The following is a 144179-nucleotide window of genomic DNA, read 5'->3' as shown; positions in this document are numbered from 1 at the left end:
CATGACACACTTTCTGTGTGTGTGTGTGTGTGTGTGTGTGTGTGTGTGTGTGTGTGTGTGTGTGTGTGTGTGTGTGTGTGTGTGTGTGTGTGTGTAAATTAGTGTACTAGAACAATCTTATTTAACAATATTTATGCTTAATGAACACTAATACAATGTACCTGTGTAAAGAATGTAGGTCAAATAATAACAATGTCAGTGTGTGTGTGTGTGTGTGTGTGTGTGTGTGTGTGTGTGTGTGTGTTTGTGTGTGTAAATACATTGTAAATTAGTGTACTAGAACAAACTTATTTAACAATATGTTTGCTTAATGAACACTAATACAATGTATCTGTGTAAAGAACATGTAGGTCAAATAGTAAACAATGTCAATGTGTGTGTGTGTGTGTGTGTGTGTGTGTGTGTGTGTGTGTGTGTGTGTGTGTGTGTGTGTGTGTGTGTGACATGGCAGATACCATGTGCCTTTGCAACTGATCTGACTGACTTGCCCTTCTTTGTGACCTCATCAGATGCTTCTCTTAAAAACATTTGCAGGCACATCTCTGTCAGTCTTTCTTTAAAATTATTAAAAAGCAAGAAAGTTTTCTTAGTTGTATGTAAGGTGATGGCTGTAACATGTTTTAAAGCTGTGTTACAACCCACCCCACCTCTGTCAGCCATTGTTTAGCTAGCTGTATTAGGAAGGTGATTTGAACACGGGAAAAATGCATCACAATTTACCTGAGAAACTACAGTTTAATGTAATATAATTCATATGGTTTTATCTGCAATAGTATAAGTACTAAACAATAAATAGTCTTGATTCAGAAATTTACTTTCTCACCTCAGAATCTGTTTTTTCTCTATGGACTCTGCATGTGCCTGTTTACAGCCTTGATATTCACCATGTGGGATCAGGGAGGAATTAGGTAAATACTGGAATGATCATATGACTCCTTTCTTATCCATGATCAGTGGAACTGATGGTGTTACAACTCTCCCCATGTTACAACCATAACCCTACTAGTACTAAATATCTTTAATTTGTGTTTATCCACTTTTTTCTCCTACTGTAATGATGCTGCTGGAATCTTAATTTCCCTGAGGGAAACCTCCCAAAGGGATCAATAAAGATCTATCTATCTGTCTGTCTGTCCGTCCGTCCGTCCGTCCGTCCGCCCGTGTGCAGATACACTAACTAAAGGGATGAATGTGGTCAATAATAGTGTCAATAATAACTGTCCAGACAGGCTGCATTTTGATCCTTTCACTGGCATGATGAAAATCTGGATTCATCATACATTTTACCAACTGTTGTAACATAAAAAAAAATACCAAAATTATAACTGCATTTCAGTATTGATATTCTGCACATCATATTTAAATTCAGATATAAATGACCAGGGCCAGTGGAGAAGGGCACGAGCTGTGATCCACCATGTCTCTATTGAGCGCTCTGGCTGAAAAGCTGTTATCATCCCGGGATCACTGGGCATGGACACATTTATTTTTATTTAGTTTGTTTTTATTTTTGATTTTAACCAATTTTGAAGATACTGTAACCTGTAAATATAGTATAGCTATCGCGTTCTGTTCCAAGTCATTAATTGAACTAATTTTGCCCTTTTCAAAGTTCAGCAGGACACACACTGGTGCTAAAACGACTGCAAGACGACCTTGCAAGACAAAAATTACAAAATTTTTGCGTAAGGGCGGTGGGTTTATCTACTGAACAAGCAACTCAGTGTCTGCAAATCCATTATTACAGACAAAGGATTAGGAAATTATAACTGTGAAAATTGGAATTTGATACTGTCAAAAAGCTAGTAATATAAAATCAAATATAGTATTGTGAATTTTCTAGGCATTTGCATTTCCAAAGGTCACAATGTCCACATTCCTTTCAACTGTTTTATTCTGCTAATTTCTTCATTGTTAGCTTTCTCAAGAAGTCCTGGTTCCTGTCATGAACCAGATTCATCACCTGCACACAATGCCCTCGAGTGATCAGCTTGGTGTTTGATCTGTCTGTTAAATTACTTCCCCTTTTCATTTTCAAGCTGAGTAAGGAAGTTTTATTTCTACAGAACGGTGTCTGCATATGCTATGTGGCATGAACAGGGGCCTGAGCTACACTGTGATCAGACGCGTGTGTGGTATGAACAGGGTCCTGAGCTACACTGTGATCAGATGCGAGTGTGGCATGAACAGGGTCCTGAGCTACACTGTGATCAGACCCGTGTGTGGCATGAACAGGGTCCTGAGCTACACTGTGATCAGACGCGTGTGTGGCATGAACAGGGTCCTGAGCTACACTGTGATCAGACGCGTGTGTGGCATGAACAGGGGCCTGAGCTACACTGTGATCAGATGCGAGTGTGGCATGAACAGGGTCCTGAGCTACACTGTGATCAGACGCGTGTGTGGCATGAACAGGGGCCTGAGCTACACTGTGATCAGATGCGAGTGTGGCATGAACAGGGGCCTGAGCTACACTGTGATCAGACGCGTGTGTGGCATGAACAGGGGCCTGAGCTACACTGTGATCAGATGCGAGTGTGGCATGAACAGGGTCGTGAGGTATACTGTGATCAGGCGCGTGATGGGATCTGCACCGCTCTCTGTCCTGGCCCAATAGGACTTGCCCTACATTGTTGGAATTTAAACTGCACATTACACAACAGCCTTTAATAGTAATAATCTACTTTGTCCCAACATGCAGTGCCTGCTAATAACAATAATTTAATTTGACAATTATAATATATGTATTTGCCATTGCCACTTTAAAAACAGGACATGGTTCATGGACCTGGGGGAAAACACGTAGTGGGTTTGCTAATGGCAATCAAAAGTCACATTTAAATAACAACAGCATTTCTGTCAACATATTGAACAATATAAACCTTGGGTTTAACAAGCTTTCACTCTGCAACCTGGAGTAGATGTGAAACTGTTTTGCAATTCATTGTTGAGACTTTAGTACTAATCCTACTAGCAGTGGCTAGTAGAATTGAGACCTTCATCATCATCATCGGGCCACAGCAGCTACATGCGAAGCAGAAGCACCCCTGTGCACCACTGTCTGACACCCACAGACATCGACATAATAAAGGACATGGAAAAGAAGGAAGTCAGGCTTCTGCACACTTAATGTAGCAGGTCCACAACTGCTAGACACGTCTGATATGGAGAGTTCTTTTACCATACTGTGTAGAAGATTGAAATTGTACAGAACTCACTTTTAATGGAGTTTTTGGGAGACCTATGTAGCATGGGAACAAAACAGTTGGAAGTTGGAAGGCTTTTTAACTCAAACGTGTAGTCAAAAATGGGTAGTCACGGTGTGGTGGTTAGGTGACGGCACCTAACCTCAGCTGCTCCCCGGGTGCCGTTGCTAGGGCTGCCCACCGCTCTGGGCATGTGTGCACCACAGCCCCCTAGTAATCACTAGTGTGTGTTTGTGTGTGTGTGTGCGTGTGTGTGTGTTCTAACTGCACAGATAGGTAAATGCAGAGGACAAATTTCGATTGAGGTGAAAATCACAATTGACAAATATGGCACTTTTTTTTTAGGGCAGATGCTATTTGCACCCGGGTATATGCAGCAGTATGTGTTATTTGCACCCGAGTATATGCAGCAGTGTGTGCTATTTGCACCCGGGTGTACATAGCAGTGTGTGCTATTTGCACCCGGGTATATGCAGCAGTGTGTGCTATTTGCACCCGGGTGTACATAGCAGTGTGTGCTATTTGCACCCGGGTATATGCAGCAGTGTGTGCTATTTGCACCCGGCTATACGTAGCAGTGTGTACTATTTGCACCCAACATTTTGATTTATCAAAGATTAGTACTATTCTTTTGTGTTCCATTTTACTTACAAATTATTTTACAAGAAGTGAAGATACTTTTATTTGGGGTTATGGGGTAGACCTGTTTGAATTTTGTTTTTCACTTGTGAGTCTTTTTCTTTACCATGCTTAGAATTTAAATAGCAATTTAATTATCCTAAGTCGCTTACCGCTAATGGCAGTAATCACATGGTAAATACTACATGTAATATACACTGCCAGTGATAAATAATGTTAAAACAAAATGTAACACAAGTTAATATCTGTCTGTAGCACCCTGATATGTACACCACATTGTATGTGTCACGTTATGGTCCCCGACCCCTCCCTTTGGGCGTGTGTTTACGTCGTCTGCGTCAGTGGATCTCCGTGGGTGCGGTTGCGTCCTGTGATAATTCGTTTTACCTGTGGCTCGTCTCGTCATCATGTGGGGTTTATGTAGTTTGTCTATTTAATGTGCGTTCACGCAGTGTCTTGTGCTCGTCGTTGTTTGAGTCTACGTGTCTCTATATGAGTGTTAAACGTGCGCTGTCTGCGCTATATGTGTAAAGACAAATAAAGTAACGTCTGTAGCGAACAGGATTCTGTGTCTCGTCCTTCACCCAGTCGCCAGCGTTACAGTATGATGTATACAAATATTCTTCCTGCCAGTACATTATCAGCCTCTTTAATTTTATTTAATTTCACAGAATGCAGAAGACAGATTCTATGACTAATTCATTTTTTCTGGATGGTTTGTACATTTTTTAAAGAAATAAATTGGGGTTTTTATTATTTACATCATGTTTAAATAAATTTTAATTTTGTGCATTGGATGGTAGCCCTCTTCACTCCATAATCTCAGTGCTCTCTGGAATTCCTCACAACTGTCGAAGGAGTATCCTTCACAAATGTTCTTTAGCTTTTCTTCCTTCTTGGGAGAAAACACAAATATTAGCTTATATAAAATAGTCATTACATTATAAGTCTGGCATATTGACTCTGTCATGCAAAAACCTTAATTCAAAAGGACTGTACATCTTTTGTTATACACATTCATGTCCTTTGTGTGTACTGAAACAACACAAAAATAGAGAACAAAAAGACAAAATTATATAATTTTACACAAAACTCAAAAAATAGACTGGACAAAATTGTTTTTGTAAGATAGCAATGCGACTGTCACGTAGGGCTACACCCCCCTCTCTGTCATTTCGGGTTCCTGTCCTTGTGTCTGTGTTGTTCCCTGCGTGTCTGTCTCCATGGTTTCCCCTCGTCTGACACGCCCGTGTCATCAGTGTCTTCACCTGTGTGTCTAGTTTAGTTCTGTGTATTTATAGTCCCAGTGTTTCACTTATCGGTTATTGGTTGTTTTGTTCTATTTGGTTAGTTTGTGCTCTTGTTATTCATGCTCTTTGGTCGTGTTGTGCTCTTGTTATTCATGCTCTTTGGTCGTGTTGTGCTCTTGTTATTCATGCTCTTTGGTCGTGTTGTGCTCTTGTTATTCATGCTCTTTGTTCAGTGTTCTACGCTTCCTGGTCTGTGAGTTCTACTCATTTCGTTGCTCAGTCGTCTGTGTTTTCTGTAGCCTGATTTTCTAGTTTGTATGCGTTTACCCCGTGTTTGGTTTAAAGTGTTCGTTCGGTGTCTTGGTTTAATTCTTAGTATCGTCATGCCTGTTTATTTGTCAAACCTGGATGGCTCGCCCGTTATGACCCCTGCCTGTTTGAACGACTTTGATCATGATCATTCCTCTTAATAAATCTCGCTCTCCTCAGCGTTTGTGTCTGCCTCCAAGCTCTGTAGCGCCAGTTAGTGTTGCCACCTGTCCCGGTTTTCACGTCGCTGTCCCGGTTTGTCCCGGTTTTCCTTCTTTTTAATATTCGGTCCCGGCAAAAAATAAAAATCATTTAATGTCCCGGTTTTCACTAGGTTAGTTCAAACGACTATTTAGACTGTTTCTGCACACTTGAAATCTGTCTTTTTTTTCTCGCTGTGTCCATTTTACACCCCCCACCCGGTAACACTTTACGTTCGCCACTATTATGCTCCTATTAGCTCAAAAATATATCAGTGTTCGTTGGATAATAATTCTCACACTATTTCTTAAATATATATCTTAAAATGTAAAGTTAAATTGAGTGATGGACCTTTTATACATAACTATTAACCAAATTCTGCTTACCGTTTCCTACTGTCTCCGTTTCGGTTCCTTTGAATTTGCGCCTTTTCGCTCCCGCGCATTCATTGGTAGACATGCGCAGATGGGTTCGCTTTTTTTTTTTTTTTTAATTAAGGGGTGAAAATAGCCTCGCTGTGTGGCAAATGCTACTTGTACCCGGGTGCAAATAGACACTCCGTTTTTTTAGATGATGCATGTCAATAGCCTTCTGTTGTGTGCTGTTTTAGTATATATTCATTTGTCCCAATCCAAATGTGTCACAGTAATTGGAGACAGCATAATTAATCCTGTTCAAGAAAATTTTTGGTCAATAATAATAATAAAATACATAATATAATCAATGACAGGAAAATAAATGGCTAATTCCATAATTATCTCATGCAAAGAAGTAGAGAACCAGTTGCTTAGTGCTGCATGCAAAGTTTAATCCCTCTAAACCACAGCATTACAGGTTTGATATAAGGATGATCGTGTTCATTGAAAATATTAGGTTGTGGTGTTTGCTGTCTTCGTATTTCTGTTCAATTCACCTCATTAAAGGACTTGAGAACTTATCTGACTTGTGGGTTGAGTAAGAGTCTATTTCAAACACACAATTATAGAGAGCATCACTAAGGTCACCCAGTCCCATTTCAGCTGTCCAGGGGTGAGTTACTGGCCACTGAACTAAGACAAATGGTTTGGTTAGCATAAAGGTTCAAGACTGGATTTGGTTACTTCATTGTTGCATGTCAGTATTGCCATGACGTCCTTGTTATGTTCTTGGAGACATTTCTTACTTGGGTGGCACTTTTTGCAATCCGGCGTGGAGAGCAAACTGCTGACTTGCCTTTATTGGACCTAAGAGCTCAATCTGGTGCCCATGTGTAGACATCGATGGTGAAGCTGGTTCTGTCTTACTCTTTACTCACAGCCACGTGACACTCCAGGGTTTCCTGGGAACAGACTTTAGATCAAGAACTGTGAGGGTTCAAAATCAGTATAATGAATTCACAGAGCTGGAATCAAAAACCAATGACAAGCAGAGTTCAAAGGACTGAGCAGTCGCCACAGAGATGAAAATGTTTTCCCACAGGTGAGGACAATAAACTATTCCAGGGATGATGACCTCTGATGGTGAGAACTGGAAGTGCACATGGATCATGAGTCATAAAATATAAACTGCATTACCCCAGGGCACAAGGGCAGGCTCACCAGTTCAGGTTCTTACTACAAGTTTAGTATAATAGAAGTAACATTAGTGCTAGTTTAAATCAGATATTGTTAAATAATCATGTTGGACTGGCTTAAAGACACAATGACACAAAATCACAATAGAGCTTCAACCATAACCTGCACTAAACACAGGCCAGGAGCAAGCTAACGTTAGCATCGAATTAGCAGCGAGGGGGTTGATGCTGCGTAATGTACCTGAAGCCACCACAACGCTGCTGATGATGTTGATAACATCAGTAAAGATGAATGACCCAGATCAAATGATGCATTTCTGTACACACATATTATAGTATCATACAGATATTACATTCTTAAATTACTGTATGTCATTATATATGAAATGATGTATAGCTTTCTACATATTCACCCCATAAGGGGTTTTGAAATTAAGTCCTGCTCAGCAGAGTGTAGTTCCCACCCCAATTTTACACATCTGATACAGTTTGCAATGAGGGTTCAATCAGGGCTCAAATATGACCTTTTTAACATGAGGACAATACGCAGGGATGTGGTTCTGGGAATGGGCATTCACTCACCCTTCCACAGAACCACAGTCCCCCCCCTCGGTCAACAACCTTAGTTGCATACACCTCAGAAAGTAAGTAATTGCAACCCTGAGTCAAAGACTAAACATCACTGCAGCTAACCAGGCAGAAGACCAACTAAAGAGTCCAGTTCTAACCTAATCTACCTAATTTGGGTTGGAGCTAAACTCTATCTGGTAGTAGATCGCCAGACTCAAAGAGCAAATATCAGGTTTTTTTTGTATGATTTCAGATGCAGACCACTGACAGGTACATGCACAGTGGAAGGGTGTGTAGATCTTAAAGTGGACGTTGTGTTGTGAGGTCGCTTGTGTCCTGGTGTCCCGGGTCACTTCTCATCCTCTTCCTCCTGCATGCTGGACCACTGCTGTACCTGCCCCCCTCCCTGCATACAGCAGGCCTACTCTGTCTGGTAACATGGTGACATGAAAGACTGTAATATTTATAATATTATCATTTCTAATCTATGACTTTTCTCTGTTAATACATACATGGTTGCAAAAAACACATTTTATATATAAGATCTAAATATATTATATGTTTGGTTAATAAATATTAAAATATTAAAAGATGCTGACAGAAAGTTCCTGAATGATTTAATGAGCTGATGTGGTTTAATATTAGAAAATCCACAAGCTGTCATCAACTGCTTGAGGTGAGTGATTATGTCTTGCAGTTTGAAATTTATCTGGAGCTTTGGAGCACTCTGAATTACGCCTGGCTGTCAGAGATATGACAAGCATGCGCTTAGTCTGTGATACTGAGCTTTAAAAAGACACCTGATATTTCAAACAGAACATCATGTGCATTTAGAAATAATGAACAACGTAATGAAGCCCATGGGAAACCCTAGTAAACTTGGAGTCCTGCCTTAATGTCACAACATACCATATAATGTAATAGACAGTGTACTAGTATGTCTACTTTGACAGAAATGAACTTTTATTGCTTTATAGCTCAGGAATTGTGCACAGAAATGGTGCCTGTCTCCTGAAATCTAAGCTTACTGAATATATAGCTTTGGCTTTTTATCAGTATTACAATATTTAGATGACCTGCTCTCTATTGTACTCGCTGTAACACGTTGGACAGTAACCGTAGTGTGATTAACACAAGTGATAATACATTTAAGGCCAAGATTCAAGATTCTGTGTACCCCTCATGGTTGATGATTATAAAATAATTTCAAATAATTTTATGTTTTAACATAATTCTGTGTGTGGGTCAGGAGCAGACTGAACTGGGGTGACACTGGCCAGGACACAAGAAGGGTGACGTCTGACCAGCATTAACTGCACGATATGGTAACGTCCCACAATGAATCTTCCCTGATAAAATATTTCAAGCTTTCCAAGTATCTATGTCAAGACGTACTGCCCACATGGCTATTGGGTTTCCTCCTTGGCTGCCTTGCTCTCAAGCTAGTCCAAACCAGTTCTTGTTTATCGCGGGAACAGTAGCTCGTCTTGAATAAACAGAAGGAAGGGAGTGTACCCAATTGGACCTCCAGACTGTCAGCCAAACCCTGCTCAGATTAAACAAGTAAATGATGGATTGTGCGTGGGGTATTTCAGGGTAAGGCACTCAAGACAAGTCATCATAGCTCCATTTTGTCTGTTTCCCTTATCTTATCGTTCATATCCTTTAAGCTGCATGAGGATACATACACAAATGACCCTAGATATCACAATGTTAGAAGCAACAATTTTTTATGCTGGAAAAAGTATTGTTATGGACCATTAATATGAAATTTAAAATGTTCAAAGTTACACAAAAAGTCCCACCAAAGGCTTCATTGCTTAGGCTGATATACCTTTGGTGGAGGTGTGGCTTTGAGGAGGTGTGGCTTTGAGGAGGTGTGGTTCTGAGGTGGAGTGACTCCGAGGAGGCGTGGCTTTTATGCTGACTCCATGGTACACTGACTCAGCTGAAAGGTGTATCAGGTCTGACTCTTCTTATAGCACAGCAATGGACGGGTGTAAAAGGGCTTGAACGGAATCAGGTTCTCCCATTACGACCCCTCCCACTCTGAGCTATGGTTAGAATTATGAAAGTGTTCTGGAGCTCCACACCCATTTTTAGAGTATTACATAAGCTGGGAGAAGATAATACCCTCTCAACTGCCTGGTATGGCAGTTTAAGACATATGAAAGATGATATGTTCACTTTTCCTTACAGTGATTTGCAGTGAATTTATTTTTTCTTTCATTTTTTGACTAGAGGTGTGAAATGAAATACATTTCTTGGAATACTGGTTAGGGATCCATGCTCATTGGAGTCCACACGTACACCTGACAGCTCATGAACCATGGAATATATGAGCAGATTGATCATGTTGTTCAGTAGTAAAGGAGACCTGTCCCTGCTACAGAGTAGGGAGAATGCAAATACAACAAGAACTTCCTCCTCAGGAAACCTCTGGGTTGTATATGAAGACGTATTAGAAATGAGTCTTGCAAATGATAAACTTCTTAGGTCTCTTACAGGAGAAGCAACAGGTTATACAATTAATCACATGAATCAGTGCTGGAGACCAATGAGCAGACAGGCCCAGTGCATGAACAGACTGTGTTGGTGAACATCTCCGAGCTTTTAGAGCACATTCTTAAATCCTTTGTAGAGACCTGTAATAACCTTATTCATACATTCATTAAATTAGAAGCTGTGTTGGAAAAACACCTCCTGCCATCATGAATAAATGCATACATCGACCTTTGACCATTAAGCCATTAGCAGAAATAAAGGAAGCTGTGTTCTTCCACTCAGCAGGAGGAGAAACATGAAGAATTGCCCATTTTGTAGAAAACAGCTTATTTATTTATCTGATGAAGACAACACATAACATTCATTGTGGCATAATATACATATTCTACAAAATCATGATACAAAAGTGAGCAACATGCCAAAGATACAAAATTGTAAAAAGACACACAGATAAACAAACAAAAATATATTGCACCTTTATCTAACTTTAGGAGAAGCTACTTCAATCAGTCCTCAGTCTGTGAAACTCAACATAATGGAACATATAGATGGAAGTCAGAATTGATCGCTATGGACGTGCCAAACTGAAATGCAAATCTTGCCTACACATTCAACATCATCTTTCAGTGGATTGCAATCATTACCTGGAACAACATATGAAAGAATTGTGAAACACCGAACAATTCTTATGCAACTGAACACACAGCAAAAAATGGAAACAAATGTCTGTGTATGTTTAACACAGCACAATATTCCCTTCTCAACCAGGTATATACCAGCACACATAGTATGAAACTAAGTCTGGAAAGATCAGGAAAACAACTTTAACCAAATTATAAGGGTGTTCATTGTTGCCAAGGCCACAGAGCTATGTTCCATCATTCAGAATAAATAAATGTTGTGAGTTCCCTCGTTAATATGCGATACAAGTTCACCTGTAAACGTCTTTGCATAGGATTTGTCCATCTTTTTTCTGTTTGTTCCATCATCATAACTGCTAATCAATTATATGCTGTTTGGTTCTTTAAACCTCAATTGTCATTCACTGAAAAGTGCAAATTTGTAATTAGGCCAGCAATCAAAATAAAAACAGGCCATCGTAATCAAATGAGTTTGAAAACAAATGTGACACTCATTTAAATTGTATTAGTTAAACTGACAAAAGAGGTCTAGGTACTGTCTGCCAGCTCCAATTACGTTGAAAGAAAAAAATGAATAATCAAAAAGGAATGTAGTGCCTCACATCTGTCTTCTTAACTGATCTCTTTCTCATTACTTCAAATATTGCAGATGCAGGACAGAGAGAGACAAAAAGACTGACAAACAAGCAAACAACCTGAAAGTAACGTCTCGACAGCCAGGACATGATCCACTCATGTTATCTGCATATTATGTGCTAACCGGTCTCACAACATACTGCAGGCTTTGTAGAGTACAGCTCTCCACCAGTATTTGAAAATGGAAAAATCAGAATGACATTAAAGCAACTTATCCACCTTGACACCGAGAAGACCCTTACAGATCTGAGCATCAATGAATACTCTGCAGTTATGCCTTTGTTTGTTTCTGTACAGCATTATTTGTAGACTTTAATAATGGAATTATTAATGTATAAAGCCAGTAATCTTGTTCCAGCATATATGAGCACAATACAACACCATGCTGATCGGTAATATATCTCAAACACCAACGAGTGAGAATCAGGGATACTTTGCACCACTGGTTTTCAGCACTCTTTGATTCTTTTCAGTTCATCTTCATTTTCCAAACCATGGATTGACAAGATCAGTTTTAACAGGTCACTGGGCCTGACCTGTTCAGGAGGCCAATCTCCACACTTTGCTGTATATCCTTGAAGACAAACGTCTACAGTGCAAATCAGTCTGTCTCCAAGTCTCTTTATGGAGGAAGATCAAACCCCAATAACACGACAGCTATGAAACCCCTGACAACACATGTCAGGCCCTTGATCTTCCTTCAGCGAGAGGGACAGACATCAGACCTTCTGTCCTGAGTGATGGTCTCCTGCTCTGGATTAGGGTCGATCTAGAAAAGACAAAAACCATAGTATATTCTTGATTATGTCTGAATTTAAAATATTATTTGGTACAAAACAAAGCATTCTGCTGCATGTTTTGTCCATTAAAGCTCGTACAGACCTCAGAGTACAGTGGAGGAGGGTGGAAACGGAACTCCTGCATGTAGGCGTACAGTGGTCCGTCCAGCTCTGCCCGCATCGCTGGGAGCTCGCGACAAGTCTGATGATACTCGTCTGTGACTATTTCAGAGTAGCTTGGAGGAGCTGATGTAAAAGAAGCAAAGGGACATTACTCATACAGAAAATGGTAAGATATCTGATTATAAAAGCTCAGCTTATAGTTTCTTTTAAATCATGCACAGTATAATTTTCCATTTCCAGTACAAACCCATAGGTCCCACTGACCTACAATTTAACTCTGTGAAGTGAGAGATGTAGGTCTGTGTCTTACCCTCAGGCCTGTCTGGTAAGGCCATATTCAGCCAGCTCATGGCCATGCTGCATTGGCTACTGACAGAGGAGGTACGACTGCCAAAATGGTGGAGAGGTATGGTACCAATGACCAGGGGCAGAGTTAGGGTCAGGTTCACGGCACGTGGAATGTCCACATACACCTGCGCAGCAGAAGGACATTAGCCCAGGATGTCTTTGACTTTATTCTTAGCAGCAGGCAATTATGCTCAGAATTTGGATGTTACATTTTGAGCTGGGTGCTCACCATAAGGGAATATTCCACACGGATAATTCCACAGTCCAGGATGGAAGGAGAGATGGGCGGAATCTTCAGGATCTTGCCATCCCATGTCTCCGTTTTGCTAGACATCAGCGGATCTCCACGGAGGTTTGCAATGAGCTGTTTGATTTCCTTAACCTTTCCTTTGGCATAAAAGGTTTGGGTTTGGTAGATGGCTGCTTTGGGTACAACTACTCGAGAGGAGCAGTTCTCAATCTCAGCAAAGATCTGGATGGATTCGCCTGCAAGACACCACACAGGTTTATATTGTCTGTCTTTCAGTAAATACACAAAACAACTGATTGGTAAGAATTTTGTATATTACCTGGAGTGTAGCCTTTCCTCTCAATTTTAGCACTTAGTGAAACAGGCCCTGAGGTGCAGAACCAGCAGCAAAGGGTTTTTTCTTTTGTGCCAGCCTGGGGTGACTGTAAATAAAATGAAATGAAGAAAGGTATTTGCAAAGAGCAGAAAATGAACTTGTATAATTATATTACCATGCCACACACTGTCAACAGTATTTCACTTTCCACAGAGATGGTTTAATGAATTCCTCTCACCAGCAACAGTGGGGTGTTGATGTCAATGTGCTCAAAAACAGTGAACTCCTTCTTGACTTTCATGGGTAGCAGCCAGGGTCTGTGCAGTTCAGCCTTGACCCAGTAGCGCACGCTGCCATGTTTTCCTTCAAATGATGTGGCCAACGGCCTGGGAAGGAAACAAAGGAGACGTTAATGACGCCTGTGACCCTCTCACCTTACATGAAATATGTACATACTACATTTGATAGTATTGTTGAGGCTCATTCTGATAATTTGGTCCAATAAGAACTGAAAAAATAATTACGTCTGAGGAAGTTCAAGGCTGAAGGGGTACTCATGTCGCCCTGAGTGAAGAACAGTGGAACCCTCGTCACAGCAGTCGTCGTCTAGAACAAAGGAACATGACATTCTGAATACCAATTCAGGAACATGACATTCTGAATACCAATCCAGGATAATTCATAATTACCAAGCACAAAGACAAAACATATTATCTAAAGTCCCAATATAACAACACAATATCACAAGTATGCATGAAAAATACAGTACAAAAATGCTGCCAGGGGCCCTTCATTATAGATACACACAAGCTGTGACAGCTCCGAAGTGAATACAAACAGTATGAGTTTGTTTGGACAGGTTCTTATGTGAATAAATAAGAAACTGTTCAAACAAACAGTTTTGCCAAGCCTTCGAAAACTAAATCAGCTCACAGAATGCACATATGTGTGTGGGGGAGAGAGATATAACCTGTAATTCATTGAATTTCGAGCCTTTGCGATATTATTCTATAATTATTTCTACATGTATCTTTAGAATTTCTGTGTAACTAATTAATCATATTCTGTTAGACACTACTTATTTATCTTACTTTTGATAAATACTTCTGAAGTATTTTTTCTTAACTATTTTCCCTGCCACCTCAGCAGTCCAGCACAGCCCAAATAGCAGCGGCAGTATTGCAGTAAGCAACCACCAGGCCGATGCTCAGACAGCCAAGAGCTAGAAGAGACCGGACTAAACCGGTGCAAGCAGCCGCCCTCAGCCGGATTTCCTCGCGAATATATTACCAGGCAGCATTCAGTTGGCTGAACTGGTTTAGAACGCCCCCATAAGGAACATGCGTCTGAACTGCAGTATACTTTCAAAGAAAGGCCTGTGATGCCAAATACATGCACACACGAAACCAGCTTCAAGCAACAACGGTACACTTACATTTTCTGAGTGTTTTTTAATTCGATTTACTTTACTGGTAAATATATAATTACAGCGCTACATATTCAGTACTTGTACAGAGAAAAAGGATCGATAAGGCAAAATAGACCACTTTGTTAAAACTTCCCTGAAAAGATTTTAAACGCTTCATAATGTAAAGTATTTATTTACTTTTGAAAAATTGCAATCGTTTGCATAAATAAAATGTGGCATGTTAATTGAATTGATATTGTGTCAAAAGTTTTTATTGGGCTTTCATAACAGAGCGACATGCAAATATGTCTTTAACAAAGGTACACAGCTGCAACTAAGTTGTAATACAGTCTTGACACTTATGCAAAGGCATGAGGTCATTCGACACACACGAGTACTTCCACCAATCCAATAGCAGAGGCTTGTCCGCACAACCCCCTCTCCACATCCAGTTTCTGAACAGGTTTAAACCGCTTCTAACAAAGGGTAGAAACTTACTGGGATGCCCCTAAAATTAAATAAATATAAGTCATTTGGATTTCTTTTTTACCTTTAAACTGGTTTAAGTGTATTTTATTTAAAAAAGAATAAAAACGAATACTAGCATTAAAACAGCAATCTGTTTAGAAGTGGGATAATGATTGGCACGATGTTGTTTTGTACACTAGCCTTTCACTACCTCCGTAATAAATTTGTAAGAAATATATTCAAGTATCGAAGGGGTTTTGAATCGAACTGTGACAAATGTTTTACGTATAAGCAAAATGTAAGCATTTCGAATGATTCTGTATAACAGCCTACCAGCTCTTCTCTGCTGGGAGTATCCATTCATTGGACCAAGCATCACAGCTCTGCATGTTTTGTTTTGGAAACACTGTCATTCCGTTGGTGGTTTTCATTCACCAAACCATGTGAATTTTAACAAAGACTTCAACAAAATGGCTGTGTCTATGGTCACTGTTCATGAAAAGGTAGAGAAAATCTACCAAACCCACGCGAAAGGACAATAAGGAGCATCTGTCATTGCAGCACTGAGTGAGCATCGTTCTTTGACAGCCCATTCGCTTCAAAAAGTGCACAAGTCGAAATGCTCCTTACCTCTATAATGTCCAATTAAGATGTCTCTGTGGTTGAGATACTCCAATTCTTCTGTATAATTTTGTGTATAAGCAGTGTTGGATCCAGCATTGCGTGATTCAGTCCACCGAACTTTCGCTAGACCTTTGGCGTGAATGTTTAAAGATTTCACACGAATTTCTCCAGTGACTTCGATTATCACTCTTCCTGAGACATAATCCCCACTAGCAAAGACAGGGACGTTGCTGTCATTGAGACAGTCATAGCTGACGAAAAAGTTCTTCACCTTTCCTAGCACCATGGTCTAAGACAGACCCTCAAACGAATAAAGAAACAAAATGAAAATTTCACTAGTTAAAGAATGATCTTTATGCACTGACCAATTATTTTGCCATGCAGAAATGCTGCAGGCTGGTTCAGTGCTACAGCTGCAAGACACTCATCGAGATTTCAATTCTTAAATAACAGCACTTCAGGCTGTTCTGAGTTGCTGGCAAACGCAGCTGCCTGTGCTCATGCAGAGCCTCGGTCCCGAGCCAGTTCTTATACCAGAGTTTGGTGAAAAACAACCCTTCTGAGCATGTGCAGTTGGAGTGCCGCGTCTTCCGCCTTTATACTTCTCATTAATTGTTGCAGCGCACGGTGGAAATACTTAAAAGCTACACAGTCGCTCTCGCTGGGTATAGAACTTTACTGTAGCTATGTTCTGTAGCTATTTAATATTAACCTTTAATTTTTCACGATTGTACTCATTATGATGTAATCTATTAATTTCATAATAACATCTGCCTGTTTTAAACGAATTAATGATTAGTTCTGAGATTAGTGGATATATAAAACTTTAATAGCAAAACAACAAGAATATTTTAAGTATACTACCCTCTAAATAAACTCCTATTATATATATATATATATATATATATATATATATATATATATATATATATATATATATATATATATATATATATATATATATATATATATATATTTGTAGTTGCATATATATATGTATATATGTAGTTGCATATATATATCAAGCATGAACAAAGAGTACTAGGGTAAACTGCAGAATAATTTTATTAAACTACAAGGCAAATACGAAAAATGTCGAAAGTCTGGAAACAGGTTTTTCCTTATACATTTTTGGGAAAATATCCTGTCATGCAGAGTAAACCAACATGCACCTTAGAATAGTTTCAAAAACATTCTTGAAAGTTTTCTCCCCGACATATTAGACCACGGACTACAGCAATGATGCGCGGAAAGCACATTTTAAAGTAAGTGTAAAGTACATTTAACGTATGACTCTTCACTGCCATCTGCCTGTTGGCAGCGGTATGAACATTTTTGAAATATGAGACCATTATTATTCTTCTCTAGAATATACACACACTGGCCACTTTATTAGGTACACCTGTTCAATTGCTCGTTAACACAAATACCGAATGATCACGGAAGGCAATAGTACCTCAAATAAGAACTAGCTATAATCAAGATATGTAGAAGAGCTCTGAGTGCACAACACATCAGACAGGAACTGCAGTGTGTGCCGCTCCCTCAGTTAAGAACAGACAACAGAGGACAATTTGCATGGAGTCACCAAAACTGGACAACAGAAGGTTGAAAACACCGTCTGGTGGTCTGATGGGTGTGGATTTCTGCTGTGACATTCTGATGATAGCATTTCTGCTATCTGTGGTAAAAATAACATGAAAGCATGGACCCATTCTACAATATATCAGTTGGTCAGGCCACTAGTGGTGTAAAGATGATGGTGGTGATGTAATGTTGGTGGTGGTGTAATGATAGTGATAGTGGTGTTGGTGGTGATGTTGTACCCGGGATCGGCTGTAGTCATTCTCTCAGCTTGGGGTTCACAGACCCTAAGGCTCCATTCACAGACCCTAATGCTTGAATGCACCTTCAATATCTTTTCTACCTCTTCTCTCTTGATACTCTAGAGCTTCTGCTGTCTGCCCACCACTGCTATGTTCAATTCGTTAGCCATTGCTCATCGTACCACAGGAACTTAGGTTGGCTATTCTCCTCCACCTTGAGGGATGTGTCCCGCTTTGACCTTAGCACTCACAGCCCAAACTTGGCATAGCTGTGCCTATATGCTATGCCAGCCCCTTAGTTCTGATTTTCCATGTATGCTCTGTATGTAAGCATTTTGCACCCCACTCTTATGTGCTGGATCATCTCAGGGGCATCTTTGCACAACATTTATCTGGGGCTCCTGCTATTGATCTTGTATTCAGAGCTTGCTCTATGGAATCATTTCCATGCCAAAACTCATGAGCGTAAATAGGCCTATTCAACTCTCGAGCATAAATGTGAAAGTTGTGAGCACAGAAAACCGAATTTCGTGCGCATTTGTGTTAGTTCGCATGCTCTTTGTTCACACTCAAGTGTGTTCGCGCGACAAGCACATTTGCTTCAGCTCTTTTTTGCGGTGTGTTTTGGGGGTGTTTTTGTATGGAGTCAAATCCATACAGTTACGTTCTATCTGCCCCTCCCTAACGTGCCACGCCTCTGTGGTTGCTAGGTTCGGCCCCTTTTTGATTTTAGTTGTTCGTTTGGGTTGCTATGCCCTCTGTTCTTTGCTCCGCCCCTATTGATTAATGTTCAGCTGTTCTTAGGGTTTTTCTTGATTAAGTCAGGTTTATATTTCTCTTGGGTTCAGTTCTTCATTGTAAGTCATTACGTGTTTGTGTTTCATGTGGGTTCTGAAGTTTGGGTTGTATTATATTTGAGTTCTTAGGTTTTCAAGTTTTCATGCTTGTGCTATCGGTTAGTGTTTCTATGTTTAGCGTTTCTCCACGGTGTTCGTATTCCTGTGCCTCTTAGTCTTTAGTAAGTTTCTGTTTTGTTGGTCATGTTTGAGAATTTGTGTTTTGGATTGTCTTTCAGTTGGTATCCCGGTTTTTTAAATGGTCGTGTATGTTAATTGAAGTCCGTTTCATATGTGTAGTCTAATCCTGGATGAGTGATTGTTGCTGTTGTCAATGTACTCAAGGTCATGTCTTTGTAGTGAACATTTATGTAGTGATATAGTTGTTAGCGGTAGAATTAAGTTAACCTGGTCAAAGTTATTTCTGTGTCGCTTGTGTACGTTGCGTGTGTGCATTCATGTATTCAAATTTAATTCAGTTTCTATGTTAGTCCTGCTGTTTTGTACAACCCAGTCTTCCGTGTGAGTAAGACTAACATGCCGTGTCGATCTCATGCAATGCGAATCGGCATTGCCGCGATTCAACCAGTCTCGCCCTCATTCAAAAATAAAACACACTCTGTATCGCATTTGTGTCCTCCCCCTTGTCATGAGACTTTACAAATACAAAAACCTGCGAGCGCAGAAAATCACAATATCAACGCATTTAGGCAGCTGGAAGCTCCAAATACAAATAACCAGCTAGCTAGCTAACCTAGCTAGCTAGTTATTTATAAGTCTGATGTTTGCATTCAAGTATATGGTAACACATTACCATATCAAGTAAATGGACACACTCAACAGAAACTGCCATCAAAGCAGTGACGGAGATGCTCCATGCTGCCAAGGCTAACAAGCTATCATCAGTTTTAATTTAAGGCTGATCTTTCTGCAGCCTTTGACATGGTCAACCACAACATCCTCCTCTCTGTTCTTTCTAGCCTCGGTGTGACTGGCTCTGCTTGGAAATGGTTCCAGTCATATCTTGAAGACCATTCCTATCAGGTAACATGGAGAGGATCTACATCCAATCCATGTAAACTTTCCACTGGTGTCCCCCAAGGCTCGGTCCAAGGCCCTCTTCTCTTCTCTTTATATACTCGTTCCCTTGGTGACATTATTTTGTCTCATGGTTTCTCTTATAATTGCTATGCTGATGACACCCAGCTAATTCTTTCGTTCCCTCATTCTGACACCACTTGAAGCTCAACCCTAGCAAAACTGAGCTTCTGTACATTCCAAGAACTCCAAACTCACACAACAACCTCACAGTTTCCTTTGAGAACACCTTGTTAACACCATCAGAAACTGCTCGAAGCCTGAGTGTAACGTTGGACAACAAGTTGTCCTTCTCAACACATTTCAAAACTGACCAGATCCTGCAGATTTCTCCTCTGCAACATACGGAGAATACGACCCTTCCTTTCACAGGAAGCTACTCAAGTGCTTGTGCAGTCTCTATTAATCTCTAAGCTGGACTACTGCAATTCCCTACTTGCAGGTCTTCCTCTACGAGTCATCAGACCTCTACAACTAATTCAGAATGCTACAGCACGACTGGTCTTCAATCTCCCCAAGTTCTCACATGTGACTCCTCTGCTACGCTCTCTTCACTGGCTTTCAGTAGCGGCACAAATCCAAAAATGGACTGGCCTCTCCCTACATGAGGTCCATGGCAGTGGCAGATCTAGGATTTTTCTGAGTAAGGGGCCACAATATTCATAGAGGGGCCAAGTATTTGTCCAACATCCTTGCACACAATCGCACACAGTCAATTGTTAATATCCCTCAACTTTTAACTTTCATGGCATTCAGCAACAGTAAGTGAATGAGTGCATAATTCACTGAAATTTAAAGACCATTTACAGAATGAAAAGCCATCAGGTCCTACTGGAGCAGAACAATCATTTGACGTCTGCACAGGATTCTGTGCACCACACTGGAAGACAAATTATTTAACATAAGCCTAGTGTCACGATACACACACAAGCAGTTATTACTTTCCAAGATAGCGTCTTACCATCAGATCCTGTAGGATCAGCACTGATTGGTGACTCTGGTGGCTCAGTAGAATGGGGAGTTAAGTCATCAACTTCACTCTGCTTGTCCTTATCAGAGAGAGTCCTGTCCCAGTTTGTGGCTAAAACACAAATATATGTCACAAACTATTCAGCAGAAACCATGTTGTCTACAAGACCACATTATTATTTATTTTAAACTGAAGGAAAGACTTGAAAGCTTAAAATATAAAGTGAGTTGTGGTAGATGTGGTGATATACAAACCAAGAAAAATTTAAGCCATTACATTAAAGTTATGGTAAATCATCACTATGAGGTGTACGAATTCAGTGAACTTATGTGCCATTTCACAAGTTACAATATCATACATTACAGCATTAACTGTTGTTGCCCTGCTCCTGACCAGCCTCTGGTCTACAGTCTTCTGCTGCTCTCTCTCTGCTCTGTTTCAGCGTCTGGCTGGCTCAATCTTTTGGCCAAAAACTGCTGAATTCCTGCCTGACACTGTGTAACATTCCCCATCGGAGAACAAAGTACTCCTCGAGAATGCCAGGAATTATGCGTGTCGAGGGTCAAGTACAGAGTACGGGATCAAGGGCACAGGATACCTCCATTGCGTTACTTAGTGTTCAATTTATTAATAAACAAAGTGAAAGTAAAAAGAGAAAAATCCAAGTATAAAACAATTATGTAAGCTCTAATGTCTACTAGACATGAATCAGCAAATGTACAGCTCACAACCTTACTGGACTAACTTCAGTCAGCAGGTCGCTTCATATTCTCTTACCGTGGCATCCCTCCTTCTAGCCTACATCACCCTTAAATACCCTGAGCCCCACCCTGGGCTAAACCAACATACTGGGTAGGTGTGTCGTACAGAGGAATAATACAATTAATTATTTACATCATACACTGCAGCGAGGAATAATACAGTCTTAATGATTTGTTCAAATGGCCATTGTCAATCTCTTTTACCGGTAAGTATATTTAATGTCCAGTTCTCTTTTAATCCTGAGTGTCCTTCTGCAGCTCCCCCTACCCTTACACGGTGATGGGCCCTTCTGATCTGTATAAGGGCTGGAGCTGTTCCACCCCAAGCTCTTTGGTAGGTGTACTTAGTAAGTCCAGTCTCTTAGATGACATATAGTGTGGGGCAGATCTCCTGACCTTATCACACACTGACCCTTTCTTTTTATACTCTCTATCATTGCCAAAGATATTTAATGTTAACACACAAATGTAATTTACAAAGAAGAACATGAATTCGCATTACATTTATTAGCAAAATGCTAACGTTCATGTCTAAACACAAGTAGGGCCTCAGTTAACACTACTGTTAACTAATGTTAGCTTTGCATCTTAATTTAATGTTAATCAGACTTAAGCTACGTGACAGCTGTGAGTAACCAACCAACTCCTCAAAAGTGCCATCGGTTGTGGATAGAAAAACTTTCTCTGCGGGATCGTGCAAATCTTCTGTAAGCTTTATTCATGCTGGACATTTCGATTTGGCGCCACTAGTGTTTGGGTATGAAAGTGCATCCACCTATAATCTGATGATCATCACTCTCAGGCAAAAGACAGATGAGTGACAGGACAGGGGCACTTCAGGGGGCCAATCAGATTTCAGCTGGGGCCATTGCCCCTGTGGCCCCACCCCTAGAACCGCCACTGGTCCATGGTCAAAAGCCGATCCGTACAGCTACACTCAGAACCTCAAGCTTGGCTCGACTCAAAGCTCCATGCATAAAGTCTCATGGAAGACAAAGCTCCAGACTATTCTCCGTCCTGGCTCCAAGATGGTGGAATGATCTTCCATTAGCTGCAAGGTGTTAGGTGTAGGTGTTAGGTTGTTGCTGTATGATTGTGCTGTTCTCCCGAGGGAGCGTGATGTGCTGTGGAATGTGTGGTGTTGTGTTGTAATCTCTTTCAGGTGCACCCGGGATGATTGAGTAACATGGTTCTGGGTGGTGCCTGACAAGTCAGTCCACAGCTACAAAAGGCTTCCTGGAAGTGAAGACGGCAGGAGAGAGTGGCAGGCTCTCCTCGTTTGTTCTCCCTGTTTTGAGGATGATTTTGATATGCATCAGCTAACCGAAATTGAGAGTTGTGATACTGCCCTTGTTCTTGTGTGTGGTGGATTGTGTCTTTGTTTTGCGTAGTTGTGTGTTTATTATGTAGTGTTCTCTTTTATTTTCTTTGTTGTTGTTGCAAGTTAAAAGAAGTCGCTTAGCACCAGGTAGGGTAGGCCGCTGTTTGTTTTGTTGTTTGGTTTTCTTTTCCCGTTTTCAGCGTGGCCTACCTGAAGTCAGTCGGTGCTAAGCTCATGCTTGTAACATCTTGCATTTTCATGTTGTCCAAATACATTAATTTGACTCAGTTAAGTTGTTGTTGGTTCCTCGTTATTATTTCGCTCCTCCAATCACTCCATCATTCATTCGCTGTTACCGTCTGACCTAGACCGGGCGGTAACAATTGGGGGCTCGTCCTCCGTTTTGGTGTTTTTCCCCGGTTTTCTTTTGTGTTTGGTTCATCTGGTTGGTGTTCTTTCTTGTGGCGGTGGGGTGGTGTGTTTGGTGTGCTAGTTATGGCGCATTTTGACTTGACAGAGTTTTCATTGTTTCCTACCCTGGAGCAATTTGATAAGTGCCGGAAGGCGGATCTCCTTCTCATAGCTGAGTTTTTTAATGTGACCGTACCGCGGGATGCTTCAAAGAGGGACATTAAGCAGGCTTTGGAGCATAGTCTTGTGCGCGACGGCATTTTGCCTGATCGCGGTGGCGTTCCGAGTTTACTTCCGCTGCCGGGTGAGTCCGTAGCGGATGACGCCGGTGAACGGGTAGGTAGTGTACATGTGGATTCTGTGTTGGGTGTTTCTGTGACTGATCCTATGCTTGAGATAAAGTTAAAAGAACTAGAGTTGGAGATAAAGCGACAGGAGCGCGAGGCTGAGTTATTACGTGTTCGTGCTTTGCAGATTGAGGCGGATAAGGAAATTGCATTGAAACGGCTGGCTATGGATGCTGGGCGACCTGTTCCATTACCACGTAAGACTGCTCCGTCGGCTGCAGGCAGTCCTATTCCGGGAAGTTCCCCAGAGCCTCATATGTGCTCTCCGAGAGCGCAAAGAGATATACCGGTACCCTTACCTCGTTCTGTCTCCGCCCCTGCGTCTTTTGATGTTAGTCGACAGATCAGTTTGGTTCCTGCATTTAGGGAGCAGGAGGTTGATGCTTATTTTTCCATCTTTGAGCGAATTGCAACAACACTTCAGTGGCCCAAGGAACTGTGGTCTCTTATGCTTCAGTGTAAACTGACAGGGAAGGCTCAGGAGGCATGTTCCTCTCTGTCACTAACACAAAGCATAGATTATGACATGGTAAAAGCAGCTGTGCTGAGGGCCTATGAGTTGGTGCCTGAGGCATACCGACAGAATTTTAGAGGCTTAGTAAAGAACCCCAACCAGACATACACTGACTTTGCGAGGGAGAAGACTTTATTATTCGAAAAATGGTGTACCGCCAGTAACGTCACAACGTTTGAGCAATTAAAGGAGTTAATCCTGATCGAGGAGTTTAAAAATTGTCTTCCTGAGAATGTGGTGATTTACTTAAATGAACAGAAAGCCTGTAATGTGGCAGTGGCGGCCACATCCGCTGATGAGTTTGTCCTAACACATAAAACCGTGTTTTCTCCTTCGTCTCGCAGCAGGTGTACGCCTCCAAATCGAGGTGTTAAGAGTGTTACAGTTACGTCTTCGTCACCGTTGGAAGCGGCTAGAGACACTAGGCAGTGTTTTTACTGTCATGCACCAGGACATGTAATCGTCGCTTGTCCAGTGTTGAAGCGTAAGGCGTTGCGAAATCCAGGCGCGATCAAGAAAGTAAACGCTGTGAGTAGAGTGCCTTCAGTTGTTTCCTCGGTTCCTGACGTGGACCCCGTGTTTCAACCGTTTATTTTTGAGGGATGTGTGTCTTTGTCGGAGATGAGTGAGCAGAAACGACCTATAAAGGGGTTGAGAGATACGGGTGCTTCAGTTTCGTTAATTTTGAAGTCTGTACTGCCATTTTCTGAGGAGTCGTACTGTAGCACGGATGTCCTCATTAAGGGAGTTGAGCTTGGAGTTTTGCGGTTTCCCCTTCATACTATGTTTTTAGAGGCAGCAACGTTCACGGGGATAGTCAAGGTCGCAGTTTGCTCGGAACTACCGGTGAGCGGTGTTTCGTTTATATTAGGCAATGACATAGCGGGTGGTGTAGTGTTGGTTCCGGAGGTTGTCGAACAGCCTATTACTGACGTTGCTTTGGACACTCCTGAGTATTTTCCCGCTTGTGTATTGACTCGGGCACAGGCTGCCAAACTTGGTGAGGTTCCCTTACGGGACACTTTTATGTCCAAGTTATCTGAGTTAAATAAACCTGTTGACGCCCTTGATTCTGCCTCTCCTGTGGAGCACCCAGTTACTACACCTGCTGGTGTGACGGCATCACATGCCCAGCCTACGTACTCGGATACTGAGACTTCGATGTCTGACCTTTTGTCGCGGGCAGATTTAATTAAAGCACAGAACACAGACCAAACGCTGATAAAATGTTTTGAGCGTGTTGACAACGGGAGCTTTTCGCCGGAGTATCAGAACGCGTACTTCATTCAGGATGGGGTGTTATTACGAAGTTGGGTTTCCCCTAAAGAAGGGCATGAGTCGATTACACAGGTGGTGGTTCCACGTCAGTATCGTTCACACATTTTATCTTTGGCGCATGATCATCCTTTGGCAGGCCACTTAGGCATTCGAAAAACCACACAGCGTGTTTTGCAGCATTTCTTTTGGCCGTCGGTTTCTAGTGATGTGGCGAATTATTGCCGTACATGTGATGCATGCCAGATGGTTGGTAAACCAAACCAGAATATTCCCCCGGCTCCGTTGTGTCCCATTCCTGCAGTGGGTGAGCCATTTGAGAGAGTCTTGATAGACTGTGTCGGTCCTTTGCCGAAGACTCGTGCTGGAAATCGCTATATTTTTACTCTTATGTGTGCGGCTACACGCTATCCTGAGGCCATTCCCCTTCATTCGCTTCGCTCAAAGGCCATAGTAAAAGCTCTGATAAAGTTCTTCTCCACTTTTGGTTTACCGATATGTATACAGTCCGATCAGGGCACTAATTTTACGTCTCGTCTTTTTACTCAGGTAACCCAGGAATTAGGCATACATCACCAGTTTTCTAGTGCGTACCATCCCGAGTCACAAGGTGCATTAGAGCGGTTCCATCAGACTTTTAAAAACGTTACGGACCTATTGCTTGGAATCTGAGAAGGATTGGGACGAAGGCGTGCCCTTACTTTTGTTTGCAGTTCGTGATTCAGTACAGGAGTCTCTTGGATTTAGTCCAAACACTCTGCTTTTTGGACGTTGTGTACGAGGGCCCCTTTTAGCGTTGTATGAACAGTGGTTGGCTACTCCACGACCTCAGGCAACTTCTGTATGTGACTATGTTAAGCGTCTTCGAGACCGTCTGTGTCTTGTTCGTAAGGTGGCAAAGAACAACCTGCATGAGTCGCAGGTGGCGATGAAAAACAGGTTTGGTGATGTTCCAAATTGTGAAGTTTATCTTGATGATGTGGTGGTCTTTTCATCCACCTGGGTGGAACATTTGAAGGCATTAGACACTGTTTTTAAGAAGCTACGAGACGCTTCTTTGGTTTTAAATCTGGAGAAATGTGAGTTCGGTCGCAGTGAGGTGATCTATCTGGGGAAACTGGTCGGAAATGGCAAAGTCCGTCCCCTAGATGCCAAGGTTCAGGCTATTGTCGATTTCCCTGTTCCTCGGGATAAACGACAGCTACGGTGATTTTTGGGTATGGCCGGCTTTTATCGTTGTTTTTGTCGACGAAACTTCTCCTCGATCGTAGTGCCTCTTACTAACATGCTTGGAAAAACTGCTGTATTTGTGTGGTCGCTGGAATGTCAGCGAGCTTTCGATTTGATAAAAACCCTGTTATGCTGCACACCTGTTCTTGTGACTCCGGATCACTCACGACCTTTTAAGATGGAAGTGGATGCTAGCAATACGGGCGCCGGTGCTGTTCTTATACAAGAGGATGACCAGGGCTTGGATCATCCGATTTGTTATTTTTCTAAAAAGTTTTTAAAACACCAACTAGCTTACAGCACTGTGGAGAAGGAGGCCTTGGCATTGCTCCTCGCTTTGCAACACTTCGAGGTCTATGTAGGTGGAAGTTCCGTACCTGTGATTGTTTTTACAGACCATAACCCCCTTACGTTTTTAAGCACCATGGCGAATAAGAATCATTGTTTGATGAGATGGTCTCTGATAGTACAAGGGTACAAGGGTTTAACCTTGTCATTAAACACAAGAAAGGTAGAGACAATGTGGTCGCTGATGCTCTGTCCCGGTGCTGATTCTGCAGGTGTTTGTTGGTTTTTCTGTTTTGTTTTGTGGTTCCTTTGTTTTTGGAAGCCACATTTTATGGGAGGGGGTGTTAGGTGTAGGTGTTAGGTTGTTGCTGTATGATTGTGCTGTTCTCCCGAGGGAGCGTGATGTGCTGTGGAATGTGTGGTGTTGTGTTGTAATCTCTTTCAGGTGCACCCGGGATGATTGAGTCACATGGTTCTGGGTGGTGCCTGACAAGTCAGTCCACAGCTACAAAAGGCTTCCTGGAAGTGAAGACGGCAGGAGAGAGTGGCAGGCTCTCCTCGTTTGTTCTCCCTGTTTTGAGGATGATTTTGATATGCATCAGCTAACCGAAATTGAGAGTTGTGATACTGCCCTTGTTCTTGTGTGTGGTGGATTGTGTCTTTGTTTTGCGTAGTTGTGTGTTTATTATGTAGTGTTCTCTTTTATTTTCTTTGTTGTTGTTGCAAGTTAAAAGAAGTCGCTTAGCACCAGGTAGGGTAGGCCGCTGTTTGTTTTGTAGTTTGGTTTTCTTTTCCCGTTTTCAGCGTGGCCTACCTGAAGTCAGTCGGTGCTAAGCTCATGCTTGTAACATCTTGCATTTTCATGTTGTCCAAATACATTAATTTGACTCAGTTAAGTTGTTGTTGGTTCCTCGTTATTATTTCGCTCCTCCAATCACTCCATCATTCATTCGCTGTTACCGTCTGACCTAGACCGGGCGGTAACAATGGGACCTCTCGCACCCCAAGCGAGAATCATATGCCTAGAGGAGAGGCGAGAGAGAGACTGCAGAGTCTATTGCTATCTTCAAGCGTAGACTGAAGACCCACCTGTTTGTTGAGTTCTTACAAGAGCACTAACTCAGCTGATACCACTTGTCGTTGTTCTTTACATTGTATGTCTGTTTATGGTTATTTGTGTTTCTTGGCAAATGTCTAACTTGCAAAACACAAGGTAATGACATTGACTCCTGTAGTTTCTTAGTAGTCTGACTCAATGGTATCTTGAATTCTGGCGTATCCGTACTATTTCCTAGGATGAATTCTGTGATTGGATGCAAAGCACTTTGTAAGTCGCTCTGGATAAGAGCATCTGCTAAGTGCCGTAAATGTAAATGGTGAAAGAAAGAAAAGAGGAAGTGAAAATGCACCATCAGTATGAGTTCAGAGGTGTAGCTAGAAGGTATACTCCACGGTTGAGGTTGGAAGGCAAGTGAAAGGCGAGATTATTAAGAAATAATTCTTCATAACCAATGGGTCTTTAGCACCTGGTTGATGAGGGAACAAGGTTAGTATTTACGTTTTGGCGATATCGCACATTTAGTTGTATTTCACGAAGCATACATGTGGTTATCGAGTGATGTAGTTACGTCAGCGCCTGCCAAAGGGGTGCTTATGTATTAAGTCATAAGTAGCTATACAGATAGTTGTAAGGCTAGGTCATCGTTTGACCATAGCAAGTTTCGTTTGTTTCAGAGTACAGGAATAGTAGAAAACAATGTTAAATATTTAAAGCATATACGATAAAAGCACAATTGCAGAACACAGAATAAATGGTTGTAATAGTTTAATGTACAGAATTTGTTCATGGAAAATCAGTAAGGAAAAGGTTGAAGGTAGCATAAAATTGAGTTATTAATTGTATTTCGTTTGTATGTTTGTAGCTCTTATGATGTGTTTACGACCAAGGCATGATAATAAAGCGTTGTGAACCATCCGTTTGAGAGACCATCTTTTCAACCAGGACGCTACACTCTGTAAACCCATACTGCCATACTGATCGAGCCCCAAATCAGTATGTCGTATGCAATATGTGACCAAAATGAAAATATTCATTACGTGAAACATACCCGGATGACCTACTACTTCCGCAAAATATTCCAGTACGCGAACAGAGCTATCTTCGTGGTGTACTGCATCCCATCATGCAACGCTACGTTCACGTGACCCCGTAGTATGCTTTGCTTTTGTCGCATACTGGAAACTGTACTGCATACTACTACGAAGACCAGTATGCAGTATACAGTATATACTGAGTCCAGTATGGAGTATCCAGTAAGTAGTAGGCTATTTCGTACAGAGCCCTATAGTGTCGCCACAGCGGCCGGAAATTATCATACAGTTAAGCCCGCCCACTAAGAGGGAAGATATGATTGGTTAATTTTACTGTCATTTGAAACTGGTATTGCGCTGAATTATAACTGCCAGGCCCTCTGTAAATGAACAGCGGGCATCACAGTCCTGATAGGGGGAGACACAGGCTCACAGGCTTCCACTTAACCCCTCACCTTCCAACATAGATATATATAGGGTTAACGGCCCACCACTATTCCAAATGCAATTTATATTTCGATCTTCAGAGTACATATTCATTGTTAATCAGTGAGGTTTCCGCACATTTCAATGTATTCAGTGTAAAATGGAATACAGTGTATAATCGCAGTTAAGGTCAATAAACATACATTAGCATACACTCTATATCACTCCTCAAAAGTGCCATCGGTTGTGGATAGAAAAACTTTCTCTGCGGGATCGTGCAAATCTTCTGTAAGCTTTATTCATGCTGGACATTTCGATTTGGCGCCACTAGTGTTTGGGTATGAAAGTGCATCCACCTATAATCTGATGATCATCACTCTCAGGCAAAAGACAGATGAGTGACAGGACAGGGGCACTTCAGGGGGCCAATCAGATTTCAGCTGGGGCCATTGCCCCTGTGGCCCCACCCCTAGAACCGCCACTGGTCCATGGTCAAAAGCCGATCCGTACAGCTACACTCAGAACCTCAAGCTTGGCTCGACTCAAAGCTCCATGCATAAAGTCTCATGGAAGACAAAGCTCCAGACTATTCTCCGTCCTGGCTCCAAGATGGTGGAATGATCTTCCATTAGCTGCAAGGTGTTAGGTGTAGGTGTTAGGTTGTTGCTGTATGATTGTGCTGTTCTCCCGAGGGAGCGTGATGTGCTGTGGAATGTGTGGTGTTGTGTTGTAATCTCTTTCAGGTGCACCCGGGATGATTGAGTAACATGGTTCTGGGTGGTGCCTGACAAGTCAGTCCACAGCTACAAAAGGCTTCCTGGAAGTGAAGACGGCAGGAGAGAGTGGCAGGCTCTCCTCGTTTGTTCTCCCTGTTTTGAGGATGATTTTGATATGCATCAGCTAACCGAAATTGAGAGTTGTGATACTGCCCTTGTTCTTGTGTGTGGTGGATTGTGTCTTTGTTTTGCGTAGTTGTGTGTTTATTATGTAGTGTTCTCTTTTATTTTCTTTGTTGTTGTTGCAAGTTAAAAGAAGTCGCTTAGCACCAGGTAGGGTAGGCCGCTGTTTGTTTTGTTGTTTGGTTTTCTTTTCCCGTTTTCAGCGTGGCCTACCTGAAGTCAGTCGGTGCTAAGCTCATGCTTGTAACATCTTGCATTTTCATGTTGTCCAAATACATTAATTTGACTCAGTTAAGTTGTTGTTGGTTCCTCGTTATTATTTCGCTCCTCCAATCACTCCATCATTCATTCGCTGTTACCGTCTGACCTAGACCGGGCGGTAACAATTGGGGGCTCGTCCTCCGTTTTGGTGTTTTTCCCCGGTTTTCTTTTGTGTTTGGTTCATCTGGTTGGTGTTCTTTCTTGTGGCGGTGGGGTGGTGTGTTTGGTGTGCTAGTTATGGCGCATTTTGACTTGACAGAGTTTTCATTGTTTCCTACCCTGGAGCAATTTGATAAGTGCCGGAAGGCGGATCTCCTTCTCATAGCTGAGTTTTTTAATGTGACCGTACCGCGGGATGCTTCAAAGAGGGACATTAAGCAGGCTTTGGAGCATAGTCTTGTGCGCGACGGCATTTTGCCTGATCGCGGTGGCGTTCCGAGTTTACTTCCGCTGCCGGGTGAGTCCGTAGCGGATGACGCCGGTGAACGGGTAGGTAGTGTACATGTGGATTCTGTGTTGGGTGTTTCTGTGACTGATCCTATGCTTGAGATAAAGTTAAAAGAACTAGAGTTGGAGATAAAGCGACAGGAGCGCGAGGCTGAGTTATTACGTGTTCGTGCTTTGCAGATTGAGGCGGATAAGGAAATTGCATTGAAACGGCTGGCTATGGATGCTGGGCGACCTGTTCCATTACCACGTAAGACTGCTCCGTCGGCTGCAGGCAGTCCTATTCCGGGAAGTTCCCCAGAGCCTCATATGTGCTCTCCGAGAGCGCAAAGAGATATACCGGTACCCTTACCTCGTTCTGTCTCCGCCCCTGCGTCTTTTGATGTTAGTCGACAGATCAGTTTGGTTCCTGCATTTAGGGAGCAGGAGGTTGATGCTTATTTTTCCATCTTTGAGCGAATTGCAACAACACTTCAGTGGCCCAAGGAACTGTGGTCTCTTATGCTTCAGTGTAAACTGACAGGGAAGGCTCAGGAGGCATGTTCCTCTCTGTCACTAACACAAAGCATAGATTATGACATGGTAAAAGCAGCTGTGCTGAGGGCCTATGAGTTGGTGCCTGAGGCATACCGACAGAATTTTAGAGGCTTAGTAAAGAACCCCAACCAGACATACACTGACTTTGCGAGGGAGAAGACTTTATTATTCGAAAAATGGTGTACCGCCAGTAACGTCACAACGTTTGAGCAATTAAAGGAGTTAATCCTGATCGAGGAGTTTAAAAATTGTCTTCCTGAGAATGTGGTGATTTACTTAAATGAACAGAAAGCCTGTAATGTGGCAGTGGCGGCCACATCCGCTGATGAGTTTGTCCTAACACATAAAACCGTGTTTTCTCCTTCGTCTCGCAGCAGGTGTACGCCTCCAAATCGAGGTGTTAAGAGTGTTACAGTTACGTCTTCGTCACCGTTGGAAGCGGCTAGAGACACTAGGCAGTGTTTTTACTGTCATGCACCAGGACATGTAATCGTCGCTTGTCCAGTGTTGAAGCGTAAGGCGTTGCGAAATCCAGGCGCGATCAAGAAAGTAAACGCTGTGAGTAGAGTGCCTTCAGTTGTTTCCTCGGTTCCTGACGTGGACCCCGTGTTTCAACCGTTTATTTTTGAGGGATGTGTGTCTTTGTCGGAGATGAGTGAGCAGAAACGACCTATAAAGGGGTTGAGAGATACGGGTGCTTCAGTTTCGTTAATTTTGAAGTCTGTACTGCCATTTTCTGAGGAGTCGTACTGTAGCACGGATGTCCTCATTAAGGGAGTTGAGCTTGGAGTTTTGCGGTTTCCCCTTCATACTATGTTTTTAGAGGCAGCAACGTTCACGGGGATAGTCAAGGTCGCAGTTTGCTCGGAACTACCGGTGAGCGGTGTTTCGTTTATATTAGGCAATGACATAGCGGGTGGTGTAGTGTTGGTTCCGGAGGTTGTCGAACAGCCTATTACTGACGTTGCTTTGGACACTCCTGAGTATTTTCCCGCTTGTGTATTGACTCGGGCACAGGCTGCCAAACTTGGTGAGGTTCCCTTACGGGACACTTTTATGTCCAAGTTATCTGAGTTAAATAAACCTGTTGACGCCCTTGATTCTGCCTCTCCTGTGGAGCACCCAGTTACTACACCTGCTGGTGTGACGGCATCACATGCCCAGCCTACGTACTCGGATACTGAGACTTCGATGTCTGACCTTTTGTCGCGGGCAGATTTAATTAAAGCACAGAACACAGACCAAACGCTGATAAAATGTTTTGAGCGTGTTGACAACGGGAGCTTTTCGCCGGAGTATCAGAACGCGTACTTCATTCAGGATGGGGTGTTATTACGAAGTTGGGTTTCCCCTAAAGAAGGGCATGAGTCGATTACACAGGTGGTGGTTCCACGTCAGTATCGTTCACACATTTTATCTTTGGCGCATGATCATCCTTTGGCAGGCCACTTAGGCATTCGAAAAACCACACAGCGTGTTTTGCAGCATTTCTTTTGGCCGTCGGTTTCTAGTGATGTGGCGAATTATTGCCGTACATGTGATGCATGCCAGATGGTTGGTAAACCAAACCAGAATATTCCCCCGGCTCCGTTGTGTCCCATTCCTGCAGTGGGTGAGCCATTTGAGAGAGTCTTGATAGACTGTGTCGGTCCTTTGCCGAAGACTCGTGCTGGAAATCGCTATATTTTTACTCTTATGTGTGCGGCTACACGCTATCCTGAGGCCATTCCCCTTCATTCGCTTCGCTCAAAGGCCATAGTAAAAGCTCTGATAAAGTTCTTCTCCACTTTTGGTTTACCGATATGTATACAGTCCGATCAGGGCACTAATTTTACGTCTCGTCTTTTTACTCAGGTAACCCAGGAATTAGGCATACATCACCAGTTTTCTAGTGCGTACCATCCCGAGTCACAAGGTGCATTAGAGCGGTTCCATCAGACTTTTAAAAACGTTACGGACCTATTGCTTGGAATCTGAGAAGGATTGGGACGAAGGCGTGCCCTTACTTTTGTTTGCAGTTCGTGATTCAGTACAGGAGTCTCTTGGATTTAGTCCAAACACTCTGCTTTTTGGACGTTGTGTACGAGGGCCCCTTTTAGCGTTGTATGAACAGTGGTTGGCTACTCCACGACCTCAGGCAACTTCTGTATGTGACTATGTTAAGCGTCTTCGAGACCGTCTGTGTCTTGTTCGTAAGGTGGCAAAGAACAACCTGCATGAGTCGCAGGTGGCGATGAAAAACAGGTTTGGTGATGTTCCAAATTGTGAAGTTTATCTTGATGATGTGGTGGTCTTTTCATCCACCTGGGTGGAACATTTGAAGGCATTAGACACTGTTTTTAAGAAGCTACGAGACGCTTCTTTGGTTTTAAATCTGGAGAAATGTGAGTTCGGTCGCAGTGAGGTGATCTATCTGGGGAAACTGGTCGGAAATGGCAAAGTCCGTCCCCTAGATGCCAAGGTTCAGGCTATTGTCGATTTCCCTGTTCCTCGGGATAAACGACAGCTACGGTGATTTTTGGGTATGGCCGGCTTTTATCGTTGTTTTTGTCGACGAAACTTCTCCTCGATCGTAGTGCCTCTTACTAACATGCTTGGAAAAACTGCTGTATTTGTGTGGTCGCTGGAATGTCAGCGAGCTTTCGATTTGATAAAAACCCTGTTATGCTGCACACCTGTTCTTGTGACTCCGGATCACTCACGACCTTTTAAGATGGAAGTGGATGCTAGCAATACGGGCGCCGGTGCTGTTCTTATACAAGAGGATGACCAGGGCTTGGATCATCCGATTTGTTATTTTTCTAAAAAGTTTTTAAAACACCAACTAGCTTACAGCACTGTGGAGAAGGAGGCCTTGGCATTGCTCCTCGCTTTGCAACACTTCGAGGTCTATGTAGGTGGAAGTTCCGTACCTGTGATTGTTTTTACAGACCATAACCCCCTTACGTTTTTAAGCACCATGGCGAATAAGAATCATTGTTTGATGAGATGGTCTCTGATAGTACAAGGGTACAAGGGTTTAACCTTGTCATTAAACACAAGAAAGGTAGAGACAATGTGGTCGCTGATGCTCTGTCCCGGTGCTGATTCTGCAGGTGTTTGTTGGTTTTTCTGTTTTGTTTTGTGGTTCCTTTGTTTTTGGAAGCCACATTTTATGGGAGGGGGTGTTAGGTGTAGGTGTTAGGTTGTTGCTGTATGATTGTGCTGTTCTCCCGAGGGAGCGTGATGTGCTGTGGAATGTGTGGTGTTGTGTTGTAATCTCTTTCAGGTGCACCCGGGATGATTGAGTCACATGGTTCTGGGTGGTGCCTGACAAGTCAGTCCACAGCTACAAAAGGCTTCCTGGAAGTGAAGACGGCAGGAGAGAGTGGCAGGCTCTCCTCGTTTGTTCTCCCTGTTTTGAGGATGATTTTGATATGCATCAGCTAACCGAAATTGAGAGTTGTGATACTGCCCTTGTTCTTGTGTGTGGTGGATTGTGTCTTTGTTTTGCGTAGTTGTGTGTTTATTATGTAGTGTTCTCTTTTATTTTCTTTGTTGTTGTTGCAAGTTAAAAGAAGTCGCTTAGCACCAGGTAGGGTAGGCCGCTGTTTGTTTTGTAGTTTGGTTTTCTTTTCCCGTTTTCAGCGTGGCCTACCTGAAGTCAGTCGGTGCTAAGCTCATGCTTGTAACATCTTGCATTTTCATGTTGTCCAAATACATTAATTTGACTCAGTTAAGTTGTTGTTGGTTCCTCGTTATTATTTCGCTCCTCCAATCACTCCATCATTCATTCGCTGTTACCGTCTGACCTAGACCGGGCGGTAACAATGGGACCTCTCGCACCCCAAGCGAGAATCATATGCCTAGAGGAGAGGCGAGAGAGAGACTGCAGAGTCTATTGCTATCTTCAAGCGTAGACTGAAGACCCACCTGTTTGTTGAGTTCTTACAAGAGCACTAACTCAGCTGATACCACTTGTCGTTGTTCTTTACATTGTATGTCTGTTTATGGTTATTTGTGTTTCTTGGCAAATGTCTAACTTGCAAAACACAAGGTAATGACATTGACTCCTGTAGTTTCTTAGTAGTCTGACTCAATGGTATCTTGAATTCTGGCGTATCCGTACTATTTCCTAGGATGAATTCTGTGATTGGATGCAAAGCACTTTGTAAGTCGCTCTGGATAAGAGCATCTGCTAAGTGCCGTAAATGTAAATGGTGAAAGAAAGAAAAGAGGAAGTGAAAATGCACCATCAGTATGAGTTCAGAGGTGTAGCTAGAAGGTATACTCCACGGTTGAGGTTGGAAGGCAAGTGAAAGGCGAGATTATTAAGAAATAATTCTTCATAACCAATGGGTCTTTAGCACCTGGTTGATGAGGGAACAAGGTTAGTATTTACGTTTTGGCGATATCGCACATTTAGTTGTATTTCACGAAGCATACATGTGGTTATCGAGTGATGTAGTTACGTCAGCGCCTGCCAAAGGGGTGCTTATGTATTAAGTCATAAGTAGCTATACAGATAGTTGTAAGGCTAGGTCATCGTTTGACCATAGCAAGTTTCGTTTGTTTCAGAGTACAGGAATAGTAGAAAACAATGTTAAATATTTAAAGCATATACGATAAAAGCACAATTGCAGAACACAGAATAAATGGTTGTAATAGTTTAATGTACAGAATTTGTTCATGGAAAATCAGTAAGGAAAAGGTTGAAGGTAGCATAAAATTGAGTTATTAATTGTATTTCGTTTGTATGTTTGTAGCTCTTATGATGTGTTTACGACCAAGGCATGATAATAAAGCGTTGTGAACCATCCGTTTGAGAGACCATCTTTTCAACCAGGACGCTACACTCTGTAAACCCATACTGCCATACTGATCGAGCCCCAAATCAGTATGTCGTATGCAATATGTGACCAAAATGAAAATATTCATTACGTGAAACATACCCGGATGACCTACTACTTCCGCAAAATATTCCAGTACGCGAACAGAGCTATCTTCGTGGTGTACTGCATCCCATCATGCAACGCTACGTTCACGTGACCCCGTAGTATGCTTTGCTTTTGTCGCATACTGGAAACTGTACTGCATACTACTACGAAGACCAGTATGCAGTATACAGTATATACTGAGTCCAGTATGGAGTATCCAGTAAGTAGTAGGCTATTTCGTACAGAGCCCTATAGTGTCGCCACAGCGGCCGGAAATTATCATACAGTTAAGCCCGCCCACTAAGAGGGAAGATATGATTGGTTAATTTTACTGTCATTTGAAACTGGTATTGCGCTGAATTATAACTGCCAGGCCCTCTGTAAATGAACAGCGGGCATCACAGTCCTGATAGGGGGAGACACAGGCTCACAGGCTTCCACTTAACCCCTCACCTTCCAACATAGATATATATAGGGTTAACGGCCCACCACTATTCCAAATGCAATTTATATTTCGATCTTCAGAGTACATATTCATTGTTAATCAGTGAGGTTTCCGCACATTTCAATGTATTCAGTGTAAAATGGAATACAGTGTATAATCGCAGTTAAGGTCAATAAACATACATTAGCATACACTCTATATCACAAAAAATAAAATTCTTTGTACCTGAGTATTAATAAGCTTTGCGCTTCTTTGCCAGTGGCGCAAAATTAATATATTCATCAAATTCCACAATGATGGGGCGTCTGCTGTTTTGCTCTAAAGCAAGGTCTTCTGCAGGAGTGAGGGCTGCTACAGGAGGCCCACCACCAGTAGCAGCAGTAGCGGTTTTCTTTCTGGTTGCTAAAATAATTTATACATATATATATATATATATATATATATATATATATATATATACAGCGTTTTACCTTTTCCTGCACATTAGACTAATCAACTGTACTAACCATTCTGGAGTATATTTTTATATTTCACCTTGACATGCTGCCACGTTCTCTTCACCCCGTTCATGTTACTTCTAAATCAGGAAATTATTAATTAACATTATTAATTTACTATAACACTTTTAAAATGCCAATGAATGGATTAAATTATATGCTCACGCATTTCTGTCTGCAATATTCTGATAGACAGCTTATCTGGCTTTATAAATACAGGACGTGTTGCCTTTCTTCGTAGTAATGTATTTATATTCCTCATACAGACGTATAAGTAGCTCATGTTCAGCAGAAGAAGCAAAAAAGCTGCTCGTTCCTTCAGCTCTTTCGACATTTTCTTGCCTTTTCGAATATCGATTAGTGAGGCTGTTTAAATACTGTGTGCACGCGCATGATCGCTGATTACAAAAGCCTGGCTTTAATTAGCGGGAACAGGTTGCGTCTCGATTTCGTTAGTGGAACGGAACTAGACGGAAGTGAACTGTTTGGCTAACTCACCAGATCGTCAATGTCTACAGGCCTAAATGCATTGAGTTGCTGCCATGTGATTGGCTGATTCAACATTTACGTTAATGAGCAGTTGGACGGGTGTACCTAATAGAGTGGCCGGGGAGTGTATTTCAATAGGCCACCACAACCCTTTGTAATCTTACGAATCTAGATTTTTGAAGGAAGTTAAATCACTCAATGTCTGATGTTAGCAGCAGGGGGCAGTATTAGCTTGCCCAAAGGTTTAGCCAGGCCCGTCGCGATGGGGCAGGCAAACCAGGCAATTGCTTGGGGGCCCATGCTGGCCTGGGGCCCCCAGACAACAACAGGTTAAGAATTAAATGCAGCGACAAACTGTGTGAGCCCCCCTTTACATTCTCAAAGTCATGAGCAATGACACTGTTCTCAGAATCCTCCTTAAGGGGGCCCCTCCCACCAGCTGCTGAAGGCAGGCAGACACTGTCCTGGCAGACAGCCAAGTTTTAGACGCCGGCAAATATGAAACTTAACCATGAGGCGAATTTATCCATCAGGAAGCCAAAAGAGAAAACAAAAGAAGGAAGAGGAACACAAAAAAACTAGTGGTGGGCCGTTAACGGCATTCGTTAATTTGATACTCTTATCGGGCGATATAAAAATTATCGCCGTTAATCTATCTACTAAATGGGTAAGCAAACTATGATGACTTTCAACTTGACAGTTTAGCTCGGCTGTATTCCTAACCAAATTGCACAGTAGGGGCGAGAACGAGTGTTCAAACCTGTGAATTAAAAATCGTACGTGTGTTTACATGGATGCAGCCACGAAGTCGCCAGGTTTGCTTCATGGAAAATTCATTTTTAGGAACGTAAAATATTACCGGAGCGGAGCTCGGAGCGGTCGTTTTCTGCGAGGTTGGGGGGGGCCCGGTTGGTGTCTTTGCTTGGGGCCCCCAAATACCTTGAAACGGCACTGGGTTTAGCCGGATGGTTTGCTCAGTATAACATTGTTTTATGAATTCAACAGACATACCTCCTGAAGATAATGACATGGGTTCTTTGCATTTTTGCTTGCATTATTGAGATGTTCCCATGAATACAAAACAAAATGCTGTGGTGTTGACTGGTAGGTTTCCAAGAGTTCATGGGTTTATCTCTTTTTTACAACTTTGTATTATATTTATAGATGCAAATATTTTATAATTCCTGTTTATTTTTTATTAATTGATTGTTGACTTGTTGGATAATGATTCAAGTCAAATGCTCTATATTATCGAGGGTGGGGTCATAGTGAAGAGATGGCCATGACTTGAAGTGATGGATCAATGGCCTCTTATGCAATTAACTTTAAGCAATCTTATGAATTCAATCCAGTAGAGTGGAAACTGGTTCACTCTCTGAGGCCAGAGGTCATCAGTTCAAAGGTCAAACTTTATACTGAAATGTCTCCCCAAATTTTGATGTGAAGACTGTGTTATGCTAGCAAGGTTCCAAATCAATGCAAAACACTGATGCATCATGATTTTCCCCCTTCTCTCTTCTCTCTCTTAAGCAACCAGCTTGTCCTTGGTCCTCCGCGTTAAAGAGAAGGCAGAGAGGGACAATGGGGTAGTGGGAGAGCTGATATTGTTCCCACACTTAGAGGTCTCTGACAGCCTGGGAAAGAAACAGCTTCCATCTGTCAAAGCGGGAATCAGGGGTCACATGACCTCTGAAGCAACGAATGTCTGTGCTGTTCTTATATGAAGCTCTGTGACCTGAATATACTGAAACAAATGTTTTATCTGGCTTAATCAAAGCAGCAGATTTAAGTTTAATGTTTTAATTTGATATGATTTTGAAAGGATAGATTGGGTGGGTAGATTGGTGTCAACTTAAGACTCCATAGAAGTCCTTCACTTACAATGAAAGCAATGTGCTATATTAACACATAAAAAATATTCTGATTTCCTTTCATTTTAATCATTCTATTTTGTATGGTTACATTTCAGTGATTATCTGGGCTGGCTAATACATCAACAGATTGTTTTACTGACAGGGTACTGGAATCGCCAGTGATTTATTATTTTACAGTACTCAAATTACAAAGGCTAATAGTTGGTAATAGCACAAAATAGAGGTCCTGACCCTGACCTGACCCTTCCCAACATAAAAGGCAGACTCACTGATAGGCTGGAAAACTATAAAACAATTTGGTGGTTTATGTTACAGCCACTGAAATGTTTTTTTTTTAATTATTATTTCACTTCATATGTCTTAAGTAAAAAATGGGGCAGGTATTAATATTTGGGTACATAAGCTGGCAGAGATTCATCTTTATATTACATGTTGGATATTAATTCAGAATAAGGCATATTTCCAAAAAGAAAAAGGTGTTCTCAGTCAATCCCAGAGTCCTCACTCTCATCTCAGACATTGCTGACCATGAGTGGATCTAGTCCTACTCCTTTGGACAATACAGTAAAGGTGTGTTAAATATTCCAAAGATGTTTTTGTTGAAACAATTGTTACATTTCTGAATGTCACTGGAAAGTTTGAAGTTTTACTAAATAGGATTTGTTAAAGTACCTGTTAATATTTTTTTTGCTTCACTGTTAGTTTCAGGAGTCGTAATGTATGATATACATACAACACTGGTTTTGCGCAATTTGAAGTGAACTTGTAAGTATTTATTCTGTGATTACTTACTTTGGCTTTCACTGAGACAATCTTTTGTGATTTAAGTAAACATATTGAGTGAAAATATTGAGTGAAAAAACATTGAGTTAAATTGTGATGTTCACAACTTAAAAAATGCTAAATAAAATACTTTCTTGCAAATATAATGTGGACATTTGTGTTGTATTTAGAAATGTTAATAAATTAATGCTTTGTGCATTAGGCTTGCAGAATATACTGTTTAAAAAAACTCTAGTCTAAAACAGGTTCATTTGCAGGCTGAATATTTTAATTAAAATGATTTGCATTAATGAAATGAGGTAGTTAAGTCATTGTGAAATAACCAGCAAAAGGTGATCATGTTTCATCAGGTAAACCCTATGATTAAAAACTCGTGATAGTTTTTCATGTCATGTCAATTATTATTAATCATTATTAAAAGGAAAAGTACTTTTCATACATATTCTGGGAATTTTTACAGAATAAAATTATTTTTCATAGTTAATGTTAGAGGGAAAATATGTTGTTTTTTGTGGCACAAACTTAAATTTATAGGTTGTTTTCATGTTAATTTTAGGGGAAAACATTGTTTTTTTATTCAGTTAAAACATAATCTTTTACAGTAAAATATTGACTCCAGCACCAGTTTTAACCGTAAAAACAACAATGACTTTGCCTTCCAGCCGTTAAAGAAAAAAATGTTATACCCATAATTTTATGGTGGAATTCTGGCAACCTCAGCTGCCAGCGTTTTACCGTAAAATCTACGTTTTTTTTTTTTTTTTTTTTTTTTTTTACAGTGTAGGTTAAAAGTAAATTCTGTCAAATTTGCATTCTGTCAAATCTCAGATTTTCAAGCTTCAAACAGGCCAGGTAAAAAATACTTGCTTAATAGAGTTCGAAAACCAAGAGCTCTTGGTAGAAAAGCTATGTTTAACATACAGTCCTATGTCTAATACACGGTCTGCTCTCAAGTGCGAGATGGAGCTAATGATGCAGATGACAGCATACAAGATCCCAATATCAGGCTCTATGTGAATATACACCTGCAGTGTATTAGCTGACACTAGCACGTGTAACCCGTCTCTAAGAGCTGTATGCTTGCAGTTGGATTCCAAAGAGGTCTTGGCCTTGCACAGGTCATAAAGTTCACACATCTGCATGTGAAATGTGATGCCCTTTGACACGGTTAGGCTGCCCCAGCGCTGCATTGACCCTTTGTCACATGACAAGGGACTTATGTTCAAACAACGTTATCTCTAGCCAGGAAAGAAATGCCAAAATGCTAAAGACTTATGAGCAATTGTAAAAATAACGGTATACTTTGTTAATGGAAGTTACAGAGGCAGTTCAGGAGATTTAGCAGTATAGTCTAAATGGACTAAATTATTGTTATTTTTCAATTTAGATCAGTCCTCTTTGTTCATTTTTTTATTGAATGAATGTATTATTGAACACAATCATTGTGTGTGAATGAATACAATGCCAAAAGTGAACATAGAAACAAAAAAACATAGGGAAATTTGTTAATTAAACACCAGGTGGCAGAAATGTACAAAATTGCATATTTTCAAGGCAAAGTTTGGGCTTCTCAAACAATGCATGTTAAGAAGAACAGTACAGATGTTTTTTATGTTAAAATGTGGAATTTAATTCAGATTCATGAAAATTAATATTGCTTTTTACATTTCACAATCCAATACATTATTTTGATGATGGTGCCTACATTTTCAGATTGTAATTTCTTTTCAAAAATGCCAGTTAAACTCTTATTCTCAGTAGTATCCCCCCAATCTGCCCTTTGACCTTGCAGTTAGGAGCCCCCAGTTTGTGCCTATTGTATCTCTTGAACCTTCTGCAACCTGTTCACTGACAGGTCAGCTACTCCCCCCATGTCACATGACCTGGGTTCATTACTATAGTCCTGAGGTTCACCAGCATTTCAAAGCAAACCTTTGACATTTAACCTCACTGAAATCTTCTGTGACTCGTGGCTAAACAATATATAGTACATATTTTAGAAATATTTATGGTATTTTGGCTTTGCTCCTTTTCATATGTGTTTGATTTTTGGATGTTGATAGATCATAGTTACTTAACGGTCTTAACCAAATTAAAATATCACTTAAGACATCTGCACACTGCTATGCTTTATGAGGAACAGACCCAAGACAAACTGGATTTTTCCTCTGTACACTAGATGGCGGTGTGCTCCGTTTTTCTTAACTTCCAAGACCTCAGAATGTTTTTCTAAAAGTATCAGCCTATTCTACAGTCAGTTGTTACTGTTAAAAATTAAAAAAAAATATGTTGATCATTATAATTAACCCTCTTAAACGCTGAAGTAAAAACCCTTTCTATGTTTCCTCTTACTTTTGTTTTTTTTTTACCTCCCAAACTAAAAATGAATTATTGAACACGTATCAACAAAAATTCGCTTTGTGAACTACGAGGCAAGAGATGTAAGTTAAATGGCCAATCAAACTGTGCGTCCAAGCTTGAAGGAGCCTCCCACTTCGCGCTTAATACCTGACGGGGTCCACTCTGAGTCCTCCATAGCTACAGCCAACGTTTCCTGACCACAGACCAAGGTGTGGTCATTTCAGTAGACACCCCGTTTCGCCTGTCATGTCAAAGTTCGTCCGTTCTTTCTTTGCAGACGCGCGCTGCTCTTTTCTTAGTCGTTAGTTTTTGAAAATGTCGAGTAATTTTTTTTATCCACGTTGATGTCATTCGTTTCGATTGAAGGCTGCAATGCATCTTGATGTTACATCCATTGCGTCTATGGACATACATGAGCTTTTTTGAGCTTGCTTTTTTCCAAGTAACCTACGACTGGACGCACTGTTTACTACGGAGTTCCTTAAGACTTTCCCCCTTGACTTAATTATTGATCTGCAGTATCTGTTAACACAGACCGAACCGGACAGAAGCGTATCGCAGATTTTATAACAGGCATTCGTTGCTGTTTGATTTGGTCGCATGAATGGATAGAAATCGATCCATTCTGTTCCTCATTTATATTCTAAATGCCAATCTTCTGTCTTCCTATATAGAGTAGATCATACCGCTTGTAACATACACAGTAATTTACAAGCAACAGTAAAGACATGGCAATGTTAGTCAGTGTCTGGAGAGATCCACAAGAAGACTTAGCAGGCGGATCTCTGGATGGCCCAAACGCGCTTGCTCAGCCAGGCAGAGAGCTTCGCCTGACCGCATCGACAGCGTCTCACACCGTACACACAGATCCCTTAACGCAAGGATCAGCGGAGGACAAAGGACATAGCCAGACCTCCGGGCAAAGTCCGCACATAGAATGCGTGGTGTGCGGAGACAAGTCTAGTGGGAAACACTACGGGCAGTTTACCTGCGAGGGATGCAAGAGTTTTTTCAAAAGGAGCGTCCGTCGCAACTTAACATATACGTGCCGTGCTAACAGAACATGCCCGGTGGACCAGCATCACAGGAACCAGTGTCAATACTGCCGGCTCAAGAAATGTTTGAAAGTGGGCATGCGACGAGAAGGTGAGTCAAACGCTAGGCAGACGATAAAATGTCTCGCTTCACAGTAATGTACTAAACTTCAAACGAAGGGATATATTTTTGGTTATGTTGCTTTCCTTCGTGTTGAAAAGCCTAAATAGCATATTGAATGTTAAATGGCCAAGCCAATAGTTATTACAGTACAGTCCTTCGTTTAATAAGGATGGATGTTTATTTCCCTCTGATGTTCCTTTTTGTTATTAGCGGTTCAGAGAGGAAGAATTGCTCCGACCCAGGCGAACCCGGGACATTATGGACTGACCAGTGTTGATCCGCTGAACACTCACTGTTATCTGTCTGGATTCATAGCACTGCTGCTTCGTGCAGAACCATACCCAGCTTCACGATATGGCAATCAATGTATGCAAGCTGGCAACGTCATGGGAATTGAGAACATATGTGAGTTAGCAGCCCGCTTGCTCTTCAGTGCCGTGGAGTGGGCCAGAAACATCCCGTTCTTTCCCGATCTGCAAATTACGGACCAAGTTTCTTTGCTAAGGCTGACATGGAGCGAATTATTCGTCCTAAACGCCGCTCAGTGCGCGATGCCTCTGCACGTGGCGCCGTTGTTGGCGGCTGCCGGACTTCACGCTTCTCCGATGTCCGCGGACCGAGTTGTGGCTTTCATGGACCACATCCGCTTTTTCCAAGAGCAAGTTGAAAAATTAAAGGCTTTGAATGTCGACTCGGCTGAGTTCAGCTGTGCCAAAGCAATCGTGCTTTTTACATCAGGTAAATTAATGTGTCAGACAACAAAGAGTGTCTAGAGAGACTGGTAACCAAGTTGACACTGGAGAATCGACATATTTATTATTTATCTGTCAAAAGCAGTCTCTTCCAGAAGAGAGAGTCCGAGGCTCAAACAGGATCGTTTCAAATCCATACGTTCCGAATTAGAGTTTATGTAGTTTGGGGTCTTGTATAAACTTACAGGAATCAAAGACAGAGCACTAGACAGAGTGCTTAATGTGAGATTCAGTTTTACCATCTTTCAGCTGTGAGCTAAACCATGACTTGAGGTGTCCGGTTTCGGAGCTTTGATGCGAGAATATGGTTTTATATAATATGTATTAAATTGTACCTACTTCGAAAAGTTAACAACAACAATATCTATAATGATAGTTGTTTATTTAAGTATCTAAAGTACAGTCAGAATTATATATTAGGATTATTAAATCAAAAGGCATTATATATCAAAGTACAATCGCAAGATCCTTGTATCCTAAGCATTTTAACGATTGTGCCGCGATTTGTGCTTACCGTGTACACCTGACATATTCACTGTAGTTAATGTGCGGGGTGTTCATACTCATCTTGAAACATTGGCTAATATTTAGTGTTTCGTAACTCATCTTTGTGTGCTTTTGTTATTTGTACAGATGCGTGTGGCCTTTCTGATGTGCCTCACGTAGAAGGTCTGCAGGAGAAGTCGCAATGTGCCCTTGAAGAGTACATTAGAAGTCAATACCCAAACCAGCCCACGCGCTTTGGTAAACTTCTCCTGCGGCTTCCCGCGCTCCGTATGGTCTCGTCCTCTGTAATCGAACAGCTCTTCTTCGTCCGGTTGGTAGGTAAAACTCCAATTGAAACGCTGATCAGGGATATGTTATTGTCGGGGAGTAGCTTTAGTTGGCCATACATGACAATTCAGTGAGGTCACACAGGAAGATACCAAGGATGGATTCACCTGTGCAAACGGGAGACAATGTAACATGGACGTAGTTTTGATTTCATAAGTGGGGGGGACACAACCTGGGGTGGCGAACTGTTGAGCGGGGGGGGGGGGGGGGGTTGAATGAAAATTGTTGAGCGCTGTGAACAAAAATTGTTGAGCGGGGGGGGGGGGGGGGGGGGGGGGGGAGCTCGGAGCTGCATGATCCTAGTGCTAGATTTGTCGCTATTTGGATATTGTTTTTTTAACCGTTAAAAAGTGGGGGGGACATGACTTCGTCGCTACTTAAATATTTGGTTTTAACTGTAAAAACTGGGGGGGACCAAAACCGGCTTTTGAAAAAGTCCCCCCCCAAAACTACGTCCGTGCAATGTAATAAGCATAATGATAATCGCACGAGGAAGGTACACGCCTACAGTACTATGACCGCATTTTATAGTGGGGATTTAGAAGTATTCTCAGAGTAAAACTGAATCATCCTCGACTCATCGCAAGTTTAAGACTGGTAGTTTACTTGTATCTATTATGTAAAAATGTTTCACTTTTATCTTTCTCTTTTTGTGTGTCAGATTTGTCTAAACTTTAACTTCTAAATAATTGCCGTGTCAATGTTGCCCACTTTAAATTGTTACAAAAATCGTGTGTTTATTCAAATATCTGAGGTGCTTATATGATACAAGTTGCAACAGTCTTGCGATTTATTTCTAATATCCAACGATAAGCGAAAATTTTCTCAATTGTAACGTAGTTTTAAATGCTATTTGATGATAATCTGGAATGTAATCCATCATGCTCATGTTTCCTCATTAACAATGAATCATTGAAATTATTTATTTGTTAGCATATATTTATTTTTATTTTGTTTCGTGTATTTGTAGACTATGCATCGTATAAATAATCAACCACAGCACTTAGGCCAGAGGTAACAATTACTTTTAATAGCGTACCATTTTTCAATCCAGTTTTTGTTAAGTGATTTGCGCTAAATCCCTGTATAAACTGTCTTGCTTAAAATCCAGTTCAACCTAGTGCTAGTTCAGGTTACCTAAAATGAGACGGCGAAGGCGAGGCCTTTTTGAATTTATGTATAATGCAGCATTTGATTAAAATACTTTAATAAATGATTGCCTGAACATTTCTGTTCTTTTTTTCGCGTCGCATCCCTTTTCATGAATAAAAGTAAAAATAAAGGGTCTATGTCTGTTTCGGCGACAGGTTTGTGTCATCTGTATACTAAAGGGACATGTTCTGTTAATACTAAAGGCCTATGGCTTCTAACAGCTACAATATGTTCTGCGTACAAACACTAGGGAATCGGGCTGTACCTGCTTTCGTGCCACTTTGTTTATAGCCTACTAGAGTGAAGGCATGCAAATATACCACACGTTATAGAGTGGTATAGAGTATAGAGTGACGACTATTAGTTTAATGCATCGTTCCCCCTCGCTCTCTTCTCTGGCCCAGTCTCAAAGCGCCTTTGTTGGATTAAAACATACTGGTCCCACTTGAATTCTATTAACGAGCTCAGTTTTAAGACCAAGCAATTCAGTTTATTCACGTCACTACACGTCACGGTTTCCATTCCACGATACCCTGAAACAAAATCTACTTACAGTACGCATTTGTTTTACATTAGTTACCTGAAAATGTACACACACACGCGCGCGCACACGCACGCACACACACACACACACACACACACACACACACACACACACACACACACACACACACACACACACAAATAATATTTTAGTAGGCTGGACAAAAACGTAAACATTTACGGTGTTGACTTGGAGTCGAATATGCGCAAAGGACCCAATCACAATTCAAACTTAACGGGTTGTTATTATTGTAGCTTTATATGAATACAATTTTAAACCGACGCCAACATTTAATTTTTACGTTTTTTCTAAACAAATATTATTTTAGAACATCGTTTTCCAAATTATTATCACAAAACGTTATAATTAAATGGGGAATTTGGAAAGAAGAGAGGCGCAGGTGTTAACAAGTGTTCGTGTCTTGTTCATTTCTTGTCGAGTTCCAACACACAATAACAAAACAGCACTGATAGCTGTATATCGTCAATTTAATTTAGACTGAGGCAGTTAACGAAATGTAGGCTATAGAGTTTTAAAGGCTGTGAATGTCCGTGAATCCGACTGTGGTGCGAATAGAACGTGTAGGTGAGTCAGGTTCTGGATTCTTCTAATTGTTACGGGATCAGAGGTCAGAGGAGCGCTGTCCATGGTGCTGCGCTTTTATCCAGTACAATAGAAAGCAAAGCAAAACGGAACACTGTGTATATGTATGTATGTGTGTGTATTTGATCAGTAATAACAGAATGAACATTTCAGACGTTAGGTTTCGTTTTTGTGCTGTTGAGACATTATTCCAAAATTAGTTTTGCATTTGTGCAGGTATAAACCCCCATACGAAAATGATTAATGTATTCAATTTAAAATTGAATATTTTGAATTGGTTAAATTTTTTTGTATTTCTAAATCATAAAATGAGTAAAATATGTACACAGCTTACTGGCTAGTATTATATGTCAAAGTACAAAATAATGTTTTGTCTGTCTAATTGAGACATAAACATATCAGTAAAATACATTGCTTAAAAGGGGAGTTATTTGTTAATTCCTATAAATTTTATTTGTAAATCATGAGTGATCACACTTTGTAAAAACTACTTGCTTAGCTTCCTGCTTGTCCTAGTTGCTTGTCCTAGTATTAAGATGATCCTAAATGAGGTTGAGAGTGTTCAGTGTGATACTCTATCATGATGACCTTTGTAATATTATGTATATGGGGAATCTGGCCCATAGTATTTTAGTATAGAATGTGCTTCTCATAGCGATGTGAAACTTGAAGAGTTCTAGTCCACTCTGTGTGTGTGTGTGTGTGTGTGTGTGTGTGTGTGTGTGTGTGTGTGTGTGTGTGTGTGTGTGTGTGTGTCTTGCCCGACAGTTTGTCTCTGTAGTCATCACTTCCCTGTGTGAACTTCCTGGCCTCTTCCCTCTTGCATCATGTATGGATACTTTTTTTCACCCACACAGTGGACACACAGATGGATCATGAACTCCAGCTCTCCTCTGACACCGGTGACAATCTGCTTAGCCTAGCCGTGACCCAAGAATGCCTGAAGAGTTTGAGAGACTCCCTCAGTCTGATGGCCACATATAGTCTCACATATAATAGAGAATAGAACATATGAGGCTTATTTTATAGTGACTTGTTTAATATGCTTTAAATACAATGAGTTTGCAGTATGAAAGTATTTTCCATTATGGTCAACAAAGCAAATGATTACTGTCCACCGATAGATATCCCAGTTCACAGTGCAGCAAGCAGCTCATTGTTAAATTCTGGGCAAATTACTAATTTAAAGATACTTAGTTCTAACCTTTAGAGCCTCTACCAGTTCTTTCAAACAAGTCTTTCAAAGGAGGATATTCTGCATATTGTCATATTAACAAGAAATTAATTCACAAAATCTTTAAAGAAACACTAACGATTCTTAATCTCCTGGAAAAAAACACAATTATACTCACCCCCATATTCTAAGCAACAACAGACAATTTTAACAATATTGTCTTCCTAGATAAAATTATTGGATATGGTTGTAGTGTTATCTGGCAAGTCAAAGCAGAGAATTAGAAGATCTTTAAAGTAATAATTAATCATCTTAAAAGTTCAACATGCAGGTAGCCCATCAACAATGCTGCTTTTAAAGCAATTGTTTGTTACTTTATTAGTTTTTACTTCATCCAGCACAATCAGTTTTAATTACCCGTGCATCTGTAAATATTATGTTACACTTGGAACTTACTCATCCGGTGTTCCTCAAGATTCACCTCTGAGACCAATACTACTTCATCTGTATGCTCCCATTAGCCAAGATAGTTAGTAAATATAATATTTATCTCCATCAGTACAAAGGTGATCCACAGCTATATATACGTAGCTACAGACCGTCAAAGATCTTTTATTTTTTATTTATAGATTTTGATTTTATTCAGCTCTCATTGTATATTTATGGAATCACTTTGGCAAACCAAAATGTGTTAAATAAATAAAGCTTATTATTATTGTTATCATTTCACTATATGATCAGTGTCATATTATGGGATTGAAAAAGTAAAGTCTGAAAGCTTTTGGCACATTAAACAAATAAATATCCTTAATAACCTTAACCTTAAATAACCTTAAAATGGAAATCATCTTATTAAAATATTTTAATACTTATACTTTACTTTTATACTTTCAGAGAATATATCGTAAAACAGATGTTGTATAACAAACTTTTAAAAATGTTTTTAATTAACACTAATTATTGACAGTACCATACATTTAGCAGATGCTCTTACCCAGAGCGACTTACAAAGTGCTTTGCATCTGTTCACAGAATTCGTCCTAGATAATAGCAAAGATAGGCCAGAGTTCAAGGGTATCTTGAGCTCTGGCCTATCTATGCTACTACTAAACTAAAATCAAAGTCAAATTTATTTATATAGCACTTTTTACAACACATGTCACAAAGCAGCTTTACAATCGCATGTGTCCAGATCCCTAATGGGCAAGCCAAAGGTGACAGTGGCAAGGAAAAACTCCCTATGATAGTGGGGATTAGGAAGAAACCTTGGGAGGACCAAGACTCAAAAGGGAACCCATCCTCCATTGGGCGGCCCGTCAGCACAAGTCCGTATTTGTGGACAAAAGGTGGTTCTATATATATAATTAAGGTTCTAGTTCCCCGGCCAAGTAGTCACAGTCTCTTCAGTGTAGATGGTGAGCCTCAGGTAGGAGCATCAGCACGTCCTCTTGCGGCAATGGCACATCCAACCCCAGCATCAGTACATCCACCGGCAAACCAGACCATCTCCCAGGTACTTGTAGGTGCTTGCATGCAATCGTCAGGTAGAAGCATGCAAAAAAATAGACAATACAGGTTGAGTGTACTAGCGAAGTATCTGAGAAGACATCCCACCCACATCTGGCTGAGTGACACCACATCTGAAATAGAGTACTTTTAAGACCATACAAGTCTGTTTGTACCTTTGTGGTGTTCCCCAAAAGTTACAAGAGATTTAGTCTCTTGCAAGCAAAGTTACCAGTGCAACTTTGCCTCCATCTGTTGGCAGAGCCAGGCAGATATAAAAGCCAAGTTCACTGTTGACGGCTGTGCAGGTAAATATTACATTAGCTGCCTGTTTGTAAATAGCAGGCTGGTGAGCCACTTGTGCTAATAACAAATGACAGCATGTCCACTGGAGAAGGTGGCTGAGATAAACTAATGTGGCTAATATCAGATTAAGCCATGGCAGTATCATAGAACTTTGACGGTACGTGCCAAAGCTAAGTGAACTGCACCCAGCTCCAACGGGCCAGTGTAAACCAGTGGCTTGACGCCAGGTTCCTTTCATCTTCTCATTCTTCTAAAATGCTCACTTACAAATCACACAGCCCTCAAAATACCAACAGGATGCAGAGCACCGCAGCTCAATTCAAGTGAAATTAAGGGCTTAGAAGATCAAGCATTGTCAAAAAGTAATTTTGCAGATGCCCAAATCCAAGTCTCAAAGTAAGCCAAAGGTGACGGTGACAAGGAAACATTCCCTAAGAGCATGACGAAGAAACCTGGAGAGGAAGTCAGACTTAAGGAGGCCACAAACCCTCCTCTGATCGACACCAAACAGCACAACTGAACAAAATAAGTAATAAAAGCAAAATCCACAAAATAATTTTCTAGTCTGTGTTCCTAGAATTCCTAGTCCAGATCACTGAATTAATGTGTGTCCAAAATTCATCTGACACAGGAACCACTCAGGATTAGCCACCCGATACAACTGCACTGTAATAGAGTCAGCCTAGATCTTTCTCACTGTTTTGGGAAGGGGAGGCATCAAAGGCGGCAGAGAAGTGGCTCTGTGTGTGTGTGTGTGTGTGTGTGTGTGTGTGTGTGTGTGTGTGTGTGTGTGTGTGTGTGTGTGTGTGTGAGAGAGATTGTGTTTATATGTATGTCTATATGCAGTCAGCATAATTTGACATACACCTAAAAGATGCCATGTACTCATTATCAACAGGTTGATTTGACTTTGCGTGAGCAGTTTCCCCTCCCTCGTCCCCCAGACACAGTGATGCACACATGCTCATATCCACAATGTCAGAAATGAACTCCACATGGCAGCATCTATGGGAGAGCTACAAGCAAGCACACTTTGAGGAGCAGATCAGTGCAAGGAGGCGACCTTGCCCTGGGCTACGTTATTACAACACCATCCTACAGCATACCATGAAGCACTGACATGTATCTTTCATAAACAGTGACTAAGAGAGGGGTTATGTATAAACCACTGTGCTTTAAAAAGTCCACTGGCCCTTTTATATTACATAATAAAAGTGATTATTCGTTTGAAATAGTTTGGTTGAGTTTGAAAGATAGCCATACAAAGTTCGACCTAAAATTGCAATCAGCTATATATGATACATTTAATAGTTTTTAAATTCTGCTCTAGGCGAATTCTGAATTCTGAATGAGGATTAAACTTGACTGAAGCTGTTTGTCATGTGATTTTAATGCCCTCTAATTAAAATTAAGTGCTCACGGTAGCTTGGTGCATTCAAGCATGATATTTTATCATATTATTAGTGCCATGTGCATATTCATGATATACATATAGTCTAAAAAACATTAATGCAAAAATAATTTAGTTTTCATTTTTATGCATATTTACAACAAAGAACAACATTCTTGCTCTTAACAACTGGACAGAGGAGGGCTGAAGGTTATGAAGTATGAAGTATAAAGTATGGGTATGAAGTATGAAGTATGGGTATGAAGTATGAAGTATGGGTATGAAGTAGTGTGTGTAAGTACGGTTGGAAGCTGACGCTCAAACTAATCAGCAACTAGTCAAATATAGTTATATGGATTTCATAAATAAATAAATAATATTTTTAGGTTGGGATATATTAATACATTTGAAGCCACATTTTTGGGCGTGTGCCTTCAACAATGCCTCAGCAGGACATTTTTTGACAGTCTCAGGAATCAAAGATCTGTGTCTTTTCATGAAGCTCCCACACACACACACACACACACACAGTCCTGTACTACTCATACATGTCAGAGCTGTGTAGTTAACTGAAATTTGTTGCAGTTGCCACCCCCAACAGAGCCCTAGCCACCCCTAGTGCCACCCCACTGGAAATGGTCATTTTAAGAGAAAATATGTGTTTCCTTTGGTTCATCATTTGTATATGGACCCCTCTGATAAAGCCTTGGTTACCCTTTGGCCACCCCTTGAAAAAAAGTGTAGCTCCGCCCCTGCATACCAGATATATAAAGTTACATTAAAACAATAAAGCTACGAGACAATATGCGAATATGGACCAAGATAATTAATTATTAAATGATACTTTATATATATTTGATAAAGGTCCAGGTTTTTCTTTGAAATGTCAGTTTTCAGTTTAATACCAGATGATAAGTCACACTGAATAGCCTCAACTTCAAATTTCCTTTAATTGTGTTTACTCCCCAGATAATTTGTTTTTGTTACGGAACAGCTCCGGACCCTTCCCTGTGGGCGTGCCGCTATGTTGTCTGCGTGTCGTTATGTCCATGTTTGTACTTCCGTGGGTGTGGGTTGTTTGTGAGCGTGTTCGTGGTTACACCTGTGCCTTGTCTCGAGGTCACGTGGGTCTGTGTACTTCACCTATTTAATGTGCGTTAACGCGGTGTCTTGTGCTCGTCTTTGTCTAAAGTTCATGCCTGTGCAAGCCACCGCAATTTGCGTGCTTGCACCATCTGTGCTGGGCTTTGCGTTTTTGTATTTCATTAAATGTTCAGTGTGCACCACAAGACGTCTGTCGCGTTTCCTCCTTGCTCCCACACGCCAGCGTCACAGAAAGACGAGCCGAACAAGACGACGTATGCCAGGATACGCCACCCGAGCACCGAGGGGGAAGAGAAGGAGCAGGCGTCACCACGGCTCTTCCCCAGTCCGGCGCCAAGAAGTCCCCGTTACCGAGCAGCAGATGAAGCAGGACCCTGTCTGCACGTACCTGCTCTGTGCCGCTCGAGAGACGGAGGACGCCGAGACGGCGGAGTACTTCCGCCGATCCGCGGCACGCGCATGGGAGGAGAGACACCCCCACGCGTCCCTGGAGCTTCCACCCATGGCTGTGAGCAGCAGTAAGAGGGAGGAAGCAAGCGCACCGCTCCTGGTTCTCCCTGAGGAGGAGGAGACCAGTGAGCCGTTCATGGTGGGTGCGGGTACCTTTGCCCTCACCCCTCCCGAAGTCGAGTTCGGCAGCGACGAGTCCGGAGAAGAGAGCCCCCGCTCCTCCGTTCGTTCGGAGGAGAGTGAGGGCGAAACCAGCTGCGCTCCCTCTATTCCCGCAGCTCTCCGGACGGCCGAGGAGGAGAAGGTCAGCCCCCTGTCGTCGTTGTTCTCCGAATCGACGGTCTATTACGGGGAGGGTGACGAGGAGACCAGCTCTCTTCCCTCCAGCCACACATCCTCCACCGAGCGCCACGATGCGGAGGAGGACGTCAGCCCTCCCCCTTCCCTATTCTCGGCTCCTACCGTGTATTATGGGGAGGGGGTGGAAGTCAGTCGCCCTCCGTCCGCCTGTTCATCACCCTTGGGGCGCGAGGAAGAGAGCGAGGGGGTGGACAGCGCCTCTGGGTGTTCGGAGAGCACAGTCCACCTAGGGAAGGAGGTTCCTCAGTCTCCCTCAGCGGCGAGCAGCATGGACTGCTCCCGCTGCCCGACCCCGGAGGAACCCATGTCGCTGGGTCGGAGCGTCTCCGAGAGCGAGGAGGAGATGGAGACGTCGGGGGGCGAGGCGACGGCATCTCCAAGAGAGCAGGGGGGTCCTGGTGTGGTCAGCGGTCCAAGGTGGATGTGTCACGCGCCCTTGGAGCCGCCGCGGACACCAGCCGGCGCGCGGCACAAAGCCAGGACTCCAGCCGCGCCCAGAGGGAGAACCGAGGCTCCCCTAAGGAAGCCACCGGGAGCGCGGCCAGCGGGAGTTGCGAGCGGCGCAACGCGCGCGAGGAGTCAGAACCCAAAGACCGGAGGGACTCCGCCGCCTGTTCCGCCTGCCGCGCCCGCCCAGCCTGCTTTCCCTGGAGGGATAGCAACACCGTGTGCGCTTTGGCAGGCAGCTGGAGCGGTGCCATGGCTGCCTGTCCCTATATGTTTGTCCATTCCCCTATGTCTCCCTAATCTCCTTTTCCTGTTCGTTCCTCTTGTGTTTCATGTTCCTGTGTGCGTGTTTGTGACTGTGCCATTGTTTAATGTTTTCTCCCCTGTCTTCCCAGGGAGGGTGTGCTAGAGCTGTCCGCGGCGGTTCCCGCCGTCGGGGGTGACTGCTCTCGGAGGCTCGTGATCCCGGGGGCTCTGGACCTGCCCGTTGGTGTTTGTTCGGGGCTCTCCCGCTACGCGGGACGCTCCGGGAGTAGCGAGCCCCTGGCGGGGGGTTCTGTTACGGAACAGCTCCGGACCCTTCCCTGTGGGCGTGCCGCTATGTTGTCTGCGTGTCGTTATGTCCATGTTTGTACTTCCGTGGGTGTGGGTTGTTTGTGAGCGTGTTCGTGGTTACACCTGTGCCTTGTCTCGAGGTCACGTGGGTCTGTGTACTTCACCTATTTAATGTGCGTTAACGCGGTGTCTTGTGCTCGTCTTTGTCTAAAGTTCATGCCTGTGCAAGCCACCGCTATTTGCGTGCTTGCACCATCTGTGCTGGGCTTTGCGTTTTTGTATTTCATTAAATGTTCAGTGTGCACCACAAGACGTCTGTCGCATTTCCTCCTTGCTCCCACACGCCAGCGTCACAGTTTTGAGGACACTGTGTGATGATAGTATCAGGCTTACTGAGAGGAGCTTTCGTAAGTACGTTTCGTGAAAAATGTATGAATTTCGAACTCAGCTTGGGTTATGGTCAAACAAGGTGGCAGGCATTTTCATCAGTGATCTCCTAAACATTACAGTTTTTCTCTGTCGATTTGGTTCATTTCTCAATTGAAATTCAACACAACTGACACACAATTCAACACACAACTGAGCAAGAAGACAAGTACATTAGAGTCTCCAGTTTGAGAAATCAACGCCTCACAGGTCCTCAACTGGCAGCTTCATTAAATAGTACCCGCAAAACGCCAGTGTCAACGTCTACAGTGAAGAGGCGACTCCGGGATGCTGGCCTTCAGGGCAGAGTGGCAAAGAAAAAGCCATATCTGGCTAATAAAAGAAAAAGAATAATATGGGCAAAAGAACACAGACATTGGACAGAGGAAGATTGGAAAAAAGTGTTATGGACAGATGAATCAAAGTTTGAGGTGTTTGGATCACACAGACGAACATTTGTGAGACGCAGAACAACTGAAAAGATGCTGGAAGAGTGCCTGACACCATCTGTCAAACATGGTGGAGGTAATGTGATGGTCTGGGGTTGCTTTGGTGCTGGTAAAGTGGGAGATTTGAACAAGGTAAAAGGGATTTTGAATAAGGAAGGGTATCACTCCATTTTGCAACAGCATGCCATACCCTGTGGACAGTGCTTGATTGGAGCCAATTTCATGCTGCAACAGGACAATGACCCAAAGCACACCTCCAAATTATGCACAAACTATTTAGAGAAAAAGCAGGCAGCTGGTGTTTTATCGGTAATGGAGTGGCCAGCGCAGTCACCAGATCTCAACCCCATTGAGCTGTTGTGGGAGCAGCTTGACCGTACAGTGGGGAAAATAAGTATTTAGTCAGTCACCAATTGTGCAAGTTCTCCCACTTAAAAAGATGAGAGAGGCCTGTAATTGACATCATAGGTAGACCTATGAGAGACAAAATGTAAAAAAAATTTGAGAAAATCATTTTGTCTGACTTTTAAAGAATTTATTTGCAAATAATGGTGGAAAATAAGTATTTGGTCACCTACAAACAAGCAAGATTTCTGGCTGTCACAGACCTGTAACTTCTTTTTTAAGAGGCTCCTCTTTCCCCCACTCATTACCTGTATTAATGGCACCTGTTTGAAGTCGTTAACAGTATAAAAGACACCTGCCCACAACCTCAAACAGTCACACTCCAAACTCCACTATGGTGAAGACGAAAGAGCTGTCGGAGGACACCAGAAACCGAATTGTAGACCTGCACCAGGCTGGGAAGACTGAATCTGCAATAGGCAAGCAGCTTGGTGTGAAGAAATCTACTGTGGGAGCAATAATCAGAAAATGGAAGACCTACAAGACCACTACTAATCTCCCTCGATCTGGGGCTCCACGCAAGATCTCAGCCCGTGGGGTCAAAATGATCACAAGAACGGTGAGGAAAAATCCCAGAACCACAAGGGCGGATCTAGTGAATGACCTGCAGAAAGCTGGGACCAACGTTACAAAGGCTACCATCAGCAACACACTACGACGCCAGGGACTCAGATCTTGCAGTGCCAGATGTGTCCCCCTGCTTAAGCCAGTCCATATCCAGGCACGTCTGAAGTTTGCTAGAGAGCATTTGGATGTTCCAGAAGAGTATTGGGAGAATGTCATATGGTCAGATGAAACCAAAGTAGAACTATTTGGTAAAAACACAACTCGTCGTGTTTGGAGGACAGTGAATGCTGAGTTGCATCCAAAGAGCACCATACCAACTGTGAAGCATGGGGGTGGCAACATCATGCTTTGGGGCTGTTTCTCTGCAAAGGGACCAGGACGACTGGTCCGTGTACATGAAAGAATGAGTGGGGCCATGTATTGTGAGATTTTGGGTGCAAACCTCCTTCCATCAGCAAGGGCAATGAAGATGAAATGTGGCTGGGTCTTTCAGCATGATAATGATCCCAAGCACACTGCCAGGGCAACAAAGGAGTGGCTTCATAAGAAACATTTCAAAGTCCTGGAGTGGCCTAGCCAGTCCCCCGATCTCAACCCCATCGAAAACCTTTGGAGGGAGTTAAAAGTCCGTGTTGCCCACCGACAGCCCCAAAACATCACTGCTCTAGAGGAGATCTGCATGGAGGAATGGGCCAACATACCAGCAACAGTGTGTGCCAACCTTGTGAAGACTTACAGAAAACGTTTGACCTCTGTCATTGCCAACAGAGGATATACAACAAAGTATTGAGATGAACTTTTGTTATTGACCAAATACTTATTTTCCACCATTATTTGCAAATAAATTCTTTAAAAGTCAGACAAAATGATTTTCTCAATTTTTTTTTCACATTTTGTCTCTCATAGTTGAGGTCTACCTATGATGTCAATTACCGGCCCCTCTCATCTTTTTAAGTGGGAGAACTTGCACAATTGGTGACTGACTAAATACTTATTTTCCCCACTGTATGGTACGAAAAAAGTGCCCATTAACCCAATCAAACTTGTGGGAGCGGCTTCTGGAAGCATGGGGTGAAATTTCTCCAGATTACCTCAGCAAATTAACAGCTAGAATGCCAAAGGTCTGCAATGCTGTAATTGCTGCTAAGGGAGCATTCTTTGACGAAAGCAAAGTTTAAAGTAGAAAATTTTTTCAAAAAAAAAAAAAAACATTATTTCTACCTTGTCAATGTCTGGACTATATTTCTATTCATTTTGCAACTCATTTGATAAATAAAAGTATGAGATTTCAGGGAAAACACAAAATTGTCTAGGTGACCCCAAACTTTTGAACAGTAGTGTATGTATGTGTATATATATATATATATATATATATATATATATATATATATATATATATATATATATATATATATATATATGTGTGTGTATGTATATATATATTTATGTTTTATAGCTCATAGTTGTAGCAGAGGTTCCATTTACACACTCCAACAGGAGGAGGCTGTATGTGATCAGGTTGTTTTGAAGTACAGTAAGTTTCTAATTTCAGTTTTTTCCAGTCAAACAGTTGTCTTTTTTGAATTTCAGATTTGCTTTTGTCAATAAATTGCAGTGTGAACAATACAGTCAAACAATATTGCTCTATACATTTGATTCCAGGCCAATGTCTTGCTATCAGTCTCCCACATGTGTAACTTTGAATTCCGTTTAAGTTTATATTTTGTGTGTAACATGTTTGTTTCATTTGATATACCACAGAATGTGCAGCGTTCTTGTAATCAAAAGCTTAGCTAGTTTACATCAGAATATACTTAGAGTCTGCACTGAATGTGACTTACAGTTGTGTTGACGTGGCTAAGTATTTTAACTGCCTTGTTCATAGTCAATGAAACACAGACTAAATATTCTGATGGCACTGACAAATTGACTGACCTAAATATTTGCTTTTGAGGCAAAAACAAAGAATTTTGAGTGAAGTATGTGCTTTTGCAGGTATTTAATTGAGTTCATTCAACAGTTTCTGTGAATGCACTTGTGATACCAATGTAAATCATGATGTGAGAAATGTACCAAATCGACTGAGAAAAACTGTAAAAAAATAAAAATAAATCAAATGTGGCATAATTTTCAGGTTTTTGTCCTTCTTTAAGGTCTAATTTGCCCAAATTCTGTGTTATGTCCTTTATTGCCACAAAACTTTGTCATGTGCTCGATGTTCACACATTCTCACTGGGCCATGTCCTTGAGAACCACCTGTTGTCCATTATTTGAATATATTTCTCACCCATGAATCAAAGAAGTGAGCAATTAATCAACCTGTCAGGCGGAGTGCAGGGGTCACGTGTGAGGTCAGCAGTCACATGTGGGCTCGGGTCGAGTTTTCTCCCCATCCTGCATCATCAAACTAAGGTGAGGGAAGCAGAGAGAAAGACAAAAGAAAAAGCGGGATGATTCAGGACGTTTTCCAGAGGGATGAGTGAGACGTGAAGGTAGAGGCACAGTGTGGCGAATCTCCGTCCGAGCAAACGGTCTGGATGTGAAGGAGCGTCCCGGTTTTCGTTATGTGCCTTTGCAGCACATTACTGCTGTATGGATGGTCTTCCTCACCCATTCGACTGTGTGTCCTGTCCCGGTTCTGTGCTCTTCCATGTTTTGGATTTTGCTGGGTCTTACCTTCTCAGGGTATTTATGTTTTGAATGTGTTAGCATCTGTTGCCAAGAGGTTCCAGCCAGAATTATTAATCTATAGAATACAATGCTATCATAGAAAACAATTGGCATTTATTAAATTATGCAGTTATTTAGATCAGGGATAATTAAAATATTCAGCATGCGTGAGAGGGCCGTATGCCTGTGTCTCTTCCTCTCCCCAAACCTGTCCTCTGCTGCCCCCTGACAGTGCAAGCTTTTCTTTTAACCATGCTGAATTTTCATAATAAAATGCTGTATAAATGCTATTTGGTTTTAGACACCAGTATGAAATTGTTAAAAGTTGAAGCACAATATGCATAGTCATCATGGTCAACACTATTCATTGTGGTGGTACGTTGTAAGATACTTACAACCTTAAGGTGCTATAATGCATTTCAGGTCTATTCTACAATTAATAGAACCAAAACTCAAAAGAGGAATGGATTCTCCTGTGTATGGCATCACCTGATAGATGAATTTAGTAAGATAGTCATATCTCTCTCCAGACTCCATCTCCTTCCCACACAGACAGGAAGACAGACACACAGATAGATAGATAGATAGATAGATAGATAGATAGATAGATAGATAGATAGACAGATAGATAGATAGAGGTGGAGCCTATAACACATGTACAGGATCCCTGAATTATGTTAGTTTTTCTCAGTCGATTTGGTTAATTTCTCAGATCAGAATTGAAATTCTCAAAACTGTTTATTCAATCTCCAAATCTCTTTTGCACTTGTGCACATCATAATCGAATGTTTTATTGAGTTTCATATTATGTAAATGCTTTTGTACATTTACCAAATGGTTATGAACAATTGTTTGGTTTTTTTCATTATCAATTGCTTATGTCATGTTTATCAAAATGTGTTCTACGGATTGTCTGTTGAATTGTCTTGCCCTCCAAAACATTTAGGCTTTAGATCATTACCTAGATCATGAAATGCAAAAGTGCTGAACATGTTCTCGTAATTTCTCAGGCATCATTTAATTTTTTTTCTTTTTTTAGATTTTGGTCATTTGTCCTAACTTGATTAAATTGTTCGCAGGTGAACATTCAGTTACAGTAAGAAAGGTAATTTGTGAAGGTTTAGATCAACCAATGGTCTCAACCATAGGTCAGAGGTGTGTCTCATGAACCTTTACTGTAATTGGCAAACATTTATAGATGCTAAACACTGCAGTATCACAAACTCTCATAATGAAGAGACAAGGCCATGTCCAGGGTAAACAGCCAAGCAGAGGGGTAAGACTGTGTGGTGTAGAGGGATAGGTGTAGAGGGGTAAGACTGTGTGGTGTAGAGGGATAGGTGTAGAGGGGTAAGACTGTGGTGTAGAGGGGTAAGACTGTGTAGTGTAGAGGGGTAAGACTGTGTAGTGTAGAGGGGTAAGACTGTGTGGTGTAGAGGGGTAAGACTGTGTGGTGTAGAGGGGTAAGACTGTGTGGTGTAGAGGGGTAAGACTGTGTGGTGTAGAGGGGTAAGACTGTGGTGTAGAGGGGTAAGACTGTGTGGTGTAGAGGGGTAAGACTGTGTGGTGTAGAGGGGTAAGACTGTGTGGTGTAGAGGGGTAAGACTGTGTGGTGTGGAGGGGTAAGACTGTGTGGTGTGGAGGGGTAAGACTGTGTGGTGTAGAGGGGTAAGACTGTGTGGTGTAGAGGGGTAAGACTGTGTGGTGTAGAGGGGTAAGACTGTGTGGTGTAGAGGAGTAAGACTGTGTGGTGTAGAGGGGTAAGACTGTGTGGTGTAGAGGGGTAAGACTGTGTGGTGTAGAGGGGTAAGACTGTGTGGTGTAGAGGAGTAAGACTGTGTGGTGTAGAGGGGTAAGACTGTGTGGTGTAGAGGGGTAAGACTGTGGTGTAGAGGGGTAAGACTGGTGTAGAGGGGTAAGATTGTGTGGTGTAGAGGGGTAAGACTGTGGTGTAGAGGGGTAAGACTGTGGTGTAAGGCTGAGGTGACTGTAACGAGGCACCCCCGAACACGGTGGTGTCGCGCTGGTTTCGAGGAGTGTAGGACTCAAGTGCAAACCCACTAAAAGCAAAAGGCAAAAAACAGCCAAACAGAAACCTCCGCGACAGCGGGAAAACGAAAACAAAAAACCCAGAGGGAACAACAGAAGAACTACACGGAGAACTCGACGTGAGTATAGACCAGGTAAGTAAACAAACAAAAACACGCGGAAGGGAAAACAACGCGTCTTAAGAAATAACGGGAAAACGAAAATCACATGGAGAACGGCTCAACATGTCAAAAGGAGAAATAAAATAGATGAAGCTTAGGTAGGCAAGACCTAAGCTTCTACCAGATTACCTGTCAGCCTGTCCACCAGAACACTGGTAGACAAACCGACATAGAACAGAGAGGGAAGAAACAAACAGAACGTACGAGAGACAAAACCTGAGAACACTCAGGGGAGAAACAGAAGTAAACAGAGAAACGTAGCAACTGCACAAAGGCGAGAGTAACTGGCTTAGGCTGCGAGCGTGAATACAACTAACAACTTCAGCAAAGGACTGCTGAAGTTGCTCGCCTTAAGTAGGCTGCAAACACCTGCAGCCTATTGTGCCTGATTGCCCCCAGGTCTAGCTCGCGGGCTCCTCCTTGTGGCGACCGGAGGAACTGTCCTGGGTCCAACCCTGACAGAATCCCCCCCTCTAGGCCCGAGACCTCACGGGCCCAGGGCAACAGCCCTGTCGCGATAGAAGGCAGCAATCAGAGAAGGATCCAGGATGCGAGCCCTGGGAACCCAAGACCGCTCCTCAGGCCCGTAACCCTCCCAATCCACCAGGAATTGGTCCCGCCCCCTGACCCGATGGATGTCCAAAAGACGCCGCACCGTATAAACCAGACCCCCACCAACCATACGAGGCGCAGGAGGAGCCGGGGCGGGAGAAGAACCACACAAGTACGGCCGGAGAAGGGACACGTGAAACACCGGGTGGACACGCATGGACGGAGGGAGGACCAAACGGTAGGTGACCGGGTTGATTCGATGGTCGACCTTAAACGGGCCCAGGAAGCGAGGAGCCAGTTTCTTGGTGCCACCCCGAACCGGCAAGTTACCCGCCGCCAACCACACCCGCTGACCAGGACGAAAAGACAGCGCCGGGAGACGATGCCTGTTGGCGCTGCGGCAATAGGCAGAGGAGGCCTTCAACAGGGCCGAGCGGGCACGCGACCAAGCCTTGCGGCAGCGCCGGAACTGAGCCCTAGCGGAAGGCACAGCCACGGCCTGCTCGTGATCGGCAAACAGCGGAGGGGCATACCCGAATAAGCACTCAAAGGGCGACATGCCCAGAGCCGAATGCCACAGCGTGTTGTGGGCGTACTCAGCCCACAACAGGTGGTCGGCCCAGGAGGCAGGGTTAGCGGATGCCAGGCACCTGAGGGTCTGCTCCAGGTCCTGGTTAACACGCTCGGTCTGACCGTTACACTGGGGGTGGAAACCTGAAGACAGGCTAGCGGAAGCGCCGAGGAGGGTCAGGAATGCTTTCCAAAAGCTGCTAGCGAACTGGGGTCCTCTATCGGACACCACGTCTTGAGGAAACCCATAGTTGCGGACGATGTGAAGCAGCAAGAGAGACGCGGTCTCCCGGGCGGAGGGCAGCTTGGGCAGACCGATGAACTTGCTGAATTTAGAGAATCTGTCGACAACTACTAGAATGGTGGTTAACCCCTTAGAAGACGGAAGCCCGGTGACAAAGTCTAAGGCGATATGAAACCACGGTCTGGAGGGCGTGGGTAAAGGACGCAACAGCCCCCTGGGCTTGCTACGAGGCGCCTTGCTTCGGTTACACACCTCGCAGGAGGCCACGAAGTCACGGATCTCCTGATCCATTGCGGGCCACCAAAACCTTCTCTTTATTAGTTCGGTGGTCCGCCTAGCACCGGGGTGTGCCGCGTATCGTTCGGTGTGTCCCCACAAGAGAACCTTACGCCGGGCGGTCGAGGGAACATAGAGACAGCCAGGAGGAACACCGCTAGGGCCGGGTTCGTTGGCGAGTTCGTCCTGAACTGTCTTTTCGATTCCCCACCGGATGGGTGCAACAACTACTCCTGGGGGAAGCACAGTTTCAGGCGGACTGTCAATGAGAGGCGGCTCCCACTGACGAGACAAAGCGTCGGGCTTCGTGTTCTTAGAGCCGGGACGGTATGACAAAGTAAAATCAAAGCGACTAAAAAACAGAGCCCATCTGGCCTGTCTGGCATTGAGGCGCTTGGCCTGCTGGAGATATGTCAGGTTTTTGTGGTCCGACCAGACCAGGAAAGGGTGGCGGGCTCCCTCCAGCCAGTGCCGCCACTCCTCTAAAGCCATTTTAACGGCCAGGAGTTCTTTGTCCCCTACGTCGTACCGCCTCTCCGTAGGGGTGAACCGGTGCGAAAAATAGGCGCAGGGATGCAGCTTAGGAGGGTCCCCGACCCTCTGTGAGAGAACAGCCCCAACGCCCAAATCAGAGGCGTCGGTTTCGACAATGAAAGGGAGCTCAGGATCAGGAACCCGTAGCACCGGAGCACTGGTAAAAAGACCCTTCAGTGTCTCAAACGCCTTCTGGGCTTCCGGGGTCCAGGTGAACTTCCCCAATTTCTTGCTAGTGAGGGCCGAGAGCGGAGCAGCAAGAGAGCCAAAACCCCTAATAAACCGCCTGTAAAAATTGGCAAATCCCAGGAAGCGTTGGACTAAACGAACGGACGTGGGCACGGGCCATTGAGTCACAGCTTTGATCTTGGCGGGTTCCATAGCCAGTTGACCCTTGGCAACGATGAACCCCAAGAAGGCTACCTCGGAGACGTGGAACAGGGACTTCTCCAGTTTTACATAGAGATGGTTCTCTAGTAACAACTGGAGGACGCGGCGTACGTGTTGCTGGTGTTCTTGAACGGTACAGCTATATATTAAAATATCGTCAAGGTAGACGTAGGCGTAATCATCTAGAGTCTCTCTAAGGACACCGTTTACAAACCGCTGGAAAGCCGCGGGTGCGTTCATGAGCCCAAACGGCATGACTAAATACTCGTAATGCCCAGAGGGTGTATTGAAGGCGGTTTTCCATTTGTCGCCTTCTCTGACTCGCAACAGATTGTACGCACTTCTAAGGTCTAACTTAGTGAAGACCGTCGCCCGTTGAAGGGCCTCGAAGGCGGAGGACATGAGCGGCAAGGGGTGGCGGTCTTTGATGGTGATCTTATTTAGTCCCCTGTAATCTATGCAAGGGCGAAGGCCCCCATCCTTTTTCCCTACAAAGAAGAACCCGGCACCTGCGGGAGAGGTAGAGGGACGGATGGTACCAGCAGCGAGCGCTTCCTGAATGTAGGACTCCATAGCCTTGCGTTCAGGCAACGCCAAGGAAAACAAACGACCCCTAGGGGGAGTGGTACCAGGTAAGAGGTTGATGGCAATGTCGCAGGCTCTATGCGGGGGTAGGAAGCCTGCTTTGCGCTTGCTAAAAACGTCTTTAAGGTCATGGTAAACAGCAGGGACTTTCTCCAAGCCTGCTATTTTTTCTTGGCTTTCCCCGGGTTTACTGCAGTGGGGCGCCAAGCACGACTGTTCGCACACTTTGCTCCAACGATTGATAGATAAATTGAGCCAATCAATGTCAGGGTTGTGGCGTTGGAGCCAGGGAAACCCCAAAATCAGCTGCAGTTTGGGCGCAGCGATGACATAAGGGGTGAGGGTTTCATGATGGTTCCCTATCGTCACTGTTAGAGGGACGGTTTGGTGGGTTATATCCCCTGAGGTGAGCAACCTGCCATCCATAGCAGACACCGAGAGGGGTTTTTCTAAAGGAACCAGAGGTATGGAGAGAGAGGCTACGAGGGCGGAGTCAATGAAATTGCCAGTAGCCCCAGAGTCAACGAGAGCTAAAACCCGGTGTTCGTCTGAACCCCTCCACGAGACCACTACGTGGGGCATCAGACCGCAGGCGGGGAAATAAGCGCCATGACCCGTCGGTGCAACCCCGTTCACCGACGGGTCTGCCCTTTTCCCTGTAACTCGGGACACTCTGCGATTCTGTGATCAGCCCGGCCGCAATAAAGACATTTACCCTCCCTTAAGCGGGTTTGTCTTTCCTGACGGGAGAGGCGAGTGTGCCCTAACTGCATGGGCTGTTCAGATGCCTCGCCTTCCCCGTGAGTGGTCTTGCGCACAGGAGACACTGACTTAGTGCTGGGTGGTGCAAACAAACGGCGGTGTTGTTGTTTACGATCCCGTAACCGGTTATCCAACCTAATGGTGAGTTCTATAGCATCATCCAGACCACTGGGAGGCTCTCTGAGGGACAGTTCGTCCTTTATCTCTTCACTCAATCCCTCTATGTAAATAGCCCCCAGCGCCTCTGAACCCCAATCACTCTCCGCCGTCAGTGTGCGGAAGTCTAGAGAGTATTCTGCCACCGTTGATCTGCCCTGCCGTAAACGCAACAGTTTAGACGCGACCATACCCCCAGAAGCCGGATGAAAGAACGTCTGCCGCATAGCCCGAGAGAATCGCTCAAAAGAGGAACAGATGTCCGGTTGGTTCTCCCACACCGGTGTAGCCCACCGCAGCGCTTTCCCTGACAGCAACGCCATGACATAGGCCACCTTGGCACATTCGGTAGGAAAACGGGATGGCTGCTGCTCAAAGATCAGGGAGCACTGCAATAAAAACCCCCTACATTCGTCGGGATCCCCGCTGTAACGCGCCGGAGCGGGCAAAGCGGGTTCGGCACGGGAGTCGGCAGGCAGCCCGACAGCCCCGGAGGAAACGAGAGGGCTGGGAGCCGCAACAGGCTGATCTGGCTTTTGAACCGCGAGGGCGATAGCCTGGAGCTGGGTGTGTATCTCTTGTAATGCTAGCTCGTGCCTGCCGATAGCCTGCCCTTGTATGGCGAGGGCATTCCGCACCTCGTCGGCAGCTGGGTTAGCTGAGTCCATAACTGGCTGAAGTTGTTCTGTAACGAGGCACCCCCGAACACGGTGGTGTCGCGCTGGTTTCGAGGAGTGTAGGACTCAAGTGCAAACCCACTAAAAGCAAAAGGCAAAAAACAGCCAAACAGAAACCTCCGCGACAGCGGGAAAACGAAAACAAAAAACCCAGAGGGAACAACAGAAGAACTACACGGAGAACTCGACGTGAGTATAGACCAGGTAAGTAAACAAACAAAAACACGCGGAAGTGAAAACAACGCGTCTTAAGAAATAACGGGAAAACGAAAATCACATGGAGAACGGCTCAACATGTCAAAAGGAGAAATAAAATAGATGAAGCTTAGGTAGGCAAGACCTAAGCTTCTACCAGATTACCTGTCAGCCTGTCCACCAGAACACTGGTAGACAAACCGACATAGAACAGAGAGGGAAGAAACAAACAGAACGTACGAGAGACAAAACCTGAGAACACTCAGGGGAGAAACAGAAGTAAACAGAGAAACGTAGCAACTGCACAAAGACGAGAGTAACTGGCTTAGGCTGCGAGCGTGAATACAACTAACAACTTCAGCAAAGGACTGCTGAAGTTGCTCGCCTTAAGTAGGCTGCAAACACCTGCAGCCTATTGTGCCTGATTGCCCCCAGGTCTAGCTCGCGGCCTCCTCCTTGTGGCGACCGGAGGAACTGTCCTGGGTCCAACCCTGACAGTGACAAAACAGAGGAAGAGGTTTATCCCAGGTGAAATAAGGGCAACAATCATGTTTTTATATGTAAGTCATGGTCTTACAACGGCTGAAGCTGGTCGCTGGGTGCAGCTGAATATTGGAAGAACTGTGTCTTCACAAAATGTGAAAATGTGTATGTAATTCAGAAATGTGCTCTCTTCTGTAATGCTGCACATTCTAAAATAAATTCTGAAATGTTATTCAATAGTCATGTGTAACTTTGTTTTCTGTGTAAGTTTATATTTAGTGTGTAACATGTATTGTTTCATTTGATATACCACAGAATGTGCAGCATTCTTGAAATCAAAAGCTTAGCTAGTTTCCATCAGAATAGTCTGCACTGCCCGTGACTTATAGTTGCACTGACAACATGACTAAGTATTTTGACTGCCTTGTTCATAGGAAATGGCACACAGACTAGATATTCTAATAGCACTGACAAATTGATTGACCTAAATATTTTGAGGCAAAAACAAAGAATTCTGAGTATAGTATGTCCTTTTGCAGGTATTTAATTGAGTTTTGCTGTTTGCACTAACTGTTTTGAGAAATGCACTTGTTGGGATGCCAATGTAAACCATGATGTGAGAAATGTACCAGATCGACTGAAAAAAACTGTAGAAATACTCCTGTTATGCCTTATGCCACAGGCTACTTGACATTTATATGTACAGAAAAACACACGAAAAACCAAATAGTACCCATAATGTTACAATAATAATGGTGGTGTGGGGGTGGAGGGAGTTATAATAAAGGTATCACTGTGTCTTGCAGACAAAATTTAGTCATATTAAATTAGCATTCAATAGCAAATATAGCCAAAAAAAAGCCAGGAACAAAAGAGAATGCTCTCCACTCACCCTTTGTTGTCACATGTTAATGGTGTCAGTGAAACAGCGATGTTTGAGCAAGCAGTCACTTCAGCAGAGATGAGATGGAGCAGGGAAGAGAGGGGGAGGGGCCCACTGCTTAATTAGCCACTGGCATGTTCCCTTTAATAATGCAGCATAAAATATCAGCTAATAACTTCATGCAGTAAGGCACACTCCACACTTTGGTTCACACACCCATGCACATGTAAAAATGCACATATGAAGATCTGAAGTTTTCAGCATATACTGTCAACAGGCCCTGAAACTCAAAATCAGTACATAATTACATAATCAGGAGAAGTCCACATTAGCCCAACCTACACTTCAGCAGACAAGTACAGCAGATACTCAAAGACATGAACTTGAAGTGAATAATTTTTGGGGTTTTATTTGGGGGGGGGGGTGGTTTGGGGGTTAGAGTTTTCTCGAAGCATGGTTTTATTTTAAATTAGGATTTTTAATCCATGTAGGATTTTATTTGTCATTTTTGTAATATCAGATTTTAAAACAAGCATAAAAGTTCCTAAATTTTCCTCTTTCAGGGCTGTTGTATTTAATCTTAGCTGTTCAGAGCTGTTGTGTTTATTTCTAGAGCTGTTCAGAGCTGTTGTCTTTTTTTGCTGCCAAAGCTGTGATTGCCATTGCATTACATTTATGAAACCCAGTATTTTTATCCATTTGATATATTCCTTCCTAGGTAGTCATGTGACCACTGTGATACAAGAGCCTAGCCAGTTTTTCACGAGAAATGAAGCTAAAATTTAATTGGCCTAAAAGTCTTATCTAAAACTTGTAATCTTGTGTTACATTAGAAAGTGTTTTTATTTGATCCCTTAATTCAACATAAGAAATGCAATTGTTAGCATTAGAATATATATATATATATATATATATATATATATATATATATATATATAATATATATATATATATATATATATATATATAATTCATAACTACTTTGAAAAAAACAAAACCTTTATCTTTATTTTTTGGTGTGTGTATGTGTGTGGGTGGGGGAGGTGTTCTGTGTCATGGAGGATGTTAGGAGATTGTGTCCCCTCCAATACTCAAAGGAAAGAATACCTTCCTGTTGTTGTGGAAGATGCACACAGAGTTGTCACAGCACAACCATCAGGTTAGCAGCATGTGCGTGTTTGTGGAGTTCCCAGGAGGATGTGCCAGTGTGCGAGGCCCCTGCCTGGTCCCACCGGGGCCCTTCTCTACCCACCCCCACCCCCCACCTCCCACATTGGGCTGCTCTGTGCTCACAGAAGGCCTCATGGGGCTGGCAGCTGTGTGTTGGCAGCTGGCCCAGAGTTCAAGAGAAGCATGCACTCTCACACCCTCAGAAGTGCATGACTGAACACACCAACATCACACACACACACACACACACACACACACACACTCTACATCAGACACAGGAGACTTGCATCTCCTGGCTGAGGACTTTTATTTGGTATTTGTTTGCTGAGATTTAAAACAGAATTTCTTATTTATGTTTATAATCTATGTTGTAAAAAGGGATTAAGAACTACAACACAATTTTGAGATAATCCAGTTGCATTGGCTTTTCAATTAGTAGTTCAGCCATTTAATAATTTTAATGCTGGACAACAATGTATATATAAATAATGCGTCTAATGCAGTACCTCAGTATCTCAGGAAAAATACATGAGCACATGCATATACATTCACTTCAAAATAGTTAAAGAACACAGTTTGTCTTCATAATATGATCTGGAGCTACAGCTATCTCTTCACATATTGCCTGTTAAAATCTTACACACACTTGACACAAAACTGTCAGATGCTCTGGGGTCAACACTTACAAAACAGAAGGTTTCTTGGTAACACAGTACTGCCCTTCGAAAGTTTCACCCCAAATAGAGACATTCTGCCTGTCATCACTGTATGCATTCATTTCATTGCCATGCTCATGAATATTTAATTACTCCTTTACATTATGAATAAAAGATGAAAAAGGAGAAGGACAGAGCTTGAGGAAGCGGCACTATAGGAGTTTGCACACGCTGGATTTCACCAAGATTATAGCAATCCTTAAAAGGGTGTCAGAGGCTGCATGAAAACAGAAAGTGGGTATCATGTTGCTTACCACTAGTCATGCTCACTATAGTTTCAGAAGGATGCAAACATTTAGGTGTACAGAAGATATTTGCATGGCAGTTATCTTACTAGAACAGAAGATAAGGAGTAAAACCATTATAACATAAAATATCTAAAGTAAAAATACAATAAATGGTACAAAATTGCAATTGCTTTTGCAAAATGAACAATAACATTTTTATTTTACTATTTGCAGGAATGTGTATTTATCAGGGTCTATCTAGCAATGCCTAATGTCTATAATCATATTAAATTAATATGTCATCATCTCATTGTGCCAAGCAGTTTAGTAGCTGTTAAAATAGTTCTTGAACAGCTTGCTTTGCATGCTGTGATTATCATATCTGATTGCATTGCTCAGACTCTGCCAGAACCACATCTCGGCTGAAGGGTTCCTGGGCCATTCTCGCAACTGCAAGATTCTGGAATGCTGGTGGACTGGCTCCAGCAGGATTAACACCATCACATCCATTCCTTCCTCCAGTAGCCTCTGTTGAACAAGGTAAGTGGCTACCTTAAAAATTACACTGACTACAAAACTTTCTGTGAGCGCAAAAACAGACTTCCTGTCGGACACTTTGGTTAAGGTTCTCCATGATGGGTGACCCGGGGTTCCAGTCTTGATCTTCCAGACACAGCGGCCGGACTCTCTTACCCTTATCCTCCAGTTCAACTCGCAGGTGGTTCAAACGAAAGTTGTTTGGGGTAGGCGGGGTATATGGTCATTAAATGACTTGTGCGCTAGGTGCCATCCTGCAACAATTATAGTTTATTTTAATTAATTTGTATTCTGAGCTTGTGATTAGGCGGGCCCAGCTGCCAATCAGGCCCGCCCGTAGATCCGCCCCTGCTTGGGAGGACCAAGACTCAAAAGGCAACCCATCCCCCATTGGGCAGCCCGTTAACACACAAATTACACAAAAGCAAACTATACAAACGAATACACAAGTCACACACAAATCACACAATCAGACTAAGTATAAAGTAACTAGAATGAAAGTTCTGGGTGTTGATATTGTTAATGTAAATGTCTTGTGTTGAAAGCCAGGTTTTCGTTCCGTGTCGGAGTGATGATACTGGTATTGTAGGCTCCGACTGCAGTGTTACTCCCCAGGTGAACCTCGGAGAACAAAGATATGTGATGTGGTAAATATGTAACAGATTATTCAAAGGCCAAAGTAAACAGGTAAGTCTTTAGTTGAGGTTTAAACATTGAGACCGTGTCTGAGTCCCGAATAAAGGCAGGAAGATTATTCCACAGTTGTGGAGCTTTAAAAGAAAAGGCTTTTCCACCTGCTGTGATCTTTTTGATCCTAGGAACAGTTAATAACCCTGCGTCCTGCGAACGAAGTGAACGTGCTGGGTTGTAATGATCAATAAGTTCACTAAGATACTCTGGAGCTAGGCCATGCAGTGTTTTATATGTTAATAAAAGTATTTTATAGTCAATACGGAATCTAATTGGCAGCCAGTGTAATGACGATAGTAGGCCTACGGGTGATCAAATGTGATCAAATTTTTTAGTTTTCGTTAGAACTCGCGCTGCTGCGTTCTGGACCAGTTGGAGTTTGTTTATCGATTTACCAGAACATCCTGCTAGAAGACGAGTAATAATCTAGATGAGAGGATATGAATGCATGGATTAGTTTTTCTGCATCACTAGTATTTAATATGTTTCTAATTTTGGCAATGTTGCGCAAGTGAAAGAACGCTACCCTAGTTATATTATTAATATGTGTATCGAACGAGAGATCTGGGTCTATTGTGACGCCCAAGTTCTTTACCTCTGCGCTGGGGGTTATAGTAAAAGAATGTAGATTCAATGCTACATTACGTATCTTGTCTCTTGCTGCCCTAGACCCAATTATTATTAGTTCTGTTTTATCCGGGTTTACTGCTAGAAAGTTACACGCCATCCAATGTTTTATCTCTTCTACACATTTCTCTCTACACATTCATTTTACTGTTTACACCTAAATCATCGGGTTTTGCCGATAAATATAGTTGTGTCGTCTGCGTAGGAGTGGAAGCTGATGTCGTGCTTATGCATAATCTCGCCTAATGCCAAGCGCAGATGTAACAGAGGTGAAATGAAACTTTTTGATGGTTTAAAATCCCACCAAATACTTTTCAGCATTTTGTACATATTTGTGTTACTTGTGTGGGGGAGTTCTTTTATTTTGTTAAATGAGTTGTAATTATGTACCGTTTCTTTAAGAGACGCCATTTTGTGTGCGCGTTCTTGCGTCATTCTCAGTGTTTGAGAAGTGAGCTAAGAGAAGGTATGTAATTCATGGCTCCAAAGTTAACTTATTTTTTTCATTCATTAGAAATGTTATAAGTAAACAGTGTGTAGTAAAAAATATAATAAGTATGAGTGTAGACGTGTGTGTAAGCTGTAGTCTAGCTGTGAACTTTGTAAATGGTCATTTTTGTACATTTCATTCGATGTATGTTTCTCCGCTCTAAAGAGCTAGTTTCCCATGTGCTGAGGGAGAGTGCCACGCAGGCTACACATTCACTACAGTCGTCAGATTTTGTTTAATTTGTTTGCTCATACAGATCAGTCACCAGCACAAATAAAAAGAACTGTTTGAATCGACTGGGATCCGAGTCTCCATTCAGCCAGAGTAACACAACACAGAGACACAACGCAGGGTTACAGACTACACGACTTTTTTGTCCCTCACGATGTTCACTATGTCAGATTAGCAGTTATATTCGTTTCATGTCGTACTCGAGGAACTGGCAACACTACACGTTAGTCACTGACCAAACATCGTCCGCCTCCCGGCGTGAGTTCGTAGATCATCGCACGGGGGCGGGGCATAGAAGCTGACAATAATGGCTACAGTTTACATTTGTGCGCCACAGAACATTCTGTCTTCCTATTGGTCAGCGTCAGGGAGCACATCGTGGAGCATGTCAAACTAGGCGATAAAATACAAAAAATTCTAACAAGCATTCTAACATGCTTTTCGTCGGACAGTCCGACGGCGTCGCTCACGTCAAATTACTGCTCGTGGACTATGTCATACTACACGGACCTTTGTCGCTCGTGACACTGAAATTTGGATCCGACGCAGGCAATTTGTCGGCTCCGACAAAATCGGGTCAAAATTGGGCTAAATTCGTGTAGTCTGAACCGGCCATAAGGGTAACATGTAAAGTGTAAATAGAAGTGGTCCTAGGACTGTCCCTGGTGGGACACCATATTTAACCTTCACAGATTTAGAGGTTTTATTATTAACATTTACATATTGGAAGTGGTCGGTCAAATAAAATCTAAACCAGGAGAGTGCAACTCCTTTAATATCTACTGTAATGTTTCAGGGGAGGGTGTGACGCAAGTGCAAGAGAACTAATTTATTCAATACAAAACACCACGTCTAATAAACAGAATCCAGGGAGAGAACAGAACTAAGAGACATCAACTAGAAAGAGACAGACAAACCCTACCAAACAATACACACGGGGAAACACTATATGAAAACCAAAACACAATAGATACAGTGCACACACGTAACAAGGAAGCTAATATAAACGCTACGGAAAGGACACTACTACAACGGTTAAGCAAACAGGGAGATGTGAACACATGAGAACATGACAACTAATAAACCAAAACACATGAGATGCAATGAATACAGGGAAATATGAAATACCAGCAACACTACAGCATAACAAATAACTAAATAGACCACGAGAGAGTGAACCATAACATTACTAATGACGGGAAACATAAGCAACAATCACACAAGCGTAAAACACAGGGAACATTAACCAACAGACGAGCAGAGGGAGCGAAACAGGGCGAGACTAAAGTAAAGAAGAAGGAAGGCAAGACAGAGGAGTGACGAGGGACTCACGCACAAGGAATGACCCACACGGGAGTAAAACACGAGGGGGTTTTTATACACAGAAACAAGACGGTGAAACGAGACTCAGGTGTACAAGACTGACGATGAGGGCGTGACAGACAGAGGGAGGAACGAATGGGAGCGGGGAGCTAGACGGGACCAGGGAGGAGGGAGGGGCTGGACGTGACACCTACCGTGTTTTCTAGTCGATCCAGCAAAATGTTGTGGTCTACAGTAGAGGTCTGCACTCCCGCAGTAACAGTGATGCCGGTAACGCGTTACTTAGTAACGCGTTACTGTAGTCGGACTACTTTTTTCAGTAACGAGTAGTCTAACGCAACTACTATTTAAAAACTAGTAGTCAGATTAAAGTTACTTATCTAAAACATCGTGCGTTACTATTTCTGCATTTCGGGGGAACGTAGGTTATATTTATTCATTCTTATTTTTTGGCTACACGTTTCTTACGCGGTTACGTCATCTCTGCTCTGCGGCGCCAAAGTCAGATGGAAGGAGAGGTTCGCCTTTAGCAGCTGGAAATACAGGCATTATTTTGATTTTATTTCGGCTAAGGAAGACAACATTAAGGTCCGTTGTACACTCTGTCCTGGCGACAGAGTGCTGTCTACTTTCAAAAACACAACGTCAAACCTGAAAAAAAAAAAAAAAAACCGGGGCTTGGCGGCGAACGTAAATTGTTACCGGGCGGGGTGTAAAATTGACTAAATTCAGTATTATATCGCGATCGATCGATCGCCGGTGGTTGGCGCCAGATCGAACTAGTAACTCATTGAATCATAGATGTGGATCAGAGGTAAATAAACTGGATTTTTTTTTCGGCGTGAGATATCGGAAGTGTGGCGTAAGCGTGTGAAGACAGTCAAATGCGTGTGTCTCAATGCGTGACAGTTGGCAACCCTGTAAGTGGGCGGAGTTGAACAGAAAGACTGTCTTATTTATTTATTTAAAAAACATGTAAGCCTATTTCAAGAAAAAGTTTACAAATGCCAGTGTCATTTTTGATGTTCCGGTTAAAATACATGTCAATAAAATGAGTATTGGCAGAACTGGTAGTCATTTTCATGTTATAGGGGCGGGGGATCAGCCTCTGCTGAAAGTAACTAAAAGTAATCTAACTTAGTTACTTTTAAAAGCAAGTAGTCAGTAACTTAACTGAGTTACTTTTTAAAGAAGTAGTCAGTAGTCAGTAGTCGGATTACTGTTTCAAAGTAACTATGGCAACACTGCGCAGTAATCCCGCAGGTCCCGCGGGACCCGTCAGAATATCTTGCGGCGCGGGACAGAATTTAATTGTTATTGGCGGGAGCGGGAGTTGAATTAGTCCAGGCGATGCGGGAGCGGGACCACATAAACATGTAGAAAAATCCCGCAAATTAATAGTCTAGAAAATTATAATAATAACAACGCAATGATTTCCATGCATAAGGAACACGACAAAAACAACTAATCATTCAGTAAGTAAGCAATAAACTAATTCAAAATATTGGCTAAGCAACTGGTGAAGTGTTGCGTCATTGTGTCATTTAGATACCGAAATGGCAGAGACTGTAGACGGTCAACCAGGTGGAAAGTGTGGAAAATTCAATTAAAACAGGTGAATACACAATTAAGCCAACTATAGGAAAGTCTGATGTATGGAGGTCATATTCCAATGTAATTAATGGAGATGGAAATCGTCAACCATTTGCTTGTTGTGAGAGATGTCAGAAAGTGTTGGTGTATTGCACGGGCTTGCTCCTGAGTACCTTCAGGAACTTATTTCCTATTACGAACCCCCACGCCCACTAAGATCACAGAGTGCTGGTCTTTTATTAGTTCCAAAAATTAATAAGGTAACAGCAGGGGGAAGAGCCTTTTCTTGTAAGGCCCCCCAGCTTTGGAATAATCTTCCTAAATGCGTCCGGGACTCCGACACAGTCACAATCTTTAAGTCTAGGTTGAAAACCCACTTATTTAGTTTAGCGTTTGATAATTAATATCCCCCCTTAGATAAAAGTACAGATCCAGGGGTTCATAGACGAAGGGTTTTATGGTAGACTGGGGCGCTGGTGCTGTCGTCCTGTCACTGCTCGTGGTCACTCAAGTTTGTTGACAGTGCAGTGGATGGATGCCATTGTCTCAGAATGCCCCCAAGCCTATGTTACCTTCTGGTTCTACAGCCTTTTAGCTAGGCTGTAATAATTTAACTAAATGCCGGAGTTGCTGCCACACTCCGGAAATGTTTATAATTTTACCTGTCCTGTATATGTCCTCATACAGAGCTAATTTTCCCTGTTTCATTTCTCCACATGGCTGCCCGCCTGCTTGAGGAATAATGAGATGAGGAGACCAGTGATCCATCCTGAGCCAGCCACCTCCTGCCTAACCGGATGCATACATCATGATGGACATTATTACATATTTTTCCTTTTCTTTCTCTTCTTTCTGTCTAAATTGTTGTTGTTGTCATGGTGGCCGGTGTCAGCCAGAGGAGGATGGGTTCCCCCCCTGAGTCTTGGTTCCTCTCAAGGTTTCTTCCTCATGCAAAAAACTAGGGAGTTTTTCCTTGCCACTGTCGCCTTTGGCTTGCTCACTGGGGGCTAGGACTCGGCACTTGTAAAGCTGCTTTGTGACAACAACTGTTGTAAAAAGCGCTATATAAATAAAATTTGATTGATTGATTGATATGTCATCAGACGCCATGCGTTTGGATTGTGGTAAGAAATGGGACAGCTTTTTAAATGTTTTAATAAATACATAAGAAAATTTAAAGTACTAAATTTAATTAATGCAATTCATATTAGGATTGCGGGCGGGAGCAACAGAAATGTGTATGTGGCGGGTGGGTGTGGGATTAAAACAAGCGATTTTTTGGCCGGTGCGGGCGGGAGCGGTACTAAATCAAGCAGGAGCGGGCGGGAGCGGGATTAAAACAAGCGATTTTGTGGCGGGATCGGGATTAAAACAAGCGATTTTGTGGCGGGAGCGGGTGGGAGCGGGATTAAAACAAGCGGGAGCGGGTGGGAGCGGGATTACAAAAGCAGTTCCACGCAGACCTCTAGTCTACAGTATCAAAAGCTGCACTAAGATCTAACAGTATAAGGAACAAGACAAGCCCATTGTCGGATGATATATGTAAATCATTCACTACCCTGATTAAGGCTGTTTCAGTGCTGTGGTTCGGTCTAAATCCTGATCCATCCTTTTCATGGATACTATTTGATTGGAGATAACGGTTTAACTGATTGGAAACTGCTTTTTCTAGAATTTTAGATATAAATGGGAGATTAGAAATTGGTCTATAGTTGGCTAAAATCTGCGGATCGAGATTCTGTTTTTTAATCAAATTGTCACGTTGAGGACCCCGGCCCCTCCCTTTTGGGCGTGTGTTTACGTTGTCCACGTGTATCGTCTGCGTCTGTGGATCCTCGTGGTTGTGGTTGTGTCTTGTGATAATCTGTCTCACCTGTGGCTCGTCTCGTGCAGTGTCCTGTGCTCGTCGTTGTCTACAGTCTACATGTTGCCGTGTTCGTTTATATGTTCTACGTGCGCTATTGTGCAATATTATTAAAAATAAAAGTGACGTCTGTCCGAAGCCAGGGATTCTGTGTCTCGTCCTTCGCTCCACCCCTAACGTCACACAAATCACTACCTCACTACTCTCTAACCATAGAACAAAGTCCAAAAGGTCACATGTACAACAGAAATTATTATTCTCCAGGTACAATGTTTTGGGGTAGTTTCCATTATGTAACTGCAGTACAGTCTCGCTGATCATTTCCAGTTGGTTAAAACGAAGATCCAGCTCGTGACATTCTTGAGGAAGTTGACTCCTAGCATAGAGATCATGTTATGGCTCAAGTCTAAGATTTCCAGAGAACTTGCATGAACCGACAGTGTCTCATTTGTAAACTGCAACTTGTTCCTGCATAAATCCAGTACTTCCAGCTGAGGTAAATCATTACGATGTTCCCAGTAAAAATAAGCAAGTTGGTTTCGGTTCAGGTTGAGGTGTTTTAGGGTTCATGAGAAATAGCTCAGTATGTCATTTGGGATATGTCTGAGTTTGTTGAACGATATATCAAGATATGTTAGGTTTGTTAGAAACCTGAAAAGCCTTTTGAAATCTTTGCCCTTTTTCCACATAATGTCAAGTCGATTCCCTTGAAACTACAACTCGTTAAGAGAGCAGCTTCTTAGGGTGTTGTTACTCATTGTACTTATCTCATTCCAACTGAGATTGAGCACTTTCAGGTGCTCAAGTTTAGGCAAGAACGTGAGAGCCTGACGTGCCCCTGTCATCTCAAATTTATGTCTGTTTTGACTTAAATCCAAAACTTCCAAATCTTTAAAGGCAGACGTTAAGTGCAGGTAGACTCGGTTATGGGACAAATCCAGATATTTTAACTGAATAAACTCAGTGCCATTGAAAGATGAAATAATGACATTATTGGAAAGATTAAGACAGGTAATATTTCCCACAGGTTGCAGAAACTCTGGACTGATGTGATACATATGGTTCCTGCAGAGGTCCAGCTCTGGTCCTGTAGCCAGACACTCTGGTTTAACAAAAGGGTAGTGGTAGTAGTCTGTATCAGTGTGAACATAGGGACGTTGTACTCCCTTATCCTCTGAGTGAGCATCACTCAGACATACTTCTTCATACTTATTCCTGTTCACTGGTGATTATTCCTGTGAATGAATTCTCAATCAAAAAATTACAGATACATTTAGAAAGTTCTCAAAAACAGAAAGATTGACCTGCTGGAGCAAATTTAACCACATATTTAGAACTGAGAGGTTTTTTAGACTAAAGAGAGGTTTGAGGTCCCTTTCACAAAGAGCGTTGAACATAAATGCAAGGTTTTCAGTGATGTAAGTTGTGAAAAACCTGAGTGTGTTAGTCTTCTGGAAATTAATTGTTGGGGGTTATAGTATGATAGATCAATGACCTCCACATGAGGTAAAACAGAAAAGAACTCTCAATTTTTTATTTCACTAACCAATGTATTGAAGGAAAGATTAAAGTATTTTAAGCTTGTTAGATTCTTAAACCATGAAGAGTTTGTAATGAGTTTCCTGATAACCATAGTTCTTCCAGTTGGGACAGATGACAGAAAGCTTCTGCATCAATTTGTATTGCACCATTTTTTGTTTTACAGTGAATGCATGGGAAAGGAGTGTTGGAACAAATGGGACAATTTACAGATAAATCCAGAATTCGTAGGTTTTTTAAGCCTTTTAGTGTGGATTCTTCGATATGCTCTATCTTGTTCATGTGTAAATAGTTTTAGGAGAGATGGAGGTAAATGTGGAATCTTTTGCAATCCATTTTGTGACAAACTAAGGGTTTTCAGACAATGTAAATGGTAAAATGTGTCACTATGAACATGTAAGGACTCTTGTTGATAGTAGTTCTTGTTCAAGAGCAATTCTGTGATATTTTCATTGTTGCAAAGTTTGAACATTCAGTAGTCATAATATCATTTCCACTTACACTTAAATTCTGTAATCCATGTTGAACATCTCTTGGAACAGTTGTGATGTGATTACCATCAAGCAGCAATACTTTAAGTCTATTTAAACAAGACAAAAAGAGTTTGTCTATAACAAGGCCATTCTGTATCTTATTTCCTTTGAGATCTCTGATCATTATTGTCACGCTATGGCGGGCCCCCTACTGGTCGCCCCCGGCCACAGCGGCAGTCGTCTTGTTGCGTTGTGTTCGTCCCTCAGGTGGGCGGGGCTTATGATCCGCCTAACCCAACGGTCGTTTGTTTGTCTATATATGTCTTGTCTTTGTACCAGTTGACTGCTGGTCATTGTATCCTTCATTTGGATCATGTCACAGATTTTTGGTTTGCTATTTTCTACATTAAAACCCCCCTTTTCCCTGAGACTTGGCGTGATCGCTTCCATTTAATTTTGAACTCCCTGCCCGTCACAGTTATATTGGGTAGACTGTTAAGGAGTCCTTTGTCACTGTCCTTATTTTATTATTTTTCAGGTTGAGATGAGTGGTGTTCCACAGACAGATTTCTGGAACGTTCTGTAGTTTTCTGCTTGAACAGTCTAAATGAACATAGGTGTTCACACAATAATTTGACATCACATGGAAAGCTCTTCCAAAAGCAATGATGACCATGTGAAGAATAAACACAGAATGTCAAAATTAAAATGAACTTCATTGGAGTTGTAATGACCATAACCTGAGAATAAGGAGAAAAATATAAAATAAGATTGGTCAACTGTAACTCTCCATTGGCTGTAGAAACAGAAACTTGTCGACATAGAAATCAATAAGGATATTTTGTTAAATACATGATTCATAAATAGAGATATTTCAGTAACACATTGTTTTAGAAGGCTACATGACAGCTATATGACACCTGACTTAAACATTTTATAAATACTTACTCCAGCAAGCATAAAATGTCATAAAAGCTTACACTGTCAACTGTGATATCAAGTTGACATAATAACTAGGTCAACCGACAGATGCTTGGTGACATTAGAATGTTGGGCTGAAATATCATGTTATGATAACTGTCTTTGCAGGTCAGTTTTGCTGGTATGTCAGGGTGTCGTAATGCTGATGATATGTCAAGTGAAGCTGTTTGCAAAATTTAATAAACAGGACCCCCAGACACACACACACATCCAAACCAGACCACTCCCTACAGCCATGCCCAGACACACACACACACACATACCAGACCACTCCCTACACCCACATTCAGACACACACGCACACCAGACCACACCCTACACCCATGCCCACACACACACCAGACCACTCCCTATGCCCACACACACACACACACACACACACACACACACACACACACACACACACACACACACACATACACACAGACACACACCAGACCACTCCCTATGCCCACGCCCAGACAGACATACACACACACACACATACACCAGACCACTCCCTCGCTCACAGTCCCCTACCTACTTGCACACCTTCTCATCAGCACATGCACCTGTTCTCTATTCCCTGCCTAACGAGCATCCTGGGGGCACCGCTGTGAAAGTGATCATGTTATGTGCTTTGCCCATCGAGTGGATATTTAACACTATAACGTCTTTTGTATGTTTACGGTGCTACCAAAAGCAAAAATGTTGTGTCATAATGTAGTTAACATAGTCATGTCAACTCTACAACTCAACACCAAAGTTGACAAAATCCAATTTTGACAGGTTATGATTGTTGGAATAATTTATAAATGTTTATATGTATTCGTTAGTTGTCAAAAAAGACTGTAGATCTGTAGATTTCATGTAGCCTTTTAAACTGCATTCTTCAGGAACGCAATATTGATATTTCTTTGCCAGAACATTTTCCTTTCATTGAGTTATGAAAAGCTTAAATCTTGACACAAAATAAAATACATACAAAAAGATAATGTGACTTTTCAGCTTGATCAGTTACAAAGTATGAATCATTTTTGCATTATAATAAAAAATGAATCCTTACCATGGCAGCTGTTTGACAGTGAAATTGTTCATATGGCTATTTGCCAGTGTAAATATTCTTTGTAACAGAACCTGACCAACTCTTTTCCAGTTTCAGAATGAATATTTCAGTTACAGAACTGATTCTATTTGGGTATTCCTCTTTTTACCAGTTGTCACAAGTGTATCTCTAGATACTTGATGTTTTGTCTCTGATGTTTTGAGTTGTTTCAGCCACAGACTGATATGTCTGGCAACCTAAAAACAAAAAACTTGGATAGGCTCTACAGGAACATTTCCAAAACCTTCAAAGACATTTATCTTAAGAAGATGGGTTCATTTTGCATGTGGCAATAATAATAGTGCATCAGTAATGTTCACTGAAAATTTTCTCTCAAACAGGCTGCATCTCTTAAACTGTTGAAGGAATTCTTCACAGGACATTCCTGTCTCTGTGTTGCTTGTCAGGATCCACAAAATCATGGAATGAGACTTATCAGAAATGACATTTAACACATAAGTGCAATTTCTCAGAATGTTTTGCATTTATCAAAAGACAAAATAAGTCAGTCAGACATTTTACTTCTCTTAAACAAACATCAGGCAGGAAGCAAGCAGTTATCATATGATCTTGTGCTGTGAATTTCCCCAGTTGTAAATTTCTCTCTTCACAGGCTTTTGTTGCAGCCTATCAACTTTCCAAACTCAGACAACTTCACAAGAAAAGTCAGAACAAAAGCAAACAAAGCATAACATATGTCAGTTTCTTGACTTTGTGCTTTTCTAATCATAGCTAACCCAAATGACTGCTAACACAGATGCTGCTGTTCAGTCCAATTGCAGCAGCAACATTTCAGCACTTGCAGAGCTGCTGGGCCATTAGTATGCAACAGAGAACCGGCGACTGCAAGTGGACACTCCAGCAATTAGATGCATAGCACTCTGGTTGAACCCACAGTGGTGCCAGCCCTCATATTCTCTTCACCTGGGGGCAGCTTTCATGTATTGCTTTTCAGTGGCTGCTACGTGTTCCACATGCGGATTGGACAGCTATTAATTTTAAACGTGTTGTATCCACACAGCAGATTCTACTTCTGCACTTAGCAAACACAAGAGATAAAGAGGCCCCTCTGTTTACCAGTGAAACACATTTTTGTTTTTTGTTTTGTTTTTTTTTGTTGATGCATCAGTCTTTCAGAATCACTTTGCTGGTTTATCTCTACAAGTGCAACATTTCATAGGAGAAAAACCTTGTCCTGAATGAATTCATTTTGGTGGAGGGAATTTCGTAGTTTAGCAGCAAATAGTTTGAAGAGTTCAATGTATCAGGTCTGTTGTGTGCAATGACTACAGGGAGATTTCCCACCTGGTCCTCCACCCAAATCAAACTCAGGATGGTAATCAAATCAAGGAGCTTACTAAAAACCTGTTGCTAGCAAAGAAGCCCAAGCATGCAGACGGGGAAGCTTCAGAATCAGGCAATGACGCCTGAGATTTAGAACTGTGTGCAGTTCAGTCTTTTGAGCCCATGTGTGGAGAACTGAGCTATGGCTGTGCTGTGGAACTTCAAGCAGTGAAACAGGAAACAGTTCTGTTCTGGCATTTACAGTCATTCCTAAGGCACTGTATGGGACCAGCGAGAGAAACGGCCCAGTTCGGATCTGCCAAGATCTGTGGGGGAGTCTAGTTCTGCTAGCTTGCATGACTGCATTTTTGTACCTCTTTGTGTTTTGAAGCAAAACCTAGCAGCATTTTACAGGAAGTAAAGGTTTCTCTTAGTAATAAAATGCAAAGTGTTGCAGCCATTTTCTGCTTTGGACTGAGCACGATCTTTATTGTTGGCAATTGCCTTTGGAGTTCTATAACTGTCGAAGATCTGTATGAGCTGGTGTTAATATCCCTGGGGTTAATATTAAGATTTTTCAGCACATACCAAATATTCCATAAAAGTCTCTACTACTCCACAGTTTAAAGTGTCATGATTGCACGTTTTAGTTTAAATTCTTTAGATTTTTTTAGATGTTAATAATTTCATTTACTCAAACATAAATTGCTCATTGTTAGTAAATTTAGCATGAAGCATGTATTTCAGTAGATATGAATATTAATGAATGAAATGTAAATAACTTGGGAGAGTGTCAAAAGAGGGGAACCTCAGATCATTTCGTATGCTCATTAAGCTAAGGGCATAAGAGAGCCTGCTCTTTTGCGCCTTTAAAAAGATGTCCTTCATAGCTCAATTAGTCTGCCCTGATTCCCAGAGAAGCATTTATTTAATAATGCCCAGGATTAAAGGAGCTAATTATAAGCCTTTCGTGTGTAACAGGGAGTCTTTCCACTCCCTTGGTGATAGTGCTGGCCACTAACCTATATGTACACGCTGGGGTGTTGGATGTACTCACAAAGCCCATTCTGTGCAACACTTCATCTATTATCTGTTGCCCCCAATTCCCCAAAACTAATATGGCACCTCCCTACAGGACCTGCACAGCGTAACATGCAGTTTACTCGAATGCTCTCATCGAAGTGAGTGTTTACAGCAAAGCAAAACTGTGAAAAGGAAAATATGTAATTAATTATAAAGATGTGCCTCTTGCTGGGAATCACAATGATGATTTAATGATCAATGTTCAAATAATTAGGCCCTTTTGTTTTACATTTAGTTTCTTCAATGTGTCAATGTGTACATTAAGTCATGAACAGTTTGTCTGGTTTGATACTGAGTGTGAACTTTCATTTAATAAGAAATAGGCACAAAAAAACCTTAAAACCTTAAGAGCTATCGGCTTATATCATAACTGAAGTGACAGAAGTTTCTGTGTAATAATGATGATAGTTTGACAGCATAATTATCCCCTCCAATTTGAATAAATCTGAATATTTTAACCTTAGAGAGATGACAGCTCAATACCGTATTCTTATTCTAAGAGTTACTGAATGACATTGACAGTGACCATGACAAATATTTCCAGTGAAAGGGATTCTGTCCTCAACTTTGTGTTCTCACAGACACTAAGTTGTTGTCATTAACATGCAAAATACACTTGTTTAAATATTGTATACAAGCAGTACACTGAAATCCCATGTAATCCCAAGTTCAAATATAGATGCATAAATAGTACATATAGCATATATAAATATTTGCATATTTTAAAAACATAGTCAATTACATGTATCTCTTAAACATGTGCTTCACAGATAAACATAAAACATTTTACGTGAACTGATCTTGATTGTACATAAAAATAACCGAGAACTAAACATAACAGCCTTTCAGTTTCAACTCCTGTTTTCATTCTCCCAACAGTGAACTGACCAAATACTAACCAGCGGAGCCAGCGGGAAGAGCTAAAAACGCACAGATGAGAGTGTAAAAAAAAACAAAACAAAACAAATCTAGACTGCATTTGATTATTCCTGGCAGTGATCTTAAACTTTGGTTATAGCCGGTACTTTCTCATTACAAATACATTTAGATTTCAAAGCATCCCAAATCAGTATAAGCCATCAATATCTCCTCCTCTGTGGCGTTTGCTAGGTGCTGGTACCCATTAGCATTTGTTTTGCTGCTACAGGATATCTGTGATCATCCTAGAAATGTCAATTGCAGAATGAATGCTACCTACGTTTAACCAAATTTCACTTATTGAAATTAACAGCATAACATGAATTAAATTTTTTTTTGACATTTAAATAATAATATTTGGAAGACTAATACTAAAGTAAAAGAACAAATATGAATATAAGGTCATACTGGAACACATGCACACTTAGCCCCAATATTACAGCCAGGCCGGGTAGTTTCAGACTCGCTTGTTGGGGCTTTGTCCAGGTTCTAGCTTCAGCTCTTTATATTGAAGCTGTAAAATGCAGATCACAGAGTTAGAGCAGCCATGACGTTCACAGTGCTGGACTTTCAGTTCCATTGCCAGTTATGCACAGGTGGATGTGAGCAGAGGGCCACTCACCTTTTGCACGTCTGACGGAACTCTGGAGAGGAAGTCCAGCAACTCGCTGTTGTCTATGAGGTAGGGGTCACGCAGTTTCTTGGTGAATTTATTGACACCTGAATGAAATGTGTTGGCATGGTTACAGACAGCGCTGAGCCTATGTATAAATGCCTAAAAACTGGCTAATAGCTTCACAAAAGTCACGTTGCATTTTACTATAAGCTAACTAAAAACATAAAACAGCGTAGAACGCTTACCCCAGATTAAAACAATGTACCTGAGAGGAATCAAGTACATTAAGAGAGAGGCTACACACAGGGCCACTATGGCTAACCAGCTAAGGAAAGGCACGGTCCAGTTAAACGTGCTGCAGGGAGAAAGAGAAGAAAAAGAGTGAGAATGTACATCACCAAACTACACCAAAGAAAGTCAATCCCATCAGATCTCCAAGTAGGCACAGACTAAACTATGTAAAGCTGATCCCATTAGATCTCCAACTAGGCCCAAACCAAACCGTGTAAAGGTGTGAAAGACTTACTTCTTTAGTCTTTCTCCACACGAAGCCACCTCATCTAGGATCGTCTGGATGGTGATGCAGATATCTTGAATGGCATACAGCTTGTCCAGTATTCCCTTTATATCACTGTCCTATTCAATCAAGCAATCGTTTAGAATATTATGTTCTCTAAAATGAAATTACATCTGAAGTAATAAACAATATATAGTCCGCTAATCCTTCTCCTGCTCTTTTGACCAAGTGCCATTTTATGACAGAAATTTAACAGTATTAGTTTCACATGAAAGCTAGAAAGGAAAAAAAAAACTAAAAGTTTGTGTCTAAGTTACACTGGTCCAACAAAAAACCTCCCTGAAAAAAAAAATGGCACAGACAAGGAGAAATGTGATGTGATTAAAAACAGAAGGAGAGGGGGCGGCTCCCTTTTGTCTGAGCCTGTACTCCTCTTCGGAGCATGAGTTCTCCTCTCTAATATTTAACACAATAGCACCTCATCTCTGGCGGCAGAAGGTATGTCCATTTTATTTCGTATGTCTAATCTAGTGTAATGTCTGTCAAAATACAAGCTTACTCAAGGGAATGGAGGATAGAAAACATCTGCCCAATATTTTCCAACAGTGCAGTAAGTGAAACTGTAGTTCTTCAAATATGCAACTCAAATTTAATTTACACTAGAATGCGAAGCACTAGAATGTGTTGGGCAGTGGTGGTGGAAACGCTGGGACAGCACCTGCTTTGACCTTTTGGCTTTATGTTTGATGATGGCGATGAAGAAAATGGCACTTATGTTATTCTTTCCCCCAGCAACATTCAGAGCCCATTCAAGAAGTGAATCGTCCCCATACATCAACAGGGGCGATTTCTGGAGGGTGAGGGAGTGAAATCTACCCTTGGCACGTTTTCCTGACCAGCAAGCAGGTTAAGTGCAAACTTATGCCGGGACTCATTGACTGTGGGGACTCACTGAATGAAAAACAGGTGCTTGTATCATTCGTACCAAAATAGTCCCTTTAGCCCCCAGGGCCAAAGGCTGACCAGGTAATGGCTGCCTTCTGGCAGCCGAAGGGTTATTGGAATTAGGAGGCAACGTTTGGACTTAAACATCTGGCATATGTTGAACGCAGTATAATCCTCAGGTGCGATTAAAAGAAAGCACTGAGATGCTTAAACCACCTTTTCTGGCTCATCCCTGAAGCTGGTCACAGAGTGTAAAGGAAATGATGGGATGTTTCGAAAAGCATTTTTAATCAGCATCATCGCTGTATTATGCAGTATATTATCCGTGAATAAATCTTTTTCTAGTGTGTATTCACTGGTTGGTTCCATGAGAGGTAAACTGTAACAGTGTTGAGGAAGAGTGTAATGAGGATTTACATGTCAATCATCTCCTTGCCCTTTTAACAGTCATTATGTTTGAGAGAGTGGGCCAGTGTTCAGAACACACCCCAGTGTTCAGAAAAACCCTAGCATCACATACAGCATGGACAGGGACGTCAATTGCTTTGTCTCAAGCTATATGTTTACAGTACCTTATCCTCTTTATTACATTCATCGTCTTCATTTTCAGAAATGTCCTCGATCGCTTGCTGTTGGGTCAAATGAAACATAAAGGTTGGGTATTGTTTGAGCAGTCTTAATGAATGTTTACAAAAACATTCAGCTAAATTCACAGTAGGTGGATTTTCTGAATTACAAAATCAGTGTCAAAATCAAATACATATACTGAGAAAATACACTGCAGTACAGTAGTCCTGCTATGAAGGATGATAAAACAGTGACTCCTACATTCAGATTGTGACACAGCACCACCTCTGTTCACAACAATGTATCTATATGTGTGATGGTTTCTGTATTGTTCTGTAATAATTAAGACAGACAATAATAATTAAGAGAGTTCTTGAATAAGTTACTGAATAACAAATAATAGATAAGAACTACAAGCTATAAATATATTTTTGGGAGAGATTCTTTATCCAATAAACATATTTTAATTTTGTAGTGAATATTTATTTTTTCATTGTTTGTGCCTTATCTGAAGCATAACATATCTAAGTTCTTAAATTGGGAGTTTTTGGATAAAATTAGAATAAAAATTTTTATGGTATACTGTGTCAAGTGGGCAACCTCTCCAATAAGGGTGCTCATGCAAATGAATTTGTACCCATTCCATGCCACCTCTACAATTAAATTGGAATCAATTTTCATATATACTTACCTTGGCCACATTCAGCAAGGCATGAAATTACTTTGACAAATTTAATTGGAAGAAAAAAGTAAATAAACTTGGTAAATGGAATGACTTTTAAATGCAGGTATCTCTTCTCCCTGTTTTAATTACCTGAAGTAATTGGAATAAAATATTAACATACAAGTACACCTTTAAAGAGCACACAAACAGGCCATAAGACCATGACTTAATGTATTAAATGGAAATGATTGACTTCCCAGTTATTGCTTTCCAAATGGTCAAATTATGTACTGAAAAATAAAGTTAATTTAGTAAAAAGTAAAAAGATAGTAAATAATATTCCTTGGGTATTTTCATAATCTTGCACAACAGCAGTTGAAATACATGGCACTTATTTGAAAACATTGAAGATGCATTCTGTGCATTGTAATGAATGTGCTAAGAGATTTTGCATTGTGAGACTGGTTAGCTGCCATGTCTGTTCAGCAGTAGCTAACATTGGGTCCAACTCTAAGGCTGATTCACTCACGATGCTGCCAGAGGCCAGCATGACGTAGCTGCAGGCAAGCAGCACCAGCAGCGTCAGTGGAACCATGAAGAACTCAAAGTTCCACACCACCAACACGAACGCCTGCACAGAATAGAGCACACAGAGTAGGGCTGGACAATAACTCAATATCAATATATATCGCGATAGTAAATGTTTCAATAATGGTAATGTGATTTTTACACACATTTTCAATAAACGCTAATTACAACATTACAATGTTCATAACGGGGCTGCCTTTAGTTCTTTGCATTCAAGCCAAGCATGAAAGCTCATGTGTCACTTTTCAGCAACGCAATCAGCGGTATCAGATCATTTACTCATGAACGAGAGCTTTCAGTTCATGAACGAATCAGAGAATGAACGAGAGCTTTCAGTTCATGAACGAATCAGAGAGTGAACGAGAGCTTTCAGTTCATGAATGAATTACTGAACGAATCACTGAGCATGCGCAGTTCCCTCGCAATGAATGTCGCCACCTCCAGATTCGCGGATGATTCGGTGATTCGGTACCTGGATTTTGAAAATTGGTTGAGAATTGATAAAGTTATGATATTTATAATATCATGCATGTATGACATTAAAATATAATACATTAATTACAATGGAAGTCATGTGACTGAAATTCACAATCTAATTCTAATTAATCATAATTAAAAATTAATCATAATCATAATCTAATTCGAAGTGATGTTAACTATATTACCATTTAACAACAAGTTATATCAGAAAACACTGAGATATTAAACTACACAACACTGGTATCAGTACCGATTTCAAGAAAACACTGTGGGAACGAGTTAAACCGATACGCCGCTTTTAGCCTAAAGTTGCTAGCTACCGTGACGTTCGATACGCAAATGTCAATCATGACTACCTATTTTCTGCGGTCTAGTAAAATACTTTCGCCTGCACAGATTTCGATTAAATTTGGTCAGTATTGAGATAAAAGCTGTATTTTTAGGTCCACATTAATTTCGATGGTGTCCGGAGCATTGATGAAGCCCACAGACCGCTTGAAAACAACAAAATATCTTCTCACTGGTCTCCCGACCTGAAATTGCCTCAGAGTTGACTATTAGCAGTGCCTTATGACTGGCTGGGTTGTGCTTGACGAAGTCACAGTAGTATTCAGGAAAAAACATACACCTGCTAGGGTGTGAGGAGTGATGTTATATGACACCCTTACAAAAGTACAACATAGTTTGGAACACATTACTGAGTCAGAATTTTTCGCATCAAACGTTGGTTCGTCAACATACCTATAATGTGATAAAAAAGCTAATTATTTCGAATCATTTTGAGTATATGTATAAATATTTAACTTAATTAAGTTTAACGTGCTGGGTAATATTGAAATTGACCTTGAAAGTGACGTACAAGTGCATTAATTCCAACTTGTGAAGGTGTATGAACCCAGCAAGCATGACTTTTTTCATTGTGCTGAATCGCGGCGTGCGCGAACTTACAAAATTCGAGAGGTGCATGACCTCGCGAATCAACAGCGCACGAGGCCCTCGTGCACGGGCGGAGCCACAGCGATTACGTCATTTTCGCTGCGCGGACCCTTGCGCTGCTCGCGAAGCGTCAAGTATAAACAAGGGCTCTGTTCAAAATAGACTACTACATACTGGATACTGCATACTGGACTCAGTATATACTGGATACTGCATACTGGTCCTCGTAGTAGTATGCAGTACAGTTTACAGTATGCGACAAAAGCAAAGCATACTACGGGGTCACGTGAACGTAGCGTTGCATGATGGGATGCAGTACACCACGAAGATAGCTCTGTTCGCGTACTGGAATATTTTGCGGAAGTAGTAGGTCATCCGGGTATGTTTCACGTACTGGAAATTTTCATTTTGGTCACATACTGCATACGGCATACTGATTTGGGGCTCAATCAGTACGCCAGTAGTATGTAGTAGGCTATTTCGAACACAGCCCAGGCTTAAACCTAGGGTGACCATATTTTCATTTGGAAAAACCAGGACACCTTGGGCATACTGTGGCATAACATAGGCCCACGCAATACTACAATAACATGATATTTACAGTTGGTTTATTAAAAATGCTTTTCATTAAAACTCAACAACAAAAACTCCTATAACAAATGATAGTCCAATGAAGGTAATTTAAAAACATTTCCTTACTAAAAAAAAAAAACCCGGGAAAGGACGTGAAATACGGACATGTCCGGGGAAATACAGACGTTTGGTCAACCTAATAATCCTAGCTTAAATTTAGCTTTAGTGTACGTCTGTCAGGGCTGACTCGGCTGCCACTCCCTCTACCACCAGGGGGGCACCCGAGCCAGTCCTAGACTTGCTGCACGTAATCAGCAATGATTCGTTTCAGCTGTTCTAAGGCTTCTTAAGAAAGCTTTTGGAAACGGATCATTGCTGATTCGTTGTGGTTTCCATGCGCTTTCAGCCGGTATCCTCGGTCTCTGTTGTTTACTCTCACGAGTTACAAGGTGTCTCATCACCTCTCTCTCTATCTTTGTTTGTCTCCTGCTCTCCTTCGAGATTTCTCTCCTGCGTCGCTCCCTGACCTTCCTCAAGTTTTCACAAGCCTATTTCTCTTCCTGTCATTTATTTGTCTTTGTTTTTGTGAAGGGTTTTGTTTTGTTTGCGGCGTTTTCTGCCTGCTGGCCAGCTTCCTTCACTGGCATTTTCAGTTTCGTTTTCGCGTCGCTTTCATCCGTGCTATTTCTGTTACGTTTGTTTTATTTATTTATTTTTCTCGCGTCTCCTTACGGGTGAGCTCTTGTTTTGTCACGCGTTGAGTTTTTCCGCGTTCGTTTTGTTTCATTGTTTTTACCGTGCTATCACGGTTTATTTTGTTTCCCCTTTCACGCGTCGAGTTTTCCGCGTTTGTTTTGTTTGTTTGGTTCAGCGTGATTACTTTCTTGTGTTTTGTTTTTACATACGCTGGTGTGGTGTTAGACGGCACTTGGGTCCTCCTATTCTCACTCACTATACGCGGTGGGTACTTTCCTGTACTCCCGCGTTACAACGTCCTCTTCCACCCACCCCAAACACAATACCTCACTTTGTTACTGAAGCACCTAAAGTGAGTGTGTGTGTTATCTTGCATGTGTGTGTGTGTGTGTGTGTGTTTGTGTGTGTGGGTGTGCATGCGTTTGCAGTCATGCTACGTACCATGAAAGCACACATGCTCCTCTGGGTAGACTCCCACTCAAAGCAGCTGTTGATGTAGGATCCCACGTTAATGAGGAACATGACACAGCGTTTTACTCTGTTAAAGTTCCGCTGCAGCTCCTGTGAAGAGGGAAGGTGAGGGAAGGAGGAGCTGGATTAGAATATAAAACTGAAGAGGGAAGGAGGAGCTGGATTAGAATATAAAACTGAAGAGGGAAGGAGGAGCTGGATTAGAATATAAAACTGAAGAGGGAAGGAGGAGCTGGATTAGAATATAAAACTGAAGAGGGAAGGAGGAGCTGGATTAGAATATAAAACTGAAGAGGGAAGGAGGAGCTGGATTAGAATATAAAACTGAAGAGGGAAGGAGGAGCTGGATTAGAATATAAAACTGAAGAGGGAAGGAGGAGCTGGATTAGAATATAAAACTGAAGAGGGAAGGTGAGGGAAGGAGGAGCTGGATTAGAATATAAACTGTAAGACTGCAATTAATGCAAGCTCTGAATTTTCTGGCAAGATTATGAAAAAGTCCCCACAAGGATCAGTGGAACTTTGTGTGAGAGGCTCTATTATCCTCTCCACCAAGAGAGAACTTCAGATGACACCATGTGGCACAGCTGGGACGTAATCCCAAATCCCACCTCCGTAGTGCAGAGTGACTGTCTAACCAACAGCATGCAAGCCTATTCCATCTTAAATGATTTTACAGAAAGGCTCTCAAGCTCCACTCTCAAGTTAAAGTGGCAACATTCAAATTCTGGGCAGCGGCGACACTGAAACCATGGGCGGAGCCTGCCTTCCGCATTTAGGTACATGCGTGCGGAATGTGTGGGGCGCGGTATTGTGAAGTCTCTCGGCGCTGAGCCCAGCAGGAAGGCCGTGAAGTTTGCCTGTTCGCCTGAAAAGCCGCCTTTAGGGCAGGACTGCTTCAGCCCGGCCCCTCTAATTCAGTCCCTTTTGTTGCGCCGGCACATTGAGGCAGAGGACAAAAGACGCACTCCGCGCCGGGGCCACAGGCTGCCCTTCTGGGGTGGCCCTCTCCTCCCGCACCAGCCCGCTTGACATTTCTATTGAAGGGCCGGAGCAGGAGAGGACAGGGCGACACCCCCCACTGCAGAGCCGCCTCGAACGGCTCGCGCAATTGTGCCTCCGCCTGGGCCTCACTGACCCCCATTGGAGGAATTCTCCCCAACGTTGGCGCTTTGATTTGAGCCATCATGACAGCCTGTTGGATTAGAAGGACGCTGAATGTGAGGTCCGAGTCCCTACCTGCTTCGATAATTTGCAGTCATCTTCTATATACTTCTGTTCTAGCGGCATGAAGGTACGCAGGCTGGCTTTAACCTGAGAGACCGATGTAAGTGAACACATGCAATTAGTTACAATTTGCACTGGAATATTATTGTACTCTCTCCATATAATTAATTAGCATTTATTAGTGCATGACAGAGTGCCATGGAAACGAAAGAGAGCGTTAGCAGAGCGTGGCAGTGGGGCGTCAGCAGAGGAGTGCTCACACTGTTGAAGATGACGTCTGCTTCAAGGAAGATGACCCCCTTTGTTGGCCCTGTCAGCTCCTTGTTTTTCAAGACGTAGGCCTTCTGTTCGCCGCTGTGAATCTGCAGGAAGAAGACGTGACAGCCTGCTGTCGGGCAGAACCCCAAAGGACCCCCTCCCTCTCCCCCATCCTGACCCTTGCTCCTCCACCCGCGGCAGCATCAAACAACCAGCCCCAGCGCACCCCCCGAACCCCCCACGCCTCCTGAGCCACACCACAGCATCTCTCCCCACTCTACCACATCTCTCCCCAAACTCTGACAAGTACCATCTCATTACCAGCAATCCTCTGTCACCGAGACATTACCCAACCACCAGGAGGCTTTCTGCCACCCAGCTGTGGACTGTTTACAAGTGTGATCGGACCAGTAATCAGTCCCTGCCTGCAGCATTAAGCTTTGAACATGCAGAACCCCTGCACCCTGCTGAGACTCACGTTTAATAATGGAATGGCCACTTTGCCCAGAAAATCGGCATTTTTGTCTCTGTCTTCGTCATAGACGGTGACCTCCAACACCGTGTGGATGTCTTTCACATTCCTGTGGTAAGAGCAAGTTCAATATAATGTTGTCATAGGCCTAATTATCAAATGTTTTCAATACAAGTATACTCTAGCAAAAAAAGATCTTAAAAGCTTAAAAAGGGTTGGGGGATTTATGAATACAGACATAACACAATGTCAGAGTTGATCTCTCTCCTATTCTAAAAGTTGAAGGGAAAAAGATGACAGAGATATTTCTGATTTGGACTTCTAGCAAAGCCTAGAAAGTTCTTTAAAGGACCTCTATGGACCTCTAATGCTTTACCTGACACCATAAATGCTTCTCCTACTGGGGCAATCTGCACGAAGCCCAAAATAGTTTTATCAGCATTTTTATGAGTGTAGTTTCAGATGAAACTGTTCCATCATATTAGTTATATGAAGAGTGAAGATGGAAATTCAAATATTTGATTAATGTTATTTGAAATAGCTGGGCCATTGTGTAAGTCATACAGAGAGAGGGTTTCTTAGTCACTTACAAAGTAAAGACTTTATTCCACTCAGGGTTTAGATTTTTGTATACTGTGTGTGTCTGTAGACGATCATTACCAAGCTCCAATACACAGAATGGATCGCTCTTCCCTGTAACACACATGAACAAATTCTGCAGTTTCAAATTGCACAAATGTACATTACAGTCAAGTGTGTGTGTTCATCAAAATAAATAAATAACATTTCTCTGCAATGTTTGAGTGGCTTGATAAAAAATGTTTGTTTTTTATCTTCATTGCTGGGGGGCCAGATTCCATAATTTTTTCCATTATTCCATTAAGAACACTACAGGGCCAATGATGACTCCTAAAGTAACTATAATATGTTTTCTTTAACTATTACAACTGTGCAAACTATAATGGCAGAAAATGCATATACCATTCAGAAAAATAATTTTTTTTTTTTTGTGTGTAATTTTTCAGCTCAGAGAAAACATACAAAAAGTGTTCATTAAAGACACTCTTGTATTTTACTATTATTTTATTTTTGCTTGTTTTTATCTGTGTGTGCACTTTTAAAAGGCCTTTGTCCATCTTTGCTGGGGCAACAAAAAGGGAGTGTGAATTCAGAGGCGGGCTCCTCCAGTGAGAGACCTCCAGAATGCCTTGGGTGAGTCGCACAGCACCCCCAGTGGACAAAACTCTCATCTCATTGTCTTCCTCACTAGTACTCCAAAAGGGTTTTTGCATTGTAATTTTACAGGAATACTCCAACAGCAACATAATCTAAATCTACTGCATCTGTTTTGTATGATCATAGACATTACATTTGATGTGTTTCCCTATAATGTGATTGATGTGATTCCCTTAGGTCTTGACCATAAGTGTGTGGCTTTCCAAATTGTGTGAAACAGGTAAACATTTTTGTCTGTGGTAATTGATAATGAAACAATACACTGGAGTATCAAACCACATGTCGTAATGTTTAGCATTTTCTCTTTGTAACTCAAAATGTAAGATTTCTTTAAACCTTCTTTTTTTTGGTAAATACCTGACACCACTCAGATAATGACAAGCAAAATATAAACAACTCAGCTACTCTCAGCACCAGAATTGGCAGTGTGCAAAACACTCTGTGGTGGGCACATTAAAACCATCCTGCCTTCTCCTGTTGGCATTTCAAAGAGGTTTATAGCCGTTATGCTGAAATCTGAGGGGAAAATGTGTCTGAAAACGAGACTTTTGTTCAGTTATGCCAGTGCACTCATCTACCAGCTCTCACCTGTGACATCAGCAGCCATCAGACCCTCAGCTCGTAGGATCTTTACCTGAACAATTCCAATATCGTTCAGATTATAGAAAGACCTCAGCAGTCTCTGAAAGAGACAGAAAGGAGAAAAGCAAGAAGTAAGAGTTGAATGTTTGAATTCTGCCCTGACAGTCCCACCTGCCCGAGGACAAGACTCTACTTAAAGCTCTGGCAACTCCAGCAGACAGACGCCAACCAACAACAAACTTTCCGTGAGAGGCCGTACAGGAACAAACGCCTATGCTGTGGGTACCTACAGGGAATATTGAGCTGCCACTTCAGATTATCCATGGGCTCTTAGCAATACGTCTTTATTGGGCTCACTTTTTCTCATAGAGGGTCACTGTGCAGTGGTGATGAGCATTCTGTAAAGCATACATTGACTGGCTCTCCAGGGAGACGAACAGAACAATGGTGTGTGGTGAATAGAGCTCCGGCTAGGGTTAGCGTTGGCTGAGATATCTTTCTCTTTGTTCAGCCCAGTCGCAGCCCCCACCATATCCCTTCTTCCAGCAGAAAGCATGGCGAGCTCAGACTACACTCATGCATCAGTGATCTAGCCCCCCCATCTGACCATGTGAATGAACTGCATGGTAGAGCATGCCAAGGGACTGTGCCTTTATATTTTAAAAGTTTCTTTGTTTCCAACCAGTTTATTTGTTTGTTTGTTAAACTCTTTTCAGCATCCCTTAAAATCAAGGGGAGAATCTAAAGAATTTCAAGAATTCAAGAGCACTGGATGGAACTCCTTCACTCACATATCTGTCAACGACCTCCCGGCGACTCTGTGGGTCGTCAAGCAGGCTGACGGAGAGGTCGGAGATGGAAACGGCAGCCGTGGCTGTGAGAGTGATGAGAAGCACCAGCTGTCCTTTGCCACCCTCCAGATCCAGATTCAGTCTATGAGTCTGTTCCTTACTCAGGGTGGACAGATCCAAGTGACACCTACAGGGCGTACGCGTGCACACACACACACACTCGCACATACACACACACACACGCGCGCACACACACACACGCGCACACACGCGCACGCACACACACACACGCGCGCACGCACACACACACACGCGCGCACACACACACACGCGCACACACGCGCACGCACACACACACACGCGCACATACACACACACACACACACGCACGCACACACACACGCGCACATACACACACACACACGCACACACACACACAAGCACACACACACCCGCACATATACACACATGCACGCACACACACACACACACACACACACACACCTGGCATATATTTGTAAACTGAAGCAACCCAGGTTGGCATCACATAACTCACACAAATGAAGTAACAGTCATCATAGCTGCCAGATTTTAGCTCACCGGCCAATGAAGTCGTCCCTCTTGCCTGTGTCTTTGTCCCAGACAGAGATGTCAAGGATTCCTCCATCTTCATCAGACATGTGTAGGTCAAACTGTTCCCTCCACTGAGGGTTCAGGGTCTTGGCCATGGTCTATTTACACATGAGAAAAATCAATGGCAAAGTAGTGGCTTTCACTGGTTTGGCATTGGCTACTTCAAGCTAGCAAGCGTGTAGTATTAGAGAGTGTGGTATTGGAGAGTATGGCATTAGAGAGTGTGGAATTAGACATTGTGGTATTAGAAAGTGTGTCATTAGAGAGTGTGGCATTAGGGTGTGAATAGCTTTTAGTTTTTTTGCAGATGCTATTCAGTAGTGTGTGCATGTAACGGCCATGATCCTCATTAATCAGTTCACTGAAAAACTTCACAAACACTAATATCATGCTATTTATATTTTTCCATCCATCTATAGATGCATATCATGGTTTTGAAAAAAGGACAGACGCTTTCAGTTGTGCAGTGCACTACTTGTTGCAGTAAATACCACTGTCCATTCTGTACACCTGAAGTGTACTGTCCTAACGAAAAAAGTATTTTTTATTAAAGGTAAAAAAAAATGAAATAGTACATATTTAAGAAATGTACTGTACTTTATTATGTTGGCAATCACAGATCATTATTCCTGTCCACTTTTACATTTTCTTGTAAACTTAAAAAAACATGTATTGTGTTATTTAAATTTTGATTTAAATTTTGATCTTTAAACGGTAAAAGTCTTAAGGGTGAATTTATTAGATTTATACTTCCTGGTCGGAAAACGTAAGGGACACGTAGGAGGAGTTGGATTAGATGCAGCTCCGCCCGCTCCCTGGACCGACCAAAAGAAACTATGGACGGTGGGAGGAGTTGGATTTAGATCTAGCTCCACCCCCTGGACTTTTGATTCTGCAGCGATGGGTACTTGCACTGATGTGCAAACCAAGATTTGCAACTTGTGGCCTCTTTATAGTGATTAGGCTTTGATGTCTAAACATTTGTAAAAAAAAAACGGTTCCTGAGCATGGATTTTGGTAGGTGGGTGTAACAGTTGCGTGGCAGTGTTTTCCAAAAGAAACACATGGTTTTCAGTTTTGAATATCGTGTCTAATCGTTTAATGTTTTGCCAAAAGTGTGTTTAAGAATTTCTAAATGAGTGTAAGGCAGAGAATATGCTTAAGGTTTAGTGCAACAGGTCAATAGATAGGCTACAAGAGTTAGTGTTTTCCCAAATTGTGCCATAAGGACCACTTTTGGCTCTTAGCAGCTGCAATAAAACTGATTTGTAAAATAGAGTTTCAGCTGCATTATGCGATATATGTATATATGGAAGCTGAAACCCTCCCAAATGAGATTTAATTTACGAAAATAAATTTGCTTTACTGCAGAAATATTGATAATTTAATGAACACAGAAAGGTCAGATTTTGGCAAGACAAAAGTTTTGTCGCCTTGTCAAATAATGCACCCAATCCTAGTTTACAGCCTCACCTGTGCTCACTAATTGATTGGTTAATTAGTGGGTGTGTATAAAAAGAACTCCAGCACCCCAGACCTTCACTTGCATTGCAACCTCACTTGCATTGCAACCTCTGACAACATGCCAAAAATCCATCCTGCGACCAAAGCCTTGATTATCAAGACGCCGAAGACCAAATCCACTGCAGAGGTGGCTGGCACATTTAATGTGTCTCAGCGTCAAGTACAAAGAATTTTTAAAAAATGTGAAGAGACTGGAGATGTTTTTGACAAGCCCAGGTCCGGCAGACCCCACAAGACAACTGCTCGGGAGGAACGTTTGTTGGTTAGAAAATCCAAAGCCAGTCCCTCTTCCACTGCAGCAGAGCTCCACCAGGCCTGGTCACCTCAAGTCCCTGTGTCAACTAGAACAGTTTGTAGGATTCTGTCTTCTGTCTTCCATGTCTTGAAATGGCCTCCATGGTCGAATCAGTGCCCAGAAGCCAGCACTAAACAAAAGGCAGGTAAAAAAAACATGTGGCATTTGCCAAGGCCCACAGCCTGCTAAACGGATGGATGTCGGAAAAGTGACACCACAGCCGACGGAAATACTGCAGGAGACCTACTGGAGCCCGTATGGATCCAAGATTCACCCAGAAAACAGTCAAGTTTGTTGGTGGAAAGATCATGGTCTGGGGTTACATTCAGTATGGGGGTGTGCAAAACATTTGCAAGGTGGAAGACAATATCAATAACCTAAAATATCAAGAAGTATTAGCTACATCTTGCGTTCCCAATCATAAAAGTGATCAAATTTTACAGCAGGATGGTGCTTCATCTCATACATCCATCTCTACATCAAAGTTCCTCAAGGCGAAGAAGATCAAGGTGCTCCAGGACTGGCCAGCCCAGTCACCCGACATGAACATCATTGAGCATGTTTGGGGTAGGATGAAAGAAGAAGCTTGGAAAACAAAACCAAAGAATTTTGATGAACTCTGGGAGGCATGTAAGACTGCATTCTTTGCTATTCCTGATGACTTCATCAATAAATTGTATGAATCATTGTTGAACCACATGGATGCGGTCCTTCAATCTCGTGGAAGTCACACAAAATATTAAATATGGCTCTAATAGCACCACAACGTCATTCACCAGTGTTATGAAGCATATATTTGTATATGAAGTGAATTATTTGTTTGATTTTCACCTTACTTTCTGTGGGCGACAAAACTTTTGTCTTGCTAAAATCTGACCTTTCGGTGTTCATTAAATGATCAATATTTCTACAGTAAAGCAAATTTATTTTCGTAAATTAAATCTCATTTGGGAGGATTTCAGCTTTCATATGAGTCATTTCTAAAACCAATCGATGAATTTAAAGTCAGGTTATAAGCTTTTGTTTCCACAACATGGATAAGCGACAGAACTTATGTCAGGCACTGTATATTATAAGTGCTGGAAATGAACATTAGTAAATGTAAAGAGCAGATCCGTGAGACACTGCAGGACTGACATTAGTACCTTGCTCCTGTATTTCTCATTGCCAAGTCTGAATTTGACATAGGGGTCACTAAGGCCATTCGTGTCCATGGGAACAAGGTTACGACCCTCGATGAGGCCGATGCTCAGCATACTCCTCCATAGCTGAGACTTCTTGTGCAGGTCAGACGGCCTCTGACTCACCTGCTGTGTTCACAGAAGCACTCCATCAGAGGTATGCACATGTAGAGACGTGCACACACACACACACACACACGAACACACAAACATGAACACATCAAACATACATTAACCCATTTTACATATGGAACATCTAACCTGACCAATGACATCTCTGAGAGACTCCATTGTTCAGGGGACGACTGGTCCCACAACATATATTGAGATCTTTCATGACTTGCTCCTCCCTAGTATCCCCCTCACCTTGGCACACCTGTCATATCCTTTTCCTGGATTTTCCTTAGTGTTTCCCTAGTCCCCAGTCTTGACACTGGTCCTAACCCCATTGTGTTTTGTACTAAACCTAAACCTAAACTCTGTCTTAGCCTCTGCGTTTGCTAAGCCTGTGCCCTGTGCTTCGTATTTCCTTGTAGATTATTTTCCATTGTGTTTCTTTGTTTTCTTTTCAGTTTTTGTGTTTTTGCTTTATGTTTATTATCTATTCCGTATCCGGACATGTTAGCTCTATGCTCTGTTGTTATGACCATGAACCTGGCTTTGCCCTTAATTAATCTCACTCCACCAGTGACTCTGTAATGCGTACTGCCCGTTTTGTCCTCTACTCACCACTAGAGGCTCTCAACCCCATTACAGAAACCCATCTTCAGAATACTAATAATATCCTCACATATATACACCCCTCTTTCCCTCTGTCCTTTGTGAACTATGGTCTCTCATGTTACGTACCAAGCGATTCTCTTTCTCCAATTACTAACCATGCATCAGTCCCATGCGTCCCACGCCTGATCCCTGGATACCCACCGGCCTCCCCATGGCCGACCTGGACTGCCTGACCTGCTCTAAAGAAGAGTGGATATTCATGTGCCTAATTGTGTGGCGTAATTCTCCCTTACCCATCTGCTCTTCCGATATCAGTAAGTGAAAGTAAAGAGCCTCTGGCATTTGGTAATTTAATTTGGATTTAAGTCTGATGAATAAAATCACTTCAGGAGGTGGTCTGAGATGCATTTAAACCAGCTAACATTCAAGTGTAATCACGTTTGCCACATTATTATTATTGACGCCATGAAATTTTGAAACATATTTTTCCCTTTAAATGATACATTCTCTCAGTTTAAATCTGTGATTTGTGTTCTATTCTCAATAAAATATTAGATGTTGGCACCTCCACATCATTGCATTCAGTTTTTATTCACAATTTGTTTAGTGTCCCAACTTTTTTGGGATCCGGTTTGTACATTCATTTTCAAATCTTGAAGCAATTCTGATAGAAACGCCTGAAAAGAAAATGCATAAATATGGTGGCGAAACATTCAATCACCGGTGTTATTGTTGATAACCCTGAAAATTGGTTAAGTGCAATCAGTGGTCTGATATTCACAGGGATGCTGTGAATCCCAAATTGAGTTTATTCAAATGATGTTACATATAAAAGACACATTAATTGGCCTGTGAATCGTCTCGTGATCACGTGGGGCTAATGTGGTTTGTCTATTTAATGTGCGCTCGCGCAGTGTCCTGTGCTCGTCGTTGTCTAAGTCCGCACGTTGTGTGCTGTGTTCATGTTTATCGTGCGCTGATTGCGCAATATCTGTTTACATTAAAAGTGACGTCTGTCTTCAAAACTGAGGATTCTGTGTCTCGTCCTTGGCATAGCCCGAACGTCACAGAACGACGAGCCGCGAAGAGACACCAAGATGCCAGGCTACGCCACGCAGCCTAAGAAGGCGGATCGCCCCAGCAAGCGGCACCACCGCTCTTCTTCCTCTCCCCCGCGCCGCAAAGCCCCGCCGACTCGGGCACAGCTCATGCAGGACCCCGAGTGCTCGTACCTGCTGTGCTCAGGAGACCTCCATACCCGAGTTGGCGGAGAAATACCGCCGGACAGCTGCGCGGGTGTGGGAGGAGAAACACCCCTCTCCTTCCCGGGAGAGCTCGCCCATACGCGTGATCGTCCCTGAATTCTACGGGGCAGACACGCCACCAGAGGGCGAGCTTGGAAAGGAGGAAGACCCGCCGACTCAGGCGCAGCTCATGAAAGACCCGATATGTGCGTCCCTGCTGCGAGAGGCTCCACCAGGAGGCGGTGCGGCTTTGGAGGAGGTACAACCCCTCTACATCCAGGGAGCCCTCACCCCTGCGGGTGGGCTCCTTCGCGCTCTGCGGGGTGGAAAGGACCCCCGAGAGCGAGTTTGGGGAGGGGGACTCCTCAGGCGAGGAGGAGGAGCAGGAGGACGCAGAAGAGGCCTACCCTCCGTCTCTGTGTGATGCTTCCACCGTTGACTACGGTGGGGAAGGGGAGGAAGCCTACCCCCCGTCGGTGAGCGACTACGGTGAAGAGGAGGAGGGCAGTCCGCCTCCCTCTGAGTGTTCGGCTGGGACTGTGAAGGGGAGGTGGACTCCGTCCTCCGACCGCTCCGGAGGAGAGAGGATGGACTGCTCCCGGGGTGGCAGCCTGGGGCAGTCCATGAGTTGGAGCCGTGGCAGCGAGGCGGAGGAGATGGAGGTGGAAGCGCCCAGGATCAACTCCAGAGGATCTGCTAGCCGCGCTACGTCGGGCGCGTTCGCCGGCCACGCTGCGCCAGGCGCGTCCGCCAGCCGCGCTGCGCCCAGTGGAGGGTATGCAGCAAGGGCAGGAGGAGCACCGTCCACCGCAGCGCCTGCTGCACCAGCAGCTCCCGATCTCACTCCCCTCCTCGCTCTCCTCCTGGCGCGCAGCCTGGCGCCTAATGCCAGGTTCACACTACACGACTTTTCAGTCGTCAGGTTTTTGTGCCGTTCGCACTACACGACTGGTTGTGCTGTAATCGTGAGTCTTTCAGTTGTTGTGGCTTTCACACTACATGACTGATCGGCGACGCGGGCTCACGAATTACACGACTGGGGAATCGCCGACTCATCTGGCTGCCGTCCAAAAACACGAGAACACGAAAACGAAACTCTCGTGAGAACCAGCAACACCACATAGAAGAAAAAAACAATGTACATGTACTCCACATTTTTGTTATTATTATTTTTTACCGTTTAAACACTCCATAGTCCAAAGTGACCATAAATATAATCAATCGCACTATTTCTCCAGTGCTGTCACAATAACTTAAACACAGTGTTGTAGTAAAGTTGTAAGAAAGGTGAGGATTTTGTGTGTTTGCTGGGTTACTGTTTTGAAAGTATTCTTGAAAGTTTTTTACATTCTTCAGAGATATCTTCAGCGGTGCCGCGGTTCTCTCTCCGCGTTCCCATTGGCTGTAGCTAGACGCTGCTGCCGACTCTCAGTCGCCGACTGGGCTAGATATTAAACATGCTAGATATCTGCCGGTCGTCTGCGACGAGTCGGCGACTGCTCGGCGAGCGTCTTTCAGCAGTTCACACTACACGACTGAGCGAGCAACGAGTGATCGCCGATTTGCCTCCGACCACAGTTTCTGTCGCCGATCAGTCGGCGACTGAAAAACCAGCCTAAAATCGTGTAGTGTGAACCGGGCATAAGTCGTGTGTGTGTTTGTCCGTCCCAGTATTCATAAGTCTGCCCGTGTGTCTACCTAATCCCCTTTTCCCGTTTGTGCCTTTGTGTGTGAGTGTACCCGTTTGTGTGTTTGTAACTGTCCCGTTTACTGTGTCTAACGTCTTTTCCCCCGTCTTCCCAGGGAGGGTGTGCTAGGCGATTCGTAGCGGACGCTTCGCCAAGGGCAGTCACCTCCCAGACGCAGGACTGAGCGCGTCTGATCCGCCCATCGTCGTGGGTTCGGGGCACTCGGTCCTGTTGGCACCCCGGGACGGGTAGTGCCCTTGGAGGGGGCGTCTGTCACGTTGAGGACCCCGGCCCCTCCCTTTGAGGACCCCGGCAAAGCTGTCATTGTGGGGTGAGTGCAGTCTTACCAGCTCTCTATCTGCTCCAGCTTTAGGGGTCAGGGTGACGGCTAGCTCAAGAGAACCAAGGTCCTGATTAGGGTACTGAGAGTCCTGGAGTTGCAGTTTGACATCAAGAGGTCTGACACAAAAAAACTCAAATTCATTCTGGAATGCGCATAGAACAAGTATTTAAAATACATCACTCAAATTGTTTGGCTTAAAGAGGTACTCCAACCAGTTTCAGTGGTTTAGATGTAAACAAATACAAGTGTTTTGTTGTGAAGTTCACCTGTCTAACTAGATAAACTTAAGAGTCGTAACTGCTCACAATTACTTAAATGTTAACTTAAATATGAAAGACTAACATATGTGTCTGGCTAAGAGCACAGTGATTATAAAAATGTCAACCTCTGCTTCTCTAGTGAGTCCAGGTACAAGTAGGTTGACCCAATGAAGTCATCCAGGAGGCCAAAGTCATAGTCGAACACCTGTAGTAGATCATTTAATCTTAAGTACTCCGTAACTTCATCCATTTGGTGTGGAGTGCATTATGAATGAATTAAGCAGAGGTATTCAAATCACGGTCCTCAAAGGAGCACTCCAGATTTCCCACCCTACTTTTGTATAGGAGCAAGGATTGATGCTAAATGAATCAAACAACCATATTAACTGGTTATTATTATTAACTACAAGATTTGAATGAATCTAACAAATTTGATGCACAGCTCTTGTGATATTGTACACAGCACAAAGCCCTGGCCAAATTCATGGACTGCTTTTTTCTAAATTTGTTTAAATGGTGTGGTTCGCATCACCACAGTGTTAATATAAGGGATTTACGTCATTTTTGTATCTTAAATTTGACATTTACATCTTTTGAATGTGCCCGAAGAAATATTGTCCATGGAATTCTGTAGTATATGCAACACTTCAGAGCACTTCATCATGTGGTTGAGCAGTAGTGAGCAGCACAATGTGATACAGTCCATTACCTTTATATAGAGAGGCTCATGTAGGTTGTCTACTACCAGGCAAATTCGCTCATCCCACACTGGATTAAGGTTCTTGTAGATGATTTTGCTGCGAAACACTTCTTTCCTGCTAATTTTGAACTTAACATATGGGTCACTTGTTCCTAATGATGAAGTAGGAGCAGTTGATCAGAAATCTTTCATAGATCTCAGCTTGTACTAATTACAATATGAAGACATGTCCACACTTTGTGTCAAGGACAGCTGAGAGACGGGCCTTACCTGATCTATCCCGAACTGCTAGATTATGACCTCTTCTCAATACAATGTCCAGCTTGTATGTTCCTGGACTAGATATCACAGGACATGTGACAGCACATCCATCTGGATTAATGTCCTGTATAGAGAAGCAACATTACATTATAGTCAAACTAAAATAATATTTAATGATATTTATTTATATTTTTATATTATATATTTATATTTATTTATTTATTTATTCATTTGTAATGCAGCATACGCTGTGGAGCGAGGAGGCGGACACAAACGCTGAGGAGAGTGAGATTTATTGAAGGGAATAACATATTTGAGGTCGAAAGAGCAGGCACGGGTCATAACAGGAGGGCAATCCGAGTAAGACAGATAAATAGGCATAATGACACAAAGAACAAGGCAGGGCACGGATGTAATTTGGAGGGGGGACGGGGGGGACATGTCCCTCCCACTTTTTCAAAAGCCAGTGTTGGTCCCCCCCAGTTTTTACGGTTAAAACCAAATATTTAAATAATAATAATAATAATAATAAAAATTTTATTTATAAGCGCCTTTCAAATAACACAAGGACACTTTCCATAACAGCAAAGGAAAAAAATGTTAATAACAGTACTAAGAAGAAAATTAATAATAATCATGATCATAAAAGCAGCTAAAAAAAACATTACAATGAGATAACAGAGTATAAAAGAACTAAGCATTTAGAAAAGCAATCTTAAAAAGATAAGTTTTTAGATGTCTCTTAAAAGTAGATAATGAAGGGCATGTGCGAAGATGGGTGGGAAGTGAATTCCATGACTTAGGGCCAACAACACTGAACGCTCTTCCACCATATGTGCGAAGCCTAGAGGGGGGTATAGACAGTAACTGAGCATCGGCAGATCGAAGTGAGCGTGTTGGACAATATCTTTGTATCGGAGAAGAAAGGTACTCAGGAGCCATGCCATGTAAAGATTTATAAACCAAAAGAAGAACCTTAAACTGTATACGGAAATAAACAGGGAGCCAGTGTAGCTCATTGAGCTTTGGAGTAATGTGTTCCCAGGATCGAGTGTGTGTGAGGACCCTAGCTGCAGAGTTCTGAACATACTGGAGCTTCTTCAAGCTGCTGGCAGGAAGCCCAACTAAGACTGAATTACAATAATCTAGTCTGGATGTAATGAAGGCATGTATAAGGGTTTCTGCTACAGTGTCTGATATGGAAGTTATTCTGTGTCAATATTCAAATGAAAATGTAATACGTATTTGCATTTACATGTTCCACTAATACAAGCAACTTTGAGCTCAAAATTCAAATTCAAATGCAATAATTCCATTTACATTTGCAATGTGATAGACGTCTATTCATATTTCATTTACACATACATTTTGATGCTTTATTTGTGTCTTTATTGAAATGAAAAAAAATTTCCCGATTTGAATTATCAAGTTCATGTGATCATGCAAAGGTTGTATCAAAATTATAATTAAAATGCTATTCGCTTAATATGCTTTGCATTTCGTGATAACACGTTTGAAACGTAATTTTCAACCTCACCACCACGCTAAAAAGATGTCAATATTCAAACGTTAATGGAGAAATATCGCCACCCCTGTTTGCAATAACATTACGATACCAACAGCGCTAAAACTGTGTCAAAATGCATCTTGAAAGTGCAATCCGAGCAGATTGCATTTTCATTTCCATGGTCTTCCACTATAGTCAAATTATAGTCAAATTAGATTCCACGGTTTCACTTTATTCAGCCAATCAGGTTCCACAGCTTTCCACAGCGGGCAGCCAATCAGGACGGGACTACAGCGCAGCAGTACAGGCGAGTTTTTTTAGACATGGTCACAGAAGCGCTCATTAGATTAATTCAAAGGGTAGCAGACGAGTCCTTATGGTGAATTTACACTACATTAGTGTGAAAGTTTAATCGATCAAGTGGCAGACATATCAGCCTTATCTGGCGCTGATGTGACTGTTATTGCCAAATTGAGCGCTGTGGCAGAGCAACTGTGTGCCTCAAACTACGGCGGTACAACGGCCGACCTCCGTAAAGCGTCTCGTGTGATCAGAAACAGAAAACCATTTCTGCTCGTTAATGCTGGTTTATTTAAATAAACATTTGTGCTGTCGTATTTTTAAAGTTATAAAGCGGTAATGCCTCGATGAGTGATGTTATCTAGAATCCCCCAGCGTCCCTGTTTAGTGTGGTTAATGCCACAGACGCGGCATAATTACCTGAACCCGCAGGTAATCCTCTACCAAGCTTTGATCTTTAACGTACTTGTAATCATGACGCGAGCAGAAATTTTAGAAGCGAGCAAAAAACTAAAACGCGCACTGAAAACAGGGAAGTGAGCGCACTTAACAGCGCTCGGTTTTCTTGATTTTGCGTGCTCAGTGTGTCTGACTTGCTTGATTGAATCTTATCTTTGTGCTCTCATATTAAAGATCGCAATCTCACTCCATACTACACATTGTGGGTTCATAGATTGCCCTTGTTTGAGTCGAGTGGTCCTTATGTTTTCATGCCTTGGTAAGTCCTTAGTATAAGCTTCCGTTGTCTACGTTTCATGCCTTTCCCTAGTCTCAGACTATACTTTTGGGGTTCATAGATTGTGTTTGTTTAATCGAGTGTTCAGTGTACATTTTTATTTTTTGGTCTGTCTTTCGTACGAGTTCTTTTCATCTACGTTATAGTTTGCACCTTATGCCCGGTTCACACTACACGATTTTAGGCTGGTTTTTCAGTCGCCGACTGTTTTTTGTAGATCGCCGACAGAAACTGTGGTTGGAGGCAAATCGGCGATCACTCGTCGCTCGCTCAGTGTAGTGTGAACTGCTGAAAGACGCTCGCCGAGTGGTCGCCGACTCATCGCAGACGACCGGCAGATATCTAGCATGTTTAATATCTAGCGTGTTTAATATCTAGCCCAGTCGGCGACTGAGAGTCGGCAGCAGCGTCTAGCTACAGCCAATGTGAACGCGGAGAGAGAACCGCGGCACCGCTGAAGATATCTCTGAGAATGTAAAAAACTTTCAAGAATGCTTTCAAAACAGTAACCCAGCAAACACACAAAATCCTCACCTTTCTTACAACTTTACTACAACACTGTTTAAGTTATTGTGACAGCACTGGAGAAATAGTGCGATTGATTATAACTATGTTCACTGCAACGGAGAGATGAAATAATTCTGGCAACTTGGGACTATGGGACTAAAATAATAATAATAACGAAAATGTGGAGTACATGTACATTGTTTTATTCTTTATGTGGTGTTGCTGGTTTTCACGAGAGTTTCGTTTTCGTGTTCTCGTGTTTTTGGACGGCAGCCAGATGAGTCGGCGATTCCCCAGTCGTGTAATTCGTGAGCCCGCGTCACCGATCAGTCATGTAGTGTGAAAGCCACAACAACTGAAAGACTCGCGATTACAGCACGACCAGTGTAGTGCGAACGGCACAAAAACCTGACGACTGAAAAGTCGTGCAGTGTGAACCAGGCATTAGGGATCATAAATCAAGACCAAAAACTCGCCTGTACTGCAGAGCCAGAAACTATATGGCTCTGTGCTGAGCGTGCTTTAGTCCCGTCCTGATTGGCTCCCTGAGGTGGAAAGGGGAACCCGATTGGCTGAATAAAGTGGAGGGAGGTGGAATCTGATTGGAAGGCTGATGGGATCTAATTTGACTATAATTTGACTATAGTGGAAGACCATGGAAATGAAAATGCAATCTGCCCGGATTGCATTTTCAAGATGCATTTTGACACAGTTTTAGCGCTGTTGGTATCGTAATGTTATTGCAAACAGGGGTGGCGCTATTTCTCCATTAACGTTTGAATATTGACATCTTTTTAGCGTGGTGGTGAGGTTGAAAATTACGTTTCAAACGTGTTATCACGAAATGCAAAGCATATTAAGCGAATAGCATTTTAATTATAATTTTGATACAATCTTTGCATGATCACATGAACTTGATAATTCAAATCGGGAAATACATTTTCATTTCAATAAAGACACATATAAAGCATCAAAATGTATGTGTAAATGAAAAGTGAATGGATGTCCATCACATTGCAAATGTAAATGGAGTTATTGCATTTGAATTAGAATTTTGAGCTCAAAGTTGCTTGTATGAGTGGAACAATTGCAAATGAAAATGGAGTTATTGCATTTGAATTTGAATTTTGAGCTCAAAGTTGCTTGTATGAGTAGAACATGTAAATGCAAATGCGCATTACATTTTCATTTTAATATTGAGACAGAAAAACTTCCATAGTCTGAGAGAGAAGGGCGCAATCTGGCGATATTCTTCAGATGAAAAAAAGCAGTTTTAGTGATGTTATTAATATGAGCTTCCATGGAAAGTGATGAATCAAAAATAACACCAAGATTGCAGACCTGAGCTACAGAGGATGTAATAAAATCTGGGATAGACAGTATGGGTTGATCAAGCTTCTTAAGAGTGGTTGGTGATGCAATAAGTATGGCTTCAGATTTATGGGTGTTGAGTTTAAGGAAATTCTTTGTCATCCATTTTCTAATATCAACCAGACAGTTTACTAACGTATCTGGAGGTAGTTGGTCAGAAGGCCTGGTGCAGACATATATCTGAGTGTCGTCAGCATAGCAATGGAATTGCAGACCATGCTGCCGAATGACCTCACCAAGTGGTAGAATATAGATAATAAAGAGAAGGGGGCCAAGAACTGAGCCCTGAGGAACACCAAAAGGCAGGGACGAGCTGCCAGATTTATAACGTCCCAAGGTAATAAATTGTTGCCGATCAGTAAGATATGACCGAAACCAAGAAAGTGCCATGCCAGTAACCCCAGTCCAGGTCTTTAGCCTATGTAACAATGTTTCATGACAGACTGTGTCGAACGCTGCAGTAAGATCAAGCAGGACCAGCACAGTCACAAGGCCAGCATCAGCTGCCAACAAAAGGTCATTCATAACCCTCACCAGAGCAGTTTCCGTACTATGGTTTGTTCTAAAACCCGACTGAAATTGATCGAAGAGGTTATTGAAAGCCAGGTGTTCTTTGAGTTGGGCAGAAACTGTTCGTTCAAGCAGCTTACTAAGAAAAGGGAGGTTGGATATAGGTCGGTAGTTGTTAAAGTCATCTGGAGTAAGTCCGGGCTTCTTGAGGACAGGGGTGACGGCAGCAATTTTAAAAGAGGATGGAACAGTGCCAGAGCTGAGAGAAGCATTAATAATCTTGGTGATTAGTGGACAGAGTGAAGACTGACAGGCTTTAACTAGGGGGGTGGGCAGGGGATCCAGAATACAAGTAGTAGATTTAGAAGCCAAAATAGACTTGGCAACAGTGCTCTCGTCAACCAAATGAAAAACAGAGAGATGACTGTTAACGGAAGGACAAGATTCTATGAGATCTAAATGGGAAGAAGCAGGCTCAAACTCTGAGTATATATTGTTAATCTTCCCGTGAAAAAATGACATGAAACCACTACAAAGTTCCAATGAGGGGGTTAAGGGGAAACATTTAGCAGGTTGTAATAGTTTATTAATTGTAGCAAAGAGTGCCCTAGGATTTCCCATGCAGTTACTGATCTTAGTGGTGTTAAAGTCTGTCTTTGCTTTCTTTAATGCAGTTTTATATTCCAGAATATGTTCCTTATAAGCCTCCATGTGAACTGTCAGCTTAGTTTTCCTACAGAGGCGTTCCAGCTGTCGGCCTCTCACTTTCATTTGCCTAAGGTTAGGAGTATACCATGGAGCAGGGTGCCGAAAGGTCACAGTCCGTGTTCGGAGAGGTGCATGTAGATCGAGAGCGTCAGAAACAATGCTATTGTAATGACTGATCAAGGTGTCCTGAGAAGTTAAAAACTGAGGAAGAGTAAACTGGTCTAATGTATTCATAAAGAGAGTGGGACTGACATTTCTTATATTCCTAAATGTGATGCTATGAGGAGTGAGAATTCTCTTAAGCTCAGGAGGGAGCATAAGCTCAAACACAACTGCTCTATGATCAGAGATCTGAAAGTCGTTAACGTGCAGATTAACGAGAGAAACAGAAGGTGTAGTACAGACCAGATCGAGGATATGCCCCTTACTATGAGTAGCAGAGGTAACGTGCTGAGTGAGGTCAAAGCATTGTAGCAAATTAAGAAGATCAACAGAATGAGCACATTTTGAGTCAATGTGGATATTGAAATCACCCAGAAGAATTATAGAAGGAAAAGAAGAATAGAGTGAAGTGAGCAGTTCAGAAAGCTCAGACAGGAAAGTAGAAACAGGGTTAGATTTAGGTGGGCGATAGACCAGTAACAGTAATAAAGGCTTTGACCCAGTAAATAGCGACAAAACCATGTCCCCCCCACTTTTTATTACAAAATTACGTCCATGAGGCAGGGTAACACCGAACAGGCAGGATCAAATGCTAGAATGAACTCACAACGATGACAAAACAACAGAGATCGCAAATGACAAAATAGCAGGGATCACAAGGAACACCAATCCACAAAACAACCGACAACCGAGTAGAGAAACACTGGGACTATAAATACACAGAACTAACAAGACACAGGTGGAGACACTGACGACACAGGTGTGGCAGACAGAGGGAAACCATGGTAACAGACAAGCAGGGAACAACACAGACACGAGGAGCAGGGAACCGGAGTGAGGGGGGGGGGGGGGGGGGGGTGTAGCCCTACGTGACATCATCTTTATAATAAGACGAAATGTTTTATGTTTGTCCATATGTATCTAATTTCTACATCCACGTGTATGTGAGATTGCTACAACATTCTAGAATAATGCATTACATGACACTTCCTATTTTACTCCCTTTATCGATGACCCATATCTTTTAGAATTTATTGTACGACAATTTTATTTAGTTTTTAAATGGCCTTGCCCTCTCTATTTTAGCGATGTCATTACCAGATACGTTCCAGCTAGATCACTGATGTCATCAAAAGCAATCTGCTGATAATCTCACACCCCCCTGGGTGTTACGTTATCATTTTAAATTTGACTGTGATTTTACTGAATGTCACATAGTGCTCCTCCCTCCGCCCCTGTCTTGTGTCATTCACCCTAACCCTGCCTTGGTTCTCCGTTTCCATAGTTTCCCTTCTGTCACGCCCCTGTCCTCAGTGTTCCAACCTGTGTCTCGTTTCACTTCCCTGTTTCTGTGTATTTAGTTTCCCCTGCCCTGTCTATCAGTGTCGATCATCGTATGTAAGTCATCCCTTATTCTCCCTGCTCTCGTGTATTTCCCTGCTTCTGGTTTTGCAAATTCATGTTTCCTCATTTTGTTTCGCTGTTTTCGCGTATTTTGGTTTTTCCCTTCGCCTTAATCCCCTCTCCCACTCTGTGTTGTCTGGCTCATTTCATGTTTCGTCATGGTTGGTCATGGTTTGTCGCTATTGTTTAATTCATCATTATATTTTCCTAGTTTTTTCCCAAGTTCCCTGTTTCTACCACCCATTAGCCACTGCCCTGATGGCTGTCTGTCCAGTTTTATTCTTCTTTGCCTTTTTGTTGTGTGTTTATCTTGTAATGATACTGTATGTGTTGTCCTTAGTTATCTGACATTCCCATTTAAATGTATCATCCCCTCTGTAGTTAGTGTCCTTCCTTTCCTTATTGTGTGTTGCAATTTAGTATTTGTTGTTGTCTCATTTTAAATAAATATTCATACTATTGCAATTGTGTCACCCCTGCCTTGGAGAAATGTAACAGAATGACCGACCTAAATAAGTTGACGCAGCAAGAGAAAGAGATTCTCCTAATAGCCGGCAGGCTAATCCAGTTACTGATTACTTTCAAACTAGATTAAATAACTTACAGTTGTTACTAGTTAGAGACCCTGTTGCTCTGCCCTCCCTGGCTCCTTACCCAGAGGAATATGATGTGGAAATTATATCAGCTGAAAACTTAATTCTACAGAGCAACATGTATATCTGGTTGCTTACTTATCCCACACCCCCTGATAACGTACTGATTTTATTTATGAGATCCAAAGTAAAAGTCAAATTTAAGAATCCAACCGGGAAGAACCGGCTCACCAATCTGGACGGCGAAATAAAAAACTTCCCAAAACGGTAAGAGAAGAGACAAGAGAAAAAATACAGTGGGGGGAAACTTGAGATGGACCCTAAGGGGCGCAGAAGTGAGAACACTTGAAAAACAGCTCGAGAGAAGAGAGAGGCAAAAGCAACGGAGAGAATACCAGGACAAACGTTACCGGCTGGCTGCTCGAGAGAGAGAACAAACAACTCGGCGAAGAAGAGATGACAGCGGCTTCCCTAAGTAGCAGGGGTGGAAAGTAACTAATTACATTTACTCACATTACTGTAATTGAGTACTTTTTATGAGTAATTTGTAATTTTCTGAGTAGTTTTTGAAATATGTAATTTTTACTTTTACTTGAGTACATTTTGACCCAAGTAGTTTTACTTCACTACATTTGAACGCCCTCACATTACTGAGTAAAAAAATATTGATGGTGAAAAATTAAATGCGGGCAGAGTCTCAGAACTGAAGGCCAATTGCATGGCCTTGCCTTGCGTGTGCTCTTTCCATTGTCTCAATCAGGTCGTAATCTGGTGCACTTTTTTCCAAAAGGATGAGATTGTTCTATTTTTAAATCTTCTATCAGGTTCTGTGGGATCCTTTGGACATTTTATTGTGAAAAGTGGAATCCTGTGGGCACTGAATTTTGAATAGGATCCTGTGAGCGTTTTAAATAGTGGAATCCTGTGCGCATTTTGTTTTATTTTGAGATGTGGGATCTTGTGGTCATTTTATATTTTATTTTGAGTTGTGGCAACCTGTGGGCATTTAATTGTGAATAGTGGGATCCGGTGGGCACTATATTTTGAATAGTTGGATCCTGTGAGCACTTACTTTTAAATTGTGGGATCCTGTGAGCATTTTTTAATTTTTGATGTGGGATCCTGTGGGCATTTTATTGTGAGTGTGAATCCTGTTGCATTTTAGTTTGATTTGTGGCATCTTGTGGGCACTTAATTTTGTGTGCATTTTGTTTTTTGAATAATTTGTAATTTAAATTTCTTTATTCGTATCATGGTGTTGTCTGTTGGACAATAGGACTGAAAATTGTTTGCACTTTATGGTACAGGTTGTGACTGTCCTTGTTCTGTGAGGATGTATGTTCCTGAGCCCAGCTGATCTTTTTGCAAGTGTGAATGTGCACTTAAATACACTTTGAAATCGATTAAAACAACTTGTGCTGAATTTGGTTCACGAGTCATCCATGCATGAAATAACTGAAAGTAACTAAGTAACTTTTACTCAAATTACATTTTAAATGAAGTAATTTTGTACTTTTACTCGAGTAAATTTTAAGATGGGTAATTTTACTTTTACTCTGAGTAGATTTTAGGTAAAGTAATGATACTTTTACTCAATTACAATTTTTCAGTACTCTTTCCACCTCTGCTAAGTAGGGAGCAAGTCAGCTGCATCTCATCTTTGCTGATTGCTTCTCTGAGATGTAGACCGTGAGCGCCCTCTGGTGGTCATGGGCGGGGCAGTGCTGGGGCCTGCCCTGACAAGCACAGAGCAGTGACACTACACTGAGTCTCTCCTGGATGACATTGCTCCGTGCCTTATCTCTAGGGGAGAGCACGGACACCCTGCAGAGAAAACTTATTTTGAATGAATGAATGAATGTTCAATTTTTGTATAGCGCCTTTCAGGATACCCAAGGCGCTTTATAATTTTAACACAGGTACAAGTCTCAGACAGCCAATCACAAACACACCGGCGAGAAGCGGCAGCCAATTGCACACAGCGTACTCTCTACCAGGATCCACAGCCCCCTGGGGGACTGAATGGGGTGCAGGAAGGGGAGAGAGGACAGACCCTAGTGGCAGAGCACCATCCACCACTGGGTATACAAGCGCACACACACTCAGACAACTACTTTTTATTGAACAGAGAGACACAGACACACACTCAGGGAGAATTTGTCAGGGACTGCCAATTTACCTAACCTCCATGTATGGTCCAAAGCTCATGACCATAGGTAAGAGTTTGGACCATTGCCTTGCTGTTTCCACCTGTGCTCCCTCCTCGTTGCTTCATCGGGGCGATCGAGTCTGGATAGAGACATACAGCGTGCCAACCCACATCCAGACTGTCCGTTAAGCCGACTACATGTTTCTCCACAGAGTTGAGGTGAGCTTATTGCTTGGGTGCATCGCTGGGTAATGGGAACCCGAGGACTGCCAAAACAGTGCAGCTCATCGCAGCAAGAAACTGGTGGCCGGCGATCCAGAGGGACATCCACCACCACAACACATCATGCAGAGATTGCGCTCATAGCAAGGTGCCTAGAACTCTACATGCAGGTAAACTGCTCCCCCTCTCCACACCTTAGCGTCCGGGGTCCCACTTTGCTTTAGACTTCATCACCGACCTGCCAGAGTCGGAGGGAAACATGACCATACTAGTCATTATCGACTGTTTCTCGAAAATGTTGTGTTTTATCCTACTTCCAGGATTGCCCACCACTATGAGTACTGCCGGGCAGGCTGAATGAGCCAAGAACTACTGTGATTCCTCAAGACCACCATCCAGAACTATTAAAGGAAGACAGACCAAAGGAGAAGCGAGGCACCAGCATACAAGCTGGGTGACAAGGTCTGGGTGGCGACTAAGGACGGCCGGGTGGGACCATGTCACAAACAGAATGCCAGGTATGCCGGTCCTTTTACCTCGCTGAGAGTGCCCTCTCAGCGAGGAAAGCACAATCGAGCCACCGCCACCTATCCAGCTAGAGGATGGTCTCGCGTACATAGTGCTCACCCTGCTGGACTCCAGGGGAAGAGGACACTCTATGCAATATCTGATAGACTGGGAATTCTATAGACCTTATAGGTTAACTAACTTAATTTGTTTACTTAATTTAGGAAAACTTAGTAAATTTATCACTCTAAGTTGCCCGTAGGTGTGAGTGCGTGCATGTGTGTTGGCCATGCGGTGGACTGGCGTCCTGCCCATGGTGTACCCTGCCTTCGCCCGGAGATGCTGGGATTGGCTCCAGCCCCCCCGTGACCCTGGCTAGCAGGATTCAGCGGTTCTGATAATGGATGGATAGTAAATTTATGTGTAACCAATTGAAGTAATTATTTTAAGTTGGTCCAACAATTCTCTTTTTTCAGCATAGGGAGTTTTTCCTTGCCACTGTAGCCCTTGGCTTGCTTAGTGGGAACTTAAACTCAGACACTTGTAAAGCTGTTTATGACAACAACATTGCTAACAGCTGTTTATAGTTTTACAACTATAAAAATAAATTTTGATTTATTGACTTAAGACTCACCTATTTAATCAAGCCTTCAGTTAATATTCTACATGTGAAGATGTGGAGCTTGATGGCCCCCAGTCACTGAGTCGAATTGTAATCTGAGATGGTGATGCTGTCATCCAGCCATGTCATGTGATCTCTCAAGTTGTGAAAATGACTTGGGTGGAAAGCAATGGCTCAGTGAGCCCTTATGACTGTGGTAAAGTTTGTTCTATTGCATAATGTGTCTGGCAGTTCCTGTGTATGTATCCCACAGAGCTCATAAATATCATTATAGTAATCACAACACCAACAACCTCATTTACCCTCAAAGTTCATCACAAACACTGACCACAGTGACAGGGGGACTCTGGAATTGCTCTGCTGTCTAGAAGGTTGCATCTCTCCACTCACTACACTTCCTGGCTCTGACCGACACCTGAATTACTCTGAAGAACTCTACAACTCCAGCTGCTCTATGCTCTGCCTTCTCATTCACTCTCCCCACGACACCTTGGAAGGGGTGATGGCACAGGTCTACAATTATGTCCAGAGTGGAGTTTCACCCAACTTTTCTTCTCAGCTCTTCCAATCTTCCTTTGAGTTCCATGTTATCACTGTATCCTACCCCACTAATCTTCATATCATTGTGATTTATTGCCCTCTGGGTTCCCTTGAGAACTTCATTGATAAGCTTGATAACCTCGGCAGTCAATTCACCTTTGAAGCAAACCCACTCATTCTCCTTGGTGACTTCAACCTTCCATCTAACAAACTACAGTCTTCTTGCATTCTTCCATTGCTCTCATCATTTGACCTTGCCATCAACCTGTCTCCTCCAACTCACAGAGCAGGCGATCCACTGGAATATCAGACATCACAGTCACCCCACTTGACCTCTCAGTCCATCACCTTCTATCCTTCTTTCTCATTTCCTGCCATTTCTACTCATGCATTCTTCTTAATTGTGTCCAAATCTACGCTCCATCACTCCCTCAACCCTTGCTGCTATTTTGTCCACCCTTCTTCACCAGGACTGTCTGTCTTCTCTCTCCCTGGACACAATTACTTTCCTCTATACCAGGGCCGTGTCAGGAGCATTTGGACACGCAATTTAATTTATTATTGAAGGTGCAAAGTTAATGAAATTAACATTTAGGCTACTGGAAAAAGATCAATGGAACACTTTTAACTCCGTACTCGGGGGGGGGGGGGGGGGGGGGGGGGGGGGGTGCTCTCCTCCTCTAAGTCTTCACTCACGAATTCGTACTCGGGGGGGCTCGAAGACTTGGCCCCCACCGAGTATTATGGGGGAGACCCCAGTCCTTCTCCGTCCGTGTGCTCGACCCCCTCCTAGCATTGCGATGAAGATGCCCCAACAAGTATTATAGGGGAGAAGCCAGCACAGCTCCGTCCGTATGTTTGGATCGCTCCGAGCGTGGCGAAGACGTCGTCATCCCTCCACCGCATGTGCTCCGTGGAGTGAGCGGAGTCATGACTGCGGTGCATGTTACCACCGGCTTCCCTGTGCCTTTGGGCAACTCGTTGGGTAAAGGCGAGGAGTCCTGTTCCACAAGTTCTCAGTAGAACCCAGACAGTCCGTCCTCCTTAGCCTCCTGCGCGCTCATTACAATAACAGCTATGAAGGTAGCAGACATGCAAGACATACGTCGACTCTAAACAAAGACGAGCACGGGACACTGCGTAAACGCACATACTACACGAGACCCGTGTGATCACGAGACGAACCACAGGTGAGACCGATGAACACACTCACATACAACCACACCTACGGAAATACATATACGGACATAACGAGATGTAGACCACACAAACACACTCCAAAAGGGAGTGGCCCGGGACTGTCCCGTGACACTAGAATTCTGGTTCAAGGGTATCTTAAAATCTGTGCTAATATCTAGGATGAATTGTGAACAGGTGCAAAGCACTTTGTAAGTTGCTCTGGATAAGAGTGTCTGCTAAATGCCTAAAGGTAAATGTATTCCTAGTTGGTTGTGGTATACCTCCAGAGGGAGACAACCAGGAAGCATCCTCTATGTGGAGGAAGTGCAATTCTACTCTGAGCTCCTTCCAGATAGCCAAACACGTCACCCTATCACAGAGAGTGAGCCTCATCACCAATGAGAGCACATTTTGGCCTGAATCCACAATCCTCCTTCGTTCTTTTGGTCATTGCCCACAGATCATGATCATAGGTGAGATCTGCCATCAGTCCTGCTACTATCAGTGCATGGCTTTTAAAAGGTGTGGTGGACAAAGGTGTGGTGGACAAATATGTGGTGGACAAAGGTGATGGTGGACTGCTGATGTCAAAGCATACTGGTGGTCTTCCATAATGACCTCAGCTACTGCTGGGTGAGATGATTACACGACCCCTAACAATGACTGCCAGAGGTGTTACTTTGCCTTGAAAATTATTCCAATGAGTAAGCCCTAATATGTCAGCAATGTACATCATTACTATGTGTATTAGGAAGTAAAACATGAAGACACATTCCTACATATGGAAGCTCATAACAGTTAAACTATTAAAAAGCTATTATAATGGATTATTATAATTTGTTTATTACACAAACGAGCTACAAGCTTTCCCTCCATTTCCCTCCTCCTCACTCACTCTCCTTCTAGCTGTCTATCTGTCATCTGTTTCAGTGTCTGTCTACCTTTCTTTCTCTCTCTCTCTCTCTCTTAACACACCTCTCTGTGGTTTTAGGTCACTCATTTTGCTATGAGGAGAGAGGTTTCCTGCCTGCCTAACAGTTACAGATCAGATACAGTGAACAACTACAGGAGAGATGAGACCTTTTTATGAAGATTGTGCTGAAGGCATAATTTATTACTGCAGCATTCTGCACTGTAAAATCAGCAGTGCAGAATGATATAATAGTTTTTCTCAGTCAATTTGGTTCATTTCCCAGATCAGAATTGAAATGCTCAAAACTGTTCATTCAATCTCCACATCTCCCACAGGACATAGTGTGTACGAACACAGTGACACGGAAATGGAAGGTCAGCATCATGGAAAAGGGGTGATGATGTATGGAGGAAGGGAAAGGGGACAAACCTGGGGAAGAGGAACAAGAGGACAAGTACATAGGCAGATTCGTGATAAAATTAGGGGTACAATTGTGGACTATGTGTGACGGGCAGGGTGAGCGAAATGAAATGGAAGTGATCATGCCAAGTCTCAGGGAAAATATATGGTTTAATAGAAAAGTGCGCAAACCAAAAACCCGTGACTTGATCCAAATTAAGGATATAATAACCAGCGGTCAACTGATACAAAGACAATACATATATAGACAAACAAACGACCCTCAGGTGAGACGGATCACGGGCTCCGCCCACCTGAGGGACGAACACAATGCAATGATTACAAGACAGCTGCCGCTGTAAACGGGGGCGACCAGTAGGGGGCCCGCCGTACCATGACACCATGTAGTCAATCATTACCTCAAAATGGCTGAGGCTGGGCAAAGGGTGCAGCCAAATGTTGGAAGATCCACTGTAAATTCAATTATTCAAACATTTCGTCAGGAGAACAGGTGTGTATACTGGACAGTAACTCAGCACAAAACAATCTGCACTGCACTACTGTGTCATACATTGATATTACATTACAGTGAGGAAAGAACTTTTTACATTTTACATTTAGACTTAAATTTTTTATTTTTTAGACACTCTTTACAGGGACATAATCCCTGAGAATGAGAGGGGTCTAAATGGAGATCTTCTGAACAAGTTTGTGGTAATATGGGATAATGTGCGTTTTCACCACTCAGATTTGGTCAGACAGCGGTCTGCTGGTGGTAAATCTGCAAATGATGCAAATATGTGGCCAGACAGACAGGAACTATAATGTGTATACTATGTGTGTAACTATAATGAGTTTTTTTGCACTTGAAAACATTTACAGAGTGAACTGGGATAATGAAAACATGACAAAGCCATTTGACTATCTTGTTCATAAACAATGGTGTTAGGAGTTTTTATTTTGATGACAGATACTTTCAAAGTCAAAGTCAAATTTATTTATATAGTGCTTCTCACAACACACGTTGTCACAAAGCAGCTTTACAATCGTATGGGTCCAGATCCCTAATGAGCAAGCCAAAGGGACAGTGGCGAGGAAAAACTCCCTATAAGGTGGGGATTAGGAAGAAACCTCAGGAGGACCAAAACTCAAAAGGGAACCCATCCTCCATTTGACGACCCGTTAGCACAAGTCCGTGGTCGCAGGGTGGTTCTACAGTTCCACAGTAATAGTTAAGGTTCTTGTTCCCTGGCCAAGTAGTCACAGTCCCATTGATGTGACTTGATTCATTGATATAATACTTGCTTTTGAGGAATGAACTATTCATTCTGAGCAAGTGACACTAAGTTTTGCAGTTTGTACTACTTGTTTTGAGAAATTCACTTACTGTTGTGCAAATGTTAATAGTGATGTGAGAAAGGCACCAAAGCAACTGAGAAAAACTGTAAATTGTTTGCAGGCGAACATTCACTTACAGTAAGAAAGGGAATTTGTGAAGGTTTAGATCATCCAATGGTCTCAACCATAGGTCAGAGGTGCGTCTCATGAACCTTTACTGTAATTGGCAAACATTTATAGATGCTAAACACTGCAGAATCACAAAGTCTCAAAATGGAAAGATGAGGCCATATACAGGATGAACAGCCAAGAAGAGGGGTAAGACTGTGGTGTAAGGCTGAGGGGACAAAACAGAGGAAGAGTTTTGTTTTAGAGTCATGGCCAAAAGTTTTGAGAATGATACAAAGGGGCAGGGGCAGTTATGGCCTGGTGGTAGGGAACTGGTCTTGTGACCGGAGGGTCGTGGGTTCGATTCCCAGACCTGAGACCATGACGGAGGTGCCCTTGACCAAAGCACCTAACCCCAACTGCAATTTGCATATACTCCAGAATGTTATAAAGAGTGATCAGCTTAACAGCAATTAATTGCAAAGTCAATATTTGGCTAGAAAATGAACTTTATCCCCCAAAACACATTTCAACTTCATTGCAGCCCTGCCTTAAAAGGACCAGCTAACATCATTTCAGTGATTGCTCCATTAACACAGGTTTGGGTGTCGATGAGGAATGGGCTGGAGATCAATCTGTCATGATTAAGTAAGAATGACACCACTGGACAATTTAAAAGGAGGCTGGTGCTTGGCATCATTGTTTCTCTTCTGTTAACCATGGTTATCTCTAAAGAAACACGTGCAGTCATCATTGCACTCCACAAAAACGGCCTAACAGGGAAGAGTATCGCAGCTAGAAAGATTGCACCTCAGTCAACAATCTATCGCATCATCAAGAACTTCAAGGAGAGAGGTTTCATTGTTGCCAAAAAAGCTCCAGGGCACCCAAGAAAGACCAGCAAGCACCAGGACCATCTCTTAAATGTGTTTCAGTCACACATTCGAGTCATTTGAAATGGTTTGAGTCATATCTTGAAGACCGTTCCTATCAGGTAACATGGAGAGGATCTACATCCAATCCATGTAAACTTTCCACTGGAGTCCCCCAAGGCTCAGTCCTAGGCCCTCTTCTCTTCTCTTTATATACTCGTTCCCTTGGTGACATTATTTTGTCTCATGGTTTCTCTTATCATTGCTATGCTGATGACACCCAGCTAATTCTTTCCTTCCCTCATTCTGACACCCAGGTTTCTAGGCATATCTCGGCATGCTTGGCAGATATTGCTTCATGGATGACTGCTCACCACTTGAAGCTCAACCTAGCAAAACTGAGCTTCTGTACATTCCAGGAACCCCAAACCCATACAACAACCTCACAGTTTCCTTTGAGAACACCCTGTTAACACCATCAGAAACTGCTCGAAGCCTGGGTGTAACTTTGGACAATGAGTTGTCCTTCTCAACACGTTTCAAAGCTGACCAGATTCTGCAGATTTCTCCTCTGCAACATATGGAGAATATGACCCTTCCTTTCACAGGAAGCTACTCAAGTGCTTGTGCAGTCTCTAGTAATCTCTAAGTTGGACTACTGCAATTCCCTACTTGCGAGTCTTCCTATACGGCTCATCAGACCTCTACAACTAATTCAGAATGCTGCAGCACGACTGGTCTTCAATCTCCCCAAGTTCTCACATGTGACTCCTCTGCTACGCTCTCTTCACTGGCTTCCAGTAGCGGCACGCATCAGTTATAAAACCTTGATGCTTGCTTACAAAGCCAAAAATGGACTGGCCCCTCCCTACATGATGTCCATGGTAAAAAGCCGATCCATCCAGCGAACACTCAGAACCTCAAGCTTGGCTCGACTCGAAACTCCATGTTTAAAGTCTCATGGAAGACAAAGCTCCAGACTATTCTCCGTCCTGGCTCCAAGATGGTGGAACGATCTTCCATTAGCTGCTAGGACTGCAGAGTCTATTGCTATCTTCAAGCGTAGACTGAAGACTCACCTGTTTGTTGAGTTCTTACCAGAGCACTAACTCATCTGATACCACTTGCCGTTGTTCTTAAATTGTATGTCTGTTTATGGTTAATTGTGCTTCTTGGCAAACGTCTAACTTGCAAAACACTAGGTAATGGCATTGACTCCTGTAATTTAGTAGTAGTCTGAATCAATGATATCTTGAATTCTGGCCTATCCGTACTATTACCTAGGATGAATTCTGTGATCAGATGCAAAGCACTTTGTAAGTCACTCTGGATAAGAGTGTCTGCTAAATGCCGTAAATGTAAATGCGGTAAATGTAATGCTGCACATTGACATAAATTCTGAAATGTTATTCAATTTTATTTTGCATTCTTATATCATATAGGACATCAATAATAGCTCATAGGGGCGGTAGAGGTTCTATTTTCACACCTCAACAAGTGGAGGCTGTATGTGCTCAAGTTGTTTTGAATGTGTATAGTACAGTAAGTTTCTAATTTCAGTTTTTTCCAGTCAAACAGTTGTCTGTCTTTTCTAAATTTCAGATTTGTTTTTGTGAAAAAATTGCAGCGTGAATAATACAGTCTACATACATTTTGCATTATAGTGTATGTTCCGTGTTATTTTTTGGTCCCATTAGCTTATGGTCCTACAGGTAATACCAAGTACAGACCTTATATTATAGTCTATTTTGTACATTTCTCACATTATGGTTTACATTGGCATCATAACAAGTGCATTTCTCAAAATAGTTAGTGCAAACAGTAAAACTCAATGAATACCTGCAAAAGCACATACTTCACTCAGAATTCTTTGTTTTTGCCTCAAAAGCAATTGTTTAGGTCAATCAATTTGTCAGTGCCATCAGAATATCTAACTGTGTATCATTGACTATGAACAATGCACTCAAAATACTTAGTCATGTTGTCAACGCAACTATAAGTCACAGTCAGTGCATACTGTAAGTATATTCTGAAGGAAGCTAGCTAAACTTTTGATTACAAGAACGCTGCACATTCTGTGGTATATCAAATAAAACAAACATGTTACACACAAAATACAAACTTAAACAGAACTCAGTTACACAGTCAAAGAAAGTCAAAGAAAGATCACCACTTCAGAAAACTCCAAACCAAGGCTTTCCATATATGCTCATGTCTATGCTTACAACAAGTGAATGTGTGATCATTTTTAATCATTGTCATTATAATTATGAAGATATTATATGCTGCATTTAATAGTGCTATGAAGATCTAATTACAGTAAACATCATGGATGAACAATCATAATCATCTTATATTGCTGATGTAATGGTATTGATGATTTTTTTTATTGCTCTTCTAAGTCAACTTTGGTTGTTTGCTGTATCTTCCTCACAAAACTGCCTTCAAATGAAAAAACCAATAAAAATATAAATGTTATATTTCTCTTTTTTGCTGAGGTAAAATGTTTGGAGAGTAAGTATGTGAAACTTTGTCTTGTTCATCCTGGATCCTGAAAAAATATTTGATTATGCAAACATTATTTTACTCAGTGTGTACTTTCTGCCAGACTTATAACTCATTTATTCAGAGGACATGTTAATCAGTACTTTTCTGTCATAACACTACAGGCCTCTACATTCTGGCCTCTAAATTCAGGACTTTTTGCTGTTGGTTAGTACTCAGGAAATTACAAGAATTTTAGCACAGGAAGTGCATAAGCTGAAAATGACCTCAGCATTTAGTTTTTAAACAAACTTCCCTGTTATTGTCTTGCTTCAACAACATTGCTGTTTTGCAATTCAAAGCTCTGTAGGCTGATTCTTAATGTATTTCCCCATGGTGATAGAAAGCTACATCCTAACCTGAGAATTATTTCTAGCATCAGAAATATACATAGTTGAATATTAATATTTGTGATTTAGCTGAAGAATCCCATCAGGTAAAAACAAACAAAGTACTAAACTGTGTAGTGTGGAGTTGGTCTGTCTTAGCCGTCTTAGACTGGATTTGCTTCACGTTTTTGGAAACTGCTCGCCAGAGACACAGAGGGTGAGCAGATGTAGGCGTGTGAGCGCATACTCTTTCTGCTACACCTGACCATAGAAGAGATGTCCATGCAAGGCAGGTGTATAGAGGCAGAGGTACACTATATTGCCAAAAGTATTTGTATTTATGAACCTTGCTTTGTGCAAGGCCACATGAAGATTTGATGTCTGTAGTTATTGACCTGCAGAAAGTTGGTGACCTCTTCACACTATGTGCTTCAGCATCTGCTGACCCCGCTCCATCAGTTTACGTGACCTACCACTTCATGGCTGAGTTGCTGTCATCCCAAACACTTCCATTTTCTTTTAATACAGCTGACAGTTGACTGTGGAATATTTAGCAGTGAGGAAATTTCATGACTGGATTTGTTGCAAAGGGTGGCATCTTATTATATTTCCATGCTGGAAGTCACTGAGCTCCTGAGAGCGACCCATTCTTTCACAAATGTTTGTAAAAACAGTCTGCGTGCCTAGGTGCTTAATTTTATAAACCTGTGGCTTTGGAAGTGGTTGGAACACCTGATTCCGATAATTTGGATGGGTGAGCAAATACGTTTGGCAATATAATGTATGTGGTCTGAAGGAAGGATTTCCCCCAGTGTTTCCCCAGATGTCCCCAACATATAACAAATGTTGATGAGATATCTGAGCGACCATTATGCATTTGGAATGCAATGACAAGTATACACATAGGCTGTCATACTGCAACAACTACCATGTCAGTTGATCTTTACATACTACCACGGAGATGCGAAACACTGGTCCCACACTGTACACTCGCTGGAATCTCAGGCTTTTGCAGTTTAATAGATACAATCGGACACTACTGTACGTGCTTTTATTTGTATTCGTATAATTTAATGGCACATTTAATGGATACAGAATTCAACCCATTAATTGCTGATACACCAAAAATAACGTGCTACGTGAGGGATCTGAAACTCAGCTTAATCGACTTACCCTGTTACTCTCGTCCCGCAGTTCCTGCCCAACCGCCGCGTTCACGGCACTCTGAAGGCATGGTGCATCTCGAGGGGAGTCTTTGTGATGTAGTGGTACCAAATGCGAGATGGTGGGCAGCGAACGGTCAGCTGTTTTCACCTGGCCAGTTGTGCGCACCATATCTGTGTTAGATGTACCAAGCAATGTTGTCGCTTGTATTCCGCACTGTCCAGAGTCCCGTGTGTCACAGCGAGTCTCGTCCTCCGGGTCCGCTTCTGGAGCACCGCTAAACAGATTTGGCTGGGAGTTAGACATCCCTCGAATAAGACCATGCTGTTTTTTCTTTTTAAAAAGCGCAGCAACGCTATCTTTTTTCACCTCCTTCTTAAATAGTTTGGAGTTTAAAAATGGCTTAGATTTCCCTTGAAAGGGTTTCCTTAAGTTGCTCTGGTGGGACAGAGAATCTGCTTTGCCAGAATCAGTGGGTTGTCGATCCATGCTTCACCGACAACAACTTAACGAGTTAAGGTTATGATAATAGCCTACATAAAGCAAACCTTATTGTCTTAGAGCTTTCCAGAATTTTCACCCTGTAAAAACACTATATCCCGAAAGCAGCCTACATGAATTAGAATTATTTTCTGGTGATATAAGATAAAAGCTAGTTGGCTTAAAAGTTAATGTACTTGCGTTATATAGGTTAGGTTAGGTCCGACTCCGCCCCTTTTCTCGTGGTTGTTCCTCATACCTCATCAGACCCAGAGCCTGATCAGACCTTTCTGTTCATTTGAGTGGCAGTACGTTAATGCTGTAAAACATTACATACGTCTGTTCTGCCAAAGCGAACAAACCCAGTTGAGAAAAAATTATTTTATTTCCCATAAAATTTGCTAACCATTACAACCACTGCTTAACATGCAGAGAAATTTACCTAAAACACGTAACATAATAATAATATAAATATGTGATTATGCAGTGTAATCTTCAATCATGACCATAGGAACCAATATGCATATTTGACATTGTACAAGACTCGTGCAAAAGAGAAATATTTTAAAATCGGACTTTGCCATCATATTGCTTTACAATATCAGCGTCAGAGAAAAATAGTCACAAAAACGTCTGTATAAAAGAGAAAGACAAATGTCTATATGGGGGAATCTCATTACGACAGTTGGTAGTTAGCAAACAGAGGACGGATTTTTTAAAAGTATAAACTTAAGGTTAAAGTTTTATAAACAAACAGAACATAAGCTCTTTAAATATTTACAGTACAGTATATGTTTATTATGACAGAAATAAATGACGTGGAGAACTAGTGGAAATACTCTTATTGAGGGAAACAAAGCTTACATTAAGCTACTTTTATAATAAATGTGTTAGATAAAAAATGCAACTCGTCCAACTTTAACTTCGACACACCCTCTCAACCTTTCTTCTACCTGCAAATAAAAATAAACTCACAAATTTTTTTCATTCAACATGGAGCATTCACTGTAAATAAAACCGTGTAGTAGTATAGTGTTAAAATTAAAAGTATTTAAAAGTAAATAAAAAGTAAATAAACTACTAAACATTCAAATATGAATTAAACCTTGTTTTGATGTAGCCTACCATACATCAACAACAACAACAAAAAAAAAATCACTGTCTAAAATTAGAAGCACAATCAGAGTATTAATATTCAGACAGGGGAGTGGCTTGGCACCCAGTCTCACGTTTGATATTACACCGACTGTATTCCCTTCACCTAAAAGCCACCATAACATTTTAATAGCAAATACTGAAATCCATTTGAAAATGGATTCAGTAAATACTGAAATCCAGACTGTGGCATTGTGCTCAGGTGTTTGTGTGAAGGGCACTGCAGACAGGAGCACGTTCAACGTTCCTCCTCGCACCTCCTCATTGTCCATGAGTGTGGAGGTGCTGGCGACGGGCTCCTCCGTGCGAACCTTCACACATCGTGCTCGTGCATTTGCTGCTGCATTTTTTGCAGCATCTCCTGCATCCGCCTCAGCTGCATTTGGACGAGGAGAGAGTGTCAGCCATCTTTCACAAACGCTCAGGTGCCTGGTGGCGTTCATTACTCAGATCTGGTTTGAACTCTTGAACAGAATTGTCAGTTCTCTTACATTTCATTCCGTGCTAGAACCAAAAACCAAACAGCATCCGTTTTCTCACCTCCTCATCTTTCTTTTTGATGAGCTTTTCTGTGTCCACATCAGGGGTAGCCAGTGGCAGGATAGGGATGGGACTCTCCACACGATTATCCTGAGTCAGTTTGCTAAAGAAGACAAGTTGCTTTAATTCATTATAAAAAACAATGGTACATACTTGTCCTATTGTATTTCAAAATGCTTACCTGTTGATCAATCAAACTGCAAAAAAGATGCTAATGCTAATGTTGCTAACACTTGATGTATTAATTGTGAAAATTGTAGAAATCCCATGCACCTGGTCATCTGCTGTATGCACTGGGATCTGTAGTTCTCATAATGAATGTCACATGTGATGTCCTTCAGGTCATGCATGTGCGTGCGAATTAGCATGTTTCTCAGCTTCACAAAGTCACAGTGCGTCTGATTCTCCACTGCAGGCAAACATCCAAACATGCAAGAGAAAAACCAAGAACGAGGATTGCCATTGTGCCATTTGAGAAGGGGGTGAGACTGGAGCTCATTTGGCACACACACTGCTGTCTTTTGTACAATCATAGTGATTAAATCCCTAACAAGGAGTGCTAACTTTAAATTAATACACAAATGCTTCACACACACACACACACACACACACACACACACACACACACACACACACACACACACACACACACACACACACACTCGAATTAAAATGAATGGACAACATGGGTACACAGATTATCAATGGCTGCTAAATCCCATAAATGTAAATATAACACATGAATTATAAGTCTTGGTGCTGTTGAGCTGACCTTCCACGATGCCCCATGGGTACAGTCTTCCTCTCACTCGCTGACCTTTAGCCTCCACCACTGTGTTACTCCCAATCACAGCAAACGGTGTGCTCTCCTGCGTCGCATAGCACAACGCTTCAGAGGACACACCTGCAACTGCTATCAGCACTCAAGGAAAAAAATATCTGACAAAGCAACATTTCGTTCACTGTCTGCAGCCAGGGAATATCACACAAACTCAAATGTTTTCTAGAGTTTTCCAAGAGTTAGATTAACTAAAATGCCAACTAAATACATTCTTGATTTAAAGTAAATCAGATTTTCTTCATTACTGCTAATGTTTCAGATGTACTAATCGGTTGTTGTGTTTAGTATATGGCACCAAACAGTGAGAATACAAATAAATACAAATGCTGGTTTTTATCTCCTAACACTACTGCCAATCCCATCTATCAAACTTGTAAGTGTGTGCACGAATCACATGTCAGAACACTGACCTTCAGCTCTTGGTCATGCTGCTTGAACTCCTCATCCTCGTCAGAATCGCAGTCCGGGAACTGATACACTTTGATTCCGAAAGTGTCAATCTCCTCTCTTATCTTGAGCAGAAGTATGCACCAAGTATGAAGTATGAAGTATGCACCAAGTATGAAGTATGAAGTATGCACCAAGCAAGTAAACCCACTGAAACACATTACAGCGACCCTGACACTGCCTACGTTAATGCACAAAGACACAAACGTTTGTGTGGGTGAAGGCATGCGATCTGACTGTGGCGTGTGAAATGCCCCCCCCTTACCCTGTCCTTCATCTTCCTCATCTCTGCTGGCATCAGGCAGTCAGCCTTGGAGATAAGGGGAACAACATTGACCTTGTCCTGAAGTGCCTTCATGAATGCCACATCCACTGGTCTCAAACTGAGAGGCAGGACAGAAGAGTGAAAGCACGAGACAGACATTCAGCACCTGACACTCTTGTACTTTTACAATAAAAACCCCATTTAGAACCTGATTACACCTTTATGCTGCCCTGTTTTCCCCAAGAAAAGGGCTGATAGTGCATAAGCGCTCACCCATGTCCAAACGGAGGAATGAAGTACAGGCAGCAGTGAACACGGTTATCCTGAATGTTCTTCCTGTTCAGGCCACTTTCATGGCGAAAGTACTGCTCGAACTGCTGCTCGATGTAATCGGTGATGGGCTTCCAGCTAGAGCACAGGAAAGCACACATTATGCATTCTGATCAATCTGCCCAAATTATGGAATTGTTTTCTGAAGCTTCCAATAAGTTACATCAAGATATACAGGCAGTAAGCAGTAAGAGTCTGCTAAGGGTTTCACAGTTTACAAAGAGAACATTGCGAGCTTAACACGTTCATAAAGCATCTGACACATTCTTCTAATTTGCATGTTTTGATGGTGTCCTCTGTCAGATAGATACATCACCATATATTTGGCAGCAGTCTTGACAGATTTGTGCATCAAAACGCAATTACAGCTACACAAAACAATAATGTTGAACTAACTGGACTTTCCCAGGATACCAGTAGCCTTACAAACTCTTACATAGGGTTTGAAACAAGCAGATTTCACCTGTGATTTTCAAATGCTACTGTATGTGAAAGTGTATATATGGCCTGTCTTGTCTTAGATACATACCATTCAGTGTTGTTGATGGCATCACCAAACCCTGGTGCGTCCACTATGGTCAGCTTCAATCTCACCCCCTTCTCCTCAATGTCAACAGTATGTTTAGTTATCTCCACAGTCTGGCTGATCCGCTCTAAATGTTACACACAATTACAGAATTTAGTTTGTTACACTTTTAAAGAACGTACACCCTCAAGAGACTACATGGGCTCCAATTTCGTGGTTGTGGACATAAATAAATGCACCCGCAACAAGCTGGATAGTATGGAGGCCCATTCCCACCGCTTGAAAAACAGAAGTCCATATATAGTATCTCATAATTATGACTTAGTATCACATATTTATATCTTACTGTATCATAATAATGATTTTCAATCTCATAATTATGACTTAGTATCTTAGTAGAGATTGTAAGTCATTATGAGATAGTAAGATATAAATATGAGATACTAGGAGGCTACTACGACATAATTATGAGATACTATATAGACTTTTTTTCTACAAGCGGCAGGAATGGGCTTCTATAGGGATGGAGAGGCGCAACACGGTTTGTAATATTTAACATCCGCCGCTTCGACGATACATTAAAGGTATCTTGGTTTAATGCAGGGCTTTCACTACCGTTTCCTTGGGCCTGGACCCGCAAGCCCAGGTCTAATTTCTTACAACAGGATGTTGACCACGAACATCACCACAATAAAATATATTTCCCAATTACTGATAAAAAATACATCTTTTTTTTAAGTAAAACAATTTTGTAATGAGAATTACATTTGAATAAGACGTTCGGCACACTGTTATGCACGGAACATTCGTTATTTCATGCGAATACTCTCATAGTGAACTAGTGTCTCATACTTTATTGCGGCGGGTCTGCACGTCCCTCTCAGGTGCGCCTGCTTCATCTCCGATTTTGCCATATACAGGTATGTAATGCTGCAGGCGGAGCCCCGGTGGGCGTGGGTAAAGGGCGGAGCATGCATTTTCGAATGCAGCCAATCAGATACTAGACTTTTGTTGTCAATCAATTTTTATTAAGCCAATTATCAGCCAGAGTTAGCAGTCAATCATTTTTTACTGCAGCCAATCATCTTAACAGATCTGCCAAAAGAAGGCGGAAACTGCACGGAGAAGCTCTTTAAACAGAAGTATATGCCGCTCTTACACAAAAGTAGCTGAATAAAAACAGAAGAGCCATGACCAGCCCCGTCGACAGGGGGGGACAACCGGGTCTGTTGTCCCGGGCCCCAGGGCCAGGGGGGCCCATCAAAGAGCCCAGCCATTTATTTTTTATTTAAAGTCTATAATTTTTTAATAATCTTGAAATCTTTCATTAATATAAAATTCTGTACTCATAATAAGCTCAATGGCTCAAATATATATGTTTTTTACCTATCTGCATATTTTCCATTAAGTGCATACACCCCCGCCTCCCACTGGAAAATGGTTTGATCCAGCACCGACCGTAGCCGGCTGGTACCCGCCCAACAGCGGGAAATACAGTGGTGGATAGTTAAAGTAAATACAGAAATCTGGAGCGCAGAAAAGAAAGGAAAAACATTTACCTGACAAATTTTAAAGTTGCATTGTGTTCCAGGTTTGAATGTGCTGGAATTTAGGCTAAAGTACTTGAAAATGCTTGAAATTGTAAATACTTCGTTTCACAACAAATAGCTGTCTGACTGAACAGTTCTCGTGAAGACGTTAAGATTGGGCGTTTTGAAAATAAACAACCATTAAATAATGTGATAAAAAGCGAATTATTTCGAGTATATGTATAAATATTTAACTTAATTAAGTTTAACGTGCTGGAAAATATTGAAATGGACCTTTAAAGTGAAGTACAAGTGCTTTAATTCCACATTATAAAGGTGTATGAACCCTGCAAACATGACTTTGTTCATTGCGCTGAAGCGCGTCGCGCGCGAAGTTACAAAAGTCGAGGTGCACGACCTCGCGAATGGACAGGCCCTCGCACACGGTCGGTGCCACTGCGATTGCGTCATTTTCGCGCGAACCCTCGCGCCGCTCGCGACGCGTCAAGTATACATGGACGTGGGGGGGGGGGGGGGGGGGGGGGGGGGGGGGTGGCGAACGAAAATTGTTGAGCGGGGGGGGCGGAGCTCGGAGCTGCATGATCCTATGGGGGGGGGGACATGACTTCGTCGCTACTTAAATATTTGGTTTTAACTGTAAAAACTGGGGGGGACCAAAACCGGCTTTTGAAAAAGTGGGGGGGACATGTCCCCCCCGTCCCCCCCTAAAACTACGTCCGTGCAAGTATATAACCAGTCAGCTGTCAGAAACAGCTTTGATGTGTGGCTATATTATATACTATATGACCTAACACAAGGATTGTCAAATGACGAAATTCAAATGACGTGCGCCGGGGGGAGGGGGGGGGCACATTAAACTTTCTTGTCCCGGGCCCTAGCAAGACTGTCAACGGGCCTGGCCATGACTTTAGACATTTTTAAATCAAAGTTTAAAATACTTTATTCTGGAACGGCACTTTAATGTTTTTTTTTCCTTTATTGCACGTATTGCATCATTTACATCATATATATATATATATATATATATATATATATATATATATATATATATATATATATATATATATGCTCACCGTGTACATCTTTCGCCATGAGAAATTCGTGGGCAGAGTTTAATTACATCTTTGCGGGAGTCATTGAGTTGGATTAACTCTGATTTGATCAACTCTGTCCAATAACTCCCAACACTCCATCGTCATTTGATTATCAAAACAATACTAGTCTTCAAACTTTATTTGTCTTATGTCACGGGTTTTGCGTTGGTGCACTTTATTCATTAACTCCTACATTTTCAATGAGACTGTGTGATCGCGTCCTTCTTTTACTTTACTTGCTGAGCTAAATTTCTACAATGGTTTTAATATTCAAAGGCTCTACAGCAGGGGTCGGCAACCTATGGCACGCGGGCCACCGTTGGCACGCCGAGGCATAATCACTGGCACGCGACACGCTGGACCAGCATCAGCAAAAAAATTTATAATAAAAAATAGAGCACGATCCTCCAATCGAAATCGCTCCTCAACGCTCTGCTCGGCGGAGGCGCTTATACATGGCGATCGATCGCGATTTAATACTTAATTTGTGTCCATTTACAACCCCCCCTCCGCTAACAACGAAAGTCTAGTATCTGATTGGCTGCATTCGAAAATGATTGACACATGCTCCGCCCTTTGCCCACGCCCACCGGGGCTCCGCCTGCAGCGATTTTGTGCTTGAGCTGCATGCTCGCTGCTTTCACTACGTTACATCGGCGACTCACGACCGCTTTAAACGGAATGAGGAGTAATCCGATTGGATTTTGCGGCGGCGAGACAAAACCACACCTACTGTTCAAGTTCAGATGCTCTACCAACGTTTTTTGTAATTATGCTGCCCTGCGCTGTCCACGAAACTAGAGCCATAAATTTGATTTACACTTGATTTACTCTACAAATGGAAAAAGTGCCATGTTGCCAAACGTACATGCATTAAAACTGATTAAGGAAACATGCTGGTGTGACGGGCAGGGTGAGCGAAATAAAAAGGAAGCGATCACGCCAAGTCTCAGGGAAAATGGAAGGTTTAAAAAAAGTGTGCAAGCCAAAAACCCTTGACTTTGATCCAGATGAAGGATATAATGACCAGTGGTCAACAGGTACAAAGACAAGACATAGGCCTATATAGGCAAACAAACGACCAGGCCCGGGGCCATGGGGGGGGGCTTGTCGCCCCCTCAGGTGAAGTGTCCCACCCCCATAATAATAAGACCCAATTATTCAGGGGTCAGGATTTATTTACCTCTGATCTATATTTATGATTCAATGACTTACTAGTTCGCTGTGGGGCCAACCACTGGCGATCGATCGACCCCCCGCCACCCCGTCAACAACTTACGTTCGCCACCCCGAAATTTTCTGACGCCCCCCCACTGTATATGTCCTGACGCCGGCCCTGCAAACGACCCTCAGGTGAGACGGATCGCGGGCTCCGCCCACCTGAGGGACGAACACAACAACAACAACAGCCGCTGTGGACGGAGGCGACCGGTAGGGGGCCGCCTCACCGTGACAGCTGGGAAGCTCCGATTAACGAGTTTAAGTTACGTAAACAACAAAACCTTCATCTGGGAGTAGGCCTAGGCTTCATCTAGATGTAAAGAACTTTGTCATTGTAATCTTTAGAACGAACTAGTATCTATTTGATGTGAAATGAAATTATTATTTTTTTATGCACACCGAGTCCACAACACACCTTCTGCATTGAGAAGCTTCCGATCCTTGTGTAGGTCTGTAAGGAACAGGCTGTTCACCAGTGTGGACTTCCCCAGACCAGACTCTCCTGAAAACGTACACAGCAGTTGTTTCATGGGACCAGTGAAGATCACCCGTGTATTTCTGCACTGCAAATGGACACCTCTCAAATAGGCTTCTCAGAAAGGCAAATAGATGTTTCTCACCAGCCACCATCAGGGTGAAGTCAAACCCCTTCTTCACAGATTTCCTGTGAACTTGGTTTGGGAGGGTGGCGAAGCCCACATAATCTTTCTCCTACAAGAAAGAGCTCCATGTTTTACTGTAATAATACCCACAGTACGCACACCTAACCCTGACTGCCTGATGCTACACGCACTTAGCTGTGACTACCTGATGCCACATGAAAACATATCTGAGCAGGCAAAATGCTAAGAGATGCTAGTTAAGAGACGCTCCATTAGCGATGCACTGCTTCTAGGCCAGCGAGGTTGTGAAGGGACTGACTGCCCCACCTCCCCTCCTCTTAATCAGTACCAACTTCGTTAGTAGGACATTCCCAGAACTCCTGCAACATTTTCCCATGATGAAAGATGAGAAAGTATTTTTTTAAGGAGGAGATAGTAGTTCAGGGCGGCACGGTGGTGTGGTAGTTAGCACTGTCGCCTCACAGCAAGGCGGTCTGGGTTCGATTCTCGGTCTGGGCTGCTCTGTGTGGAGTTTGCATGTTCTCCCTGTGCCTGCGTGGGTTTCCTCCGGGTACTCTGGTTTCCTCCCACAGTCCAAAGACATGCGTGTTAGGTTGATTGATCATGCTAAATTGCCCGTAGGTGTGAGTGCGTGCGTGTGTGTTGACCATGCGGTGGACTGGCGACCTGCCCATGGTGTACCCTGCCTTCGCCCGGAGATGTTGGGATTGGCTCCAGCCCCCCGTGACCCCGACTAGCGGGATTAGGCGGTTCAGATAATGGATGGATGGATAGTAGTTCATTCTGGAGGGTGTTAGAGATTAAATAAAATCGAACAAGCTGTCCACATCTATAAAATTACATAATTATCTCATCCTAAACTCTGCTTATCTATACTAGATCTTCAGGCTTTTGAAACATGATAAATGTACAGCAGGTTCTACTGTACCATCACAGCATCACCATTTGCAGAACAGAATTAACAGTGATTAGTCAAAAGACTTTGAATGAACTTTGAATGAACGCCATGTCATAATGTCTGAGATCATTCATTGCTACACTTGCCCAGGCTGTTACAAGGAATGAAAAGTAAACAGCGTAGTCCAGTTTCCCAAATGACATGCCCATTTATAACTCAAATTAAACAAGTAGCCTATTAGTAAACTGCAGTGTGTGTTTTTGCTATAAAGGACTGACAAGCTCAGAACAGAAGCACACCCAGTCCCAAACCCAGGAATCCAGAGGGAAAACTTGGGCACACCAGTCAAAACACATGTACCTTCCAGAGCGATGATCACAAACCCACTAGATCAGTTTCCTTTCTCAGTGAAATGTGACATGCATTGCACATCAGTGTAGGACAATTTATGTGGATATAATTTCATTGCCCTACCCTAACCCTGTGAGACCAATTATCTTATATCCTATATGAATGTGAAATGGAATATGTAAATCCTACTTATATATATATATATATATATATATATATATATATATATATATATATATATATATATATATATATATATATATATAATATAGCTCAAAAAATAAATAAAGGGAACACTAAAATAACACATCCTAGATCTCAATTAATAAAAATCTTTGAAATCAGTTGAAAATCTGTCATTTCTACCTGTTGTCTGTTCCATTTGCACAAGAGCAGTTGAAATTGATTCACAATCAGTGTTGCTTCCTTTCTGAATACGAAGTGTGGATGACTTGGAGTTACATTGTGTTGTTTAAGTGTTTTTCTATGACGAGAAATAAAGCGGTCAAGTCTCTGCGCACCAGAAAGAGGTGAGCTGTGACGTTAACATCACCCTGCAGTGATGCAGGGTTTTGGAAGTTTAGTCGTTTAATAGCTGTATTACTGGTCCATTTCAGTAAGATTTTAGGCATATTTTCTAATTCCTGAATCGCAGAGGCAATGTAATATATATTATACGTAATATATATTATAATGTAATATTTTGTGTTATTTGTGTACCGAATCCACAGTAAATCGAAAAGCAACCGATTATAGATCAATTTAGGCTAAACTAAATTTTAAACTAAATTTCTATTCACAGCTCCATCACATGATAATCGGATCACTGATTGCGACCACACGATTAGCATAACAATCATAAATATGGGCTCATTTGATGCATTCATGATACATAAACAGCTACAAGATCTTACCTCCCCTTCTTCTGTCGTAGCGGGCGTAGCAGGTGTTCAAAAATGATGCACAGGGCAGATGAACAGGGGAGACGCCCATCATTTCACGCGTGGAAGACAATACAATAGTTGTCAGCATTTTATATTTATAATACGTGACTTAGCTTCGCGGTTACACACGCGCCACGACCAACACAACCGAACGTACTCGTTTACCTGATTTAAGCGGCCGGTTGTTGTACCTGGTACTCGCCATCATATTCCTGGCTGAACAGCTGAAACAATCGGCGTGTTCGGCGCGTTACGTACGACAGCAGTGGGCGGACCTAAACAGAACCTCCGCAGGACTGCTGTCGTCGCCGAAAGATTGTTCTGAATATATTAAGCAAAAATGCATGGTTGATAAATCGACTAGAAATTCTTAGTATGCTACTGAGAATGCAAATATATGGACTACGATTTTTCAGTGTGTTATACTAGTACAAGCTATTGATGAATAAGAAAACAAAGGTATTTTTATGTTCAAACCATATGGTTCAAAAAGATTTCGCCCATCGTTTTGCGCTGCTGACAGCGAGCACCAGGAACACGGCGTTACGAAGAAGCCAGGTCAACGCTAGGTGGCAGTATAACACTAAACAATACTTTGTGTGGAACAGTAGCAATTACTAGTTTCCTCAGTCCTTTGCTGTTTTAATACATTATTTGTATGGTACATCCGTCTTCAGGTTGACTTGTTTAGATTTTTTAAAGAAAGTGGAAGATTATTAAACAAAATTGTTTAATATTTAATTATTAAGTTATTAATAGTATTTTCCACCCGGCCTCCTTTGACACCTTTAAAAGCCCCAGGAAAACTCATGTTAAGTAAATTTGACTCTAGGTCGATTTTTTATGCCAAAGGATGATCCGCTCACATCAAAGTCCAGATTATCTACACATCAAAGCGGTGTTAATTTAGAAGCCTAAAACAACAAAGTCTCCGAACCCAGTCTTAGTTCCTGTAATTTAGGCCTCGTTTAAGAACCAGGAAAACCCCGCTTCCGTACTTATAGAAACGTGTAAATCCTTCACGTAGGTTACGTTACACCCACGTTTATGAGCTCCAATTCAACGGTCAGACATTGTTGTAGCTAAATAATTTTTAGTGCTGGTAGGGAAAAAATCAAACAGGCTGTCCAAATTTCTTTGGCAGTTTTGTTTACTTTACACTTATATTTTAACCATTTTATTGTCTATTCCATGTATTCTAATAATGCCACTATATAATGGGGCCTACTTCGTTTATCTATAGTCACTGATGGTTTCATTGTTGCGTGTTTTGTTGTGCTGTTAATTTTGGGTATTAGGATTGGGGAGATGTGTTTTAGCACATTCCCTGCCCATGTGCAGGAGAGAACAGACATAGACAGGGGGCCTTTTCATTATACTGGATCCTGTCCACAGAGGCCACTACAAAGAAATGTCAGGGGATTACTATAAAGATTAAGCCAGCAACTACAAAAATGCTGACGTCCTACAATACAAACAAGTATGAACATCTAATTTGGGAGGTGCTCCGCGCTCCCAACAGTTTCATACTCCTTTTATAATTAATGGACTTGCGCCCCAGGAGCGTTTTCTTACCCACACAGTACACATTGTAAATGATGTAAAAACTCATATGTTCTCAAACAGTTTCACTTTTCTCTATCTTGTGTGATTCATTGCACGAGCATGTTTAATTTTCCACTATGACTATAAGTGCTAGATGGCTCATAGCTCCTTAACAATGTCAGGTGATTGCCTTCCAGTCCTTAAAGCTGTCCTTCATCAGTCTCCGAGCCATTCTTTTGTCGGCCAAGGAAAGCCGGAGGTTGTAAACAGCGGCACAACAAAACAGCACAAAACACTCCACTGCGCACAAGGGCCGACGAGTAACTCGGCTCAGAAGAAAACAGGAGGAAAACAATGATGGGAAAATCCTGTAGCAACACAGCGAAGTAACACAGCTGCGCGCTCTGGCCAGTTTCCCGAGGCCCAACGCTGGTTTGCGCGCCACAGCCGAACAATTAAAACTCCATGTGGAAATGACCACGTAGTTCTAGCGCTCTCCGGACTCCGGTGCGCACTTCAGCCTTCCCCTTCAAAGGGGAGCGTTGCGCACACTCCCGCTATTGTTGCCTTTCCTTCTCCTAAAACTCTTGTAAAGTCTTCGAGTAATTCGTGCGGTATTGCGGGTCCTGCTGATGTCTTAGACGTCCTCTCTAAGCTGATGGTGTAAAGAACTCGGCGACTTCTCGCCGACGATTGTGATGCCGGTCACGTGGGTTTACCGCGAGATACATTGAAAATTCAGAAAAGGAGATACAAAGAATAAAAATAAACATACAAACCTGGTATGTTTAGTAATGGCACTTTTAATAGAAAAACAAATTGCCACTTGCTTAAAAAAGGAGAGTAGAGTTAACATGAATGCATTTTGATAAACCAGAAAAAATATCACAGCAATTTAACATCAGAATAAATGTTCACTGGATTGGCATGTCAGGCCTTTGAGTGTTTCCTCCATTGGGCAGTGTTAGAGCTCTAGGTCATAATAGCTTTGGCTGCATGGGAAAGTGGCACCTCAGGAAACCACGAGGTTCACGCCGTTCATCCGTACAATGACTCATTAAACGTTGGTAGAGCTCGTTCGAGCCATCTCTGCGACGCTACCCATTACGCTGCAGGAAACATTTATTGTTCTGTACAAGCTGTTTCCCCGGTCTTCCGTAGGTAATGAACAATCGAACCCACTTGGGTGGGGAGCTGACAAAACTCTCTTTTACGTTATTTTCTTTAGAAACAAACAATACCTCAGAAAATAGGAAACATTGGTTTAGTTTTGCATTTACATTGTGCTAAATTGTAAATGTGATACCTTTGGAGTATTTCTTTCATTTTCTTTAAATTGCTATTTCATTTTATTATTTAGAATAATTGGGTCCCTATAAAAGGTTTCCAGCATTGTCATCATTCTAAGTATTGCCGAGATAAGTAAAGTAAAACTAGATAAACAGGTCTTTGTATGAGCTTTACAAACCTGAAACATATTAGAACCACAACATAACCATACTCTCACACTTCGTGTCACATGGTGTTCATTAAAAAGATATTTTCAAATACACATCTTAACTGCAGTGCCCTTATGTTTAACTGATTCATTACTGATGTATGCAGAATGGCTCAGCCTGTAATTACTAGGGTTTTTTTGTTTGTTTGTTTGTTTGTTTTTGATGATGCATAATGAGTTCAGGAAATGGCCTCATTTTAAAGAGATGGAGGTTGATCTAGTGATTGAAGGAAAAAAGACTCAGAAAAATTAAAAAGTAATCAGTGAATTATTAGTTCGAATTATTTATTTATTTATTTATTTTTCATCAAACCCATTTAGATTTTTCCAAGTTACAAACTTTGATCAAGTTAAAGAAAGAGTAATGCTTTTTTCTCACTCACTGATTAGAATGGATAAGTGCATATATTTGGAACACAGTATTATAAAGTGCATCACTTGACCAACGTTTTCCCCCCTGTAATTCCATCCGATGACAAATATAACAAAATGTAAATACACAGAACTGTTAGTTACGTGTGCTTCCTGGTGATAAGTCACTCCGGAAAAACACCCCATTAGTCAAATGGCAAGTAGCATCACCACAGTAATCTATCTAAAGTCATTAAAATGTTTAGTTGATATGGGTTGGATGAAGGGGCCTAACCACAAAAACTAAGGAAACCTCCTTTATGATTCTCACAGTGGTCATAAGAGAAAGCTGATAAACACTTAGAGCACGATAGATGAAAATACTCAGTGACTAGTGTTTTGGTCATATCAATCATTAAATTAATGGAATGTCATCAGTTTCTTCGTTACAAATGTTGTGTACCCTCACCGTGGCCTTTGTTCAAGTTTGAGATGCGATTTCAGCTGTGCAGCTTTATTTTGTATAAAAATACATTTTGAGAATGTTCTCATCGTTAAAACATTTAGGAAGCTAATGATACAGGAGTTATGATACAGACAGAATAACTGATAAAAGAAACATTTAAAGTGTTTTGGTAAGATTGTCGGATTCACCATCTTTCTTGAACAATAGTGTACAGGAAATAATAAGACAGGACAGGATATCCTTACTGTTCCGCTCCATCCTTCATGACGGTGAACACCACTCCTTCGTGATGGTGAGCGCTGCTCCTTCATGACGGTGAACACTGCTTTTCATCGTGCGTGCTCAGTGATGGGGACTGTCGACACAGTCAGGTCCAGAGAGCAGTGCTTTGAAGTGTGTTTGGAGAGGTAGTGGCACCATCGTATTGATGCAGCTGACTTTAATAACATGATGTTAGATGCTCAGTTAGTCATGACCACCTGGCTGTGCTACAACATGATGACCAGGAACAGAGGAAACATCTGGACAAGACAATTACACATGCACACACACATTTCTATATGTTTTAGCACTTCTGGCACTGGGACCACAGTCTGGCTGGTAATCAAACTTGACTGAGATGAATTAAACATAAGACCATTTCTGCACTTCAACGTGCTGATATAACATTGAGACCTCCATGGTGTTGTTTGTTCTGAAAGCGCTGGTGGTATTTCCATGTGGATGTGAGATTTATTTTCAATTCACTGAAAAAATGGAAGCCAGTGCTAAAATGTGGCAAGTGAATGGTTTGATGTGTATCTCTTTATCTTTGTGTTTGCTGGTTAATATATAGTGTGTGCCCAATGATGGGTAAATTTGGGTAAAGTAGTGGCACCTTTATTCTGATGCAGCAGACATTAACGATATGATCTTTTAGATGATCACTTTGTAGCAGCTATTTTTAATGTCATTGCAGTCCAGGTGTTTTTAAACTGGCATTTTTGTGCTATTTATGGTATTCTGGCCAAGTTAGGTTTTGTGTCCACACTAATTCATGATTTCATTTCAAATCGAAAAATAAACAACAAACCGAAGCGCTTGTCCACAGCTCTCTGGCCTGATTGGACGGTAGCATCGCAATGTTGTTGCCATGGAACCCACCCTTTCCTTACAGTGTTTGTGTGTTTTTCAGACATTGTCCAGTCAAATCAGGGCAGGGGTAAGACTGACTCAACTCTGATTGCAATGGTTACGCACGGATGCATCTGTAAATAAAGAGGCTAAGGCTACAGTGAGCACGTTGGCGGGTCCTCTAGGGCTTAGCACAGGTTCTCACATTATCATTTAGCAGTTTGGTTGTTGCCTATCTCACAATCAACTCACAACAGTTCCTGTTATTGTAAACCTGGCATGAAAAAGAGCCAAACTGCAGTCCTCCCATGAGAGCTGCCCGTTGACCATTATGACTCAACTGTCATTTGAAATACAGTGATTTGAAGTAAAGTGGGAAAGCAAACAAGCAAAAACATAAATGCATTATGTTAATTACGTTAATGCATAAAAGCAACATGGTCATTTAAGAAGATTGTTGAAATAATCATAATTTAGATGTTCAACCTGCTTTGTAAGTCAGTGGTTCTTCTTTTTCTTTTGACAGAAACCTTGTGGACTCATTGCTTTAGATATAGACACTTACTTCAAGAAATAGCATCTTGATTATTTACCAGTTTATCAAGAGTAAATTCTTCATGGCTTCTTTTTGAAAAATTCTTAAACTAGAAGCAACCACGCCCTTAATAAAGAAACATAATCTCAACTCCTTTGAGCTTTCAATTTTTATTATAGATCTGTTTCAAGATTTTCAGTACAGCTATAGTACAACAGCTAAGCTTGCATTTGCATAGAAATTCAGACAAAAGTAAAATATAGTGACCCCCAAGGCTCTATAACAGATTGTACATGCTACTTCTTGGTGGTGGTGTAAATATGGCATTAGTTTCCACTGATGCTGAAGATACAGACATGTATAAATAAGCTAATCAAAACAGTCATCTTGAGAACTGCCCAAAAGACACATCCTGTCAGATAATGTACTTCCTGGTCTGCTACTTGGTCTGCTAGCCTCTCTGTTGAAAAACTGAAAAATTGTTTATTCTGAGCCGTCCTTTCATGTGCACATACAGTATAGGAAATATTACTATCACAGCATTCCTTCATATTCAAAATACTGCAAAACTAAGAAATGCTCTACACATACATTACGGGGGAAATTTTACTCATGTTACTTCATGATTGTACTACTGTAATTTCCAGCTAAATGTATGTTCTAGTGATAGTGTACCCAAGCTTCCCTTAGTCCAGAACACGTCAGCTAGAGTCCTCACAAAAATCAAACAGTTTGACAGTATTGGCCCAGTAACATCATATTAGCACAATAACCTCCATATTGGCTGATTGTTAACATACCATTGGCTGCCTGTCTGATTACAAAATTTTGTTACTGACAATTTGTAACATCGGAACAGAAGAGAAATGAAGAGAAGACATTTCTGCTTACAGGAAACCACTTTATTGTGAAGGAGAAGCTTTTAGCAGGGCTCACAAGAACAGAACATTAGATCACAGCAAATAGGACCACCATGACCACAGAAAATCTAATAATAAAAAAAACACTAATTTAACTCACCAAAAACACAATGAGACAACATCAAACACATAAACACAAATAAACCATTTTCAAATATGAATTTAAATGTAAAGAGTCTGTGCAGGGGAGCATGGAATTCTGGGAGTCCTGTTGCAGCTGGGCCATCCTGAGTGGCTGCAGTGCCCTTCTGAGCCGTGGTTGCTCTCAGGGTTCCTTCCTCCTCTACGCAGGGAGTTTCCAAAGTTGCTTTTGCTTGCTGATTATTTGTTTTGTGATACTGTTGTTTTGTGAGGTTTTGTATAAAGCACTATACAAATAATTTTGAATTTAATTTGAATTATTC

General features: G+C 42.2%; 6 protein-coding genes across 9 annotated transcripts; 2 read left to right on the top strand and 4 right to left on the bottom strand.

Annotated features, from left to right (window-relative positions):
- Window positions 1–10548: 10548 nt before the first annotated feature.
- arrdc3b (arrestin domain containing 3b) lies at window positions 10549–16350 on the bottom strand. Of its 2 annotated transcripts, none has more exons than XM_076986571.1 (8): window positions 15832–16350; window positions 13850–13931; window positions 13564–13711; window positions 13329–13431; window positions 12989–13245; window positions 12722–12884; window positions 12392–12534; window positions 10549–12278 (listed from the first exon to the last, which is right to left on the bottom strand). In XM_076986571.1, the coding sequence occupies exons 1-8, from the start codon at window positions 16109–16111 to the stop codon at window positions 12210–12212; spliced, it is 1245 nt and encodes a 414-aa protein (XP_076842686.1). In that variant the 5' UTR covers window positions 16112–16350; the 3' UTR covers window positions 10549–12209. The 2 variants fall into 2 exon arrangements, with proteins under 2 accessions (XP_076842686.1, XP_076842687.1); XM_076986572.1 differs by lacking the exon at window positions 15832–16350 and adding an exon at window positions 15535–15765.
- Window positions 16351–21511: 5161 nt separating this feature from the next.
- Window positions 21512–27541, top strand: LOC143487636 (uncharacterized). Its single transcript, XM_076986683.1, has 2 exons — window positions 21512–21650; window positions 22479–27541. The coding sequence occupies exon 2, from the start codon at window positions 23133–23135 to the stop codon at window positions 25854–25856; it is 2724 nt and encodes a 907-aa protein (XP_076842798.1). The 5' UTR covers window positions 21512–21650; window positions 22479–23132; the 3' UTR covers window positions 25857–27541.
- A 15381-nt stretch (window positions 27542–42922) lies between these two features.
- Window positions 42923–71445, top strand: nr2f1b (nuclear receptor subfamily 2, group F, member 1b). 2 transcript variants are annotated; one of them, XR_013124299.1, is made up of 5 exons: window positions 42923–43874; window positions 44097–44624; window positions 45272–45459; window positions 70610–70750; window positions 71297–71445. XR_013124299.1 is itself a non-coding variant. In XM_076986601.1 (3 exons), exons 1-3 carry the CDS (start codon window positions 43457–43459, stop codon window positions 45544–45546), a joined length of 1221 nt encoding a protein of 406 aa, XP_076842716.1. In that variant the 5' UTR covers window positions 42923–43456; the 3' UTR covers window positions 45547–45597. The 2 variants fall into 2 exon arrangements, 1 of the variants encoding a protein (XP_076842716.1); XM_076986601.1 differs by lacking the exons at window positions 70610–70750; window positions 71297–71445 and having other exon boundaries at window positions 45272–45597.
- Window positions 71446–79090: 7645 nt separating this feature from the next.
- Window positions 79091–79761, bottom strand: tlr8b (toll-like receptor 8b). The gene is given in 4 exon segments (XM_076986440.1): window positions 79091–79173; window positions 79176–79386; window positions 79388–79554; window positions 79557–79761. Coding segments are annotated over 4 exon segments (666 nt in total).
- A 2341-nt stretch (window positions 79762–82102) lies between these two features.
- On the bottom strand, window positions 82103–126766 carry mctp1b (multiple C2 domains, transmembrane 1b). 2 transcript variants are annotated; one of them, XM_076986550.1, is made up of 21 exons: window positions 126631–126766; window positions 126092–126359; window positions 105408–105522; window positions 105147–105289; window positions 104563–104642; window positions 104182–104293; window positions 100144–100308; window positions 97147–97277; window positions 96547–96733; window positions 95762–95855; window positions 94528–94630; window positions 93944–94046; window positions 93468–93569; window positions 93220–93294; window positions 91951–92070; window positions 88766–88867; window positions 87578–87634; window positions 86070–86179; window positions 85789–85898; window positions 85550–85647; window positions 82103–85441 (listed from the first exon to the last, which is right to left on the bottom strand). In XM_076986550.1, the coding sequence occupies exons 2-21, from the start codon at window positions 126251–126253 to the stop codon at window positions 85385–85387; spliced, it is 2226 nt and encodes a 741-aa protein (XP_076842665.1). In that variant the 5' UTR covers window positions 126254–126359; window positions 126631–126766; the 3' UTR covers window positions 82103–85384. The 2 variants fall into 2 exon arrangements, with proteins under 2 accessions (XP_076842665.1, XP_076842664.1); XM_076986549.1 differs by having other exon boundaries at window positions 126092–126752.
- Window positions 126767–126968: 202 nt separating this feature from the next.
- septin5b (septin 5b) lies at window positions 126969–137867 on the bottom strand. Its single transcript, XM_076986634.1, has 13 exons — window positions 137825–137867; window positions 137513–137668; window positions 137318–137328; window positions 135152–135242; window positions 134947–135033; window positions 130670–130793; window positions 130084–130218; window positions 129811–129928; window positions 129509–129610; window positions 129030–129126; window positions 128531–128666; window positions 128258–128360; window positions 126969–128093 (listed from the first exon to the last, which is right to left on the bottom strand). Exons 2-13 carry the CDS (start codon window positions 137553–137555, stop codon window positions 128031–128033), a joined length of 1110 nt encoding a protein of 369 aa, XP_076842749.1. The 5' UTR covers window positions 137556–137668; window positions 137825–137867; the 3' UTR covers window positions 126969–128030.
- Between the last annotated feature and the right edge of the window lie 6312 nt (window positions 137868–144179).

Source organism: Brachyhypopomus gauderio, unplaced genomic scaffold, assembly GCF_052324685.1.
Source record: "Brachyhypopomus gauderio isolate BG-103 unplaced genomic scaffold, BGAUD_0.2 sc47, whole genome shotgun sequence".
NCBI lineage: Eukaryota > Metazoa > Chordata > Actinopteri > Gymnotiformes > Hypopomidae > Brachyhypopomus > Brachyhypopomus gauderio.
This window is presented reverse-complemented; position numbering and strand designations above follow the sequence as displayed.

What these genes read in the sequence shown, in the direction of transcription:
- septin5b (XM_076986634.1), bottom strand. Translation starts at nt 137,555, where the DNA reads ATGATGGCGAGTACCAGGTACAACAACCGGCCGCTTAAATCAG. An exon ending in GAAGCTTCTCAATGCAGAAG is followed by an intron (nt 130,794 to 134,946) that starts GTGTGTTGTGGA and finishes TGTAACATTTAG; the next exon opens with AGCGGATCAGCCAGACTGTG. An exon ending in TCAAAAAGAAAGATGAGGAG is followed by an intron (nt 128,094 to 128,257) that starts GTGAGAAAACGG and finishes GTCCAAATGCAG; the next exon opens with CTGAGGCGGATGCAGGAGAT.
- mctp1b (XM_076986549.1), bottom strand. Translation starts at nt 126,571, where the DNA reads ATGGATCGACAACCCACTGATTCTGGCAAAGCAGATTCTCTGTCCCAC. An exon ending in TGGCCATTCCATTATTAAAC is followed by an intron (nt 93,570 to 93,943) that starts GTGAGTCTCAGC and finishes TTCTTCCTGCAG; the next exon opens with ATTCACAGCGGCGAACAGAA. An exon ending in AATGTAATAAAGAGGATAAG is followed by an intron (nt 86,180 to 87,577) that starts GTACTGTAAACA and finishes TTGATTGAATAG; the next exon opens with GACAGTGATATAAAGGGAAT.
- LOC143487636 (XM_076986683.1), top strand. Translation starts at nt 23,133, where the DNA reads ATGGCGCATTTTGACTTGACAGAGTTTTCATTGTTTCCTACCCTGGAG.
- nr2f1b (XM_076986601.1), top strand. Translation starts at nt 43,457, where the DNA reads ATGGCAATGTTAGTCAGTGTCTGGAGAGATCCACAAGAAGACTTAGCA. An exon ending in AGTGGGCATGCGACGAGAAG is followed by an intron (nt 43,875 to 44,096) that starts GTGAGTCAAACG and finishes TTTTGTTATTAG; the next exon opens with CGGTTCAGAGAGGAAGAATT. An exon ending in AATCGTGCTTTTTACATCAG is followed by an intron (nt 44,625 to 45,271) that starts GTAAATTAATGT and finishes TTATTTGTACAG; the next exon opens with ATGCGTGTGGCCTTTCTGAT.
- arrdc3b (XM_076986571.1), bottom strand. Translation starts at nt 16,111, where the DNA reads ATGGTGCTAGGAAAGGTGAAGAACTTTTTCGTCAGCTATGACTGTCTC. An exon ending in CTTACCAGACAGGCCTGAGG is followed by an intron (nt 12,535 to 12,721) that starts GTAAGACACAGA and finishes CTTTTACATCAG; the next exon opens with CTCCTCCAAGCTACTCTGAA. An exon ending in CTCCTCCACTGTACTCTGAG is followed by an intron (nt 12,279 to 12,391) that starts GTCTGTACGAGC and finishes TGTCTTTTCTAG; the next exon opens with ATCGACCCTAATCCAGAGCA.